The sequence below is a fragment of the Stenella coeruleoalba genome, assembly GCF_951394435.1.
Source record: "Stenella coeruleoalba genome assembly, chromosome: 3".
In the NCBI taxonomy this organism is placed as follows: Eukaryota; Metazoa; Chordata; class Mammalia; order Artiodactyla; family Delphinidae; genus Stenella; species Stenella coeruleoalba.
The window spans coordinates 122,133,644-122,244,442 of NC_137148.1; the positions used below are offsets into that span (position 1 = coordinate 122,133,644).

The window sequence follows — 110,799 nt, forward strand, 5'->3', positions numbered from 1 at the left end:
GCTCCTTCCCAGTCATTGTGCTAAGTGTCTTGACTTGTTAAAATACTCACAACCCTATGAGGACAGTACTGTCATTTTACAGAGGAGGAAACTGAGGTACTAACAGATTAGCAAATTTTCCTGTAGTTACACAATTAGTAAATGAAGGAGGCAGTCCAGCTTCAGACCCCAAGCTCCTCAGCATTGCTCTGCGCTGCCATGTTAACAAGAGCAAAAGTATTCTATTCCCATGGTAGATGGCTGGTGAATTAGTTTCCTAGGACTGCTGTGGTAACAAAGTACCACAAACTGGGTGGCTTAAAACAACAGAAACTTATTCTCTCACAGTTCTGTAGGCCAGAAGTCCAAAGTCAAGATGCTGGCAGGGTAGTGCTCCCTCCAAAACCTCTAGGAGAGGATCTTCCCTTGCCTCTTGCAGCTTCAGGTAGCCCCGGCATTCCTTGGTTTGTGGCAGCATCACCCCAATCTCTGCCTCCATCTTCACATGGCTGTCTTCCCTCTGTGTGTCTACCTCTGTGTCTCTTCTCCTCTTCTTGTAAGGACAGCAGTCATGTTGGATTAGGGCCCACCCTAATGACTTCATCTTAATTACATCTGCAAGACTATTTCCAAATAAGGTCACATTCATATATATGAGGAATTAGGATTTCAGTAGCTCTTTTGTGGGAAGGGGTTGGGGGGGCATAGTTCAACCTGTAACAGTGGCCCACCTATGGCTTTGAATTTGGGGCTGAAAATTTACAAATGCTGGAGAGCTGTTCATGATCAGCAACAAGCTAAGACTTTCCCCTTTATGCCAGTCAGGACTGAAGGAGTCAGGACAAGGGAAGGACAATGCTCCTGCATTAGAGTGATATTTAGGGCCCAGTCCAGGTGCTAACTGATTCACTTTGCTGTACACCTGAAACTAACCCAACATTGTAAATCAACTATAATCCAATAAAAGTTTTTAAAAATAATAAAAAAATAAAATAAACCGTCTTCTGCCCCATCATTGGTACTTTGGGAAAAGAGGCTTAGCTTAGCCATATAATAGTTCTTCCAGCTTCCCAGACATCTCTTGTGAAAGGGGAAGATGGGGGAAAATGCAGCCTTCCAAAACTCCAGGCAGGGTGACGGAGGGTAAAAAACTCACCTCTCGAATCTGCCTAATATGGCTGGGCTGGGATAGCAAATTCAGACAAATAACAGAGTCTTCATCGGGGGTACGTGTAAAGAAAGGACAACAGTAAAGACAGTAGTGGGAAATCATTTATTTTCATACTATTTCAGTGAAACCTTAAGAACAATCTCTCTACTAAGAGGGATTTGAGAGAAGGGTGCGGGGAAGTGAGGAGGAGATTTCTTGCTCTGTCAGATAAGATTTTCATTAGTCGAAGGGGCCGCATAGATTTCGTAGAGTTGGGAGGTCCTCATCTTGAGTTCCCGGGCCACCTGGCAGATGGAAAAAGGCCAGCAGCAGTGCACTGCCAGCCAGTCCTCGCACAGCGTGCCCTAGGGGAGACCGGGTCTCTGTTCTGGCTCAATCGCACAGGCTCAGTTCCCTTTCCCAGGAACCTCCGCAGTATTACCTCATGGCCCATCCCACCCACTGCCCCCAAGATCCGCCACCACCCTGAAGTCATCGCCCAGGGACACAACTCCACCGCGTTACCCAAGTGCCAAGCAGCTCGACTGCTAATCGATCCTTGCAATTCAGAGACCTGCCCTCAAGACTTCAAACCTGAAACCACTGTCTCACTGACAGAAAATTCTCTGTCAACATCTTTTTATTTCCTCTTAGAACTTAATGTTTATAATTATTTTATTTACTTTTTTGGAGTAATAAATGCACATGGTCCAAAATTCCCACAGTAAGAAGGAATAGGAAGTAAAAAGTAAACCCCCCTTCTACAGCTCTCACCAGCCACCCAGTTACCTGTCAGGGGGCTACCATTGTTGGTAGTTCTTATATACACTTCCAGATAAATTCTATGTCTAGGCAAATATATAGATACATACAGATACATACACATTACATTTTACCTACATATATATTCTTTTTAAGTAAATCGTTACATACTTACATACCTTACTCTTTTGTTCACTTAAAAATATATCCTAGGGATCATTTCACATGAATATATAAAAAGATGCCTTTAACTAATGAGAACCTACTGTACAGCAGAGGGAACTCTACTCAGTGCTCTGTGGTGACCTAAATGGGAAGGAAATCCAAAAAAGAGGGGATACACGTATTTGTGTGGCTGATTGACTTTGCTGTACAGCAGAAACTGACACAGCAGTGTAAAGCAACTATACTCCAATAAAAAAACAAATAAAATAAAAAGATGCCTTTTTATCTGTCCACATCTTAGTAGGTATGACATGTCTGTCCTCAATCTCTCATTGTACCTCAGTCTCAGCTGCACTGGAAATTGGCTCTTTGAAGAGTCCCCAGGGAACCCCCAAAGTGAATTCTGTATATGCTGATGGGCTACATTTTAAGTGAGATTATCCCAAGTGTATCCTCCAAATTTGGTGCACTTCTACCTATCATCTTCTCTGGATGTAATAAGAGACAGAGAAACAGAAGTGGTCAACGATCTACATTATAATAGGTCCCCCTTGGAAATACCCTTCACAATGTGGCATTTTCGTTAATATATATCCTAGTAACAAATGAAATCAGAAATTTCTTCCCTTTCCTTTCTCAAAGTATTCCACTAAGTGTGGTGTTTTTAAGCATCCTCACCCACACCTCATTTTTTTAAAAAAATCACAGGTTTGAAAGGCATCCAGGTTCTCATACAGATCCAGCTTCACATATATATCCAAACACACTTACCCGTATTCTATGTCTCTCTCTGGTGCCAATTCTTAGTGCAAAGGTGGACCCAGGTAACAATGGCCAACAAAAACACTCTCCATACTGCCTGGCGATGTCACACTCAAGACACATGGGACAAATGAGACCACAGAAACCTGTCAATAACCACATAAAAGCAAGCTCAGGTTCTCAGTTGTGCTTAGAGCAACTTCACATCACAAAGAGCATTTATAGCCCTATGCCATCAATTTAATACTGCATTGTCCCCCTGCAATCAGGGACTGAGAATGAATGACCAATTTGCAAAACTCACTATATGAGAATTGCCATAACTGAGCCACACCAAAATTGTCTTCTTTTGTTAAACACTGGCAAAGCTGAACCTGCCACTATTCTGATAACGTTCACTACAGTAACTGTTTTTTCTGTCAAGAGAAAAGCATTAGATAATTTTTTATAATTGAAACATAACTGTTGCTTCTCTTATGTTCATCTATCTAATTTCAATATTTAAAATAGACACAGTATAAGATACTTTTGAACAGCAGGCGTCTTCTTCTATAAATGTGATTGAAAGCTCTTATATGGTACACTGATTCTGCCTGCTATTCTTATAAGGACTTTATTCTATTTCTCAGGCCAGAAGGTTTCTCTAATGTTTGCAGTTGCATGGAGCCACTGACATCTGCCAGTTTTAATCTGTAAACTAGTAGAGGCTTGGTTCCTTGAACATCAGCTGGAAACAGTTGGTCATTTATTCATTCATTCATCTTTAACTACTGATATTGTTTCCTACACATCCTGCATGAACCATTAACACAGAGGTTCTCTTTTAAATACGTTTTGGGTCACGGAAACTTTTGAGAATATGGTGATAGCTATGAACTTGCTCCTGAAGGGGAGAGAAAAATACATGAACACAGACATGCAAAATTGTGCATTCAGTTTCACGGGGTTCAAGGATCCATTGAAAACTATCACTGGACCACAGGTTAAGAACCCCCGGTAAACGATTAAGATGCTATATCATTGCAAAAGATGACAACCTTGACGAATACAAATAATTTGAACTATGAAAGAGCAAAAAAACTAACCATAACCTTTAAAAATGTATTCAATAAATGTTATTGAGGCATAATTTATAAACAAGAAAATGCACAAATCATAAATGTTCAGTTGGATGAGTTCTGACAATCATATTCACCCACGTAACCAAACGTGTAGAACACTGCCATCACCCCAGGGAGTTCCCATGTGCCCCTTCCCAGACAATCCCGGTCCTCCCACCCCCACTCCAGACATATCACTATTCTGATTTCTATTCCCATAGATGAGTTTTACCTCGATTTGGACTTCGTATAAGTGGAATCATGTTTACTTTTGTATCTGACTTCTTTTGTTCAACATCACATTTCTTGAGATTCATCTATGTTGTTATGTATATCTGCAGTTTGTTCCTTTTATTGTTGAGTAGTATTACCAATGTATAAATGTTCTACAAATTATCCACTCTCCCACTGTTTATTCCATTTTTTGCTATTATGAATAAGCACTATGAATATTCATATACAAGTCTTTACGTGGACAAATATTTTCATTTCACTTGGGTGGATTCCTGGAAATGGAATTGCTAGGTCATGGGGTAGATTTATGTTTAATTTTACCAGAAATTTACAAAGAGTTCTCCAAAGTATTTGTACCATTTTACCCTCCCACCAGCAATGTATGAGAGTTTGTTGTTCCACATCCTCACCAACATTTGCAATTGTCAGCCTTTTTTATTTTATCCATTCTAATGAGTGTGAAATGGTAGTGTTCATAGCCTTCTAGTGCACCAGACACAAAGGCTCACATGCCATGTCACTAGCATACTAGAAGAATTCCTTGTCAAACACCTGTCTCTGTTGCCTCATCCCTCCCTCCCTCTTCAACAGTGAGGAGTGCAGAGTCCCACTCCCAAATTCAGTGACAAAGAAGCAGAAATCTAGGAATGCTGTTTTATCTTAGAACCTCCAAGGGATGTGCCTGGACTCTGGACTTCTCCAGTTTCATATAAGAGGTGAGGTAGAACATGTGCATGGAGGGCATGAGGACTGGAGTGGGGAGGGGGACAAGGAGCAGCCTATCTGAGAAACAGAACATCTATTTCGTCAGGAATCTTAAGAAAATCACGAAATCAAGTATTATAGGCATCACTTGGCCCAAAGCAAACACTAAATTCATCCTTGATTAAGTCTGGGATGTTTTGTCCCACATTTTAAAAAAATCATTACTCCTAGCGAGATCAGCAGGTCCCACTCAGCACTGACAACTGGTATCAACAGGTCAGAGGACAGCAAATGGCCCATGAACGTGCAGTGAGTTCAGAGTGGTAATACTGTATGCAACCCTGAATTAGGGGACTCTGAAATCATGGCACATAAAAATCAATCAAAACTTATGCATGAATTACAAAATACTGTAGTGTATATCCCTGCAGATAAAAAATTAATCAAAAGTTGCATAATTATAAAGCTAGCAAGCTAAGTGAGTAATAAATTGTCTTTACCCAATTGCCTGAGCTGCACCACTTTAACTGGCAGAGAGAAATGCCCACCATCCTCAATAAGCATATTGTAAAGAAGTTGTTTTGTGCACTGAAACTCCTGTACCTTATTTTTATGACTCATGTAACACATGCTGTTAATTTTATTTTTAAGCCTTTCCATTTGTATATCCAGGTTATCTAAGTGTTCATTATGAGGGAGTACTAGATACTGAGGAAACACACCCAAAATTCAATTACATTGGGACAGAAGTCAGACATGATAAAAAAAAAAAACACTATAAAAGCCAAAGTTTTATTATATAATAGATAATATTTATACAGATTTCACCATGTGCCAAGCCCTGCTAAAAGTACTTTGCATTTAGTAACTCATTTAATTCTCACAACAATCCTATAAAATGTACTATTATTAGGCCCATTTTACAGATGAGCAAACTAATGCCCAGAGGACTTAAACAATTTGCCCAAGTTCATACATTTGTTAAGAAGGGGCAGAGGTCACATTTGAACTCAAGTAGCCTGGCTCCAAAGTCTTAACTACTACACATACCACATATGCCCAAATGTTCTCATGTTTTATGTATTTAATTAGTAAACAATTGTGGACTTGTGTGTTCTAAGACAGTGCCCTCACTACCACTGTTTGGTATTTATTCCTGTGGAGAGTCTGAAATCATGCAACTTCTTTAGGAAAGATCCTTGGGTCAGGATGGAGTGCTGTGGGATAAACACTGTGCTCAACAAGAGATGCACAAGGGTAGGATGATGGAATCCTTTGTCTTCAGGGGGCTCTAGGAGGAAATTTCGCTAAATAAATCACAGACCAAGGATAAGTATCCAGAACATACAAAGAATTCCTGAAAATCAATATATCAAGGATTAAACAGAAGAAGAAAATGAACACAAGACATGAACAGTTAAAGAACAAATACAAATGACCAAGAAAAAACATGAAAAGCTGCTCAATGTCGTTAGTAATCAGGGAATTGCATACTAAGACGATCAGAAACCATTTATTACCTATAAGAATGCCAAATTTTTCTAAGGTGTTTTTTATTTTTGAATTTTGTTTTATTTATTTTTTAATACAGCAGGTTCTTATTAGTCATCAATTTTATATACATCAGTGTATACATGTCAATCCCAATCGCCCAATTCATCCCACCACCACCACCACCCCCCTGCCGCTAACCCGCCTCGGTGTCCGTAAGTTTGTTCTCTACATCTGTGTCTCAATTTCTGCCCTGCAAACCCGTTCATCTGTACAATTTTTCTAGGTTCCACATATATGTGTTAATATACGATATTTGCTTTTCTCTTTCTGACTTACTTCACTCTGTATGACAGTCTCTAGATCCATCCACGTCTCAACAAATGACCCAATTTCGTTCCTTTTTACAGTTGAGTAATATTCCATTGTATATATGTACCGCATCTTCTTTATCCATTTGTCTGTCAATGGGCATTTAGGTTGCTTCCATGACCTGGCTATGGTAAATAGTGCTGCAATGAACATTGGGGTGCATGTATCTCTTTGAATTATGGTTTTCTTTGGGTATATGCCCAGTAGTGGGATTGCTAGATCATATGGTAATTCTATTTTTAGTTTTTTAAGGAACCTCCATACTGTTCTCCATAGTGGTTGTATCAATTTACATTCCCACCAACAGTGCAAGAGGGTTCCCTTTTCTCCACACCCTATCCAGCATTTGTTGTTTGTAGATTTTCTGATGATGCCCATTCTAACCAGTGTGAGGTGATACCTCCTTGTAGTTTTGATTTGCATTTCTCTAATCATTGGTGATGTTGAGCAGCTTTTCATGTGCTTCTTGGCCATCTGTATGTCTTCTTTGGAGAAATGTCTATTTAGGTCTTCTGCCCATTTTTGGATTGGGTTTTCTTTTGTTTTTTCCTGCGGTATGCGGGCCTCTCACTGTTGTGGCCTCTCCCGTTGCGGAGCACAGGCTCCGGACGCACAGACTCAGCGGCCATTGCTCACGGGCCCAGCCGCTCCGCGGCATGCGGGATCTTCCCAGACTGGGGCACGAACCCGTGTCCCCTGCATCAGCAGGCAGACTCGCAACCACTGCGCCACCAGGGAAGCCTGGGTTGTTTGTTTTTTTAATATTGAGCTGTGTGAGCTGCTTATAAATTTTGGAGATTAATCCTTTGTCCATTGATTCATTTGCAAATATTTTCTCCCATTCTGAGGGTTGTCTTTTTGTCTTGTTTATGGTTTCCTTTGCTTTGCAAAAGCTTTGAAGTTTCATTAGGTCCCATTTGTTTATTTTTGTTTTTATTTCCATTACTCTAGGAGATGGATCAAAAAAGATCTTGCTGTGATTTATGTCAAAGAGCGTTCTTCCTATGTTTTCCTCTAAGAGTTTTATAGTGTCCAGCCTTACATTTAGGTCTCTAATCCACTTTGAGTTTATTTTTGTGTATGGTGTTAGAGACAGTTCTAATTTCATTCTTTTACATGTAGCTGTCCAGTTTTCCCAGCACCACTTATTGAAGAGATTGTCTTTTCTCCATTGTATATCCTGGCCTCCTTTGTCATAGATTAGTTGACCATAGGTGCGTGGGTTTATCTCTGGGCTTTCTATCTTGTTCCATTGATCTGTGTTTCTGTTTTTGTACCAGTACCATATTGTCTTGATTACTGTAGCTTTGTAATATGGTCTGAAGTCAGGGAGTCTGATTCCTCCAGCTCCGTTTATTTCCCTCAAGACTGCTTTGGCTATTTGGGGTCTTTTGTGTCTCCATACAAATTTTAAGATTTTTTGTTTTAGTTCCATAAAAAATGTCATTGGTAATTTGATAGGGATTGCATTGAATCTGTAGATTGCTTTGGGTAGTATAGTCCTTTTCACAATGTTCATTCTTCCAATCCAAGAACATGGATTACCTCTCCATTTGTTGGTATCATCTTTAATTTCTTTCATCAGTGTCTTATAATTTTCTGCATACAGGTCTATTGTCTCCCTAGGTAGGTTTATTCCTAGGTATTTTATTCTTTTTATTGCAATGGTAAATGGGAGAGTTTCCTTAATTTCTCTCTCAGATTTTTCATCATTAGTGTATAGGAATGCAAGAGATTTCTGTGCATTAATTTTGTATCCTGCAACTTTACCAAATTCATTGATTAGCTCTAGTAGTTTTCTGGTGGCATCTTTAGGATTATCTATGTATAGTATCAAGTCACCTGCAAACAGTGAAAATTTTACTTTTTCTTTTCCAATTTGTATTCCTTTTATTTCTTTTTCTTCTCTGATTGCTGTGGCTAGGAATGCCAAAACTATGTTGAATAATAGTGGTGAGAGTGGACATCCTTGTCTTGTTCCTGATCTTAGAGGAAATGCTTTCAGTTTTTCACCATTGAGAATGATGTTTGCTGTGGGTTTGTCATATATAGCTTTTATTATGTTGAGGTAGGTTCCTGCTATGCCCACGTTCTGGAGAGTTTTTATCATAACTGGGTGTTAAACTTTGTCAAAAGCTTTTTCTGCATCTATTGAAATGAGCATATGGTTTTTCTTCTTCAGTTTGTTAATATGGTGTATCACATTGATTGATTTGCGCATATTGAAGAATCCTTGCATCCCTGGGATAAATCCCACTTGATCATGGTGTATGATCCTTTTAATGTGTTGCTGGATTCTGTTTGCTAGTATTTGGTGAGGATTTTTGCATCTATATTCATCAGTGATATTGGTCTGTAATTTTCTTTTTTTGTAGTATCTTTGTCTGGTTTTGATATCAGGGTGATGGTGGCCTCATAGAATGAGTTTGGGAGTGTTCCTTCCTCTGCAATTTTTTGGAAGAGTTTGAGAAGGATGGATATCAGCTCTTCTCTAAATGTTTGATAGAATTCACCTGTGAAGCCATCTGGTCCTGGACTTTTGTTTGTTGGAAGATTTTTAATCACAGTTTCAATTTCAGTGCTTGTGATTGGTCTGTTCATATTTTCTATTTCTTCCTGGTTCAGTCTTTGAGGTTATACTTTCCGAAAAATTTGTCCATTTCTTCCAGGTTGTCCATTTGATTGGCATAGAGTTGCTTGTAGTAATCTCTTAGGATGCTTTGTATTTCTGCAGTGTCTGTTGTAACTTCTTTTTCATTTCTAATTTTATTGATTTGAGTCCTCTCTCTCTTTTTCTTGATGAGTCTGGCTAATGGTTTATCAATTTTTTTTATCTTCCAAAGAACCAGCTTTTAGTTTTATTGATCGTTGCTATTGTTTTCTTTGTTTCTATTTCATTTATTTCTGCTCTGATTTTTATGATTTCTTTCCTTCTGCTAACTTTGGGTTTTGTTTGATCTACTTTAGCTCCTTTAGGTGTAAGGTTAGATTGCTTATTTAAGATTTTTCTTGTTTCTTGAGGTAGGCTTGTATAGCTATAAACTTTCCTCTTAGAACTGCTTTTGCTGCATCCCATAGGTTTTGGATCATTGTGTTTTCATTGTCTTTTGTCTCTATGTATTTTTTGATTTCCTCTTTGGTTTCTTCAGGGATCTCTTGGTTATTTAGTAACATATTGTTTAGCCTACACGTGTTTGTGTTTTTTACATTTTTTTCCCTGTAATTCATTTCTAATCTAATAGTGTTGTGGTCAGAAAAGATGCTTGATATGATTTCAAATTTCTTAAATTTACTGCGGCTTGATTTGTGACCCAAGATGTGATCTATCCTGGGGAAAGTTCTGTGCACACTTGAGAAGAACGTGTAATCTGCTGTTTTTGGATGGAATGTCCTATAAATATCAATTAAATCTATCTGGTCTGTTGTGTCATTTAAAGCTTCTGTTTCCTTATTTATTTTCCTTTTGGATGATCTGTCCATTGGTGTAAGTGAGGTGTTATGGTCCCCCACTATTATTGTGTTACTGTCAATTTCCTCTTTTAGAGCTGTTAGCAGTTGCCTTATGTATTGAGGTGCTCCTATGTTGGGTGCATATATATTTAAAATTGTTATATCTTCTTCTTGGATTGATCCCTTGATCTTACGTAGTGTCCTTCCTTGTCTCTTGTAACATTCTTTATTTTAAAGTCCATTTTATCTGATATGAGTATTGTTACTCCAGCTTTCTTTTGATTTCCATTTGCATGGAATATCTTTTTCCGTCCCCTAACTTTCAGTCTGTATGTGTCCCTAGGCCTGAAGTGGGTCACTTGTAGACAGCATATATATGGGTGTTGTTTTTGTATCCATTCAGCAAGCCTGTGTCTTTTGATTGGAGCATTTAATCCATTCACGTTTAAGGTAATTATCGATATGTAAGTTCCTATGACCATTTTCTTAATTGTTTTGGGTTTGCTTTTGTAGGCCCTTTTCTTCTCTTGTGTTTCCCACTTAGAGAAGTTCCTTTAGCATTTGTTGTAGAGCTGGTTTGGTGGTGCTGAATTCTCTTACCTTTTGCTTGTCTGTAAAGCTTTTGATTTCTCTGTCGAATCTGATGAGATCCTTGCCAGGTAGAGTAATGTTGGTTGTAGGTTCTTCCCTTTCATCACTTTAAATATATTGTGCCACTCCACTCTGGCTTGTAGACTTTCTGCTGAGAATCAGCTGTTAACCTTATGGGAGTTCCCTTTTACGTTATTTGTCTTTTTTCCCTTGTTGCTTTTAATAATTTTTTTTTGTCTTTAATTTTTGTCAATTAGATTACTATGTATCTCGGCATGTTTCTCATTGGGTTTATCCTGCCTGGGACTCTCTGCGTTTCCTGGACTTGGGTGGCTATTTCCTTTCCCATGTTAGGGAAGTTTTTGACTATAATCTCTTCAAATATTTTCTCAGGTCCTTTCTCTCTCTCTTCTCCTTCTGGGACCATTATAATGCGAATGTTGTTGCATTTAATGTTATCCCAGAGGTCTTTAAGGCTGTCTTCATTTCTTTTCATCCTTTTTTCTTTATTCTGTTCCACAGCAGTGAATTCCACCATTCTGTCTTCCAGGTCATTTATCCGGTCTTCTGCCTCAGTTATTATGCTATTGATTCCTTCTAGTGTAGTTTTCATTTCAGTTATTGTATTGTTCATCTCTGTTTGTTTGTTCTTTAATCTTCTAGGTCTTTGTTAAACATTTCTTGCATCTTCTCGATCTTTGCCTCCATTCTTTTTCCGAGGTCCTGGATCATCTTCACTATCATTATTCTGAATTCTCCTTCTGGGAGGTTGCCTATGTCCACTTCATTTAGTTGTTTTTCTGGGGTTTTATCTTGTTCTTTCATCTGGTACATAGCCCTCTGCCTTTTCATCTTGTCTATCTTTCTGTGAATGTGGTTTTTGTTCCGCAGGCTGTAGGACTATAGTTCTTCTTGCTTCTGCTGTCTGCCCTCTGGTGGATGAGGCTACCTAAGAGGCGTGTGCAAGTTTCCTGATGGGAGGGACTGGTGGTGGGTAGAGCTGACTGTTGCTCTGGTGGGCAGAGCTCAGTAAAACTTTAATCGGCTTGACTGCTGATGGGTGGGGCTGGGTTCCCTCCCTGTTGGTTGTTTGGCCTGAGGTAACCCAACACTGGAGCTTACCTGGGCTCTTTGGTGGGGCTAATGGCAGACTCTGGGAGGGCTCACACCAAGGAGTACTTCCCAGAACTTCTGCTGCCAGTGTCCTTGTCTCCACAGTGAGCCACAGCCACCCCCGCCTCTGCAGGAGACCCTCCAACACTAGCAGCTAGGTTGGGTTCAGTCTCCCTTGGGATCACTGCTCCTTCCCCTGGGTCCCGATGTGCACACTACTTTGTGTGTGCCCTCCAAGAGTGGAGTCTCTGTTTCCCCCAGTCCTGTAGAAGTCCTGCAGTCAAATCCCACTAGCCTTCAAAGCCTGATTCTCTAGAAATTCCTCCTCCCGTTGTTGGACCCGCAGTTCAGAATCCTGACGTGGGGCTCAGAACCTTCACCTCAGTGGGTGGACTTCTGTGGTATAAGTGTTCTCCAGTCTGTGAGTCACCCAGCCACCAGTTATGGGATTTGATTTTACTGTGATTGCGCCCCTCCTACCATCTCATTGTGGCTTCTCCTTTGTATTTGGATGTGGGGTATCTTTTTTGGTGAGTTCCAGTGTCTTCCTGTCGATGATTGTCCAGCAGCTAGTTGTGATTCTGGTGTTCTCACAAGAGGGAGTGAGAGCACGTCCTTCTACTCTGCCATCTTGGTTCAGGGCTGGCCACACTCTAAGGTTTTTAGAACATGTCAAATGCTGTGGGGCACCACAGAGAAATAGGTGCTCCATACACTGATGGAGATGGAAACTGGCACAGTCACTTTGGAAAGCAACTTGGCTGAATCTCATAAAATTTTAAATACTCTGGGATTCAGTAACTCCACTTGTTAGCATCTACCCTAGAGTAATGCTTACACATGCACACAAAGAGGCCGGTACAAGGATATCCACTGCAGCATTATTTGTGGCTTCAAATTTAAAACAAGAGTACATTAATAGACAAACGTGTAAATAAACCATGATGGTGCAGATCATACTAGGGAATAATTAAGAACACAATGAAAGATCAATTAAGTACCAACAGAGATAAATCTCTAAGACATATTTTGAGTTAAAAAAATCAAATTGCATAATGATATTACAGCATAATACCATTTATGCTTTGTTTAAAAAGTTACAAAGCAATAGTATATGTTACTAATAGATGCATATGTAAATACAGAGAAAAAGATCTGGAAGAAAACACTCCAAATTGATTTAATAAAAAAGAGTGACATGGTTCCCTTTTCTGTAATGTTTCATTTCTTTAATAAAGTGAACATATTCATGTGTTATTTGTGAAGTAAAAAATATATATATATATGCAAGTATGTGTGTGCACATGTGTGTGTGTATGTGTGTGTACTTTTTTTAAAAAAGAAGCTCAGGCTCAAGAGAGATCCATGCCATAAATTCAGCCTCTTCCCCTTCCCTCCAAAGGCCTAGTGGTCATGTCAGCTCCCACAGCCTAAACATTCCTGGCCTATTCTCTAACATGAACTCCACCCTCAAGCATGGAATGTGGTTCATCATTCATCCCTCTAACTCACAGGGGGAGTCGAGATAAAAAGAAGGCGGCTACACAAAACCACAGTGTGGAGCCCCAAAGAACATAAGTAGGAAAGGTGTGTGGAAATTGCAGCAAGGCACATTTCAGGTCAATTATCACAAAGAGGCAGAATCTAACAATAAGAGATGCTTAAAAAAAGGAATGGTGGGGGGCTTCCCTGGTGGCGCAGTGGTTGAGAGCCCGCCTGCCGATGCAGGGGACACGGGTTCGTGCCCCGGTCCGGGAAGATCCCACATGCCGTGGAGCAGCTAGGCCCGTGAGCCATGGCCGCTGAGCCTGAGCATCCGGAGCCTGTGCTCCGCAACGGGAGAGGCCACAAGAGTGAGAGCCCCGTGTACCGCAAAAAAAAAAAAAAAAAAAAGGAATGTGGGGCTTCCGTGGTGGCACAGTGGTTATGAATCCGCCTGCCAATGCAGTGGACACGGATTCGAGCCCTGGTCGGGGAAGATCCCACATGCTGTGGAGCAACTAAGCCCGCGCACCACAACTACTGAGCCTGCACTCTAAAGCCCACGAGCCACAACTACTGAAGTCCGCGCGCCTAGAGCCCGTGCTCCGCAACAAGAGAAGCCACCGCAATGAGAAGCCCATGCACTGCAAGGAAGAGTAGCCCCCACTCACTGCAACTAGAGAAAGCCCACATGCAGCAATGAAGACCCAACTCAGCCAAGAATAAATAGATAAATAAATAAATAAGGAATGGGGCATGCTCATACATTGTGGGTGGGAGTGTAAATTAGTACAACTTCTAAATGGAGAGCCATTTGGAAACATCTATCAAGATTTAAAAAGGTACGTACTATCTGACCAGTAGGTTTACCCTCAGCAATTGTCCAACAGATAACTCACGCACATACAAAATGGCACCAATACAAGAATACTCACAAAGCATCGGTTTGAATAGCAAAAAGTCTGGAAACCACATAAAGATCCACAAATAAGAATTTTTGGATAAATAAATTATGGTACATTCATACAATGGAATCTATGCAGAAATTTAAAATATTAGCTTCAGAAGTGCTGATATGGTCTGCACAATATGGTCACCTATATTGTTAAATTAAAACAAAATAAAGATGCAGAACTGTGTGTGTTTACAATTCTATTATTTGTGTCAATTATATATACCACATATACAGAAAAAATCTGGAAGGATAGATACCAAAATATTAACGATGTATATCTACGACACTGGGATTACAGGATACTGCTTTCTTCTTTTATAGCCTTTTGCATTTTTCTTTTTTACCATGATTATATGATACTTTTATAATAAAAAGCTTAATCTATTTTCATTAAAATTTTTTATATATTTATAAGCATATAGACTATATTGGGGCTCAGGTAAGAGTGGTGTCCTCTGAGGAGAACTGGGCAGGGCAGGAGGGCAAGGATGGAGTTGCTGCTTTTCATATACCTAAGGGGTAGGTACTTTTGAATTTTGCATCACGTACCTGGTAACCTATTAAAAATCTTTTTTTTTTTTTTAAGCACTGAGATGGCTCCAAGGGAGAGGAGCCCTCCTCTCCAGAAATGTTCAGAAAGCCAAGGCTGTCAGGTCCTTACCAGGCTTGCTACAGAGGGGACTTAGACAAGCTGGTGAGGGGCCAGACCAGCTGACCCCAATATCCCTTCTCAATCTAAGTCTTTGTGACTGTTTCAATGAAGTGCAGGAAAGAAGGAAGCAAGTGAGAATACAGGTTAAAATTCATTCATAGATGTGTCGTTCAGGAAATATTCATTAGCGCCTTCTATTGGTCAGGTGCTCCGCTGGGCAAGACCAGTGAGCAGGACCAGTGGTCCCTGCTTTCAGACTGCAGTGTACAGTGTACAGTTTACCCAAGATACAGTTCAAGGACACGAATCCCAGTCTGAGGCCTTTTCTTGCCTCCTTCCTCTTCCAGAAAACCAAAGAAATTCTTGGACTGCTTCACCCCACCCATGTTGGGCCTCTGATGGCTTCTTGTCCACACAAAGCCCTTTACTGCCTGGTGCTTGTGGTGCCTCCACAGGAAAGGTGATTTTAGTGGCTGGTTCTCTCCCATCTCTCAGGTATCAGCTTAAGTCAGTTCCTCAGAGAGGCCATCCTTTGCCCCCTGTAATTTCCTTTCAAAACACCTTGTTTACTTCCTCCACAGCACTCAGCACCACTGCAATTATTTTGTCTATTTGCTTATTGCCTATGTACTCTCAGAGACCGTCTCTGTCTTCGTCACTATTATGTCTGTAGCGCCTATCACATGACCATACATAGGTAGGAACTCAGTAAAGGCTGGCTGAATTACGAACCAGTGTTGATTACACCTTCCACATAAACCTCCTCTGGGGCAACATCACAAACACCCCCAGCTGGAACAGCCAGCCTTTCACCCACAAGGCCATTTCACAGCCACTTATTTCACCTCTGCTTCAGCTTCACATCTGAGCTTTCAGAAACCACATCCTCAAAGGACACAAAAGCACCCATTTTCTCATCCCAGGGCAGTGTGAATTCAGAAGAAAGCACAGAGGTGGGAAGAGGGAGGCAGTTTAAAAACCAGAAGTGCAATTAAATGAAGAAGCAAAATGTCAAAAATAAATGGAAATTATCACTCTTCATAATGTACCCTTTGCTTAATGGATGACAAATTGTAGCAGTAATTCTCAACATTTAATGGTAAACTATCCCAAGACGGGAATCTGACGTGAAACAGTCATGGAAAGAAGATGTCCCTTTTGTTTCCAAGTTTGTCACAAGTATTGTCACAGTGATGTGATTAAAATAAAACTTTGTGGATGAAGTAGCCCTTTTAAACAAGGAAGGAAAAAAACCTAAGACTCATAGCACTCATACTCCAGCTGCATCCTGGGAATCATGGTGCAGATCACCAGTGTATAAATTGATACTGCCTATAAATTTTTTCTTGTGAGACCATTAGCTTAGAGATAGTATGAGCAGTTACAAAATGGAGGCCCATCCAGGGAACAACAATTAGGACACAGTACATTTGAGATCAGCCGGTACTGTATATTCATGGCCTCTCCTCCACAGATCACGTCCAGCTGTAAAGAATATTGTATTCTCCACATGTCATTCCTTCTTGCCCCTAGAATGGGCTCTCCAATGGACAAGCAGGGACCCAGAAGACCCGTGTGGTTGGTCTCCTGAACACTGATGGGGGTGGAGCACAGAACTAAGCAGTGAAACAATGTTTAAGGCTGAGGGGGTGGCATGTGGTCCTTCCTTTGGTCAACTTTTTAGGTACTCTTGGGATTGGGCAGCAACCAATCTAAGTCTCCTGATTCTACTCTTTGCTCTCAACACTCTGGAAAATAAAAATTTATAACAACAATGACATTAATACCTATGATTTACTAAGTGCATTATTGTATATTTGTTGGAATTTTCATAGTAACACACCCCAATTGTAAATTTAGGAATTTATCCCTTCCCTATTGTGGGAAATAAGAGAACTGTCATTCAAAATGCCCTGGCCTAGTCAAGCAGCAGTCATGACCTAGGCTAGGCAGATTGGGCTCCATTGCTGAAACAGCAATTCTCAGACAGGAAAGCAAAAGGATTAAAATGTTTGGAGTTGACCAGATTTTCAGCTATCTCCTGATAATGCATCTTGTCCCTCCTAAGCTTAGCTTTTAGTTGATTTCCTGATTTTGTGAGCTACCCCATAACCTTCTAATGAAATCCTATGTTTGCTTGTGTATTAATTTCCTAGGGCTGACATAACAAAATACCACAAACTGGACATCTTAAAACAATAGAAAGTATTCTCTCATTGGAGAATTCTGGAGGCTAGAAGTCTGAAATTGGCGTGTTGGCAGGCTTCGTCCTTCTGGAAGCTCTGGGGGAAAGTCTGTTCCATGCCTCTCTCCAAATTTTTGGTGGTTGCTGGCAATCCTTGGCATTCCATGGCTTATAGATGCATTATTCTAATTTGTGCCTGTCTTCACATGGCCATCTTTTCTGTGTGTGCGTCCAAATTTCCCTCTTCTTACAAGAACACCAGCCACTGGCTTAGGGCCCACCCTAATCCACTATAACCTCTTTGTAACTTGACAACAATGCAAAGAACCTATTTCCAAATAAGGTCACATTCAGAGACTCCAGGTGGACATGAATTTTGAGGGGACACTATTTAACCCAATATATAGCATACAACCAAAAAAAACTCTGATCCAGTTATGTTCCAAGCCAGTGTTCTAGAGCAGGTTCTGTGCATTATCTGCTTTAATCTTGACAATCTTTAAGGTGGGCACCTTTATTTACCCCCATTTCAGAGCTGGAAAAATGAAGGCCCTGAGAATTTGTTCAAGGTCAAATGGCCAGTAAGAGGCAGAGTTAAGATTCAAGGCAAGGTCTATATCCAATACAAATGTGCTCTCCTAACCACTACATTATGTTCCAGGCTTTGCTCTACTTGGAAATGCACTGATACCCTCACCCCTCCAACCACGAACTATAAGCTATGAAGGGAAAATGGTCCACTCCCCAAACTGGGGCTAGGTCTCCACATCTCCACGTGGCTATTCTGCCTTCTCTGTACCACAGTACTGGGTGACAACCAAAGTCAGAGAATGTGGACAAGAACCAGGAAGAATCCTGAGTGATTCAGAGAACAGCTGCCATAATTGTCTGGTCAGAAGTACACATGGGTAGCTGTGGCAGGAAGAAATCTGCTGAGCTCTGGGTCAGATGGTCAAAGGGACAGCGATGGAGGATAGTGTTTGGTGCTGGGCGGTCTCTTCTCTGTGAGGCCCAGGCAAACAGTGAAGGCTCAGGCTTGGATGATCAGAGCACCAAAAATTTTGTTCGAGTTTCTGCCTCAGCCAAGACTCAGCTGCATAAGGACGTGGATCAGGTAGCAGCTCAGAGCTCTCTGGTTGATCCATCTTGTGAGGCTTTAGGATAAATCCAGGTCTTGCCAGACCCTCTAAAGGGTGGGGGAGCCATATTCTTCAAAAATAGCAGATCCAGAGTCTGTTGAACTTAAGAGATTGGCCCTCATCCATCAAAAAGGACAGCCCCCCACGCCACCCCCCCCCCCGGCAAAAAAAAAAAAAAAGATTCTGTGACCGAGTTACTCCCTAGGGCAAAAACATCAGGTCCTGGAAAAGGATACTGACATGTGGTACCAGAGATGGGTCAGAATGTCCTAAGGTAAAAATAGAATCAATGTGCTTTGAACTTCAAACCCAGTGGAAAATCATGCAGCTAGAGGGCAGTGTTGTTGGTACTTCTTTACATCTAAACCAGTGTCTGAAAAGATTTCAATCAACAAAGGGAGCTATTCAACCTAAATGCCCATCAACAGAAGAATGGATAAAGAAGATGTGGTACATATATACATTGGAATATTACTCAGCCATAATAAAAAGGAACGAAAATTGTGCAATTTGCAGAGACGTGCATAGACCTAGCGACTCATACAGAGTGAAGTCAGAAAAACAAATATCATATAACATCACTTATATGTGGAATCTAGAAAAATGATACAGATGAATTTAGTTGCAAAGCAGAAAGAGAGACACAGACATAGAGAATGGACATATGGATACAAGGCGGGGAGGGAGGAAGGGATGAATTGGGAGACGGGGATTGACATATACACACTATTGATACTATGTATAAAATAGATATCTAATGAGAACTTACTGTATAGCATAGGGAACTCTACTCAATGCCCTGCAGTGACCTAAACGGAAAGGAAATCCAGAAAAGAGGGGATACATGTACACGTATAGCTGATTCACTTTGCTGTACAGCAGAAACTAACACAACATTGTAAAACAACTATACTCCAATAAAACTTAATTTAAAAAAAAACAAAGGGAGCATCTTTTTATGATTGGTCTTATTCAATGACTGGTCTTCCTCACTATTCTGTGAGGAAAGTACTACACTTTCCTTACAGAAATACTAGAGATAAGCAAAAAGAAAAACTATTCATTAGCGTACCATCTGGAGACACTTGCTGTAAACATTTGTATTTATATCCTTCCAGATATTTTTCTAAATATTCCCCCTAATTAATGTCTAATGTACATGGTTTTACAATCTGATTCTTTAACTTAAAATTGTATCTCAACATTTTTCCATCTCAGGAAGTATTATTCTACAATATGACTTTTCATGGCTGTATAATTCATTGTATTGAAGCCCCCACTGAACATTTAGGTTGTTCCAGATTGTTGCTACAATTACCAATGCTGCAACAATTTAATGATGCTGCTAAATCTTTGCACATGATTTATTTCCTTCGACTAAATGCCTAAAACTGTAATTACTGGGTCGAAGGCTACATAACACTTGAGGCCCTTTTTATAGGTGTTACTAACCATTCACTGGGAAGCTTGTACCAATTTATACTCCATCAGCTGCAGATAAGGGAGCCCATTTTGTGTGTCTTTACATGCAATGGATTTTGTCATTTAAAAAAACCTTTGAAGTCATCACTTATTTTATAAAAACATCCACATCCCTGAAAAGCAAGATCCTTCCTGCCAAGGAGTGTATTTGAGTCACTAGAATATTAGTCTAGTTAGTCTGAAACCATTTAATTTCTGTCCTTGTGCCTGATGCAGTTTTTCTACCCACTGGTGTTTTAGGAAAGAAAATAGTAAAGGAGAACTTAAAGGAAGAGAAAAAACATACAAATTCTCCTATCTCTGCAGACACTGAAGAGGCCGGTGCTCCAGTCCCCACCAGTCTGGACAATCTTTGTGACTGTGGTCCTGCCACTGGCTCCCCGGACAGGCTGCTTCACCACAGCCTGGGCTGGTGCATGGCTCCTGGAGAGTCAAGGATGGTGATTAACTTGGAAACAAAGAAGATGGTTCAGAAGGATAATCATCAAGCCAAGACACAGTGATAAAGAGACAGGGACCCAGTGATGCCCAGTGGCTCTTATTTCAGAGCCCAAGCTGACTTCACCATCTCCCTCCCTCCTCCTCCATCACACCTCCTCTGATTTTTTGCCCCATTTCTATTAGTGGCATTATTATTCCAAGTTCTGTCACTCAGACTCAATGTCCAGTCTACTTCCTCAGTGTTTCTCAGTGTTTAAAAATAAATTCACAAATAAAGCCTCAGCATGCCACTTCCTGGAAGCCTGACCTTGGTTAAGTGGCTTAACCTCTGTTTTGTTTGTTCAAATTTAAGATGAAAAAACTACCTCACAGGGTTATTATGTGGACTGAAGGACAGGTAACTTGTTTATTGTGCACACAGCCTGTGTAACAATGTGACCCTGAGTGAGGCTGTATGCAAGGATTTTGAAACTTTGTTGAAAAGACAAATAAGGAATTGGACTGAATGGTACATCTAAATCTGGACGAGGCTACTAAAGTGGGACAGGTAGTATCATTTAAATGAATAACCCAGACTTCAGAATATATCTTGATATCAAACCACTATATGGTTGTCCTCGTGCAGCCACATAGTACAACTCTGGTTCGATTTTCCCTGAAGGGCATAGATATTCCACTCAGTCATTCTGAAATAGAAATACAGGCCCAGGGGGTGGGCTTCAAAAGTGAGATGAGAAAAAAACTTCCTTCTCTTTCTGGGGCTGAAAGTTAGTTTTGCCTGAATGCCTACCCTGGGGATACCTGGAGTGAGTCCTATAGTGAAGGGTACGCTGTTATCTAGCCTCATGGAAGGGGCATGTCAAGAGTGGGATAGAGGGGCCCGAGAATGAGTCTCAGCCTGTACATAGTAGCAGTTATTCTGTTTGGGGCTACCCTTTTAGCAAGCTTCATTAAGAGTTTTGTACCTGGTCTCTGATGTGTTATGAGGAAATAAAGAGCTTGCCTCATACTTGAGAGAAAATAAAAAGACAGCAGAATTTCTTCCTGTAACAGCCGTTGTTACAGTAATAGTCACCAAAGTTCTGCACCTGGGACACCTGGGACACAAAACCTAGAGGCCAGAGTAGAATACTCCTGAGCATCCTTAAGGCAACACCCTGTGGGCATCTTGCAAACAGCTGTGGAGCCCTTTGAGAACCTCTGATTTGGGACATTAAATCCAATGGGATTTCAAGTTATCATAATATGGGGAGCACTGTTCTTGTTATTATGATCACATCTCTCTTTCATTCCACCAATACTACCCACACCCTTCCAAACCTGACAGCACATTGGCTTGTTAAAAAAACAAATTCCCAAGCCTCACCCCAGACCACTGTACAGGACTCCAGGGATGAGGTATAGAAATCAGTGTCCATAATAAAGTTCCCAGGCAATGCCCACGTAGTCATCCTGATAACAGCCTGAAACCTGATACAGGTGGACTTGGAGACCACTGATGATCACTGCAATGGCTTCTGCACCTCCTACCAGGTAGGTGGCGATGTCAATGTAACAGAGATGGCAAGGAAAATAGAATAGGAGGTAAGGCAGAAGGGAAGAGGATGCTGGGAGCACAGCCAATCTACAGTGCCAGTGAGACATGAGGGGCATCCCAGCCAACAGCTGGGAATGCTGCACAAGAGCTTGGAAGAGCGAGTGGAGTTGGGAGTGACCTATCTACAAGTGTGAAAGTAGAGCTATGAAACATCCCCACCCTTTTATCCATTCGGCATTATAGACAATATGTAGGGTCTAACAAGCTTTTCAAGAACCTATCAAAGCGTTTGAGACCTGGAAAAAAGTATTGGCTACAAAATATAAAAACTGCAAAGTTGGGGCTTCCCTGGTGGCGCAGTGGTTGAGAGTCCGCCTGCTGATGCAGGGGACACGGGTTCGTGCCCCGGTCCGGGACAATCTCACATGCCACGGAGCCGCTGGGCCCGTGAGCCATGGCCGCTGAGCCTGTGCGTCCAGAGCCTGTGCTCCACAACAGGAGAGGCCACAACAGTGAGAGGCCCGCGTACCGCAAAACAAAACAAAACAAAACAAAAAAACTGCAAAGTTGAAATTAGTTAATGCTCAATTAAACACAAAAACCTAGCATGATACCTGTCACATGAATGCCCAATTTGGAATTCACACATATTTTATTACATTTGAAAACAAATTACAATTCTCTCATTTTGCAAAAAAAAAAAAAAAAAAAAAAAATCCAAGAATGAATGACTGCTGAGAAGCAACAGCTAATCATAAATTACTCAAAGCCAAATAATTTCAAAAGCAAAATTATTAAAATCCTTTCACTTAGTATACAGAAAAGAAAAAGGATATAACATAGGTATGGGTACATGTTAATATATTTGCTATGATGTGGGCTAAAGCTTACTGCTATGGATTGAATTGTGTCTCCCCAAATTCATATGTTGAAGATCTAGCTCCCAATGTGACTGTATTTGGAGGTAGGGCTTCAAGGAGATAATTAAGGTTAAATAAAGAATAGGGGTAGGATCCTGGTCCAATAGGACTGCTGGCCTTATAAGAAGGGAAAGGCCATGTAAACACTCAGAGAGAAGGCTGCAAACCAAGAAGAGTCCTCACCAGAACTGGACCATGATGGCACCCTGATTTTGGACTTCCAGCCTCCAGAACTGTGAGAAAATAAGTAGCTCTTCCGTAAGCTACACAGTCTGTGGTATTTTTTTATGAAATTCTGGGCAGACTAAGACACCTATGAAGACTTCAGATTGGTCCTGAAGAAACTACCTCTATACATATCTTCTCTCCTCTACTTCCATGTGAACTCCTTGAGGTCAGGGGGCACCTGCTGCTTCTCCCTGTATCCCCAGAATCCAGTGCACTCCTTGAAAACTAGTGGGTGCACAACAACTGTTGAATTGGATTAAACTCAATTCACACATCTCTTCCATTATATCTGAGTCCTCCTCAAATCTAGCTACAGATTACGTGACCTTAACCATGTTTCATTCTCTAGTAAAGGCACAACTCTCAGGTGTGAATTGATTACATAAAAACATCAAGAGTTTTTATTGAGAGTAGCCTAAAATCTTCTTGCATGCCTCCACATAACCCAGGGCATTTACCTCTCAACGTGATCCCTGCAAGCTGGGACTTCCATTATTACACTAAGAGTTTCCAGCAATTTTAGTAAAGGAGTTTCTTAGCGCTGGGCCCCTAGATTAGATTTTCCCCTGAAACGCACTTATAGCTTGGAGCCCTAGAAGAGAATTTTCTGCTTCTATCTCAGCATTATATGTGTAACACCTATTATGGCAAGGAAGCCTGTCCTCTAGCTATTGCGAATCAAATAACTAAGAGGGTAGCTTTTCCTTGGTGGGGGAAAAAAAGGGGTTTTTGTGTGTGTGTTTGCCTAATTTTGAACTCAAGAACTGTATTATTTTCTTTCCTTAATACTCTGAATCTTTGGTGATTTTTATATTAAAATGTTTGAATTGACATTCATTAGCTAAAACATTTCAGTTCAAGATTATAGCTCATGTGTCAAAATTAAAATAACAAGCACAGCTACCCTTCACCGAGTACCTGCTATGTGCCAGGCACTTAGTAGTTCCTTTAAGAACTGAATAATTATTCAGGGGCTGCTACAGGTGTCAGACTAAAGTAGCTATTGCAGCTTCCTACATAGCTTTTAGCTCTGTATATTACTCTAGATAGATAGAATCTTACACTACCAGTAATAAGAATGAGTTTGGAAGCAGTGGGTGAAGCTGATGGTCACACAGTTTCTAAACCAGAGTAGCTATCCATTTGCCATCAAATTCAGCAACTTCTTCATTTAGTGTAAAGAGGACAGAGCTTCGATTCAGGCACACTAAAGTACAAATGTGGCTCAGTTGCATTCTAGTTGTTTGACCCTGTAAAATACAACTTGTCCCAGTCCTCAGCTCTCGTCTCCTCTTCCATAAAGTTGGACTTAAACTATCGTGCCTCCATAGTCGCCCTGAGGATTAAACAAGATTATGTACTTGGCATATAGTAGGCATGCAGTTGATGGCAGCTACCGTTATTATTTAAATTAAGGATCTTGCACATACCCTAGGGCATCCTGAACACTTTTCTCAGAAACGAAGAACAGAGGGAGGAGATTGGGGGCAGTTTCTCAGTTGTCATATGTGCTACCCAAATACCTTAAAATTCAATCAGGGTGACTAATCATCCCAGTTTGCCCTGGCCTAAGGGATTTTCCAGGATGGAAAACTTTCAGTGTTAAAATTAGAACAGTCCCAGACAAACCAAGAGGGTTGGTCACCATAAAGGAGAGAAGCAGAGAGAGGCTTCAACTGGTGGGAGGCAGAGGACTCACTGCAGTCATTCTAGTTATCAGCTCCTACCAAACAACGGATGGGACACACAGCCTTCCCCATTTTCAGCCTTACCCTAACCTTCACCTCTTCTAGCAGCTAAACACATTCCCCACTGCATGTTCCCACACACCTGGTGCTTCAGCCTGGGGGGGGTTTCATGTCACCCTCTACTTTAATGAAACTTGCAGTACTAAGAGTTTGTTCTGCCTTCCACTGAGGCCTCCTTGATGAACCATTTCAAACTCTTAACTGAAGTCAAAACTCTTGAGTTTTGGTTTCAAAAGGGTGGAAATTAATGGCAGCCACCAGAAATAAAGTTTCACTTGGTCAGGGTGCAAAATTTTCAGTTAAGAGTAGAGACACCTTTCCATCCAAGCCAGCTCTTCTCTTTCACCAGCCAAGCAAGGCCAGAAGGAAATAATCAGTTGCCTCCTTTTCAAGCACACATGGGAAATGATAGCAGCTTTCTTCCTGAGCCCAGTTTTCTTTTTCCTGGCTCCTTATAGGAGGATATTGATTTGATATTCCAACCAAAGAGCAAAAGCTGGGGGTAAAATCACCCTACTCCCTACCTCAAGCTGGAAATAAAATGTTGTTCATCTTCAGATGATATGAGTGAAAGCAATAGAGGTGAGTGTGTGTTGAGGAAGGAAATATCCTCAGGAAACTCAGAGAAGTAATTTCCAAACCAATTCATAGTTAATAGGTATTTTCTTGTCACTTGGGATATCCTTTTCCCTTCAACAATAAGCTGATTCTAAACTTAGGTTCAATCCAAAATGAAACATCTAAAGAATGTTGCCTTGATATTCTGGAACCTGAGGTCATAGCAGTGTAACTGGCAGACATCTTATTTCTTTAAAGACAGGTACACAGTTAACTGTGGGCATGTCCGTCTTACTAACCTGAAGGGAGATACTGCTGAAGATATAGTGTAAGTTAAATAAAAAGAAAACTACTCTTTGGTGGAAAAATCCCTTTGCTTTAAGAGATAACTCTAGCAAACATTTATCTAGCTAAGTGTCACTTGACCTTTCCTTAGGGGACTCAAAAGGCTACAGATTTCCGCCATGCCTTGTAACTGAGAAGTAGTGGGGGCCTCTCATCATCCCCAGGGCTGCTGGTCCAATTAAGCAAGAGGGTATGAGTCCCACAAATAACCTGAAAACAGAGACAGAAAGAAAGGTCTTGCAGCACAGATATCGTGCTTGAGACCACGTAATAAAAGATGGTTTCCTAAAGTTTAAGCTACGCTAAGTTGTCCCAAGTCTCTAAGGATTTTTACAACTTTTAGAAATCTCCTACTCTTCCATGGACTTCATTGAGCATGCCGGGAAAGTGTTGCTACTTCTTCCCTACACAGCCCAAATGGAATCTGGTGAACAAAGCAGGGTTTGGCTGGTGATCGCCTCCCTACTGCTCTGAATCTTCAGGGTCTTAGGAGCCTCTGAATTATGTCTCTAGAGCATGTCTTATAGAGGCACGGACACCAGAAACACTAGGAAAATGTTCCTAGAGGAATAAAATTAGAGAAAATTGCACATTGAGGGGAGGGGTCTGTAATAAAAATTCAATGTTATTTATACTAGAAAGACAACAGGCGGAAATTGCCAACTCTACTATATATTCTCATCAGACCGATAGAGAATGATTGTTTATGGTTCTGAACTTCAAAGCATTTACTTGAACAGGGTTGTTAGCAAAAGCCTATATAATACCACCCAAATCAAGATCCTTCAGATACAGCTTCATAATTGCCTTCACTCACTAGGTTCTGGACAACTCTCATTGTCTTCTTAACTGTAAGGATGCATCCCACATGAAGGACAGCCATGTTTCTTCTGCTTACCACTCTATTCCAAGTGCTTAACACAGTGTTTGAAACACTATTAATAAGCACTCAATAAGTTGTTGAATAAATGTGCTATATATGAAAATTCAAGTTTATAAGAATAACAGAAATTAAGTGATTACTAGCTTTGCAAAAAGATTTACAATAAGATTCCTTTGAAGAATGAGCAACCATTGCACATGTAAGCTGATCCCATATTTTAAAATTTCATTTGTGCCAACTTTTCTAATCAAACATCTATTGTATGAAGTGACCAATCCACATGCCACACAGCTCTTTCACCTAAAAATAAATGAAAAAGAGAAAGAAGAAAAAGAAATGTTCTTCTTTATAGAAGAATGACAACTATTTATGGAAAAGAAATGGTAACTGAAACCCAGTCCCCTGAAACAGAGTCCCCTGATGAGTTTATGATTAACCACTCTATCCAAAACTTTCTCTTTCTTGTCCAGCCCCTCCTCCCCTCAGGACTGAGTAGTATCAAAGAAAAGGGGAGACTGAAGTCGAGCAGGACCTTGCAGGGCCCTCTCAGGTACAAAAGTCCCTCCATGTTCCCTGTTTCTTATTTGTAGAAAATGGCTTTAGTCTCCTAGACCTTCCCCCTAAGTTCTAAAGGGCTAAGACTAAGGCAATTACTAATTAGGGAAGTGATGGAATGCAAAAATAAAGGAAAAGCAAATAGTTCAGCAATAAAACAGAGGCCGAGCTCCTCCTAAAGGGATATACACACAATCTGATGCATATCTTCGAGTTGTTCTGCAGAAACTAAGACCCCCAACCTGGAAGAAGATGGTGACGATCTGCTGACCATAAGCACAGAAACCTCAGACTAGCTGGAACCAGAAAGTCGATGATTAAGATTCCCAAAACATTAGCCTGTTACCTCACCACCAACCAATCAAAAGAAAGTCCAGGAGCTACAACCCTCACCTGTTGCCTTTAAAAACTCGTACTTGAAAGCCATCAGGGAGTTACGGTCTTTTGAGCACAAGCTGCCTGTCCATTATCCTTGCTTGGCACCCCGCAAATAAATGCTGCACTTTCCTTCACCACAACCCAGGGTCAGTAGCTTGGCTTTGCTGTGCAGCAGGTAAGCAAACCCAAGTCTGGTTTGGTAATAATTTTCGCATTAGAAAATCACCATTTTGCACAGTTTCCAACATAATTTATTCAGGAAAGGATCGGGGGTAATAAAACCATTAGGTAAAAAATTGGGAACAGGACATTTGCAAGGTGCTAAAACATCCTCTACAGATTTCTAACCGTAAAAGAAATAACGGATCTTAACTCTGGAGAAATACTCAAAATGTATCTTTACAATGGAAAGTCCTGAGAGTGTTTTTTTAAAATGTATCTTTACAACAAAAACTCTGAAAGTGATTAAAAATATGTATCTTTATAATGGAAAGTTCTGCAAGTGATCAAAACGTATCTTTCAAAGGAAGAGTTTGAGAAATTATCAAATTTAGCATCACTAAGAGTGGGACAAACTGATATTACGTATCGCTTGATATGGTACAACAGGAAGTAATGTTTAACCTAAATCTCTTTGTCTGTAGACCATGCTGTCCAACAGAAATAAAATGTGAGTCACATATGCAATTTAAAATTTTCCAGAAGCTACTTTTTAAAAAGTAAAAAGAAACCGATGAAATTAACTTTAACATATTTTATTTAATCCAATTTATTCAAAATATTATTTCAGCATGTAATCAACATAAAATTGAGGTGTTTTACATTCTCTTTGTCATAATAAGTCTTTATTCTACGCTTTTACAGCACACGTCAATGCAGACTACTCACATTTCAAGTCCTCTACAGACACATGTGGTTAAGTGGCTAAATTATTGGGACAGCACAGCTCTAGACCTAACTCCAGTATAAGAAAAACAAGGGGTACAACAAATCACCACTTAGTCCTCCAAAGTGAAAATGCAGTTAACTACTCCTTTGTCACATTCCTTAAGCCCTTAGGAGTAAGGACAGTGTCCTTACTGTTTGATATGAGTGTTTTTTTTTGTTTTTCATGTGTGTGGGGAGGGGAGGAGGGTGTTTGTTTTTCATGTGTGTGGGGAGGGGAGGAGGGTGTTCCCTACCTTATAATCAATTAAGCTTTAAGGATGGCAGTGAGCAGTTAGAAAACTTAATTGATGCTGTAAGTCTTGGGTGGCATCTAAGTATTTTCTAATACAGATATGAAGTTATGTCCAAAGATATTAAGGAGAGAAAATAGCATAACAAAGTATCAGCTAACACTGAGAAATTACCTGAGCCAGGCACATAAGTATCTAGTAAACAGTCATCAGAATGACTAAGTGAATGAATTTTTCAAGTGAAAAACAGAAAGACAAAACTACTACAAACTATAAAAGACATGAAGGAACATATCTTCTCATTCCCACCTAAAAATCTGCAGTGACTCTCTAGGTAATTAAATCAACTTCGAATTTCTGCCTGGAATCCAAGAATTGTTATAATAAGGCCCAATTTACTTACCTGTTTCCAATTTCTCTCTCATTCCTCCAAGATAAACATTCCATTCCCAGCATTATCTCCCAAACAAGCCATGCATTTGCTTTCACCTCCTAGCCCTTATCCACACCTGGTTCTAAAAGCTTGGAATGCGGCCCTGCTCTCCTAGCTGCTGCTCCAATCCTAATCATCCTTCACAGCGCACCTCATCTGTGAAGTCTTATCTGACTCAAGTCCATAGAAACTTCTCCCTCTTCTGACCTAACAGCCCTGACATCGCTGGCCTTGGTCAAATACATTCTTGTTTCCCATGCATGCATTCCTTGTTTAATAAGTATGCTGCAATGGACTGGAGCTATGGAAGCCAGGGCTCTAACACATCTCTGCCACTGATGTATAGGATTTGGACAGGTCACTTGTCCTCTCTAGACCTGTTTCTTCACGTGGCCTCTTTGCTACCCCTTCAGCACACCAGCTACACGCCCCTGCCTCAGAGCTTTTACACCTGCTGTACCTTCTGCCTAATATGCTTTTTTACCCAGATTATCTGCTAACAAAACTATACATGCATTTACCCTTGGACCTACAAGCCAACTTCCATAAATTTAAGATACACTTCCACAAATACAAAACCACATATCCACAAAGTTACTCACTATATAATTCTATACAGGTTCTATAAAATATCAGAAACTTAGAAACACCTAAATGCCCATCCATAGGAAACTAATTGAATGAGTTATGGTACACCTTTACAAAAGTATAACACAGAGGAGAGAAGAGGAGGGACAGAAGGGGGCAAGGGAGGAAAAGGAGAAGGACAAAGAAAGAGATCTCCATGACCTAAAGTAAAAAAATAAATACATACATATATTTATCAAAAAATAAATTTAACTTAAAAAAGCAAGGTATAAAATAATTATCTATAACATCTACTTTTTACATCAGAAAGGAGGAAGTAAAGTACATATAAATAAATATTTGCTTATTTTTACAAAGAGACACAGGAAAGATAATCTAGAAACTAGCGAAATGGTTAGCTATAGAACATGGGAATGTGGTGCCAGAGAGTAAAAATTCTCTGAATGCATGTAGTTTTGACTTTCAAACAGTGTAAGTACTTTACTTTTTCAAAAAATAAATAAAAAGGGGAAAAACCCATAAAATTGAGTAAGAGAAACAAATGACTTTATATTAAAACCACAAATGAAAAGGAATTCATTCAAGTAACATTTAAACACAGTGCTTTGACTATTTCCCTTAGTGAGAAACACCTTAAAGACACAAAGAACTGCAAATTTGTTTTTCAAAAAATATATATTGAACTCTACTTAGTAAATTTGTTGTTCATAGTAGCACTGCATTGGCAAGTCTGAAGTTATTAACAGAGCAAATCAGTAAATATACTGAGGTTCTTGGGAACCAGAATTTTCACTGTGTGAGAAGAAAGATACAGATATTTTCAGGGAAAATGCAAGAAAGAATTGTGGTATTAGATAAAATTATGATTTTTATATATACATATTTCTTAGCTCTGCCTGTTAGAAAAGCCTAAAAAAAACCCCACAACTTAGTAGCAATGAGCACACAAAACACCCAGATCTTGCTTTCTTAATACCATTCTCCATTAAAATGAAGCAGAGGTCCTTGGAGAAAAAACTGATTCCTGTTCTGGGGACAGGAAAATACAAGGTGAACAGGAAACTGCTTGTGCCATTAAGCAAAGAAATGTTCCAAGACTGATGGGGAGATAGCAAAAGCACACAGGAACTAGCTTGAACGGGGCTCCCACTGGATAACTCCAGAAAATCTGAGCAGTCAAAGTATAACAATGGTAACAGATCATAGCATATATGAAAAAAAGAACCCATCAGTCCATAGTGGTTTGTAAAGAATGGTGAAAGGCAAAAAATGGAAGCAAAGGGGAAACCTCTTCTTTACAGAAGAATGATACCTAATACATGTAGAAGAAATGATAAAATTAAGAACTCACCCTATTACAACTACCCATGTAGTTACTGGCAGAAAGATGATCGATGAATGCTACCATTTCCTGAAAGTTTGCTGGTAAACAGGATATTCACATAAATTTTAAAATATCACCTTACAGGCTACTTACTAATTACAAAAGGGAAAGATTGCTTTTTCAATGGAGAAATCTGAAGATACTACTTTAACCAATTGATCAAACTTAGTATCATCAGTAATGGGAACACACCAACAATATATGAATCTGACAATCATCAATACATGATGCAGTGGGAAATATCACCCTGTAGTAGTCTTGCCAAGATTTTAAAATCTGAATCCAACCATGAGAAAACAGACAAATCCAGATTGTGAGGCAAACTTACTAGCAACTGGCATGGAGTCATCAAAAATGTTACTGTGATGAAAGACCGAAAAAGAAAAGCTGAGAAACTGTTCTAGTGTGAAGGAGATCAAGAGACATGACCACGAAATGTAATGCTTAATCTCTGAATAGACCCTGAAAAAAAAACCCTAATATTATTGCTAAACTACACTGGGCATATAAAATATATGCCCAATGTTACATTTCTTGGGCAAGAGATATATATATATATATATATATTTTTATTATACAAGATAATGTCCTAGTTCTTAGGGGTTACATGCTAAAGTATTGAAAGGTAAATTGTCATGGTGTCTGCAACTTACTGTTAAATGGTTCAAAATTTTTAAAAACTATATTCTAAATGCAAGGCGGTATCGTGGATAGGATCCTGTAATAGCAAAAAGACATTAGCGGAAAAACTGGTAGGACTTCCCTGGTGGCGCAGTGGTTAAGAATCTGCCTGCCAATGCAGGGGACACGGATTCTATCGCTGGTCTGGGAAGATCTCACATGCCACGGAGCAACTAAGCCCATGCACCACAACTACTGAAGCCTGCGCCCTAGAGCCCGCGTGTCACAAGTACTGAAGCCTGCGCGCCTAGAGCCCGCGCTCTGCAGCAAGAGAAGCCACTGCAATGAGAAGCCCGCGCACTGCAACAAAGAGTAGCCCCCGCCAGCTGCAACTAGAGAAAGCCTGCGTGCAGCAACGAAGATCCAACACAGCCAAAGATAAACAAAAATTTATAAAAATACAGGCATATTAAAAAAAAAGAAAAACTGGTGAAATCCTAATGAAGCCTTTAGTTAGTGGCAGCGTACCAGTATTAATTAGTTTTGACAACTGAACCAAGGTTACATAAAATAACATTAGGGGAAACTGAGTGAAGGGTGTACCAGAACTCTCCATACATTAGATGCAACTTTTCTATAAAGCTAAAACTATTCCAAAATAAAAAGTTCATTTTTTAAAATGTACGTTTCAAGAGAAAGCAAATGGAGCAAAATGTTAATAACTGGTAAATCTCAGTTGACAGGTATATGGATGTTTACTAGCCAATTATTTTAACTTTTCTGTAGGTTTAAAATTTGTCAAAATGTGAAAAGAAAATAAAGTGACAGAAGGTTAAAAGCAAAAGAATGGAAAAAGATATTCTACCTGAACACTAACCAAAAGAAGACTGATGTTATTATACTAATGTTAGACAAAGTAGCCTTTAGGAAAAAATAAAGGAAAACTTCCTAATTAGAAAAGTTCAATTTACCAGAAAGACAGCAGAATCTAAATTTATATGCACCTAATCACACAGCATCAAAATTTATAAAACAAAAACTGTCTGAACTAGAAGGAGAAATATGTATATCCAGGGTCATGAGAGATTTCAGTACGCCTCCAAAACAAAGAGTGCACCAAGAAAACAAAACGGTAGGATACAGATTTGAACAATTCAATCTGCAAGTATGACCTAATGCACGTATGTAGAATTCCACAACTGCAGAATAAACATTCTTTAAAAGCTCACATGGAACATGTATAAAGAATGTTCATACACTGGGCGATAAGCTTGTCTTTACGGGAGGAGGCGTAAGGCAGGCTTCCAAGGTGCTGGCATTGTGATATTCCTTGACACGGTGGTGATTACATAGGTTTTTGCTTTGTTGATAAATTCTGTTTCGTAGTTCATTTTTTGTGTGTATTTTATATATTTGTGTGTATATTATATATTTCTTATTGTTGGTCAGTTTATGTGCATTACATTTTACAACTTAAAAAGAGTTAGAATCCTTTAGGAAGGTAACCATCTCCCATAAAACAATAAGCCCAATGCAGCTTATTTTTCCTTCAGCATTTCAACTAGTTGCTGTTTTTTGCTTCACACCTGATGAAGTAATAGGCTTATGCTTAGAGGCTTCCTTCTACAAAACTTATATATCTTTAAACATAAAAAATATATTCAGCCCAGCAAGACATTTATTCTTAAGAGAGACACATAGGAATTGAGACTGAGGGAACAGAGAATCCATGAATCCCAACTCACACTTAATCCAAGGAAGTATAGGTTCATAGGCTCATTTAATAAAATAGGCACAATCACTTACAATAGTCAAATTATTTTCCTTTCACCTTTCTTTTTTTTGGGCAAGCTCATTTCATTTAATTTGCCTAAGTTAAACATTAAGTAGGCTTTAGGCCTCAGGAAGGATTACTTTGATGTTGGGAATAACTAAGGCTATGCAGATTGAGGGAGCAGAAAAGAATCTAATGGAGGGCAAACAGAACAGCTGCCCCAGAAGAACCAAACAAATATGACATGATTATGGCCCATAGTAATCTTAATATAATCTTTATATCTTAATCCTGATATAGTAGTAGTAGTAATAGAAGGAGTATTCAGTAACATTTACTGAAGGCTCATCATCATCATCATCATCATCATCAGTAACATTTCTAAAGGTCTACCACCTGCCAGGCATTATGCTATATATAAGATTTTCCTAGATTGGTTCATCTAAACATCTCCCAGTAAGCCCAGAAAGTAGGTAAATTACTAGTTCCATTTTACAGATGAAGAAATAGGCTGAGTAACTGGCCAAAACCACCCAAGTAGCAAGTGGAAGAAATGGAAATCTAACATAGCTAGCCTGACTTCAGAGAATGTAACCTTATCCACTCTGCTATACAGCCTGTTCCTAGCAGATAAACAATGATTTGCACTTAATGATCTCTAAGGAATATTTCAGTTCTAACGTTCTATGATTTGCTTTAATGATTCTATAATAGAGCATTCAACTAGGCCCAGTAATCTCAAACTGTATAAAGCAAAATAAGGAAGCTCAATAAAATCTCTTTACATGACCTGAAAATTTAGAATTCAGGTTCCTTAGGATTATCAGAGTTGGACTTTCCCCATATTAAACCCTTCAAGAAATGGAAATGTTTTTCCTGTCTGTCAATCAATACCTAATATTTTTTCCTCATATGAAAACAAATGGCACAGACAATATCAAATGACATTCCAGAAAGAATAAGAATTTGCAATGCTGTTGGCTTGATCCTTTTTGTTTTGGTTTTTGTTTTATTTATTTATTTTTGGCTGCATTAGGTCTTCGTTGCTGGGTGCGGGCTTTCTCTCTAGTTGCGGCAAGCAGGGGCTACTCTTTGTTGCAGTGCTGCTCAGGCTTCTCGCTGCAGTGGCTTCTCTTTATTGTGGAGCACAGGCTCTAGGCACATGGGCTTCAGCAGTTGTGGGACATGGGCTCAGCAGCTGTGGCGCACGGGTTTAGTTGCTCCGCAGCATGTGGGATCTTCCCAGACCAGAGTTCGAACACGTGTCCCCTGCATTGGCAGGCGGATTCTTAATCACTGTGCCACCAGGGAAGTCCCCGTTGGCTTGATCTTTAAACACAACTGGACTCAAGACAAATCTGATAGATGCAGATTTCTGGGGGAAATCCTAAATCCTAAAATTTCACCTAAATTTAGTGAAAATCAAATAAACTGTTTATAAACTATTGATATTAGCCTTGAAAAAATATTATTGGTGGTTAATTGGATATATTAAAGCTAAAAAAATTCTTATAAACATAAGACCTATTTGTTCTTTATACAAAATACTGAGTGATCATAATCAAATCAAAATATTCTCATTTGTTCTTTTAAAATCATCATGAGAGTTCTTTTTAAAAAGCAAAACTAGCTGCCTAATTTACTCTTTTAGAAGAAAAACAGCTAACTCCACAATGGATAAAATATAACAAGTTGTTAGATACTCCTTAGCCTCATAAATAATATGAAGTATACCTCATACAAGAAGCATACTGACACTTTTGTAATAATCTGAAATACTAGAAGCTTCTGGGAAATGGAAATAATTTGTTAAAAAACAAAAACAAAGTATGGTACAACTACTTCTCTTTGAGGCCTCAATAAGGAAAAAAAATTTATTAGGTCCAGGAATCCAAGAAAACTTAGTGTATTTACAAGTACATGCAGAATTTGATGGTTAGAAATGAAATCTATTTAGGTCCAGCCTAAGATTCTCATAGTCCATCTATAGGCACAATCATAGTAGTAATATCCCCAGAAACCAGGATAAATCTCCAATGTGTCTGAATTTAATGAACCAGATAGATCATTGTATCACCAATATCTGCCCATAGCCCATTTTCAGTAAGATGAATTTTCTTGCTCGTGAGGTCCACGTGGAAAACAGCATGCTCAGAAATGGGGGTCTTCTCAGCGTGCTCTTTTCCCAGGACGGGAACTCGCCGAGGCCCCAACAGTGGATCATCAAATCTCATCAGTTTCACTTTGGAAAGGTCTACAGCAAAAGAAAGTATCAATATGAACATTTAATTACAGTCACTGACTCAAACCCATGCCTGAGCCTGATAATTCACACTGGTTGTTATATCTAAAACAATATTTTCATCAGATTACTAAATAGGACCCGATGTCAGAAAGCAAAGCTGAATCTAACAAATCTTCATCTTCTGTCAACTTTTACCCAGATCAAAGACCAGCAGAGATTCTGGATAACACATCTCCTGAATTACAAACCAAGGGGAGGGATTGATTATATTTTTGAGTATTATCCTATATGGTCTCTCAAATCACTTTTAATACACTTCAGTTAACCATTTTTCAGAATATTAAAAAGCCTAAAACTTATTTATCTTGCTTGTCTTGCTTCCTGGAATACTTAAAAGTTCAAGAATTGTGGCTTTTGGGGAAAGATAATTTTGGAAAAAGAATTACTACTCTAAGAAATAGCATTACCAGTTTCTTGTTTTGCTCAAAGGATGAAAGTGTATTAACAAGCTGATGAGAGACAAGGAAAGAAGGGGAATGGCTGGGGGAAAGGGCGCAGGTTTTAGAATTTTGAGCTTTTGGATGAGTTCCAACCCTCCCTCGCTTGAGATTTTCCTGATCTGCTCTTATGCAAGCTGATAAGATGGCTCCTGGTAAAGACAGCACTTGTCCCTTGAACAAATTTATGATCCAACAATCCTGCCAACAACTGAGCCCAAAAGAAATTTATTTATTTCAGCAATTCTGAGACTTTTCAACATCAAATGGTTTTATTTTATATGGTAGAAAAACACCATAAATGACTACAAATGCTGATTCTGGATTTACAGCTCATTCTAAGTGTAGCATGGCTAGTTTATACTTAACCTGATCCACAGAAACTGAAGATATTTTCTGAATTACTTCCCACCCCTTTCTAAAGTAGATTGCTGGGTGGTCCATAAGCTACACTCCCTCATGTTGCCTTGAGAGTATGAAACTTAGCATGAGAGGGATAAGGTTTAAAAAAAGATAAAAGGAGACATTAATGCAGCTGGCGGCTATGCCAGGAGTACAGGTTATCCAGGCATTCTATTCTCCTTGGGAAACAAAGACTAAAGGACTACAAGTTTAGGGTAGGGATCCTGGGGCTTATAGAGCAATTATCTGCAACTACCATGAAGGCAAACCCTGCCTAAGAGTCTTTGTAGAGTCTCTGCAGAGGCCATACAATCTATCCCCATATACAGCACAAGCCCTGAAAATTAAAATGGGAAAGGAGCACTTACAGTCTTCATGACAGCTATGGTCTTATTTGGGGGGAAGAACAAAATTCATTTTAACAGCTACTGCAATTCAACATGCACATCAGTGATAGCAAATTATTTTCTTATGGAAGTAGTGACAAGTCCTACCGGCAGATTTTATGCACAAAGCCTTTTACTGAAGATCTGCCTCTGTCTCTCTCTCTCACTCTCTCTGAAACAGACCTCCCTCATCATTCCAAGCAATGCTGAATCAAACTATTTCAAAGAAGCCTTAATACCCAACCAGGCTTCTAAGTGGCAAAACACATCTGCTTTGATGTTTCACGATGTAGTTCACTACTGCCAATAAAATTACTGGTGCTTTCTTAGTGGTTTTACTATCTTTTCTTATCCCAGACCTCTCTTATCATTGAAAATGTTGAAATTTAAGTCTGCAACTACACAAGATTTAAGGCACTTAAAGATGAGAGTGATTGAGAGTCCCTAGGGATTGATAATGTGAAATGGAGCTTTTCACCTCCAAATTATTAGTTCATATGTGGCATGGGTGGTAAGTGATTTAAAGTCATTATCGTCAAATAGTTGCTCCATGGCCTTTGTGGACTGAATGACGATTTTAGCTAGTGCCTCCTGGACCTAGATCATAATCACCCTCAATACAATTGGCACTAATTGGATGACTTGCTGGCTATCACAGCAGACAGACTGAGAAATATGTTATTGAATTTCACTCCTTTCCCATCTCATATACTCAATATACTCAGTCCCCTTAGATATCAAAGTATTCTGAGGGCTTCTGGAAAAGTCTTAAGTTTAGAGCTTTTCTGTAGATACTTGGAGGAATACCAATTGCAAACTCCCCCTAATATTTCTATCTATTTTCCAAATTCACAGTAGCCACTAATACCAAACTTAAAGCACTTCATGATAATATTATTCACAGCTAGAATGACAAAGGATGTAAGAATTATGCCAGAGGCTCAGTGAGAAAAGACGAGCTAAAGAAAACACATCAGTACAGTTCTAAAGAACCTAGTCAGTGCTGCATCTGAGTGTATTTAAAAGGGAGTCAGGTTTAACATTATATTATATAATCCAATTTCCAATACAGGAATAAAACTTCTTATGCACTATAACCTCATAATAATCCTATCCAGCATGTCCACACAAATATCTATTTTCTTTAGAAGCCACCATATTGTTCTTCAAAGTTAAGAGTTCTTCCTATTACAAAAATTTCTCATGACTGAATATATGCAATATAAAACAGCCAAAAGGAAGGCCACAAAAAAAAAAAAAAAAAGGAAGGCCACAAAACGGCTTCCTATATGTTCACACTTCAAAATTTTCAAGTTCTGCTTTTTGTGGCCTATAAGTTCTAAGGATGGCATTATCATTCTACAGTACCTGGTTTATTGAAGGAACACGCTAAATGTCTACAACAAAATGGATGAACCTGGAAAACATTTTGCTAAGTGAAATAAGACATACAAAAGAACAATATTGTATGATTCCACTATACAGGTACCTAGAACAGTCAAATACATAGAGTAGAAGAGTAGTTACCAGCGACTACAGGGAGGAAGAACGGGGAGTTACCATTCAATGGGTACAGAGTTTCAGTTTGGGATGATGAAAAAGTTCTAGAAATGGATAGTGTGATGGCTGCACATCAGTCTGAATGTACTTAATGCTACCAAACTGTACACTTAAACAATGACTAAAATGGTCAATTTTACATTATGTATATTTTACCACAATTTTTTAAATGTCTGCAAACAAAAATATTCCTAGTCCTAACATATTGCTGGTACACAGTGAAAAAAGTATCAGTGTTTCCCTCATGCTAGTACACACTTTCCCTTCACCCTCACAGGTATAATTCTCAAGGCCCTATCAAACAATGTTTTCTCCATAAAATCATCGCTGATCACCACAGCTGGAAATAATGTCACCTTTTTCTGTGTGTAAATTTTACTATATCTCTCTTACTGTACTCAGCAGTTTCTCCTTAGATTATGATTATGTACTTCAATAGCTTAGTCCCCTACTCCTTCACTAGATGCAGCCTCCTAATGAACAGTACTTTGTGGACTCCCCAAAGCCCCTAGTACCTACAAAGGAGTCTCTGCATACACACTTATCTCTACACACACTACACATGATATTCTCTCAAGAAATGACAACAGAAGGTACACGAATGACTTCAAGAGAACAAAAAATACATGGTAGAATGAATTCCAAAGGGCTATTTTAAGTCTTCTATGTAAATGGATGTTGTTACCCTGAATATAATTCCATAAATTGGTCACTGTATGGGATTTGTAAATCTTTTCAGAAAATTTTATACTGATGGTATTTGGCCCAATCAACTCTTGATTACCATAAGAAGAGAAGAGAGAGATTATGCAAAATAGGGAATCTCAACATTAATTTGTCTTCATAATTTGGAAGAAAAATAATACAGAAACAAACTAATTCCCTTCACGTTCTTCTCAGCGTAAGACCAGCTGAGTAATTAAAAAAAGAAGCTATACAATCCCACTACTGGGCATATACCCTGAGAAAACCATAACTCAAAAAGAGTCATGTGCCACAATGTTCACTACAGCACTATTTTCAACAGCCGGGACATGGAAGCAACCTAAGTGTCCATTGACAGATGAGTGAATAAAGAGGATGTGGCACATATATACAATGGAATATTACTCAGCCATAAAAAGAAACGAAATTGAGTTATTTGTAGTGAGGTGGATGGACCTAGAGTCTGTCACACAGAGTAAGTCAGAAAGGGAAAAACAAATACCATATGCTAACACATATATATGGAATCTGAAAAAAAAAAAAAAACCAGGTCTGATGAGCCTAAGGGCAGGAGAGGAGTAAAGATGCAGACTAGAGAATGGACTTAGGACATGGGGAGGGGGAAGGGGAAGCTGGGACGAAGTGAGAGAGTAACACTGACATATATACACTACCAAATGTAAAATGGATAGCTAGTGGGAAGCAGCTGCATAGCACAGGGAGATCAGCTCGGTGCTTTGTGGCCACCTAGAGGGGTGGGATAAGGAGGGTGGGAGGGAGATGCAAGAGGGAGGAGATATGGGGATATATGCATATGTATAGCTGACTCACTTTGTCATACCACAGAAACTAACACAACATTGTAAAGCAATTATACTCCAATAAAGATGTTAAAAAAAAAAGCTATAAGTTGTTATATCAAATCTAATCATAGGAGATCTAGACTTAATCTTGCTAAGAAATTAAGATTATTTACATATTTTACCCGGAGGCACACTGTCTAAAAGAAAGAATATGAGCTTTGGAGTCAAATATATCTAAGTTTGAATTCCAGCTCCAGGATTTACTAGCTGTATGAACTTTGCAAGTTATTTAGCCTTTCTAACCTCCATTTCATCATCTGCAAAAGGGTAATAATACCCTAAATGTTACAGGGTTGTAAAAGGATTAAATGGCCAATACATGGCAGACACTCAATAACTTTTACTTCTCTTCCTTCCCCAGGAACAGATTCTGTCAAGCAGGTTAGTTTGGAATTAAGGGAATATGCTCCTTCATTCTGAATACTTCTGAGCATTGGAAATTGCTTATTACAATTTTAAAGCTAGATGGAATCCTGGAAAAATATCTAATCCAGTGTCCTCATTTCACTAAAAGAGAAATCAGTTTAGAGCTTAAGTGACATGGCCAAGCCACCAAGCTACCTAGTCACAATGCCCCAAAAGAAAATATAGGTGTCCTGATTCTGGGTCCAACACTCTTTCCACAACATTACATGACTGTCCCTAAGCAGGACAGTTACTTTTCTTTCTCCCCTCTGCTTAGAACTCATCAAATCCACAAGCTACTGCCAAATGTGCACTTCAAGGAAACCATTTACCTTTGATTCCTCGGTCCACCTTCATTAAACGCCGGATTATAGAATCACGGTTATCTCCTTGCCTGATTTCAATTTTGGTTGAGAAGTGGCCATTGAATGGCTGAGAATTCACTAGGGAAACTGATACACCAGGCTAAGAAAATAAATAGAAAATGACTGTTATAAGAAATCAAACTTGAATACTGCTGAGGGAGAAGGAATCTCTGCTAGATTTTTAATGCCCAATGAAAGACAGATTTAATTCTGGTATTCTAAAATCAAGACCAAGGGATACTCAAATATGAAAGAAAAAATGTACAAAAAAAAAGTTCATGCTTATAACCAAATGCCTAGGTAAAAATGACTATGAGTACACATATCAATACGGATGATGGATAAAAACAATAATTCTATTTTCTCTTCTAAAACTACCACCATTTATTGAATTCCTACTATGTACCAGACACTGTACGAAGCACTTTATAGACATTATTCCTGTATCCTGAAAGGCAGTTCCTTAAGACCCTTTTTCACAGATGAAAAGCTGAGAACCAGAAAGATTAACAAAGTAACCCAAGGTCACATAGCTAGTAAGAGGCAGAGTCTCATCTTTACTGAGAATAAACTCATTTCTATGACATACTAACTCCCACATAATATAAACGATATAGTTAAAGAACTTGCTCATTATTTTAAATGGAAAAAGTCAACTGAGCCTTATGAAACTTAAATACATAGTAGCTTAATGGAATGCTTGAAAGAAGCTTGAAATAAACATATTTGTATGGGGAAAACTATTTCATGTACCTATATTCATGGCCCAAATGACTGTACTTTTAAAAGCCACCATATCTTAATGTAATGAGACTATTTATAATCTGATGATAAATTTAGGAGGTCTGCATGATCATGATTACTTCATTCTTTCAAAATAGACTTCTTCTGCTTGCTGCATTTTCAATTAAATGTGGTAAAAGTGGCAGGATATATGTAAGTCCTCTGCTTATCAAGAAAAGTAGGGCATTTTATGGACTCTCACAATGGCACTCCAGTGAACTTTACCAAATGCTGCCATTCTGAATGGATTCTTTAAGAGTTAATAAATAAAATCTCCCCAAACTTCAAAACCTATTTATCTTCACCAGTAATGGTCAAAAACTAAGAAATTAAAAAAGCATTTCCAGTATAATGGGAAATGATGCATCAATCTGGTTTATGCCAGAAACCAAAAGTCTTGAATACCATTACTAAACCAAAACTCATCTGAAATATGAAAGCTCCTTTTCACTGTTTAAAGAAGTTTCACATTTCAATGTCCACTATCTTTTTTTTTAAGTCAGGTTTTGAAAACCATATTCTTATTTTTAAAATCACAATCAACATCTGATGCTACCTGTGATAGTAGAGTAAGGAAAAGTGAGGGCTGCATTAACCAGGGAATTAGAGGACCTCAAATCCAGACCCACTACTAACCAACTAAGTGGCCTAAGCCAAGCTAATCATTTAACTTCTCTGGACCTCACTTCTTTCCATCGTTAAAATGATGGTTTTAGGTGTAAAGCTCTCTAAGGTCTCTTCCAGCTCTAAAATGCAATGATTCAGTGAGATTCTTTCAACTTACTTCTGTTCTAAAAACATTAAGTGGTTTCCCAGGACAGCAATCTTCCCTGACTTTATCTTCTGCTTCAGAGGCAAACTTGACTTCTATGTGTTCTAGCTAAGTAGAGGGGAAAGATGGAAGTCATTAGTATCACTTAATATGATTGGAATTAGTCATCACCTCATTTCACCAAAGAGCAAAACCAAGTTCTCCACTTATCATAAAATGGCCTGTGCAGTTTTATTATTTTCCATATAAACATTATATGAAACCTATCATCAAGTATTTAACACTCATGTTAGATGCCTCATAGTATGTTATTTATATAGTCATGTTTACCATCTTCTATCAGGAAATCTGGCATCTACCTGCTGCCTAAAACAAAAATCAGTATAAAAGGCTTTCACTCAAATAAATGGAAAAACTCAGAAATGTAGCAAATTGCATATACCTGAATACAAGATGACCCTAAATAAAGTGTTCCCATTGTCCCAGTGTAAATATCCAAGAAGTTTTTTGACCTCCATGAGTATATATGAACATTTAGAAATATACATAAAATAGATGTCTACTAATACTTACTTTATTAACACATTTATAATTACATGACATAAAATGCTTATTTCTTCCATTCCTGTATTTCATAAGACAATTTTATTCAAACTCGAAACCTGTACTTTTTTATATTAGTGTTTTCATTATTACTAGAACCACTTTTTGAATCCTCTAACACAATTTCCTATAGAAAATTATCTTTCCTTCTGCCTAAGGTGAATGAGAGACAGCATTTTTAGAATCTATATATTAAATTGTCAGTGGGGCAGGAAGATGGAATGGGGAGAAACTCAGATATGTGAAAGCTACTGGTGATGTTCTAGTTCCTGAGTTGGGCAGTAGATTCATGGATGGTGATTATATTACTAATTAAGAAAAAAAAACAGGGCCAAACATGGACCACTGATCATATATAATGAATCAAGGATTCTAATTAATCCAAATCTGTGATTCTGAGGTCTTAAAGGGAGGGGGGAAAAAAAGCAATCCAGAATACCCCATAATATGAGAGATTTTGAAAGCATTTGAATATAAGGCGTCTCCTAATTTTTTTTTACGGATAATTTTGAGAGGAAATCCAGGCATATACAGTTAGTATTTTAGGAATAGAATAACTGATAAGTGAAATAAGAGAACAGATCATTTCCTCTTCCTGTAACTTCTATACCACCCATTCTCTTTCCCCCCAAAATATATTTGGCAAAGGTACTAAACATAGAAGATGAAGTTTATAAAAAGGTTTATTATAAAACTAAAGAACTGGACTGTTTACGATAGTTAACTAGTTGTTATAATCCCAGGCCCCTCTTACCTCAAGGGAATTGGTCAGATAGACTATATTCTCCATGAGCACTGCCTGTTCATCAAATTCTAATTGCAAATCCAGAACACGAGGTCCCATCTTCTCCAGATTTTCCTAGCAGCCAAAATGGTTTTGAAAAACAAAATCACATTACGAATATGATGAAAAGAACATATTTCTCCCAAAGCAATCAGTGTCTCAAGTGATAATATCTTCAAATTTGAACAGTTAAAGGAAAGGCCTTGGACTCATGGTTTCCCTTATCTATGTTTGTTCGCTAATGAAATTACTCGCTGAGAGTAATTATCATTTAAAGTATGATAAGATTAAGACAGCACTGAAGAGACTAGAAGGACAAGGTTTTCAGATTTATAAAAGAAATATGATTTCATCATTGTTAATTTACCCTGACTTTATATGCAAATCCAAAGAACTCACTTTGACAAGGAATCAAACAAATGTCTTAAAATACCCCTTCAGGTAACAAATAAAATAAAATAAATTAAATTATATGTTCCCAAGATACCACATCTGTAAAGCTATTTCAAGAAACAGTGAATTAATAATAACCAAACAAAACATTCCTATAAATTTAAAAATTTTTTTAAAAGTCAGATTATATGGGTACTCAGATAATCCTGCGACATATAAAAAACCATTTCTTATTCTTAATTTTAACATTAAATATCAATATTTGCTGCTCAAGATGTAACCTTCAAGACCTAAGTTCATAAGCACAAATACAGTTAACTGCCTAGAACATGTTTCACTTACATGAAAGTGACCTGACATGATTCTTAATATTCACTACCTTCATTTACCATCCAAGTTGTTTCTTTTCCCATGAGGTGCTAGAAAACCCTTTTCTTATTCCCAGATTTATTAAACACTTTTCAAAGTTTCAACCACTAATTTGCCTCATAATACCAAGTAATACCAATATTACTGAAAAAATATTTTACTACTCAAAAAATCTAACACTGGTTTTTCAAAAAGCCAACCTTTGAATCTAACATCATTTAAAATCAGTTTCACTGGATTCTATAAAGCATGTCACCAAAATTAATTGCCTCTGCAACCAACAATGGGATATTTTGTTGATTTCCCCATATTGACAATGGATCTGACATTATGACCAATGGCACTAGCTGGGAACCAATGAATTATGAGCATACCAGCAAATATAACTTATTATTGTAGGTCAAGCCATGATTTTAAATTATTTCTGAAACTTCAAATACCATAAGGCTCAGACAGTTGACTCTGGTTCTAGGAGAATTAAAACGCTTTCCTAAGAACACAATCTACTCCAATACAAGACAAGCTAAGAGTTTTGGTCTCTTATCAGGCAGGTATCTGTAGCCCACAAGATTCAATAATTAATCTAAAGTATAAGAATAACCATTACATGTTTAGCAGGCTGGAAGACACTGATATACATTTTCTTAAAAATGTACTGAGCCTACTTTTTGACAGGTAGTATTAAAATGTATTATGTGTATTAATTCATTTACTCCTCACAGCACTCCTAAAAGGTAGGTTCTATTAATTTCCTATTTTATAGATGAAAAACATTGTGGCCCACAGAATTTAAGTGATTTGTCTAAGTCCTCCAAATTAAAAAGTGACAGAAAACAGGATTTGGGCCAAGATTTGTCTGCCCCCAGAGTCTGAGATCTTAAGCAATATACAGTCTTCTTTCTGTTTCTCTTTGTCAGGAAATCCTCCAGATCAGTTATATATATGAAAAAGACTAAGAGTTTAACCCAAAGATTCTCAATGGGGGAGCTATGGTGGGGGACTGATTTTGCTACCAGGAGATATTTGGCAATGTATGGAGGCATTTTTGGTTGTCATAACTTGAGTAGGGGAGGGAGAAATTCTACTGGCATCCAGTGGGTAGAAGCCAAGGACACTGCTAAACACCCTATAGTGCACAGTACAGCCTCCCACAACCAAGAACTATCCAGCCTAAAATACACATAGAGCCATTGTTGAGAAACCCTGATCTAACCACTATGAACAACGTTTATCCCGTTAAGCTAAACCTGTACAAATGTAGAATCTTGTTCCAGGAATAGGATCTAGTAAAAATACCCCAATGTAAGCTAAAAGACTGTTTCCTCCTTAAAGTGAAAAGAAGAGAAGGTAGAATATGAAGAGAATCATTTAGTGCAGTAATTCTCAACCAATTTTTCTTCCACAATACATATATTTCACACACTCGGCAATTCCACAGGTAAATCCCAAATCTGATCACTCATTTCCACAACCACTGATTGAAAAGTGCTATTTTAGCAGATTTCTTGGGGGAGACTGTGCCCAAAGTGTTCCTCTTACTTCTACTATCCTATCTAACCATTACCCATGTGGTCACAGCTGCACAAGGTCCACAGCTTACCTTAATCATGGCGACAAATGGCATCACTTTCTTCATGTATTTCTTCAATTCTGGCAAATTGACTAGTTCACTAGCAATGACCTTGTTATCAGGCAATTTTCCACTGTTGGTCTAAAAAAAGAGTGGGAGACGAATGTGAAGAAAAATATTTTAAAGATAATATAGGATAGTAGATGTAGCCAGACATGAAATGGTGGCCTCTACCAATCTGCTAGAGAGCAGCACAAGAAGGTGCAGCCTCTAGCATCACAGGGAAGTGAAAGGTAAATGAATAATACAGAAAGGAGTCTCCTCTTTCCTCTAAATTCAAAGGACACATGTTTTTTCGGGTAAAGGAGAAAAGCATGTGCATGATGCTGAAATATTTAATTTTCCCTTACACTAATGATACTCTAGGATTGTAACATTAGATCTTATCTAGTGATAAAATGGTCTTATAAAAATCCTATTTGTCTTCAAACTTCAAACTTCTCAAAGCATTTCATTAGTCACATCAAAATGAAAACTATACAACTATCATATAAGATGTATTATAATGTCTGCTTTTGAACACTCTGCCTTATAAATTGTTACCACAAATGTGAAAAAAGAATCTCTAACTATCAACCTGTTAAAAATAATATAATTTCTATCTACCAAAAATAAATATCTATATCATAAGCATTAATATGCACACAGTCCCAAATAAGCTGCCTGAATTTAAATTCACTCGTGCGAACATCAATAGAGGAGAAATAAAGTAAGCGGCCTTTCCAGACTTTTGGGTGACCTATTTTCTCCTTATTGTAAAAGAATCACACCAAAGCCAAGGGTTGGGAATAAATCTAAAAGAAAAGTAACATACAGTAAGATTTCCAATAATCTATTTACTTTCAATTCTAACCTTTACTAGAGTACATAGGAAAAAATATTTTCTCCACTTGCCAATACGTTGCTTTGAAATACATAAGAAAAAGGAGAGGGTGGAACACACGCTTTTTTCCTTATGTCACGAAAAAGGTGCCATATTGAACGTAAGAACATTCTTGTTGATTATAAACTGACATTCTTTTAGTTCTTTTGGATGAAAACAAATGAAAATTTTAAAGGAAGCTGGTCATTCCAAATAATGCCAATAGATGATGTTGATTTCAAACTATGTAATCTAGTCAATAAATATAAGTAAAAATATAACTTCTAAAAGAACAGTGGTGATTAATTTTTTAATATCTGGGACATTACATACCATATTCGGTTCTTCTGCTTCCTTGAAAATGCTGGTATGAATATATACGCCACTGAGGCAAAATTTCATTTTTCTAACTACCAAAGTAGCTTTTACTCTTTTACTTACCATAAGTCAAAAATCTGCAAGCAGATTCTAAAAGCTACACTCCATTTCTATCAAACGCAATTGAAGGAAGAGGTAGTTCTCCATAAAAACAGGTTCACATATTGTAGAATACAAAAATACTTGCTCTTCTCTTTCCATTAAATCTTACAAATATAAAAGTTCTTCTGAGTATTTCTTGGTTAACCATGAAAAGTACTGAGGCAAAATTCCAATAAAGGTCTAGAAAATCAAAGCTAAGGATTTTTCCTTTATATTACCACTTTATGCTTTGGCCATAATCCCTATTTGGTCTCTCTCTTTCTTTCTCTTTTTAAAGTGTGCCTTAATGGTTTCTGTCCACCAATAACTGTTGCTTATAACCTGAGCAAAAATTCTACAACATATACTTTGTTTCCACATTTTGAATGTAAAAGGAAAAAGGAAGGTGAATTTTTTTCTCTAGGAAAACCTAGAACTAAGTTTAAATATTGAGTTCCCTTTAAATACAACTATCATATTTAATAGCTATTTACCTGACAATCAAAAACACAACATCAAACTCTCCATTTCTATGGGTAATTACCAAATTGGACATTTTCTTTTAAATTACTCAAGAGCCAAGCTTCAAATTTTTTCAAACATAATAACGTTAAGCCGTCATGAATGCCAGTGTTCAAGGCACAACAAATCCAAAATGCAAACTCAGCCCTTTTGCTTCATAATTTTAACCACACATATGAAAAAGTCCCACACCTTCTGATTACATACAACTAGATCTAGTATTTTTTTATGAAAGTTTCAGAAATGATGAAAAACAGCTTTTCCCTCGGCATCCTCGGCATCCATTTAAGAGCCACCAAGGATAACAAATGGCATTCCATGTGTAAAGGTAATTAAACAAAGCTGCCTGTCTTTCTTCCCCTAGACATTGCCAACATCCTAAAAACAAAAGCAGCATAGGCAGAACACGACACTGCTGGGGTGAGGTGGGGTGGGAGTCTATTGAGAACGTCACCTCAAAGTGATGACGCAGAACTGACAGGGTGATATGTTGCCAAGACGGATAGTTCTTCGCCACATAGATGGTGCAATGTGAAGGCTTCTGAGGGAGCTGCTTGTCAGTCTTCTACAGGGCAGAAGAAAGAAAAAAAACATTTAATCACTTTCATATACACCAAAAATGAAAGAACCCTCTCCCAGTATATAGCACTACTGCCTTTAACTTAAAAAATATGCATACAATAGAACTGCATTAGAAATGAAAATAGCCCTACATTAGCAATGAAAATGGCCCTAAGGAAAGTTGTCTTTATTTTCATTACTATTAAATGTTATTTGACCAATAACTTTTAAGGAATGACATTAAAAAAAAAAAAAAGACTTCACCTTCCCTTTAGCTGGTATCATATAGTTCTTGAGTCGCAATCTAAGGTCATGTGCTACTTCCATGAGATACTGAGAGGAGCGTATCAAGCTTTCATCCACAGGACCTGCCAGAGGCCATGAAGCATTCATAACTGAGTCAGGCTTTAAAAAAAAAAGGTTCAGTGAGATTAGACAACACAACTATTTTATGATTCTTGGTTACAGTTTCATACCAAGACATGGTGTGTAACTGTGTGCTCAAAGTTCAAACCTGACTACACATAACACGCGTCCACAGACCCTGATCTAATGTTCCCTAGAATTCAAGCTGTGAAGTCTGACTCTACATTCTTAATTAGCATCCATTTGTACAAGCATATTGATACCCACACACATATGCTCACTTTCAAAGAAAATTATGTAATGCTAATTTGCCTAAATTTAATCTTTGTTATATAAATTATGCATACTCTCAGTTTTTATCCTACTAATACATCCAGTACTGAAAGTATGGCTATTTGGAATATATATCATGAGCACATTTTTGCATTGTTCACACATTGAAAAATACAAAAGAGCTTGGCTAATAATGCTGGAAAGGAGTTATTAAACCAGCCAATCTGTTTATCTGTAAGCCTGGGAGAAATAAATTTATCTTCACAGTAAGAATGCTAATATAAAATCCCTGAATATGCAGCCCTATATATGCCAGGAATTTTATATAAAACAAGAATATCTATGCAAGTATACACTTCTATCTTTGTTTATAAGCAGCTCATAACAGTTATTTACGTCTTTCTCAGTATTTTCACCTTTCTAAACAAACAGTTGAGAAAACAGTATTAGTTATACGTGTATTCAAATACATTATAACATTTCCTAATAAGAATTAGGTGATAAACAACACGCACAAAGTCACATTATTAAAATATATACAATAAAAATAAATAAATTTTTTAAAAATTAAAAAAAAGGGGGGGGGCCTCCCCGGTGGCACAGTGGTTAAGAATCCACCTGCCAATGCAGAGGACACAGGTTTGAGCCCTGGTCTGGGAAGACCCCACATGCCACGGAGCAACTAAGCCTGTGTGCCACAACTACTGAGCCTGTGCTCTAGAGCCTGCGAGCCACAACTACTAAGGCCACGTGCCACTACTGAAGCCCGCGTGCCCAGAGCCCGTGCTCTGCAACGAGACAAGCCACCACAATGAGAAGCCCACACACCATAATGAAGGGTAGCCCCCACTCGCCGCAACTAGAGAAAGCCCATGCACAGCAACGAAGACCCAACACAGCCAAAAATAAATAAATAAAATAAATATATTTTTTAAAAATTTTTAATAAAATAAGATTAAATATATACACCGTGTGTGTATAAATTAAGGCATATATACCCGATGTAGCTTCAATTTAAGTGCTGTAATAATTATGAGATAATGAACCCAATATTATTCTTGAAATACTCATTTTCAGTCTTTCTCTCTTAAGTCACATTATTATCCCAACATTTATTTAATGAGGCCCAAATCAAAACCACCCAGAACATCTTAAATGCATAAAGTTACCTTTCCCAGGAGTGTCCAGATGTGCTCACACAAATGAGGACAGAATGGAGCCAAAAGAAGTGTCTGAACTTCAATAAACCGGAACACGAGGTCTCGGTGCATCCCTTCTATGGCCAATTCACGGTACTTATCTTTCGCAGCCTACAAAATTTGGAGTTATTTACCATTTCTGTCCCCCACTTCTTTAAAATAAAATTATAGGGAAAAAAACTCAGTATCTCTGTTTTAATGCATTTTTAAGTATTTAGTCTTTTAAAATTCCATAATAAACTTTAGTAAAGGTTTTACTTTATTTTTAACAACCTGAAAATAAATGTGTATCAATCCTTAGGTTAAAAACAATAAATTGTTTATATTTATACATCTTTGATAATCTTTGCTATTAAGCATTTCTTTTTAAGCATTTCTTAGCCATTTAGGGTTCTTTGGGGGGCGTTGTTTGTTCATGTCCTTTGGTAATTGTTCTTTGGGCCATTAGTATTTTTTTGATGGGCTTGTCAAAATCCTGAAATACAGACTGTAAATAATTTTCCAGTTAACTGTGTATTTTTAAGATGATTTCAGTTATGATTTTCTTATCTATGTTGGCAAATTCATCAGAACTTTTTTGATTATTCCTTTCTTTTGTTTTTATGATTAGGAAATCTTTTTTCAATTCTAAAATCAAATAAATGTTCACTTAGCCCTGTTTTTCAGAAAAAAAAAAAGTAAATCAATCCTAACAAAAGGATAATGCAGTTTTATACTGATTCTCAAGAAAATCTGAAAAAGACATTTTGCAATGGACATAAAAGATGAACAATTTAAACTGTGTACTAAGGGTGAATGCTCAGTAGCATGTATTAATAGCATCAAAAAGGCTGTAAATATGACACACTGCTATGCTCAGCACTTATCCTTATTTAATCACATCTCTGAAAACCAAGTTACATAAATCCCAATGTGATATTTTACAAAACTGACTGAGGAAAGCTACATTTTTACTTTCAGCACTTGAACTGCCAAACTTGAGGATATGCTGACACCTTGTGGAAAACCTCAGAAAATGTTTGCTTTCAAACTAATAGCAATTAGTTACAATTATGCCTTTGTTTTTTATCAACTTTAAAATGTTTTCCTGGAAAATGTGTCTAATTTTTAGATTTAACCTCTTTATTAACCCACAGCTCAACTAGGAATAGAATTACTTATATTAAAGAGACATAATACAAAAAGTACCCAAGAAAACTATTTAAAATCACAATGTATTGAATATTTTACAAATTTTCAGTCTCCACTTAAGATGAGTTATAATGCTACAGCAGGAGGGGAAAAAACAAGAAATACATCATATTGACACTGACGTATTTTATAGCTACGAAAAGAATAGCCTACCTGAAACTCAAAAAACCCTGTTTTCAAAGCTTCTTTAAACATCATCTTTTCATAGTTTTGATCTGTTTTTATAATGCCTGCATTCATTTCACTATTGAATAGGAAAAAAAAGGTAATTGAGTTTAAAGGCAAGTACATATATATAGGTATAAAAAACTTTCACACATACTAATAAACATTAAAATGAGAACAATGCATGAAACATTTAAGACTGCTCAACCACAAAACCATCTTTGTATTCCTCAAAACTGACCACTGCAGCCTCGCACTGTCTATCCACTCTTGAGTGTTGTCGTAACACTACTTAGGGCTCCTGTTTATGAAAACACAGTTAACCACATGCTTGTTTAAAAATTCCTTGATGGTCACCCTGATACCAAAACCAGACAAAGATACTACAAAAAAAGAAAATTACAGATTAATATCACTGATGAATATAGATGCAAAATTCCTCAACAAAATACCAGCAAACAGAATCCAAAAACACATTAAAAGGATCATACACTATGATCAAGTGGGATTTATCCCAGGGATGCAAGGATTCTTCAATATACGCAAATCAATCAATGTGATACACCATATTAACAAATTGAAGAAGAAAAACCATATGATCATCCTAATAGAGGCAGAAAAAGCTTTTGACAAAATTCAACACCCGTTTATGACAAAAAAACTCCAGAAAGTGGCCATAGAGGGAACCTACCTCAACATAATAAAGGCCATATACGACAAACCCACAGCCAACATCATTCTCAATGGTGAAAAACTCAAAGCATTTCCTCTAAGATCAGGAACAAGAAGATAAGGATGTCCACTCTCACCACTGTTATTCAACATAGTTTTGGAAGTCCTAGCCACGGCAATCAGAGAAGAAAAAGAAATAAAAGGAATACAAATCGGAAAAGAAGAAGTAAAACTGTCATTGTTTGCAGATGACATGATACTACACATAGAGAATCCTAAAGATGCCACCAGAAAACTACTAGAGCTAATCAATGAATTTGGTAAAGTTGCAGGATACAAAATTAATACACAGAAATCTCTTGCATTCCTATACACTAATGATGAAAAATCTGAAAGAGAAATTAAGGAAACGCTCCCATTTACCATTGCAACAAAAAGAATACAAGACCTAGGAATAAACCTACCTAGGGAGACAAAAGACCTGTATGCAGAAAACTATAAGACACTGATGAAAGAAATTAAAGAGGATACCAACTGATGGAGAGATATACCATGTTCTTGAACTGGAAGAATCAATATTGTGAAAATGACTATACTAGCCAAAGCAATCTACAGATTCAATGCAATCCCTATCACATTACCAATGGCATTTTTTACAGAACTAAAACAAAAAATATTAAAATTTGTATGGAGACACAAAAGACCCCAAATAGTCAAAGCAGTCTTGAGAGAAATAAACGGAGCTGGAGGAATCAGACTCCCTGACTTCAGACTATACTACAAAGCTACAGTAATCAAGACAATACGGTACTGGCACAAAAACAGAAACACAGATCAATGGAACAAGATAAAAGCTCAGAGATAAACCCACACACCTATGGTCAACTAATCTATGACAAAGGAGGCAAGGATATACAATGGAGAAAAGACAGTCTCTTCAATAAGTGGTGTTGGGAAAACTGGACAGCTGCATGTAAAAGAATGAAATTAGAACACTCCCTAACAACACACACAAAAATAAACTCAAAATGCGTTAGAGACCTAAATGTAAGACTGGACACTACGAAACTCTTAGAGGAAAACATAGGCAGAACACTCTTTGACATAAATCACAGCAAGATCTTTTCTGATCCACCTCCTAGAGTAATGGAAATAAAAACAAAAATAAACAAATGGGAGCTAATGAAACGTCAAAGCTTTTGCACAGCAAAGCAAACCATAAACAAGACGAAAAAACAACCCTCAGGATGGGAGAAAATATTTGCAAACAAATCAACGGACAAAGGATTAATCTCCAAAATATATAAAGAGCTCATACAGCTCAATATTAAAAAAACAAACAACCCAATCCAAAAATGAGCAGAAGACCTAAATAGACATATCTCCAAAGAAGACATACAGATGGCCAAGAAGCACACGAAAAGCTGCTCAACATCACTAATGATTAGAGAAAGGCAAATCAAAAGTACAATGAGGTATCACCTCACACCAGTTAGAATGGGCATCATCAGAATATCTACAAACAACAAATGCTGGAGAGGGTGTGGAGAAAAGGGAACCCTCTTGCACTGGGCATCATCAGAATATCTACAAACAACAAATGCTGGAGAGGGTGTGGAGAAAAGGGAACCCTCTTGCACTGTTGGTGGGAATGTAAATTGATACAGCCACTACAGAGAACAGTATGGAGGTTCCTTAAAAAACTAAAAATAGAATTAGCATATGATCCAGCAATCCCACTACTGGGCATATACCCAAAGAAAACCATAATTCAAAAACACACATGCACCCCAATATGTATTGCAGCACTATTTACTATAGCCAGGTCATGGAAGCAACCTAAATGCCCATCGACAGACGAATGGATAAAGAAGTTGTGGTACATATATACAATGCAATATTACTCAGCCATAAAAAGGAACGAAATTGGGTCATTTGTTGAGACGTGAATGGATCTAGAGACTGTCATACAGAGTGAAGTTAAGTCAGAAAGAGAAAAATAAATATCGTATATTAACACATATATGTGGAGCCTAGAAAAATGGTACAGATGAGCCAGTTTGCAGGGCAGAAGTTGAGACACAGATGTAGAGAACAAATGTATGGACACCAAGGAGGAAAGTGGCGGGGATAGGGTGGTGGTGTGCTGACCTCGGAGATTGGGATTGACATGTATACACTGATGTGTATAAAATTGATGACTATTAAGAACCTGCTGTATAAAAAAATAAATAAAATAAAATTCAAAAATTAAAAAAACAAACAAAAAAATTCCTTGATGGAAACTTTATTAAGAAGCCCAAAATGCAACATGAAAATAGCTTTACTAAGGCTGTAGTCAGGTTTAATTGTTGCATTTTAAACAACTGACATTGGATTAAAAATATATTCCTTACACTACCCTCAGGCCCTTCATAATTTGGCCTAATATGGCCCCAACTTGTTTGATCTCCTACTTCTGCCCTCCACATACTGTACACTTCAAATAAATACCATACTCTTTCCATGGCTTTCTCCTCTCCTTCAAAAATTAGGTTTACTTTTCAAGAAACCCAGAACTCACATGCCATCTCCTCTAATTTCCCTCTATCCCTACTATTGCACTTATAATTGGTTGGGTAAGTGTTTTTCTCTCCTGCTAGACTACAATGAAGGATCAAGTCTTATTCATCTTTGTAATACCAGTGCTTCGGATGTTTCTGATACAAAAAGATTGATAAATGTTTTTTGAAGGAAAAAAGAAAAGACAATTCTTTCCCTTTAACCTACTTTTCCTTTAACCATTCCACCCTCCTCTAATGCAAGACAGCATGGTAAAATGGTCATGAGAATGGGCTTTGGAGACAGAAACAAATTCATATCCCAAGTCTGAAATTACCAGCTTTGAGACATTTAATGAAATACTTCATTTTTCTAAGCTTCAATTTTTTTAACTATAAAATAGAGCTAATAATATCTTTATCATATAAAATTGCTAGAAGGCTAAAATCAGATAATGGATGCAAAGTAATTAGCATAGTACCTGGCACAAGTAAGCTTTCAGCGAATAGTAGTTATTATTAACATCTAATTTATTTAATAAGGAAAGAAAAGAAAACTTAAAAATACAGCAGGACTAAGCAACTCTAAAGTACAAAGTGGTTGGGGTCCATAGATTACCTGGCGAAAACTCTATCATTGAAGGTGTTGGCAGGACCACTTCTTAGGCTATCCCAGTTGGCAACCATTTCTTTCACCCATTCCACCCAGGTGTACAGACGGAGAATACCTGCATCTGCCATGGTTTCCACAAAGTTAGCATCTTCAACAGTGTCACCAGCATCAGCCAGAGCCAAGCGCATTCCTGGAAGAAGAAAAAAAAAATCAATCGATGATTTAAAAATGAGGTTACTGCATATCAACTACGTATCCAGTTGAGTACACTGCCAAGCCTACATATAAATTAAGAAATAACAAACGCTTTAAAGGACTGCATATATCAACAGCAAAAATAAAGATCACCAAAAGTAGAATCCATAATGATGTTGCTAAAATATCTGAATTTTCTGTATTGATTTGCATACACTTAGCATCAATATGTGTTTCTTCTCAGGCATGTTGAGTTAATGAGATAAAGTGATCTTTAATGAGGCAGAGGGAAAAAATGCTAAACTGGGGAAAGATATCCCTATCAACATCTCAGCCTCATTTATAGGTAGCAAAATATTATTGTATTTTAATGCAATAAGAACACACAGAAGTGGGCTCCCCTGGTGGCGCAGTGGTTGAGAGTCCACCTGCCGATGCAGGGGACACAGGTTCGTGCCCCGGACCAGGAAGATCCCACATGCCGCGGAGCGGCTGGGCCCGTGAGCCATGGCTTGCTGAGCCTGCGCATCCGGAGCCTGTGCTCCGCAACGGGAGAGGCCACAACAGTGAGAGGTCTGCATACCACAAAAAAAAAAGAACACACAGAAGTGCCTTATGTGCACAAATACAGATTTTCTTAGTCCTAAAAGCAGATTCTTCCAACTTTCCTACTAACGAAATACAACTTTTCAACCAAAATCTTCCATTCTAAAATATTGAAAAAATCATCAATAAGAGTCTAAGTAAATTACAGGACATCCTTGCAATGGAAGACTATATTGCTGTAAAAGAGTGAGGTAACTCTTGTGTATCAACATGAAGTGATCTCAAATACGAACTAAGTGAAGAAGGCAAATTTCAAAACAGTATGTAGGGTATATGCTACCATCTGCGCCTTAAAGGAGGAGATGAGAATATGTAACATCAAGTTATGTATGCATTAAACATCTTTTACAATACACAAGAAGCTGAACACATTTTTTTAACTTTTTATATTGAAGTAATTTTACAGTTACAGAAAAGATGCCAAAGATGAGAATAAACATATACCATCTACCGGACTCTCTTAATGTTAACAGCTTACATAACCACAGTTTCAAAAGCAGGAAGTTAACATTAGTATGATACTATTAACTGAACTACAGAGTTTATTCAAATTTCACCAGTGCTTCCTCTAATATCCTTCTCTGTTCTAGGATCCAATCCAGAATCCCACCTTGCATTTGACTGTTGTATCTCCTTGGTCTCTTCAAATCTGTGACAGTTTCTCAGTCTGTCCTGGACCTTGACTTCTGATGAACAGTAGTCAGGTATTTAATAGAATTTCTCCCAACTTGGGTTTGTCTGATGTTTTCTCATGATTAAACTGATGTTATGAACCTCTGGCAAGAATATCACAAAAGTGATGCTGTGTGCCTTTCTCAGTGCATCATTATCAGGGAGGTAGGTAATGAGGAAAAAAAAGAAAACTTAAAAATACACCAGGACTAAGCAACTCTAAAGTACAAACCTAAGCAACTCTAAAGTGCAAACCTTCCTCACTTGGTCAGGTAGACTGTCTGCCAAGTTTCTCCACTGTAAAGTTACTGTTTTTCCCTTTGTGATTAAGAAATATCTTGGGAGAGATACTCTGAGAATATGCAAATAATCTTTTTTTTTTTTAAACTTTCACCCATTTATTTTGGCAACCACTGATGGATCTTGTCTGTGACAATATTACTATGATGTTTGTCTAATGGTGATTTTATATTTCACTCAGTCCTTCTACTTTATTACTTGGAATTCTTCTGAAAGGAAGAACAGTCCCTACTCCACTTATTTATTTATTCAATTATTACTATACATTCATATGGATTCATAAATATTTAATTTATTCACTGGGTTATAATTCAATACTATCATTATTTACTTTGTTTCCTAAACTGCTCTAGCGTGGACAATTGGGAGCCCCGTCAGGTTGACTCCTGTGCCCTTTCAAACTGTCCCCATCCTTTTTTAAACATTTCCTTACTTTCTGGCATCATAAAATGTTCCATGCTCATCTTGTATGTTCCCTACTCCAGCCCTCAAATCAACCCTTCTCCTAGGAACCCTAGTTCCTTTTATTGGAGAATGGTATTTGGAAACCAAGATCTCAATGCCAGGTGTTTCATTACCCATGGGCTCTCTCAGCAGAAAGAACTAGGAAAATAAATGCATGTATACTAACCCACACATTAATCTATGTTTATTTTTATATCTGTATGTAAAATAAAACCTGTGAGTTCATATTGATGTTGCCAATTCCAATCCAACACCACAGGGTTCATTCTAGCATTTCCTCTTGACCTATTTATAGCTTCTGACAATGAGCTCTCATCTATAATATATTTATTTGTTAAATCCCAGTAAACCCATAAAAGTTTCAGAATTGCTAATCTACACCTCTTTAAAAGAAAATAACTACAGTATTTGTGCACAGTTCTTTTTGCCTTACTGTGTTCAGTCAAAATACTGTTTTTCTAAGTAACTTAGGTTAGTTCTTCCCCAACCCCTTCAGTGCACTCTCAAACTATAGTAGCCATGATCAGCAAATGATCAGCCATGATGACCAAAGACTGGATTACATAAGAAATGACTGGTTCTTTCAGGTTAGACAGTGCATTTCTTCTCTTGACAAAGTAACAGTTAAATGGAATAGTAATGAGGCCAGAGAAAACATATTTTTTGAAGAAATAATGCTCCTAGGTTCAAGTCACTTATATGTATACCAAATATGGAGGAAATACTTTGAAAAAGGTTCCTACATACTTAACATCTCTACAAACCAACTATTTTTTTTCTTTAAGATTTTTTTTTTTTTGATGTGGACCATTTTTAAACTCTTTATTGAATTTGTTACAACGTTGCTTCTCTTCTATGTTTTGGTTTTTTGGCCGCAAGGCATGTGGGATCTTAGCTCCCCGACCAGGGATCGAACCTGCACCCCCTGCATTGGAAGGCGAAGTCCTAACCACTGGACCTCCAGGGAAGTCCCCCTACAAACCAACTCTTTAATCTTAGAAGTAGCATGAAATTAGGAACAAACCAGGTAGCACTTACAGTGAGTTTCCTTTGAAAGAAGACTAATAATCTTAGCTTAAATCTGTTCCTAAACAGATCAGATCAGCAATTCTTATGTTTTAAAAATTACGTTCCTGTACACAAAGAAAACATGAATATTTTAAAGTACCGGTAAAAGCGAAAGAGAAAAGCAATGAAACTGAAACAACAATGCTAACTTGCCTTCTGTAATATGAGGAGAACTGGACACTATGCAACAGCAATAACAAAAAAGCATACTCACCATCGGCTGAATATTTGTCAAGAGCTTGGGTCAAAGTGAGGAAGTTGCCTGTGGATTTTGACATCTGAAAGAGAAAGTCAATGATCAGGCATTAGTAAGAGTATATATAAATAAAATAAACCAAATCAGCCACATCAAATTAAATAGGTTGGCCACAATCAGATAAAAACCAAAAGGATCAGAAGCATGGAAAGGAAAAGATACCTTATACTAACTTTATAGAGGAGAAAACTGAAGTGACTTGTCTGAGTCACTAATCTAGTCAGTGACAAAGCTAGGACAGCATCTCCAGTCTGATACTCAGTCCACGGCTCTTTCCATTAACCAATACTGTCCCTTGGGAATTGGTTTACACACATGGATGATTCCACTATAACTCTGGAATACTTCAGCTGGTCATAAAGAAGAGCTTTAGGGCTTCCCTGGTGGTGCAGTGGTTAAGAATCCACCTGCCAATGCAGGGGACATAGGTTCGAGCCCTGGTCCAGGAAGATCCCACATGCCGCGGAGCAACTAAGCCCGTGCGCCACAACTATGGAGCCCGCGCGCCTAGAGCCCGTGCTCTGCAATAAGAGAAGCCACCGCAATGAGAAGCTTGCGCCTCAACCAAGAGTTGCTGCAACTAGAGAAAGCCCCACTTGCTACAACTAGAGAAAGCCCGCGCACAGCAACGAAGACCAAACGCAGCCAAAATAAATAAATGAAAGAAAAATTAAAAAAAAACACAGAAGAGCTTTATAGCAATTAGAGTCATTCAGAAATGAATGGACAAGCTCATGAGGTCAAAATTAGGGTTTTAGGGAACCTCCTGTCATTAGGGTCACAACTGGCTACTCAAGTTGTGCTCTGCCTGAAGGCAGCACAACTAAGGAGGAACTGTGCCCAGCCTAGCAATCTTTACTATTTAAAAAATGTTTATGTTTTTGTAACTTTGCTGATACCAAAGAGAGGTGGTCATTCTATCAATTTTCTATTATATGGCAGTAAAATATTTTGTTCTAATAAAATGAGTATAATGTACATATAGCACAACAATGTGGAGACCAAAGGAAATGTCATGTTATAACAGGATTCCTATTTATATACTCACATATACATACACCCATATATACACATACATATATATAAATACATATATGGTTCACTTTGTCCTACAAAGAACAAATGAGTTTGATAATCAAAAGTCCTTGTTGGGGCTTCCCTGGTGGCGCAGTGGTTGGGAGTCTGCCTGCTGATGCAGGGGACACAGGTTCGTGCCCCGGCCCGGAAAGATCCCACATGCCGCGGATCGGCTGGGTCTGTGAGCCATGGCCGCTGAGCCTGCACGTCCGGAGCCTGTGCTCCGCAACGGGAGAGGCCACAACAGTGAGAGGCCCGAAGTCCTTGTTGATTTAACAAAATCTATAAAATAGCTATTTTTCAGCCTAATGTACAGGTTACCTTACATGAACTTTTTTATTCCCTTTCAATATTAGGACACTGGTAAAAAATAACATCTCATTTTGCAATTCATATCATCTGCTACGTTTAAATCTATAACTATTTTCATTATGACATACCTATAGCAATGAATATTCTTTTACCATTAATATTCCATCAGATGTAGCAAGATTCACTGGTTGGAACAAATCCAACTTATTACAATTGTTATTAATGAGAAATAAATAATATTGTAACTTAATTTTTTTTGTTTAGTTGAGGAAGGGTGCCCCTTTCTAATGTACACAAAAGCATCATGGGGCAAACAAGGGCTTGTCAAGAGGTTGGCATAATTCCTGGTGAGGATATTGAATAATTAGGTGAAGTCTTATGTAGCATAAAAAAAATCATATATTGAATATATTAGTAGTGGTAATGAAAAAGGGAAGTTGCAGTAGTATGAGGAGAGAGATACCATTTGGAAAGAAGCATTAAATGACATTTTAAAATCCTATAAACTCCAAAATTCTATTATTCTAATTTAGTGGCCAGTCACAGTATAAAGCAAAAACCACCAAATTATTTTCTCAACTTAATGAGAAAGATATTGTTGGGTCACAATGCTAGATCTTTACATTTCCTGTCCCTTTCTCTCTCTCGTCCCGTAAAAATTTGTGTCACCCTTTGCCACTCTAATACAAATGTTATAATAGGGAAGTTTTCCCCATCCCACCTCTCAACTAATACTATCTACTCCACTCACTCAATTTTAAAATAAACTTCTCATTTACGCTGGTAGTCCTAAACATTTTAAATGGAAGATATTTAACTCTCTGATTTTCACATTCTTTATTTCTTTAAAAAGTACAACATCCTAAATCTGAAAAACTTTTCTGTAGCATTTTAACCTTTCAAGAGGCAATGAGCCTTACCTTCTCAGAGTTGAGGAGGAGATGTCCATTTGCTCTCACAGCTACAGGCCATTTATCACTTGACAGGAAAATGTTTAAAGATAGAAAATAAAACTTAAAGATTATGGTTTAGGCTTAAAAATTTGAGGTAAATGCTAAAAGATTCATAAAAGATTGCTAAGGCAAATGTGCAGGGATATTAATTGAGTCCTGTTCATAACAGGAAACCAATGAAAACAAGGAAAGTATCCATTAGTAAAGGACTGGTTATATTGATATAAACTATGGTACAGGAATACAATGAAATACTACGTTAACTATTTTTAAAATACAGGCACAGCTATATATATATAAATAAAAAGATCTTAGAAATATACTATTACAAGGAAAAAACAAGAGACAGAATACTGTCTATAATGTGGCATCTTTGTATAAATTAAAAATAAACAAGTATAGATATCTGCTGCTGGTATATGCATACACACATTTTCCAGAAGAAGTCACAAGAAAGCAGTAGCAGTGATGAGCTTTGGGAAATAGACTAATACAGGGAAAAGGGTGAAAGTTCACTTTTAACTTTGTACCTTTATGAGCTGTTTGAATTTTCGAACTATGTACATCTCATTCATTCATTCTAACAATGAGATCATGTAGAGGGTAATGTTAAGAGCAAGAGTTCTGGAGCCAGACTGCTGGGTTCTGCATCCTGGTTCTGCCATTGCTGGGTAACTCTGGGTAAGTCATTTTGAGCTCTCTATGCCTCACGAAGGTTCCTTGTCCGTAAAAACGAGGATATTACAGACCTTCCTCGAAAAGTTGTAGTGAAAATTACACGAGTTACTAAAAGTGATTAGAAGAGTGTCTGACAAAAGCACTTGAAGCTACTACTTATCTTTAATTTTTAAAACCCTAATACATGTCCAAAACTTGATGCAAGGGGATAAATATTCAATTATATTACTAACAAGTACTTCTGAGACACCTGGTATCTCCAAAAATACATTTTAACCAACAGAGAAAAATAACTGGATGACAAGAACCACATCATATTTATTTTATTCCTCTTCTTCAAAATCTCCCTTTTATTCTTGAGAAAGAAAATGTAATCTCATTCTAAATGCAATCTCATCCTAAATACAAAAAGTCCCATGAGATTGCTTTGGTTTTACAAAATAAAATTTGAACAGTGGAAGGGGTTTGTTTCTTCAGCTACTTGAGGACCGGAGGAAAAGGCACAGAGACATGTCTGGATCAAGAGGGAAGATGATAGAAGGATTACTCTTGAGCACATGGTATTAACAAATGCATCTTTGACCCAGATTCTAGTCAGAACATCACTACTTAATGCTGGAACCTTGGGGCTCTCAGCTCTAAAGGGATGTTTCCTTCCCATTCTAATGTCCTAGGTTGTCTGAAATCGCCTTTATCCCAGCATCTAACAGGTCAAATGAGTCATGTAACAGGTCAAGGGAATTACTGACAGAGTACCTGAAATGTGACATGCTTTGGTGGCCCAAGGTAGGTACGAAGATTTCTGGATATAACAGATAGGAGGAGGTGTGCTTTCTCCTTCAGTACATTTAATATAAGAAAAAGAATGTAACTGTTAAATCTAACTATACCCCCCCACAATAACATCTATATATTTGAAGCCACAAGGCACCCTTGTCAATAATCAATAAATTTAGTCTGCATCTTTTTTGGCACTCACCTTTCTTCTGGCCACATAGCCACATGATTATAAAGGAAATATGAAAGATGATTTGGAATAAGATCCTTGCCAGAGGCTCGAAGATCCACAGGGTACCAGAACTCAAATTCCTGCTTTAACTGATCTAATTTTTCCTTTGGGATCTGAGTTTTAGGAAATGGAGCCTCCTTGAAGAAAACATAATCCCAAACTTCCTTGGTCATCTGCTGTGGTCTGTATTAAAATAAAAGAAACAAACAAACAACAACTATATATATATATATAATTTCTTTCAAAAAATCAGCATTCTAATCCAACCATGAAGTAGGAAACACTTTCTTAATGTTTTACAGTAACAAATGAGGTCAACAGACTCCCGTAAGAATGAAGAATGGATAATAGAGCAGGGACTATTTACTACTTTCTTTCTCAGTTCAATGAAAAAAAAGCAAAAACATCATGACAAAATTCCACTAAATGAATTCTTATAAAAACTAATTATTAGAAAGAATTTTCTGGCTTCCCTGGTGGCGCAGTGGTTAAGAGCCTGCCTGCCAAAGCAGGGGACACGGGTTTGAGCCCTGGTCCAGGAAGATCCCACGTGCCACAGAACAACTAAGCCCGTGAGCCACAACTACTGAACCTGTGCTCTAGAGCCCGTGAGCCACAACTACTGAAGCCCATGCGCCTAGAGCCCATGCTCCGCAACAAGAGAAGCCACCGCAATGAGAAGCCTGCGCAATGCAATGAAGAGCAGCTCCCGCTCACCACAACTAGAGAAAGCCCAAGTGCAGCAACAAAGACCCAACACAGCCAAAAATAAATAAAAATAAAATACATTTTAAAACAAAAAAGAAAGAATTTTCAATACATAAATCAAAAGATCACCTCATGCTAACAAATTACATTCCTTCCCCTTATCCATTTACCAACCTGATGCCCAGTGGAGACTCTGTCTGTCCACGCAAGTTACCTCCCTGCAACAGATGTGCAACTGTGTAAAATGCCATGTAAATAGTGGAGTCAGAGAGTGATTCAATCAGCCACTGCTCATCCCACGGCAGACGAGTACCTGTGAGATAAAAAGAAGATAATTAATGCATGAGGAACCTAAGAGACACTTCATCTACAAAATTCACATTTTTAAGAGCAGGTCTATAGCACTGACAAAGCTACTTATTTAGGTTCTTAAGTTTACTTGAATAATTAATATAAATAAAACAGTAAATAAAAAAAACAAAATGGTTGAAGCACTAGAAACTTTCTATTAAAAAGAAACTGCATCATAAAACCTATATGGGGGCTTCCTTGGTGGCGCAGTGGTTGAGAGTCCGCCTGCCGATACAGGGGACGCGGGTTCGTGCCCCGATCCAGGAAGATCCCACATGCCGCGGAGCGGCTGGGCCCGTGAGCCATGGCCGCTGAGCCTGCGCGTCCAGAGCCTGTGCTCCGCAACGGGAGAGGCCACAACAGTGAGAGGCCCACGTATCGCAAAAAAAAAAAAAAAAAAAAAAAAAAGCTATATGGGCATTAGATACTTCTACCACCAGGTAGATGGTAAGGGACCACATCCTAGTTTCCTTCACCCTCTAACCAAAACCTCTCACTTCCAATTCAGAAACACACTGGAAGAGAAGAAAAAAAGGTGAAGTTTTAATTTGCTGTGTAACTGGCAAAGTCATTCAAACAGAAAATTTTGAAGTTTGCTTACCTAAGCCATAAGTTCTTGAGCAAGCATGCTCTTGCAGCCAATCTAAGGTAGCTTCAAAATTCCTCCTGGTCTCCTCACAGAACCTGGAGAGAGTAGAAGATAAAGTATCTCTCTCCAGCTTCATTGTCTTCCCTGTTTCTCATCTCCTTCCCTATCACTTTCTCCCATCTTACGTTTCCAGGTTCTTCAAGCACTGGGATGTCTGTTTTTTCCAGTTCTCTTCTCCATAATCCAAGTACCTGGGGGTGGACGAATTGATTAAAAAAAAAAAGTCAAGGATAAGCAAAGTGACAGAAGGAAATTTCTTCTTGCTATAAGAAAAACTAACCACTGGTCACACAGGGCCACGACGCATTCATCTGAAGACCTGGACATAACTTGTTTCTCTGGTTCCATGTAAATATATGCATCTCCCTAAACGGAAGTAAATAAAAATATATCAGATATTATGTCAAGGCAATCTCTATTCCTCAAGGAAAAGAAAAGTAACATTTTAGAAAAAAAAATGCTCTACCACCCATAACCAAAACCCCAGGTTTTCATTATGTCTTCCCTCTTCCCAGGGTAGAAGTTATGTGCTTTTCTTTCTGTATAACACTTGCTTCTGAAAAGGCGTGCACCTTCATCAAATGGATCACCACCTTCTCTAGGTACAGCTTATTCCTTTTCAGAGTGAAAGATGTTTAACAGTTTCTAATGCTATGGTTTGAAGGTTAGGCTGCCTAGGGCAGCCTTTTATTCTTGTTATAATAAAAATATAAAGAGGAGGATATGGGGAGGGGGAAGGGTGAGCTGTGACAAAGCGAGAGAGAGGCATGGACATATATACACTACCAAACGTAAGGTAGATAGCTAGTGGGAAGCAGCCGCATAGCACAGGGAGGTCAGCTCCGTACTTTGTGACCGCCTGGAGGGGAGGGATAGGGAGGGTGGGAGGGATGGAGATGCAAGAGATATGGGAACATATGTATATGTATAACTGATTCACTTTGTTATAAAGCAGAAACTAACACACCATTATAAAGCAATTATACCCCAATAAAGATGTTTATACATATATATATATATATAAAGAAAATAGATGCACAGAACCACTGCCTTTAAAAAAAAAGAGATGCACAAAAATTAAACACAGAAAATACTTTTACTAAAGATTTATAGCATCATGAAAAATTCCCACTAGAAAACTGACCATAAATTTTACTTTTAGAAAAAAATACAAATATCTTTTAATGTATTATAATCCCAAACTTATTAGGCTAGGATAATTTTTAAAAATAAAATTCAGCATTATTATTCAAAAAATGATTCATTGCTCTGTGTTCTTAATGCAAGTTCTTCACACTGAACTTAAATAGGTAGGACTTTGGTTTAAAGATGGTAAATTAAAAACAGACACTTAATTAACTCTGCTCCCTCTCAAAATTCTAACAAAATAACAACAAAGAGGCTTTTTTTGTCTTAATGGTATGAAGCTACAAAGACAACAAGAATGGGAGAAGAAATAACATCAACCAAATTTTGGAAACTAAAAAGTAAAATGAGTGACAATTGTATTAGCAGATCAAAGGAAGCTAGCTGAATCCTAAGCCCACAGAAGAGAAGGCTGAAAAGCAATTCAGTTTGCATTACAGAACCTCCAAAAAGACTCAGGATTTGTGGCACAAGATAGTTCTGGAAGAGGAGGTAACGTGAGACTGGAAACAGGGGGACTAACTGAAGTCTTTTCAAGAAGTTAGAACCCCAGACACCCTAATCCCACACCATGCAGACAGGCAACTGCCCCTTCCTATGCCAGCAGAACAGTGAAGGTTTACTCTCTGGAGAGGACAAAAGAGAGTCAACCAGAGGATGAAGTTGAGGGTATGGGTATCATAGTGAAAAAGAGGGATTAAGTGAAAGTCAGCACATTGGGTGTTGGAACCCAACCTAGTAATCTTCCACCATTTAGCTCCCAGAATGCTCAGTTAGTTTAGACCGTTTAAACCGGAAACTGAAGAATCTTCTGAGGGGAATCTAACAAACCAAGAAGCCCTAATTAACATCAAGGCTAACATCAGGTCTCCCTAAGGTCCAAATGGACCTTCCAGATCTCTCCCAGCGAAGCCCAGAGACAAGCCCTACCCATATCCAAAAAGGTTCCAATCATCTTTTTGTACCCACTCTTAAATACCAATAGTCTTCCTCAGATTAATAAGAGATTAAAGTTTCATACCCCTGAAACAAGAATAGCGGCATCCTATAAAAAAAGGATCAGATAACAATAAGCTCTTAAACTGGCTCTGAGTTGGTAAATGCTGAAGCTGGGTAAGAGGTACATAAGAATTCATTATACTACTCCATTTTTTCATAAATTTGAAATTTTCCACACAAAGAAAAAAATTTTAATGAATTCTTAGAAACATTTATTTATACACACACACACAAGCACACAAGTAGCAGATATAAAAAACACAGAAGGGCTTCCCTGGTGGCGCAGTGGTTGAGACTCCGCCTGTCGATGCAGGGGACACGGGTTTGTGCCCCAGTCCAGGAAGATCCCACATGCCGCGGAGCGGCTGGGCCTGTGAGCCATGGCCACTGAGCCTGCGCGTCCGGAGCCTGTGCTCCACAATGGGAGAGGCTACAACAGTGAGAGGCCCGCGTACCACAAAAAAAAAAAAAAAAACAGTAAACAAACGAACAAAAACTCACAGGAAGAAAAAGGTGAGGGACTCCCCCAGATAGAAGAGCAAAAGAACTTTCAGAGTCTAAGAGATCCAATATCTGAATAATAAGAATTCAGAGAGCAAAAATAAAGAATGGAAAGGGATAAAATAATTAAACAAAAAAGTCAAGAAATTTTCCCAAAATTGGAGAACATAAGTTTCCAGATTGAAGGAGCCCAGCATACAGCCAGAAGAATGAATGAAAACTGACCTACACCAAAATAAATCTTCATGAAATTTCAAAATACTGGAAGAAAAGAGAAGATTCTATAAGCTTTGGCATGGTGGGGGGCAGTGCAGGGAACAGTGGAGACACAGGTCACTTATAAAAGATCCATTATTACCAGAATGGTTTCGGACTTCTCAACAGCATCACTGAACCAGAACACCATGGGTAATGGCCTTCAAATTTTTAAGGGAAAATTATTTCCAACCCAGAATCCTACACCCAGGCATTCAAGTATGAGGACAGAATAAAGATACTTCAGACATGGAAGGTCACAAAAATTTACCTTCCAGGCACTGTTTTTCAGGAACACTACTAGAGGCAGAGCATCACCAAAACAAGAAAGTAAATAAGAAAGAAGAAGCCATGGGAGCAAGGAAACAGCAGATCCAACTCAAGAGAAGCAAAGGAAATCCTAAGTAATGGTGGAGGAACATCCCAGATGACATCTGTGCACACCTACAGTAAGCAAACGCTGTGGATAATTACAACAGGCCAGAAGGCTCTAGGAGAACGTTCTCTAAGATGTAAACAACAGCATACTCATGTGTTTGAAGGTACTGAGAGGAGAAATAAACAGTTGGGACAGAGTTTGGGGATGAAGTATTGATAACTGTATTTAAAAGTAAGAAAAGTGGGGGGAAAAAAAGGGCAGTTATTAACTCTAGGGAAAACCAAAAGCTAGGGAAGAGAAGTTCTCATTGTATACTACATTATGGATCAGCCATGTCTCAAAAACGTACACTGACTACTGCTCTAACATAAATTATAACATACCTATACTAGGAAGATGGGGGGTGGAGAAGTGTATACAAAAGCGAGGTTAGAGAGGAAGCCACAGGTTGGAGAAGAGTTAAATCTTGATCTTCCACAGTAGGAAGTCTATGGCTGATGGCTAAAATTGAAAAATTTTTAAATTACACTACAAGTATTTAGATTAGAGATCTATAAGAGAGGCAGAGGTCAATACTAAAAGAAATAACTAAAAGAGATGCAAGTAAGCCTGTCCAAGGAAGAGAAATTAAAGAGAATGTGGAAGGATGGAGAGGAAATTGCTGCTTTTTTTATTTTAATAAGACTTACAGATCATTGTCTCTCTGTATTATGGGTATACACAACTGTCAAAAATAAAAATTCAATTTCAAAAGTTAAGTAACTCAACAGAAAAAAGTTACAACAAAAATGAAGAGGGGGAAAAAGGATTAAAGTATAAAGTACTACATAAAGAACTGTCAACTACCAGTACCTCGAATGGTTACTGCCAGGAAGCATCACTAAAATTCTCTGGGCGTGATTTGTACATGCCAACTTTAGAACACTATCTTCATCAACATTACAGGTGGGATGTTCAAGTTAAATGAACTGTTAAATAGGTCTCCAGTTTTATATATAAATAAAATTATACCTTTAATATAGCTCCAGGTTCTACTACAGAACTCACTGCTAAGTAACACTGTAAAGTCTATTAACTGAAAGCTCTTCTCCTAAAACAGCGTTCAGAGGATAGCCTATTACATACAGTGTCAATCATCTTGTTTTTAATAGTCTTCTTTACATCTTGGACCTTCTGTCCCTTAAATCCATCCACCAACATTACCTAAAAGGATGAGAAGTAGGGAAAAAGCACATACAATTAAAATTTGCTTTGGGTGCCCCCCCTAGAACTTTCCCTAACTAAATTTACTTGCACACACAACCAAAATATTTTTAGTGTGAAATTTATCACATTTAGAACCATAAATTTTTATTTTGGCACAGCTTGGACAGCTAATATTTACAACACACTTGTTTTTCTTTCAGTATAACTAGGATAAGTATTATGAACACGATTAGAAAGAAATGCTCACTTCCTTCCCACTTCTCAGGTTTCCATGTGAAGAGAATTCCTCTACCCTAACTCACATCATTCCTGAAGGCTTTAGGAGAAGGAACTGAGCAAATGCAGCTCGGCCCCACTTAGGCTTCTCTTTACAACTCCGCCTGTTGCCAGCAAGCATTCTCCTTTGCTTGCCCATGTGATAAACTTGGCTCTTAGAGGAAGGCCTACTGTTTTTCAACTCTGTCTTTTACGTAGCGGGGAGACTTAATTCTAGGGCAAAGTAATGACTTGCCCATTGGTGTCACAGAGCAAAGCCACAATCCCCTTCCAGCTGATACTCTGACCTCCATCTATCTGACTCCTGTTGACTCTCTCAAATAGTTTCTTTCTTTTTTTTTTTTTTGCCACACTGCACGGCATATGGGATTGGGATTTTAGTTCCCTGACCAGGGATTGAAATTGGGCCCTCAGCAATGAGTGCAGAGTCCTAACCACTGGACCGCCAGGGCATTCTTAATAGTTTCTATCTTAAGTGGAAAAGACACATGTTCTTTTTTCTGCCCCAGTTCTCTAACGTACCAAGATGCTTCATATCTACTTAATCCATCATTATGAAATTATAGTTATAGATCATTATGGCACAGGGGCTAAAAGCACAAATCTTAGAGCCAAGATGCCTAGTTTGAGTCCCAGTTCTGCCTCTGCCTGGCTGTCTGGCTGATCTTAGGTAAATTACTTAATCTCTTAGTGCCTCAATTTCCTCACCTATAAATTGGGAATAAGTGGCACTTCACAAGGTTATTTTGAGATATAAGTAAGTTAATATATAAATGCTCTATAAGTGTTGGCTTTTACTGTCATCCAAAACGTGTAAGTTACTTTTAAAAAGGACGTACAACCAATTCTTGGTTATCCAGAGAAATGAAAGTAAAGGTAAAAATAAAGAACATTCTCACTTACAGCCTTAAAAATCTTCATTTCAACCTCAAGTCACTAGCAACTTGATTGAGTTTTTACTTTCTCTAGCCTCATCATCTTTCCATGGAAATGTAAGCCATGTTAACATATGCACAATTGAGGAGAAAAGAGAGGTTCACAACTTGTCTGTTTTGCTAACATGGCATGGAATAGGCATTAACAAGTAAATTAATGAACTGAATGAAACTGCTTATTTAAAATATGAACTCCACAATTAAGAGAGCAAAAGAAGGGACCAGGTATGGTCCATGCAATAAACTTTTGGAATTTATTGTAAAATAATATGAACTAACTTTATCTTCTCAAGAAATTCACTCAGAGATTAGAGGGCACAAAAATGGAATTTCCGTAAATACTATTGGACCAAAACAGATTAAAAAAATAAATTTGGAAATAGAAGAACACAATCTTATAGTAATCCCTTCTCAAAACAGGATAGAGCTGAAACAATATTGAATTTTTCTATAGTTTTTTTCTAAACCACTAAGAAGAAAATCACAGAGCATGGAGTAAGTAAATCAAATAAAAATGATAACAAAATTATTACTTACACCATCATAAAAGCCTCTTAGGTATAATTTCTCCTTTGCTTCTGCAAGTTTTTCTCGGTCATTCTGGCTCTGAACTTTCAACTCATCACACATGGTTACAGCAGAAAGCTGTCCAAAACCTGGAATTTCAATGACTGGCACCTGCAAAAAAGAGCAATGTCAGAACTTATTCACATTGAATAAACACAAAAACAGCCCTAAAGGCAGAGTCCTTTTGCCTCTACTGTCCAATGAAGTCACTTCAGATCTTATATATCACTAGGGCAGTGTCACACATTAGGGACTAACATCCAGATGTGAATGTGTCTTCCTACTCTCTATAGGAACCCCCCGCATTCTCTGCACCATCCCCCGCACTGTCCCTCCCTCACTACATACACAACTTCCCCAGCTCTCAACCCCACACTGGCACATAATTAATTAAATAACGTTGAAACTAGCAAAACGCTGTAAACAACTAAATCTATGGATGGTCTTATTTCTGGTTTATATTAAGTCTTCTGGATTCTTCATGAAAATTATTCACTAGTAATTTAATTTTTTTTTCTTCTGCAGATACTAATATGAAAACATAAACATTCATGAGTAATATGGCAAAATTTTGTATTTAGAAGCCTGGAAATTGGCCACACTAGAAAATAAGCTACTATAAAATTGGTAATGCTAAAAGGCTATTTGTTTGTTTCAGAATTACAGGTGCCAGGTGCTAAGAAAATGTCTATTGCTGGTTTTTCTTTTGCTCTTATCCACCACAGCAGATATCATGTTAAAGCAAACAAACTCTTAAACTCCCTCTTATTTCATACTCTACCAATTATGTAATTCTGTGACAAGTAAAGTGCTAGCTGCTCTTTGTTCTCTAATAAAGAAATGGATATTAATATTCTGAATCATCTATGTACTCACAGGCTCAAATGGCAAGACCATGTCATCTCTAATTCCATATTTTGCTCGTAAAGCCTACAAAAAAATTGGAAGTTAATATTAATGATCAATAGTTCACTGGTGCAATAAGTCCCCTACATACGAACGCGTTCCGTTCCCAGAACACATTCATAAGTCCAATTGGTTCATAAGTCCAATTTGTTCGTAAGTCCAACAAAATTACCCTAGGTACCCAACTAACACAATCAGCTATATAGTACTGTACTGTAACAGGTTTATAATACTTTTCACACAAATAATACATACAAGACGAACAAACACAAAAAATAAAGAAAATATTTTTAATCTTACAGTACAGTACCTTGAAAAGTATATTACAATAGTACTGTACAACAGCTGGCATACAGGGGCTGGCATCAAGTGAACAGGCAAGAAGAGTTACTGACTGGAGGAGAGACAGGAGGTGGGAGATGATAGAGCTGAAGGATCATCAGCAACAGGACACGGAGGGCAAGCTGCAAGTTCACTCATGCCTAACATGGATGGCACAGGTTCTGGTTCCTTGCTGGAACCAGATGCACATTCGCAGCTTTCAAAGTTCACAACCTGAAGGTTTGTATGTAGGGGACTTACTGTACAATCATTAAGAGAAGCACCCTCCAAACTTTTTTAAACTATTTTTGTTCTTCCCTCCACAGAGAGCAATTTTTTAATTTTACAAAATATCTCAAGAAAGGACGTATGATTTTAAAAAACTAAACAGTTTAAGTTAGAGTGAATGACTTAAATGATGAAACTGTACAGCCAAAAGCAAAAATGCACACACACACACACACACCCCACTTAAAATGAGGTTCATATTCCAGGTTGCAATGAAAATGTGAGTATCAGAAAATTTTTCTCAAACCTTTTTTCAAAAGTTTTACGAAATCCATCACATCAACAGGTTAAAAAAGAATAATCACACAATCGTATCAACAGATGAAAAAAAGTATTTGGCCAAATCCAATACCTATTCAAGATAAAAACTCTCAGTAAACTAGAATAGAAGCAGATTTTCTCAACTTGGTAAAGACTATGTATAAAAAACCTACAGCTAGGGAATTTCCTGGCGGTCCAGTGGTTAGGACTCCGTGCTTTCAATGCCAGGGGGCAGGGTTCAATCCCTGGTCGGGGAACTAAGATCCCACAAGCCACGCAGCGTGGCCAAAGAAAAAAACAAACAAACAAACAAAAAACCAACCTACAGCTAAAATCATACTTGATGATTTTCAAAAAATTCAAAGCTTTCCCACTAAGATCAGACACAATATATATCCCCTCTCACTACTCCTTTTCAACATCATACTGAATGCTCTTGGTAATTAAATAAGGCAAGAAAAGAAAAGGTATACAGACTGCGAAGGAAGACAAAACTGTCATTGTTTGCAGATAGCATGATCACCTATGTAGAAAATCCAAAAGAATCAACAAAAAAAACGTCCTAGAACTAACAGGCAATTATAGAAAGGTTGCAGGATACACGGCTAAAACACAAAATTCAATGGTGTTCCTATATACCAACAATTAACAAGTGGAACTTGAAATTAAAAACACAATACCATTTACATTAGTAACCCCCAAAATTAAATACAGTTGCCCCTTCAACAACATGGGGGTTAGTGGTGCCAACTACCCCAAGCAGTCAAAAATCTGCATATATCTTTACAGTCAGACCACTGTATCCGTGGTTCCACATCTGCAAATTCAATCAACCACAGATCACCTGGTACTGTAGTACATATTTATTGAAAAAAGACTTATAAATGGACCCGCACAGTTCAAACCTGTGTTGTTCAATTGCACTTAGGTACAAAACTAACAATGTAAATGCAAGATATGAGGAAAACTACAAAACTCTGATGAACAGCATCAAAGAAGAACTGAATAAATGGAGAGATATTCCATGTTCAAGGATTAGAAGACATAATGTTGTCAAGATGTCAGTTCTTTTCAACTTAACCAACAGATTCAATACACTCTCAATCAAAATTCTAACCAGTTACTTTATGGATATCAACAAACTGATTCCAAAGTTTACGTGGAGAGGAATAAGCCCCAGGATAGCCAACTCAATATAAAAGAAGAATAAAGTTAGAAGACTGACACTGTCTGACTTCAAGACTTACTTATAATAAAGTTATAATAACCAAGATAGTGTGGTGCTGGCAAAAGAACAGACAGATAGATCAATGGAACATAACAGAGAGCCCAGAAAGAGTCCCTCATAAATACAGTCAACTGATCTTTGACAAAGGAGCAAAGGCAATACAATGGAGCAAAGACAGTCTCTTCAACAAATGTTACTGGAACAACTGGACATCCACAAGCAAAAAAATGAATTTAGACACAGACCTGACACTCAACACAAAAATTAACTCAAAACAGATCATGAACCTAGATGTAAAACACAAAACTATAAAACTCCTAGAAGATAACACAGGAAAAAACCTAAATGTCCACACATATGGTGATGCCTTTTTAGATACAACACCAAAGACATAATCTATGAAAGAAATCATTGATAAGCTGGACTTCATTAAAATTAAAAAGTTCTTCTCTGCAAAAGACAACATCAAGAGAATTGAAAGACAAACCACACACTGAGAAAAAATATTTTCAAAAAACACATCTGATAAAGGACTCTTAAATATACAAAGAACTCTTAAAACTCAACAATAAGAAAACAAACAACCTGATTTAAAAAATAAGGCTTCCGGGAGCAGGCTCTGGGGAAGGGGTGGCAGGCACCATGTTGGGCCCTGAAGGTGGCGAGGAGAAGCCCCTGAAGCACGCCAAGAAGCAAGCCAAGGAGATAGACAAGGAAGGTAAGGCATTCAAGCAGAAACAGAAGGAGGAGCAGAAGAAACTCAAGGAGCTAAAAGCGAAGGCCGCAGGGAAAGGCCCCCCTAGCCACAGGTGTTATTAAAAAATCTGGCAAAAAGTAAGCTGTTCCTTGTGTTTGAGGCAATGATGATCCTAATTCCATTCCTGTTTAAACATCTGGACTCCCTGCCATAGTATCTGTTGCCACTTATAGCTAGAATGAAGTGTTGTCTTGGAACCTATTGTACATTTAAGAATAAACTTTCGTTAAAAAAAAAAATCATACAGTGGCTCATCTTGTCTTTAGTTCTTCTCAGCCATTTCTACCTTAGCTATGAGACCTGCATAAACCCAGCCCAGAGAAGCCTGCCAAAATGTGTTCTTAAATCTTGGTTCTATCCTGAATTCTGTACCACCTGTAATTAAAACAACTCATTTAAAATAAATAAATAAATAAGCCAAAGACCTTAACAGACAAATCTCACCAAAGAAGATACACAGATGGCAAACAAGCATATGAAAAAACACTCCACAACATCCGCCATCAAGAAAATGCAAAATAAAACAATGAGATATAACTACACACCAATTACAATGGCCAAAATCTGGAAAACTGACAATACCAAATGCTGACAAGGATGTGGAGCAACAGGAACTCTCATACATTGCTGGTAAGAATGCAAAATGGTACAGCCACTTTGGAAGACAGTTTGGTGGTTTCTTACAAAATTACACATACTTTCACCATATGATACAGCAATCGCACTCCTTGGTATTTACGCAAAAGAGTTGTCTATACAATATCTTGCACACGGATGTTTACAGCAGCTTTACTCATAACTGCCAACACTTGTTAGCAACCAAGATGTTCTTCATCAGGTGAATGAATAAATGTACATCCAGACAACAGAATATTATTAGTGCTAAAAAGAAATATGCTATCAAGCTATGAAAAGACATGAGAAACCTTAAATACATATTGCTAATTGAAAGAAAATCTAAGAAGGCTACATACTGTATGATTCCAACTATATGACTTTCTGGAAAGGTAAAATTACAGTGACAATTAAAAAGATCAGTGGGGGGCTTCCCTGGTGGCACAGTGGTTGAGAGTCCGCCTGCCAACACAGGGGACACGGTTTCGTGCCCCAGTCCGGAAGGATCCCACGTGCCACAGAGCGGCTGGGCCTGTGAGCCATGGCCGCTGAGCCTGTGCGTCCGGAGCCTGTGCTCTGCAACGGGAGAGGCCACAATGGTGAGAGGCCCGTGTATCGCAAAAAAAAAAAAAGATCAGTGGGGACTTCCCTGGTGGTCCAGTGGTTAAGACTCCACACTCCCAATGCAGGGGGCCAGGGTTTGATCCCTGGTCAGGGAACTAGATCCCACATGCTGCAATGAAGATCACACGTGTCCTAACTAAGACCCGGAGGGAGGGAGGGAGGGAAGGAGGGAGGAAGGGAGGAAGGGAGGAAGGGAGGAAGGGAAGAAGGAAGGGAGGAAGGAAGGAAGGAAGGAAGGAAGGAAGAAAGGAAGGGAGGGATCAGTGGTTGCCAGGGGTGGGAGGGAGGAGAGACGAACAAAAAGAGCACAGAGGATTTTTTTTTTTTTTTTTTTTTCCAGTACGCGGTCCTCTCACTGTTGTGGCCTCTCCCACTGCAGCGCACAGGCTCCGGACGCACAGGCTCAGCGGCCCAGCCGCTCCACGGCATGTGGGATCTTCCCGAACCGGGGCACGATCCCATGACCCCTGCATCGGCAGGCGGACTCTCAACCACTGCGCCACCAGGGAAGCCCGAGCACAGAGGATTTTTAAGGCAGTGAAAATCCTGTGTATTATAATGATGGACACATGTTATTATACATTCGTCCAAATCCACAGAATGTACAACACCAAGAGTGAACCCTAAGGTAAACTACGGACTTTGGGTGATTATGATGTGTCAATGTAGGTTCATCTTCAGTAAAAAAAAAAAAAAAAGTACCACTCTGGTGAGTGATACTAATAATGGGGGAGGCTATGCAGGTGTTGAAGCAGGGGGTATATGGGAAATCTCTGTACCTTCCTCTCGATTTTTATTATGAACCTAAAACTGCTCTAAAAAAATAAGTCTTAAAGATTCTATGGGGGGCTTCCCTGGTGGCGCAGTGGTTGAGAGTCTGCCTGCCGATGCAGGGGACACGGGTTCGTGCCCCGGTCTGGGAAGATCCCACATGCCACGGAGCGGCTAGGCCCGTGAGCCATGGCTGCTGAGCCTGCGCGTCCGGAGCCTGTGCTCCGCAATGGGAGAGGCCACAACAGTGAGAGGCCCATGTACCGCAAAAAAAAAAAAAAGAAAAAAGATTCTATGGGGACTTCCCTGGCGGTCCAGTGGTTAAGACTCCACGCTTACACTGCAGTGGGGCGTGGGTTCTATCCTTGGTCAGGGAACTAAGATCCCACATGCCACACAGCACAGCCAAAAAAAAAAAAAAAAAGATTCTATAAATTTTACATCGATATTTAAAATTCAAATCATAGAAAAACATATAAATATCAAGAAACAGGTTAAAGGTAGCATTTCAAAGATACATGCAAAGCTTTTTAGCCTAATCCAATAATTAGTTCAGTGGTACCTAACCAATGAGATGATGAAGAGGAAATAGGAACATGAAACACAGATACTCACTTGCTTTTTCTTCAAGTCTCTGAAGGCAGCAAAATCATCGGGGGAGTCAGAAGGAACACTTGTGACCACACCAGTACCTTATAAAAGAAACTGTAGAATTAACTAATATAACCAGAATGTGTTTCGCAAAGAATTTCTAGAAAGAAATAAACTCTTTACCTTTATCCTCCTTGATGGTGAGCATTGGGAGAACATAGATCACCTTATAGGATGTTAAAGGCGCAGAAAGTGATGCACCAAGAATATCCTATGTAAGAAAAAGATCAGCATAAAACAGAAGTAACTTATTCTAATCATTAAAATTTAAAACAATGTTAACATTTTAAGCCCTGAGAAGCTAATAATCAACAGCACTCATTCTTTTATACCTACTAGACTAAAAATAATTGAAAATAATTATAATACCCAAATCTTGCAAGGTTGTGAGGAAATTAGTACACTTATACATTGCTTGAGGAAAACAATATAGGAATCCAACTTGGACCCAGCAATCCAATCCTAGGAATCTACCTCACAGGAAAAAGAATTGTTTTTTCTTTGAGAATCTCCCCAATGCTGTGTTAACTACATTAGCAAAACCTGGAAACAACTAAAACTTTAAATGATAATAAAATCACTTAATAAAATATGAAACATCAACAAGATAGAATACTGTATCTCTATTTTAAATGATAATTAGGAAGACAAACTGAATTAAAAAGATGTATCTTAAAAGAAAAAATCAGAAGGTCGGATAATACTGGACCCATATTCTCATATATCAACAAACAGCTTGCGGGGCTTCCCCAGCAGTCCAGTGGTTAAGACTCCACACTTCCAATGCAGGGAGCTGAGGTTCAATCCCTGGTCAGGGAACTAAGATCCCACATGCCGCTCGGCACAGCCAAAAAAACAAAAAACAAAACAAAACACACAAACAGGTTGCAGCTGCTTGTTTACCTAAGGAATGCACTTTTCAATTCCATATAGTTCCCACCCTTCCACTTTATTAATATACATAAGCTGCTTATGGAATTTATAGTCATATAGGATAAAGGCTAAATATAATAATAGCCTTAAAGGTTGAAAGCTATTTTTAAATTTATACCACCCATTTTCCTCATTCCAGAATCTGTTCAAATTAACATGGAAAAAAGTTGCATTTAAGAACAGGAAAAAAACACACCAAAAATATACACATTTATGACTTAACACATTTGACTGTAACGTATACCTCAATTAAAAGGTTTTTTTACATGTTTTCTCAAGCTTCATTTTTGACATTTTCCTCTAAATTCATGCACTAAAATAAAGTCTGTTACCCAACTTACCTCTCCCATTAACTCTTTAACAACAGGCACCACTCCGTTGTCCTTGGTAAAGCCCTGGTATGACATATTCCTTGCGGCTCTTTGGGTGCAGATGAATATATCTCCATTCACTGTCTCAAATCCAATGTACTTCATATGAGGGCAAACCCAACAGTTTGTCTGTCCAAACATGGTCTCAGGTCTGAGAGTAGCAGCTACCAAGAAGATATTTTTCCCTTTCAAGCCACTAGGAAGAAAAAATATACATTTATGCAAAAAACATTATGGATTCCATCACAACTATCTGATATTTCAAAAAGATGAAGCAGGGCTTCCCTGGTGGCGCAGTGGTTGAGAGTCCGCCTGCCGATGCAGGGGACACGGGTTCGTGCCCCGGTCCAGGAAGATCCCACATGCCGCGGAGAAGCTGGGCCCGTGAGCCATGGCCACTGAGCCTGCGCATCCGGAGCCTGTGCTCCACAACGGGAGAGGCCACAGCAGTTAAGAGGCCCGCGTACGGCAAAAAAAAAAAAAAAAAAAAAAAAAAGATGAAGCAACAATTCTTCTACCTATTAAGGTACGTAGCAAACCTACCTTAATTTGGATGGGTATGGCTCAAGCACTTTCAACTTGATTAAAGTATATTCCTGAGGTCCAACACCCTAAACAAAATAAAACAAAAATTCAAGGGAGAAAGAAAGGCTTGGATTACACCTACTAATCTATGTGACAGATCTGATTCAAATTTCTAAGATGGGTTCCTGCATTGTTAGAATAATTCTTTCTTCCAATGAAGAGACTGCCAGTGGTGTGCTGACCACATGGAAGCCTAATGTGTAAAAATGACTTGAAGACCACCATCCCACCCCACACCAGACCAAAACCGATCAAGGAGGCCCAGACTGTACTAAGTAAGATTTGCTAAGAGCTCCCTTGAGAGGGAAGAACAGCGGGAAAAAAAAATGAAGTGACTTGGATTAATCAGCCAAAATAGTGTTTGCCAAAATGGGAGTTAGAAGATACAACCAACATCAATCCTACAGAGCAGTCATCACAGACATACACTGGACCAGGGGTCAGATGATGTGCATTCAAAACCTAGCTTGGGCCCTCAGTTGTGGCTTGACCCAAGGAGTCACAATCACTCTGAGCCTTCTTTTCCTCATCTGTAAAATAACTGTGCTGTGACTCATACAGGACTGTCCTGAGGAAAACCTAAGATAATGATAGGAAAATGCTGTGAAAAACTATGATGTACTATTGAAATTTAGGATACTGCTACCACTGACTATATTAAAACTTAGCATAGTAAACTGGGCCTCTGAAGGCCCTCAAATCTTTCAAAATTTTGATTAACACTCATTTCTGTCAAATAAGTTACATCATAATTGAAGGCTGATTTTGAAAGGTAGTTGCTAGACTACAAACGTGTTCAAAGGTGGTAACAAAGAATGACACACTCATAGGGACTGCAAAGTTCAGATCCTGGCATTGCTGTTGATTTACTGTGCCAAGGCTTTAGGCAAATGACTTACCCTTACTTCATTCAAGTATTACAAGGAATAATGTCACGAATGTGTCCTACAGGAATGTAGAATGAACTGATGTCATGCATGGCTGGAAGTACTTTGGAAATAAGTAAGTAGGCATGTGACCAAAGCAAGTATAAATGGAATCTGCGTACATCAGTTAACCACATATCTCATTACCTTTCCTCATGCTCTCCTTTTAGAGCAGTGCACTCTCCAAGCAGTTCTTCTCAAACATTAGCAGGCATATGAATCACGCTGAGAACACGTTAAGACAGGTTCCTAGGCCCCACCCCCAGAGCTTCTGATTCAGCAATTTGGGAGTGAGGTTCAAGAATCTGCTTTTCTAGGATTTCTCAGGCAGTCCAGTGGTTAGGACTCTGCGCTTTCTCTACCAAGTTGCCTGGCTTCGATCCCTGGTCGGGGAATCCCACAAGCCAGGCACAGCAGCCAAAGAAACAAAACAAAAACAAAAAACAGACGAACAAACAAAAATGTGCTTTTCTAACACAAGCTGATGCAGCTGAACCTAGTGCTACTCTTGGAGTAGCAAGGTCCTTGACAAGATACAGGTACCTATGATGACATTCTGCCTCTGGCTTAACAGCCACCAGAGTATCATGACTATACACCTCAGCACTGAAATAAAGTGATTTTTAGATTTCTAATCTATTTCTTAAACTCTATGCCCACATTAAGAATTATTACAATAGGGACTTCCCTGGTGGCACACTGGTTAAGAATCCGCCAGCCAATGAAGGGGACACGGGTTCAAGCCCTGCTCTGGGAAGATCCCACATGCCGCAGAGCAACTAAGCCCATGTGCCACAACTATTGAACCCGCGTGTCAAACTACTGAAGCCTGAGCGCCTAGAGCTCACACACCTAGAGCCCATGCTCCACAACAAAGAGAAGCCATCGCAATGAGAAGCCTAAACACCACAACAAAGAGTAGCATCCACTTGCCACAATTAGAGAAAAGCCCACATGCAGCAACAAATACCCAACACAGCCAAAAATAATCAAACAAGTAAATTTATTAAAAAAAAGAATTATTACAATACCTACTCTATGGCACAAATAATTACCTCTCCAGTTTGTCTGTCATGATCCATACAAGGCTGTCCATCTTTTGGAGAATAAATGGTATACCTAAAAAATAAGTAAGTGACAAATATTACTATAACATACAAGTTTTATCCTAACATATTTGCCAGTGTTGCACCTAACCATCACAATATTTCTTCTAACTAAAACTTCTAACTGAGCAAATGTCTACATCATTTTTATGCTTTTATGGTGAGTTCTACTGCCAACACAGTTATTTAATGAAAGCTTTCTGCCTTCATCAAAGGTAATACCACTGAAAAATATTCACTGATCTTGGCTTTATGGTATGAAACAGAAGACTGTAAAATATAAATTTGCCTTTAAAATGAAAATAGCATAAGGTAGACAGCAGAAGAAGAACTACAATCCTGCAGCCTGTGGAACAAAAACCACATTCACAGAAAGACAGACAAGATGAAAAGGCAGAGGGCTATGTACCAGATGAAGGAACAAGATAAAACCCCAGAAAAACAACTAAATGAAGTGGACATAGGCAACCTTCCAGAAAGAGAATTCAGAAAAATGACAGTGAAGATGATCCAGGACCTCGGAAAAAGAATGGAGGCAAAGATCGAGACGATGCAAGAAATGTTTAACAAAGACCTAGAAGAATTAAAGAACAAACAAACAGAGATGAACAATACAATAAATGAAATGAAAACTACACTAGAAGGAATCAATAGCAGAATAACTGAGGCAGAACGGATAAGTGACCTGGAAGACAGAATGGTGGAATTCACTATTGCGGAACAGAATAAAGAAAAAAGAATGAAAAGAAATGAAGACAGTCTAAGAGACCCTGAGATAACATTAAACGCAACAACATTCGCATTATAGGGGTCCCAGAAGGAGAAGAGAGAGAGAAAGGACCTGAGAAAATACTGGAAGAGATTACAGTCAAAAACTTCCCTAACATGAGTAAGGAAAGAGCCACCCAAGGCCAGGAAGCGCAGAAAGTCCCATACAGGATAAACCCAAGGAGAAACACGCCGAGACACACAGTAATCAAACTGGCAAAAATTAAAGACAAAGAAAAATGATTGAAAGCAGCAAGAGAAAAACAACAAATAACATACAAGGGAACTCCCATAAGGTTTACAACTGATTTCTCAGCAGAAACTCTACAAGCCAGAAGGGAGTGGCATGATATACTTAAAGTGATGAAAGGGAAGAACCTACAACCAAGATTACTCTCCCCTGCAAGGATCTCATTCAGATTCGATGGAGAAATCAAAAGCTTTACAGACAAGCAGAAGCTAAGAGAATTCAGCACCACCAAACGAGCTCTACAACAACGCTAAAGGAACTTCACTAAGTGGGAAACACAAGAGAAGAAAAGGACCAACAAAAACAAACCCAAAACAATTAAGAAAATGGTCATAGGAACATACATATCGATAATTACCTTAAACGTGAATGGATTAAATGCTCCAACCAAAAGACACAGGCATAAAGGGAACCTACCTCAACATAATAAAGGCCATATACGACAAACCCACAGCCAACATCATTCTCAATGGTAAAAAACTCAAAGCATTTCCTCTAAGATCAGGAACGAGACAAGGATGTCCACTCTCACCACTATTATTCAACATAGTTTTGGACGTCCTAGCCACGGCAATCAGAGAAGAAAAAGAAATAAAAGGAATACAAATTGGAAAAGAAGAAGTAAAACTGTCATTGTTTGCAGATGACATGATACTACACATAGAGAATCCTAAAGATGCCACCAGAAAACTACTAGAGCTAATCAATGAATTTGGTAAAGTTGCAGGATACAATATTAATACACAGAAATCTCTTGCATTCCTATACACTAATGATGAAAAATCTGAAAGAGAAATTAAGGAAACGCTCCCATTTACCATTGCAACAAAAAGAATACAATACCTAGGAATAAACCTACCTACGGAGACAAAAGACCTGTATGCAGAAATCTATAAGATACTGATGAAAGAAATTAAAGAGGATACCAACTGATGGAGAGATAGACCATGTTCTTGGATTGGATGAATCAATACTGTGAAAATGACTATACTACCCAAAGCAATCTACAGATTCAATGCAATTCCTATTAAATTACCAATGGCATTTTTTACAGAACTAGAACAAAAAACCTTAAAATTTGTATGGAGACACAAAAGACCCCGAGTAGCCAAAGCAGTCTTGAGAGAAATAAAGGGAGCTGGAGGAATCAGACCCCCTGACTTCAGACTATACTACAAAGCTACAGTAATCAAGACAATATGGTACTGGTACAAAAACAGAAACACAGATCAATGGAACAAGATAGAAAGCCCAGAGATAAACCCACGTACCTATGGTCAACTAATCTCTGACAAAGAAGGCAAGGATGTACAATGGAGAAAAGACAGTCTCTTCAATAAGTGATGCTGGGAAAACTGGACAGCTGCATGTAAAAGAATGAAATTAGAACACTCCTTAACACCATACACAAAAATAAACTCAAAATGGATTCGAGACCTAAATGTAAGACTGGACACTATAAAACTCTTAGAGGAAAACGTAGGCAGAACACTCTTTGACATAAATCACAGCAAGATCTTTTTTGATCCACCTACTAGAGTAATGGAAATAAAAACAAAAATAAACATATAGGACCTAATGAAACTTCAAAGCTTTTGCACAGCAAAGCAAACCATAAACAAGACGAAAAGACAACCCTCAGAATGGGAGAAAATATTTGCAAACGTATCAATGGACAAAGGATTAATCTCCAAAATATATAAATAGCTCATGCAGCTCAATATTAAAGAAACAAACAACCCAATCCAAAAGTGGGTAGAAGACCTAAATAGACATTTCTCCAAAGAAGACATACAGATGGCCAAGAAGCACATGAAAAGCTGCTCAACATCACTAATTATTAGAAAAATGCAAATCAAAACTACAATGAGGTATCACCTCACACCAGTCAGAATGGGCATCATCAGAAAATCTACAAACAACAAATGCTGGAGAGGGTGTGGAGAAAAGAGAACCCTCTTGCACTGCTGGTGGGAATGTAAATTGATACAGCCACTATGGAGAACAGTAATGGAGCTTCCTTAAAAAACTAAAAATAGAATTAGCATATGATCCAGCAATTCCACTACTGGGCATATACCCAAAGAAAACCATAATTCAAAGAGACACATGCACCCCAATGTTCATTGCAGCACTATTTACAATAACCAGGTCCTGGAAGCAACCTAAATGCCCATCAACAGGCGAATGGATAAAGAAGATGTGTTACATATATACAATGGAATATTACTCAGCCATAAAAAGGAATGAAATTGGTTCATTTGTTGAGACATGGATGGATCTAGAGACTGTCATACAGAGTGAAGTTAAGTCAGAAAGAAAAACAAATATCGTATATTAACGCATGTATGTGGAACCTAGAAAAATGGTACAGATGAACCAGTTTGCAGGGCAGAAGTTGAGACAGAGATATAGAGAACAAATGTATGGACACCAAGGGGGGAAAGCCGCTATGGGGGTGGGGATGGTGGTGTGCTGAATTGGGCGATTGGGATTGACATGTATATACTGATGTGTATAAAATGGATGACTACTAAGAACCTGCTGTATAAAAAAATTAATAAAATAAAATTCAAAAACTAAAAAAAAATTGCAAATTGCTTTTAATTAATCCATATAATCAAGGAAGAACTTTATAGAAGATTTTATAGAGCAAAAAGATAAACTAAAACACAAATAAATTTATTTTTCTACTTGGCTAGAATACTTAAGAGAATCTTTAGTGAGAACATAAGAGGGAATCTTTAGTGAGACCCCTATTCTCCCTGGTTCTATTTGTCACAAACACTAAGCAGCTCAGAGAAACTGAGACACCAGCCAAACAAGAAGGAATTCAAAGGAAACAAGAGAACAAAAAGAGAAATTATAAAAAGAGAAAAGATAATGGAAAAAAGTAAGCTCTGGGGCACACTGAATTATAATGCAGGAATTACATGATTTTTACTTTATTATACCGAAGGACAACAAACTCACCGCTTCCCAAATTTAATTTTGCTTCTTTCTCTTAATGTTAAAAACTGCCACCTGACAAACGAGTCATAGTAAGGATTAACATCAGTGGTGATGAAGGAACGACGCCAGTCTACCTACAGAAGGAGAAAGGAAAAGGTAATTTTTGAGAAATTTATATGGTCTCTATGAACAGGAATTCCCATGAATCAATTATTTACTCTTCTACTCCTTATTTTCCAACTTAGAATTATATCAAAAATATCAAAGGAAACCAAAAAATTTCAAGTTCCACCTATTAAATATATAATACGTCATAATTATGTTAATTTGTGCTTAATATGTAAGTTTTTAAACACACACATTTACCTATTAAACATACAGGAATTATAAGAAATTAAGAAGGAGCATTTACATAACACCTTTATGTATCCCTAAATATTCAAGCTACACTTGGGCTTCTTCTTATCTTTTTTTTTTTTTTTTTTAATTTTATTGAAGTATAGTTGATTTACAATGTTGTGGGCTTCTTCATATTCTTTGAATAGAATGCCTTTCTACTAATTGTTAATATATGTATATACATTCCAAAACAACAAATATTGAAGTACTTCATTGCTTACATTGAGGCCCATGTGGTTCTAATCTGACAATAACAGTACTGAGTCATTACTGGAATATACTATTCTAAATTAAGAGGTAGTCCAAATCTCATTCAATCACACAAATATAATGTATTTTTCATATATCCTTAAACTCTGGGGGTGATGGGCATACCTTCAAACCCATTCTCTTCAGATCCTGAACAGCCAGTGGTGGGAAATAGTCAAGCCAATATTCTGCTTCAGAAAATTTGACTATCTCTTCATCAGACAGACCAAGGGATTTCATAATGTCCCACTGGTATTTAGAAGATCCAGCTTTAGCAGCAGCTTTACTCTGAAAATAACAGCAAAACCAAACTCCATCAAAGAATAACTAACAACTGGCTAACAAATTCCAGGACCACAGTAATTTTAAGCGAATAATCCTATTTGGTAGTTTTTTAAAATCTAAAACAATACTGTTGACATGTCAGAATAGTGCAGGATCTGGATGTACTGTTCTGTTTGCCAAACCATATAGTCTGATACCTGGATTCTGACACCAAAGATAACTATCAATACAGAGGTGGAACCATAAAAAGTTATCATCACAAAGATAAGATCTTAGCACCAAACCTTCTCTATTTCCTTTTTTCAAATACCATATGCATCTTTTTTAGTTATGAATAAGCTGCTAACAAGAGTTTCCTCCTTTTCCAATATTTACCAATATCAAAAAGGTAACCACATGCCAGGGACTGGAGGTAGGCAAAAAGGCTGAATTATAAAAAGGTAGGACAAGGAATCTGGGGGCTGAGGAAACTGTTCTGTATAGTACTGTGGTGGTAGAAACATGACTCCATGCACTTGTCAAACCAACACAACAATACACTGTGAAGAGTGAGAGAGAGATGGAGGAAAGGAGGGAGGGAGGGAAGGAGGGAGGGAGGGAGGGAGGAAGAGAGGAAAGGAAAGGAAAGGAAAGGAAAGGAAGGAAAGGAAGGAAAGAAGGAAGGAAGAGTTTACATTAATTAAAAAAAAAACTCATTTAAAAAATATAAAGAAATTTTTTTAAATGTATAAAGAAATAAATACAGACACGTACATATAAGTGGGTTAGTAGACATACATATATTTCCTTGCTCTTTCTACTGAGAGGACCTAGAAACAATGAGCATAACTAGTACTCGGAACTTAGTTTCTAAATACTATATTTCAATAAAAGGAAAGAGGACTCCTTGGAAAAGTGGTTGACTCTGGGGCTAAAACAGGGAAAATACAAAATGAGCCTGGAGCATCTTGTGGCACCTGAATGTATAGAAGTGCTCAAAAAAAAAAGAAAAGAGAAAGAAAGAAATAGAAAAAAAGAAAAAAAGATGGGGGCATGTCAAATGGACACAGGAGCCCACCTAAAAGATTCCCCCAATGGCCATTGCTAGAACAATTTGAGCAATAACAATAACTCAAAAAAACCCAATAGGATTAGATTATAACCCAAAGAATAAATAAATATGCATGATTCCACACTGATATAAAAAAGAAATTAACAGATAAGTAAATGAGGGAGAAAGAACAACTTTTCCTTTGAGAAGAATTCCAGATAATAAATGTAGAAGGAATGAGGGAAACTGAAAATCACCATTAGAACAAAATATGCAGCAATAACCGCTGCAGGGAAGATCCAATGATGAATGCTAAAATTAGTGAGCAAATATATAAAAAGAAACAAGATATTGGGACTTCCCTGGTGATCCAGTGGGTAAGACTCTGCACTCCCAGCACAGGGGGCCCAGGTTCGATCCCTGGTCAGGGAACTAGATCCTGCATGCATGCCACAGCTAAGAGTTTGCGTGTCACAACTAAGAGTCCACATGCCACAACTAAGAAGCCCGCATGCCACAACTAAGAAGCCCGCATGCCACAACTAAGAAGTCCACATACCACACACAACTAAAAGATCCTGCATGCCACAATGAAGATCCCAAGTGCCACAACTAACACCCAATGCAGCCAAAATAAATAAAAGTCTTTAAAATATAAAGTATACAATGCAATGGTTTAAAAACAAAAAAAGAAACAAGGTATTATTTCCATAGCCTCAAAGTATCTCTCTCAAAACAAACATGAATTACAAAGGGAAAAATAAAATCTTCACAGGAGAAAGACCTAACAGACACCACCCAAACCAAATAATCAAGGTTAACAGCACCAGTAATAAGATATATCAATATCTTATACTCCCTGATATGATGCACTGAAGACACATCACCTCTCAATCTACTCATGAGAAAGCATTCGACAAACCCAAAATGAGGGACATTCTATAAGTTATCTGACCAGTACTCTTCAAAAGTGCCAAGATCATGGAAGACAGAAGAAAAGACATGAGAAGGAAATGCAAAATGGGATTCTGGACTGGATCTTGGAACAGAATAAGGATATTAAGGAAAAACTGTTAAATCCAAATGAAGTATGTAGTTTCTTAAACAGTATTGTTCAATGTTGGTTTCTTAGTTTTGAGAACTGTACCATGGTTATATAAGATGTAACTGGGTTAAGATTCTAAGGGAACCCTGTACAATCCTGTAATTCTTCTGTAAGTCTAAAATTATGTCAAAATAAAGTAAAAAGGGGAAAAAAAGGTAATCAAAAACTGAGAAAGATAATTCTGCTTTATTACTTTTTAAAAATTACTGAGTATTTTTTATGTGTCAGGTACTATGCTAGTACTGGGAATGTACATATAAATCAGACAAATATAAATATAAAACTTCAACCAAAATAAGTATGATCAAACCACCAAACCTTTTTTCCTTTAGCTTTATCCTTAATTATTATATCTTCTGTTTTAATACTGATTTCTTCTTCTTCCTCTTCCTCATCTGGAAAATCAGGGGGGCAACCATAAAGCTCTATTTCTCTTTTCAATTTATCAGCACATGCCTACAAAAAAACACAACATTAGAGATGGTAAAGTTAAAAATTCAAGGTGGAAACAATTTGAGTTCTGTTGTTGTTTCTATGGCCAACTAAAACTGACTCTGGGGCTTCCCTGGTGGTGCAGTGGTTAAGAATCCACCTACCAGTGCAAGGGACACGGGTTTGAGCCCTGGTCCGGAAAGATCCCACATGCCGCGGAGCAACTAAGCCCGTGCGCCACAACTACAGAGCCTGCACTCTAGAGCCCTCATGTCACAACTACTAAAGCCCGCGTGCCCACAACTACTGAAGCCCACGTGCCTAGAGCCCATGCTCCATAACAAGAAAAGTCACTGCAATGAGAAGCCTGTGCACCGCAACGAAGAGCAGCCCCCGCTAGCCACAACTAGAGAAAGCTCGCACACAGCAATGAAGACCCAACACAGCCAAAAATAAATAAAAAAATAAATTTATTTATTTAAAAGAAAAACCTGACTCTGAAATTTAGGTAGATAGGACAGACATTAAGTTAGAATACAAACACTGAAAGATGAAGGGATTTATCCAAGGTTATAAAGCTAGTAAGCTGCAGAATTACAACATGAACCTGCATTTTCAACCCCAGCTCTTTTCAGCTGTACCATAAGTCCACTGTCACAAACAAAGATGACACCAAGTAGACAGTGTTAAAGTTATGAGAAAAATACAAATATAGAATTGTGAATTTCAAAAACGGGAGGGGAGGGCTTCCCTGGTGGTTCAGTGGTTGGGAGTCCGCCTGCCGATGCAGGGGACGCGGGTTTGTGCCCTGGTCCGGGAAGATCCCACATGCCGCGGAGCGGCTAGGCCCGTGAGCCATGGCCGCTGAGCCTGCGCGTCCGGAGCCTGTGCCCCGCAACGGGAGAGACCACAACAGTGCGAGGCCCGTGTACCAAAAAAAAAAAAAAAAAAAAAAAGGGAGGGGACACTTCTATGAAGAATTTCAGCTAACAAGAATGAGACAACTAGAAAGTCATCATTTTACAACCACAAATTCAATAACTGAAAGACAAAGATAATGAAAGGATGCTAAAACCACTGAGTTACTGGGTAACCAAATATTCAGAGGCTCTTAAGGTATCATCCCACAGATTAGTTTTTAATTAGAAAAGAGAAAAGTTACCTTTAGAATGAGGAAATCTGGCAGTTATTAACTTAATATCACTAAAATGACACAAGTTGCCATTATATGACTTTTGATGTGATACAGTGGGAAGTTCCAACCTCATCAATGTAGTACTGGTGATAACCAAATGCAAAGTGTGATCCACAAAATAAAAAGGAAAAAACCACCAGAAAGGATACATCAATGCTCAATTTCGTGGAGTGGATAATGGGACTATGACAATGTAGAAGAATGCCCTTGTTCTCAACAGATACAAGCTGAAGTGTTTAGGGGTGACACGTCATGATGTCTGCCAACTTACTTTCAATGAATTCATACAAAAAGGGAGAAGAAAGTGTGCATGTATTGTATGTTGAGAGACAGAACTAGAGCAACTGTGGCAAATGTTAATACTTGGTAACTGTAAGTGAAGGGTACATGGGTGCTCACTGCATTATCATTTTACCTTTCCTATAGGTTGGACATTTTTCAAAATAAAGGACTGGAGAATAAAAAGAAATGAGATATATTTCCCAAGTCCCAAGGATTTAGGGAATCCTTTCAACTGTAGTTTTCTTGCCCATCGTTTATTGAAAATTATTTTTATTATGAATTTATGACAAATTTAAGACACTTGCAAAAATGACCAAAATATGATAGAATTGTTTATTATTTTATGCCAACAGCCTATATATGCCATGAATGCACAAAACACTGCCCATTTTACTTGTTAGTAGTTATCATCTAATTCTAAAACAGAAATATGAATACATAAGGAACCAAAAGATATCAGCATTACTTAGAAATCACTTAGACCTTAATGTGTGCCCTTAAAGCACTTCTCCAAATGTTTTCTAAAAATTAATTTTCATGATAATAAATTCAGTTCACTTCAAAAAACACTCTAACGTAATACAGAAGTACATATTGGAAAATCCTATTTCAAGCTCTTGAATTGGAGGTTTAACTTAAGCTTAATTTGCTCTAAGCTAAAAAGAGTACAAAGCAATCCCAAAAGCAATCTTACCTTAACAGGCATTCCAGTACAGTGTAAACCAAAGGGAAATAGACAAGTTTTTCCTTTCAATCTCTGGTACCCTACTGCAAACTATAGAAAAAAAATTCAATTTAAACTACAAATTTAAATGCTAGACGAATACAAAATTCTGACTTTTCACAAAGATCATGAGTTTTCCTCTTCACATCTTCCTTTAGAATACCAGTTAGATTTTATAGTCATTGCAAAGTTATCCTTTTTTTTCTGTCTTTTCACCAACCTAGAAATTACTTATGAACATGTATACATACCTAGACCCCTGCACACACACACATACAGCATGTGAAAATAGAAAAATTAAATTACTTTAACATAAAAACCATGCTTAAAATTAAGGAATTCTAAGTTCCCTTACAGGAAATAAATTCTATAGATGCTATTTTCTTAAAAATAGTATTTATTAAAGACCCTCCCATCCCATTATATTAAACATAGAGGAAGCTTTACCTCACATTTGGATAAAGAAAATGTATGTCCCAAGTGAAGGCGCCCATTCATATATGGATATGGGAAGGTTACAAAGTACTTGTCCTTGCTGCAAAACAATCATGTAAAAAAGAAAGTACAAAAAAGAAAATGTTAAATTCCTTTTACAATTAAGGGTGGGGTCATGGGGACACTTACTATAAATAACTTGTTTAAATTTTAGTTATTTAACAGACATTGAAAATTAAATTTATAAATCCAGAAATTAAAAGCTCTCTAAAATTGAAACTTGTTTTTGATTTAGAAAAACTAAGATATTTATAGGTGGCTATTAAAGAACTAAATATCCTTGTAGCAAATATTGGAGGTTTAACTTAAGCTAAAATACTGAGTTAAAAATGATATACTAAAAAAAAAAATTAATAGGGAGACTGAATTAATTTACTGTTTTACTGATTAAATGAGATATGCTTTCATTAGATATATATAAAGCAATTCAAAGCCTCTCAGGTAAAATAAAACATCCTCAAAATTACACGATATGTGGTAAATTCCCTTAAAAAGCACCTTTTTAAAGCTGCTTAATGTATTATGTTATACTCCTTTTTTCTATGAATCAAGTGTATCTAACAGACATATGTAAGTTATAAAGCACACCTGCACTTCATAAGTGACCACCTGTAAACACACCATCCAACTTATGAACTCACTGAAGCTACCCGTGTGCTACTCCCCACCCTCCCACCAGACAGAACCATTATCTTGAAATTTACTTTTGTCATTCCTTTGTTTTTGAATAGTTTGCACATAAGTCTATGCCTTTAAACAATACATCATTTAGTTTCACTCGTGAGCTTTTTTCATTCAGTGTTATAAATTACCTTAGATTTGACCAAAGTTCTAGAATCAAACAGAAACTTCAAATTATAGTTTAAAGTATAACACCAGAGACTTTGTAGTAGAGCAAATTCTTTTCCTCTCTTAAAAAAAAAAAAAATTCCATTAGAGTGTAGCTTAGTAGCAAGGATAGACTTTGGAATCAGAAGTCCTGATAAGAAGTCCAAGCCCTGTCAATTCCTAGCCATGCAATCTTAAGCTGGTTACTTAACCTCTCTGTGTCTCAGTATACTCATCAATAAAACAAAAATTAAAATATTGGTAACCTTAAAGCGTTACTAAGAACATTAAATGAGAATATGCATGTTAAAAAATGGCCTATTTCCTATTGCCTTGGCATACTGAACAATACCTGTTCAATATTAGCTATTATTGCTATTGTTGTCAGTGCATTTCCTCAACTCTAAGAAGCACATTTTTCTACAGCCCAACGTATCTGAAATTGTGACGCATCTTATAATTGATGCATATATTTACTGTGGTACTGTGTTGCAGCAGTTACTTTGTTTTTCCCCAATATCATATCATTATCTATGGTCTGTCTTCTAATAAACAATTCTTAACATCAAGGCAATACAGATTTATAAAATAAGATCTTTAAATACAGAAATCCTTCAAAATTTATAATCTGTGCCTTTGGAGATAATTATCACTATAATATGAATCTCTGTAACAGAATGACTTGCTATTATCAGTCAGCAAAGATAAAACTTCAAAACATTTTCCTTTGTCTAACTATGAAAAGTATTAGTTTTTAAAAAAACTTTACGTAGGAAAAAATCCTTTAAGATTCCATAGGAAAGAGGATGCTAATTTGAAATAGAGAAAGTGGAAGTTACCTCCTTCAGCCTGTTTCAGACATTGTAAATACAATCTGCCTTATTCCTTCCACAGAGCAGTCTCTGCAGCCAATGGTTCTGGAAACACAAGGTGTAGAGTTTCACAAACTATTACTCACCTAGTCTGTTTCTCTAAATTAGATGCATTGACCTCAAACACTTTCTTGGCATCCCATTTTTGTTGGACTTCTTTCTCAATCTTCTTCAAGAAGTCCACTTTGGTTGTTCTTTTTCTTTCCTATTGGACACAAAAGAGATAGACTAATACACTCTATATTTCAGCAGACTTGCTTTAAAAAAAAGAAAAAAAAATTTGGGTTCACACAGAACTGAGCTGTTTATTGACAGATTAATTTTTCCATGGTTATCTTTAAATTTAAATGAGTAAGACTAAAAATTAGGGCTATCATGACCTGATAGGGTTATCCACTTCAGACGTCAAAGGGATGACTAAAGAATTACTTAAATACATAAAAAAGCTGTGAAATACTTGTTTTTAATTAGATACTACAATATAACACCGTTGTCAAATGTTCCTATTTAGTTAAAATAGATGAATACTTAGAAAAGCATAGGATGGTGCAGTGCCTGCTTGCCCAGCTGCAATTATGCCCACCAAAGGAGGATGGTGAGGCCTAATGGGTAGAGGCTGAGAGAGGATTAGTCATCTGCGTGTTCTTTTTTTTCAAGGAAGCTGATGAAGAACTTCTCTCCAAAATGGTTAACAGGCTATTAATATGAAATTAAAATGAAACAGAACGGCAAACATGCCTCCAGCATATTGGATCTACCTGGCAACATTCCCATCATCCCTTATGCCACCCTTGGATGAAAATAAAAGGAAAAAACATACGTGATCACTCTAACTCTGAAAATGAAGAAGGATTAGAACTTCCCTCTCAGTATGTGACTCTGTGAAAAAGAATCAGCTACTAAAAGCACATGTGCTACAGCCGAGGTGGAACATGGGACTTATGTAACTGGCAACTGGGAAAGCTGGATACCAATGGACCATACACAATCTAATTCTGTTTTGAAAACTTAATATTAGTTTCTAGAATTTTATTTTCTTGTACAAAATTATCTGAACCGAAATTAGATTTTCTTCCCCTTCTTACATGCTAACATTTCCAGATTCTGCAGCATTTTCAAATGAGAAAATACCCTGGTTCTACGTATACTGAATACCTTTACAACCTACAGGGCAAGTGACCTTGCCAAGTCATGTCATGTCTCCCTCTGTCCTTCCACCCAACTATTTAAAACACGCTTTCTACTCATATCACAGATATACTGGATTTTTAGACAGCTATTTTTAAAAATGGTTACACAAATTTGAAGTACTATGCAAACAGGACTTCTGTGCAATTAAAAAAAACCCTAAACTTACCACTATTTCTTCAATAACTATCTTAAATATACCTTGTGTATTATGTAATAAAAATAAGAGTACTAAAATTGGGTAAGATTCAGTACAAATCTACCATAGAGTTGTCAACTCTGTTTTACTATTTTCAGTTTTATATTTTTTTTCTTTCTTTCTTTTTTTTTTTTTTTTTTTTTTTTTTGGCCATGCTATAGGGCTTGTGGGATCTTAGTTCCCTGACCAGGGATTGAACTCCAGCCTTCCCCACTGAAATCACAGAGTCCTAACCACTGGACCGCCAGGGAATTCCTTTAGTTTTCTTTATTTTAAATCAAAGGATTTGATTAGTAAATCAAGTTTACTATTCCTTTTTATTTTTTTAAGCAAGTTTAAGATAGAAGAGGACAAGCAACAGAAAGATGAAATGTCAGCTTACAAGGGGAGGTGCAATGATGGATAAAGAACACTGCCACAAAGGCAGAGAGGAAATAAGAAAGAATTCCACATTTGAAAAGTCATGGACATAAGTTTCTCTAGTACCAAAGGAAAATAAAAATGACAAGTAAATTTTTTATTTCTATAAATCCTGACCAGATCGTAATTGCTGTGAGTAGAACTTACATCAAAACACAAATCTGACCAAGTCAATTACTCTTCAGAGGTTCTCTACTGCTCTCTGGATAAAGTCCATACTTTAAACCTGGCACTCAAGGCCCTTCTTATCTCATCTTTGCCAGGCCCCTCCCTCTTCCCTCTCACCACCACTCCAGGCCTATTAAGCCACCTGCACTTTCCCAAGCGTGCCAAGCTCCCTCTCTCCCCTCTGGGCCTTTGTTCAAGCTATTCTCCCCGCCCTCATACCCCACCAATCTCTTTGCCTGGCTACCTCATCCTTCAGGTCCCAGCTGATCACCTGCCTTGATTCCCCAAGAGTGTATCAGGTACCATTCTTAATATATTCCTACCTACCAGTATTATCTCTATGATAGCACTAATCACGCAGTATCAGTATCAGTCTATCTTCCCCATAGGACTATAAGTTTGTTCACAGTGGGGACTGTGCCTCATTTCTCATTATATCCTCAATGTCTAAGCTTGTAGCAGCTCTCAAATATGTGTTGAACATTTAAAGATTTAAAAAGAGAAATGAGTAACACTGCCAGCTTTTGCATACCATGGCCATAACAAAATAACCTAAGACTAAGAACTGGGTTGCATATTTGAGTCAAGTTGCTAAGCAATTTGGACTCCTTCCCAAGAATTTCCATAAAACTAAATGTGGCTGCATAAGGAATTTCCTTCTCCAAGAAAGAATAAGGCCCTCCATCTATTCACTCTTTTCCATTCCTGCTACCAACCAACTTCACTTAGACCCTCAGCTCCTTGGCCCCCTCTTACTGCAAAATCCTCTTTTTAACAAGTAACCTGTAAGTTATAAGTAAGTCTCTCTATTCCTATACATGCTGACCCCTGTTTTCAATTTTAACATGCAAGAACTACCATTTGAAAAAAAGCTATGGCAGAGACGACAGTTTGCCTATGCGATATCCATTCCCTCCCTTTCTTACTCAGCAACAGACGCCCAACCTTACTTAGGGTAGTGCAGCAAAGGCAGTTAAGCATACTCTTCCATGGTTCCAGGAGAATTCACAGATTGGAGCTATGTGACTAGGTTCTGACAAAGGAGTTTTGAGCAGAAGAAAGTAAGTCACTTCCACCTGGCCCTTAAAACAGCCTGTACAACTCCTAATAGCCAACTTAATCTGTAGGTGGAACAGGCACACTGCCTAGGGCCCACAATACTTCTAGGGGCTCAACAAAATATTTTAATATCTTTTAGAATCAGAAGAAAAAATTAAACTTTTGGATAGAAGAAAAATCTTTAATAGATAATATTAATATATCTGTCTTTATACAACACAGTTGTCAAAGATAATTTCTAATATATTTTTTTTTTTTACAGAGGAAGCAGCCCACAAAGGCAACATTATCTAAGGCCTCATGAAGCCTTGTTGTACCTCCTATCCTAGGGTCATGCGTCATATGAAATCCCACTGTATCATTAGTAAATTCCTCTTTCCTTTAACCAACTTGAGTTGGCTTCCACTGCATGCAACCAAATAATCTCTCATATTTACCCAACTGGGTTGTAAACTCCTGGCAGACAGCAACTTTTAGAACATTTATAGTCACCTCAGCACCACATCCAATGCTAATAGACACAGAAGTTATATGACAAATATTTTTTGCTTAAAAATGACATCAACCACCCATGAAAGCAACAGTCTTCACAAGTTACTTAGAACTATGTGTTTCTTTTCACTGTACTGAGCGTGCTAAATGCACAAAAGCTCTTCTTTGAGGTCTCTGCTTCTCAGAAAAACTTGTTCCTCAAAACTCAAAGGTCAATTGTAATGAAATCTGATATTGACCCCAGCATCAACTTGTTGTATAACTTTGAGCAAGTCACTTGATCAATCTGAGTCTCAATTTCTTCATTGGTTGCTCAACTAATCAATTGGTTTGCTGTTTTGTCTCATTTTGTTTCATTTTGTTTTGTTTTGGGCCGCACTGCTTGGTTTGCGCAATATTAGTTCCCTGACCAGGGATCGAACCCATGCCCTCAGCAGTGAAAGCACAGAGTCCTAACCACTGGACAGCCAGGAAATTCCCAACAATTGATCATTTTAACTAGTTAAAAGGTTATTTAACAAGAGCAAAGTTCCTAAACTTTGGCCCTACTGACATTTTGGGCCAAATAATTCTTTGTTTTCAGGGGCTGTCATGGGCACTGCAAGATGTTTAGGAACATCCCTGGCTTCTACCCACTAGCTGCCAGTAGCACACCCCCAGTTGTGATAATCCAGAGTCTCCAGACCACATGTTCTCTGGGGGACAAAATCACCCCCAGTAACGAACCACTGAACTAGATAATAAACTCTTCCATATATTCATAGTATTCTGCAGTTCTTAAAACTTTTATGCACATTAACTTATTTGATCTTAACAACAACCCTAAGAGGTGGGCAACAATCGCCCTAAGAAGTGGGCAGACCAGCGATTACCATTTCAAAGATGATGAATCTAGGGCTTCCCTGGTGGCGCAGTGGTTGAGAGTCCGCCTGCCGATGCAGGGGACACGAGTTCATGCCCCGGTCCGGGAAGATCCCACATGCCGCGGAGCGGCTGGGCCCGTGAGCCATGGCCGCTGAGCCTGCACGTCCGGAGCCTGTGCTCCGCAACGGGAGAGGCCACAACAGTGAGAGGCCCGCGTACCGCAAAACAAAACAAAACAAAACAAAGATGATGAATCTGAAGCTCAGAGATCATTATGCCAGCAAATGGTCAGGCTGGACAAAAACCCTCATCTTCTGACTTTTATTTCTGCTTTCTCTTAGTACTCTGGCCATATCCTAGCACCACTGGCTGTAGAACTTAGACAAGATCCTTAACCTCTTTAAGCCTCCATTTCTCTATCTATAAAATGAGAATAATAATTATATCTACCTTGTACTATTATTATGAGGATTAAGAGATAATACGCATGAAGGATTTAGCATAGTGCCGGCCCCATGGTAAATGCTCAATAATGCTAACCATTATCACAGAGAGACAACTAGACATCACGTGCTTTTTATCAGATGTCAAAATGGCATTGTGGTTATGTTTTAAGAGAATATCTCATTATATTTTAAAAACTTACTGAAATATGTATGGATGAAATGATACAGCGCCTTCAGTTTGTTTAAAATGAATCCTGACAGGTGGAGGAGGAGGTTCTGGGGAAGGTACGACTGAAACGAGATTGGCCCTGAACTGCCAATTATTGAAGTTGGGTGATGGGCACATGGAAGTACATAACACTATTATTTCTACTTTGTTCACTATTTAAATTTTCCAAATGAAAAATTTTAAAACAAAAAATTTAAAGTTGACTATTATCTTTATTACAACAAATCCCCAGGTCTAAGTCTGACATGTAACTAAAAGGTATTAAAACTGTCAAAACCGGGCTTCCCTGGTGGCGCAGTGGTTGAGAGTCCACTTGCCGATGCAGAGGACACGGGTTCGTGCCCCGGTCCGGGAAGATCCCACATGCCGTGGAGCGGCTGGGCCCGTGAGCCATAGCCACTGAGCCTGCGCGTCCGGAGCCTGTGCTCCGTAACGGGAAGAGGCCACAGCAGTGAGAGGTCCGCGTACCACAAAAAAAAAAAAAAAAAAAGTTTAAAAAAAACCTCTATAAAATAAATATTCCGATGATATGAAGGAAATTACATTGCTTGCTCTTTACAAATACAATTATAATATAAAAACTAATTTTATATCCATGTTACTCCATGTTTATTATCTTATACTCTTTACTATTGGTAAGGTTTCTTCCAGAGTTAGAAAACTTTCATTACAGGAAGGTGCTTGCAAAAGAAATTTCCCCATAGTTTACAATTGCAAATAGTACAATAATTAAGAGAATGAACTCCAGAATGGGACCAAATGAATTAAAATTCTACTTCTTAGTAGATCTGATCTCACCCCCTCTATTCTATACAGGAACATCACTTTTCTCTATCAGTTTTCCCTTTCTACAGGACAATTTCCATAAGCATACAACCACTATATAATTTCTCCTGTCCTTAAAAAAAAAAACCAAAAACAAACAAACAAAAAAAACCTCTTTTAACCTTCATCTATTACCCCATTCCTCTGCTCTCCTTTATAGAATTCTTCAGAAGAGCTGTTCATACTCATTATCTCCAGTCTCTCTCTTCCCATTCATTCTTGATCACACTCTTCAATCAGGACCTACGAGGCTTTATATGACCTACATCCACCCACCAATCAACCACCAGCCACTACCCCCCAACACACACACACACACACACACACACACACGTCATCATCATCATCACCTCCCCCTGGATGACAGTCCTTTGCACATACAACCCTCCTTGTTTTTCACTCCACTCACACTGTTGGCTCTGCCCGGAAATCTTTTCCTCCGTATAGCTGCATGGCTTGCTCCCTTACCTTCTGCCACAATGCCACCTCAGCAAAGCCTTTCTTGATCTACTCCTTCCTGATCTGTTTTTTTTTGTTTATAGCACCTACCGGCACCTGACATATTTTACCACATACTTTAGAATGTAGCGCACACACACGTAAACACCATGAATGCAGAAATGTTTGTCTACTTTATAAAGAGGCGCTCAAAAAATTTTTGTTGAAAGGAGAAATCAATGTCACATACTCCTCTTTCTCCAAATCAGTTTTTAGAAACTTTGGTGAAATAACACACGTGACACGAAATAGTCTACAAAGTTAAAGATATCAGGGCCTCGCTCATCAGCTAGCAAGAAAAGGCACATCCTCACAACAGCCAAGCCTTAAACGTGGGAGGCAAGGCCTCCCCATTCTTTAGAAAAGGATTTCTTCCCTTCAGGACAGTGGCTACCACATGGGGCCCCTAGACTCTGGCGAAAGCAGGTAACCAGCCGGGTTCCAAGGCCTGGCCTAACGGACCCTCTTCCCGCCAAAACTCACCGCCATGGCGCCGCCCGTCCGACTGTGCAAACCCACGACGGTGACTTCGGTGATCCCCCTCAAAGGAGTGGTTACAACCTTTCCCCTCCCTCTCTGCGAAGCCAGGCCTACCACGACACTAAAGCACACACTTCGCACCTTATGAGGCAATCACGGGCTCACTAATTAAGTACCTCCGGGGGCATCTCATAGCCTGCTGGGAATCGTAGTTCCCAGACCCCTAAACCCCACGTCCTACAGGCATCTATTGACTACATTTCCCAGAGGAAAACAGGCTACGGAAGTGTACCCGATAAGCCACTCAGAGGGGACCCGGTAGTGACGTCATGAGCATGTTGAACTACAAAGCCCATGATGCAGTTCGGTGTCGCAGACTGCCGCGAGTGCTCCCTGACTGACGTGGGGATAGCCGGCGTTCAACCTTTTCACCGTATGGAGCTGGTTTGGGTGTCTTGTCAGGATGGCAGGATGCAAGGTGTATTCGTCCTCAGTGACTGAGGTGCTAATTATGCGTTGCCGTTGTGCACAGATATTTATCACTGTCGGTGGCATTCAGAAGTCCAGAATTTAGACATTTTGTAGCCATTTATTAACAATCTCCATTTTATTAAAGGAGAGGCTGGAAGCCTTCCACCTGGTCCCAGTGCCAAGCTCAGACTGTTTCATCCGTGTCACCAACCAAGACTGAACTGTCTGAAGTACTAGTCACCAGCCACATTGTGGCTATTTAAATTAATTAAAATTAAGTAAAGTTTAAATTTTATTTCTTCAATTGCACTAGCCACTTTTCATGTGCTGGAAAGTCCATGTGCCTAGTTGTTACTATATCTCTGGACAGTGCGGATATAGAACATTTCCATCATCAAACAAAGATGTATTGAAAAGTGCTGATCCAAGACTTTCACTTTCTGGTGGTCAGATTAGTTACTCTCACATGCATTCCTTTATTAATTCAATAAATAATCATTAAGGATCTACAAAGCACTTGGAGGGGTGGAGGTGTGCCCAGCCCAGAAGTGTGTCTTCCTAATGGAATAGTGGGAAAAAAATTTTTAATAAAAATTTTAACAAAAATAAATTTTGAATTATATATGTGTAATATATATTGTATTTACATTTTTCAACAATTAGTTTTGAAATATAAATTTAATGATGGCCTAACACAATGCCTGGCACGTGGTATGGGCTCAATAAAAATTTGTTGAATGAAAGGAAGTTAAGAATGAACCTTAGGTTATAGAGAACCTACCAGTGGCTCTCCTGCCTCCAGGCTCTTACACGTACAAATACTCCACATCATTTTCCACACTCTCTACCTACAGCTACTAACCATTTAGACATCACTTCCTGACAGCCCAAGTCTGGGTTGAATGTCTGTTCCTAAATATTCTCTGAAGCACCCCCTTCCTGCCCTCCCTTGGGAAATTTATCTCACTGAATTTTAATTGCCTGTTGATTTATCACTAGAGTTAAGCTCTATGATAGCAGAGGCTGCCTAGCACAGTGTCTGGCACATAGTAGGTGCCTTATAAGTATTTATTGAATGAATGAGAGAATCCTCATCATCCACAGCTCTTATAACTAGGGTTAGGCTTTCCTGTTCCAATTCTGCCCTAACCAGTACTATTTGTCATCTTTGACTCCTCAGCTTGCAATCCACGTTGGTTATTGAAATTATTCATACAACCAATATCTATTAAATACCTCCTATGAACATGACATAGAGGTAAGGTATAGTAGGGAACAAGACAGACACTGCCCCTGCCCTCATGGAACTTACAGTCTAAAGTGCATGAGCCATTAAAGAAGAAAATAAACAAGAGATTGTGTGATGACAAATTATGAAAATTATGAAAAACCTATCTCCATGCCTCCAACTGCATTCTTTTTAATTTTCCTATTTAAGTGACAAATATATTTTTCAAGGGTCACTTGGTTTTCATTCATTTGACAAAAATTTAATTCACTTATACTATATACAAGGCACTATCCTAGATGCTGGAAATACAACTCTTGAACAAGACAAGTGCAGTCACCTCCTTCTAGTGGAAGAGGCAAACACTGAAGCTATGGGAGCGATGGGAGGCCATGGAAGGGTTTTAAGTAAGGAAGGGACATGGTCCCATTTGTGTTTCATAGAGATCTTTCTGAAGAAGGGTTGAAAGGGAGCAAAACTGGAAGCAGAAGGCTGTTGCAGTTGTCCAGGTGAGAGGTGACAGTAGTTTAGACTTTAGTGGTGACAGTAAAGGTAGAGAAAGGTAAACAGAGTCAAGAGGTATTTAGAAAATGAAAGTTATTACAGCTTAGTAATATGGCTTTTTAATTGGGAATCATTGATTCTTTGCTATGCCATGTGGATTACCCCCTCTAGATAAATGAAATTAGAAAGGTAGCATAGTGGATATTAGCTCAGGCTCTGAATCAGACCAAGTTCATCATTTACTACCTGAGTGACCTCAGGCAGTTCAATTAACCACTGTAAAATAAAGGTAATAATAGTAAGTACCTCATAGAGGATTAAAGGAATAATATGTATTTAGGTATAAACCCTGTATATATATGCCCAGCATATAGTAAGCACTTTAAAATGTCAGATATTTTTATTACTATTTTAGGAAAATTGATCTATAAACACTAATCTGAATCTGATTAAAATAGAAAAAGCTTACCTGCACCGCATAATAATCTCTTTCCTAGCCTAACTGAGCTAGTTATCACCATATAATTGTGGGGTATGCCTTCACCAACTATCAGACCATATTGTGCTCATTCTTTAAAATGCCACAACAGAACTCACTTCTGCCTTATTTTATTTTGTTTTTCTTCCAAACCCACCCCACCGGTCACTCTACTCAATTCAATTGAATCAGCATTTCTAAATTCAGATGCATAAAGCTATAACTAGCTTTGGCTTGTCTCTGAGTCTCTTTATACTTGTTTTTCATGCATATTTACCTAGCTTCCCAACCTTTACATGACACAGTTCAAGGAAGGAATTGGGGGCATTTATTTTCATACTTGTTCGACAAACATGGCGCTCAATAAATATAGTTGTCACTTCCCTATCCTATTAGACACCATTTGTTTTTAAATGGGTTTTTTTTTCCAACATTAGTGTTCTACCTTAACTTTTATGTTTCCTGAATGGTGAACAGTTTTGTTTTTTTTTTAATGACCTAGGCAATGAATATAAAGAGAAGGAGATCCTTCTAGGCTTTATGGACTTTAGCTGATCCCGGGGTTGCTCTATGTGCAGCCTCTGACAGTTACTGGGCAGCAGAGGAAGCATGTGGGCAATGGCTGTGCTCACCGGCCTTGGAGTCAGTTGCCGGGGTCTGACTTGAAGCTCTGTCCTGTGCTAACTCTGCTCCTTCAACCTGGGGACTCTGGGTCCTCACATGTAAAATGTGTGTGATGATAGTACCTACTTCCTAGGCCTGCTGTGAAAATACAATGAGCTATACCAAGGAAGGTGATTAGCCCAATGTGTGGTTCATGGGCTAAATGCTCAAGAAAGATTAATCTAAAGAGAAAGAAAGAGAAGTGGTGAATACGGGAAGCCAGTTTGATCAGTGCTGTGGTCTGGTCTGAATGTTTGTGTCCTCACAAAATTCATATGTTGAAATCCTAATGCCCAAGGTTTTGGCGTTAAGATTTGCGAGGAGCTTAGGTCAGGAGGATGAAGCCCTTTTGAAAGGGTTTAATGTTCTTATATAGGAGAACCCATAAGCTCGCCAACCCCTTGCACTTTGTGAGGATACAAAGAGGAGTGTTCGACCTGGAATGGGCCCCTCACCCGGCCATGCTTGGCACCCTGATCCTCAGACTTTCAGCCTCCAGAACTATGAGAAATAAATTTCTGCTGTTTATAAGCCACCCAATCTGTGGTATTTTGTTACAGCAGCCCGAACAGACTAAGACAGTCATTTAATTAATGGGAATTCAAAATCTGATTGACATGAACTAGGAACAAGTAGCCATATTAATTAGAGAGACTTTTATATTTAGACAAATGTAACCAAATTAGAGAAGTTGCACTTCTCAAGTACCAAATTTTTGAGAAACCCCTGTTGCCTAGATTTCTCCTAAAGTGGTGATACTTGTAATTCTTGGGAATTAGAAATCACTCACTCATACCATGCCACTCCAGACTCAGGATCCACATGCTTCAGCCTGCTCTTGTCAACGTTGCACAGAGCATTGCCAGCCGTGTCATAGGGTCATATGGGAAATGTGACACTTGAGTTCCTAGATAACCTACCTATCTAAATTGTTACCAGCATTTCCATCACCATTGTGAAGTAGTCCAGGGGCTTCTTAAGAAACACAAGGAGGGAAGGAGAGGATGGACAGATGGATGGAAAAGAAGAAAAGGAGGAGAAAAAAAGAAATAGGTAAAGACAACCAATCACATATCATTGAGTTTCCAATTTCAGTAGCTATATTTTTGAAATTTCTTTTGTGCATTTACAACACTTAGGATTCCTATTTTTACAATAACAATGAAATCAGACCGGTCTAAACTATGTCTTTTCCCATTGTCTTTTCCTACTAAGAGATTTTACCTTCCACATCATCAAATTTCATTTCTCTGCTAGATCATACCAATCTACATTCATACCTATCTTCTAACCTAATGCAAGCAAGCAGACAAACAAGCAAAAAAAAACAGAATGAAATGCAAACACATCCTCCCTATCCCACCACACCTTTTGGTACCTTCATTGTTCTACTCCCCTTTACAGTAAAATTCTTCAAGAGGAGTGTCATACTATCTCTGATTCCTCTCTTCTCTTTCTCTCCTGAACTCTGACCAATCATGTGTTCACCTCCTCCATTTCATGGAATTGTCCAGGTCATCAATGACCTTCATGCTGCCAAATCCAATGGTCAATTCCATGTCCTCATCTTACTTGATGCAAGAACTACATTTGACACAGTTGAAACTCCATCCTTCCTGAGGCACATTTCTTCTTTCTCTGTTCTCCTCCTGCCTCATTGGCCAAGTCTTCTCAGTTTACTCTACTGGATATTACTCCCCTTCCTTCTAAATAGGAGAATGCCCTAATGACCTTTCTATCTAGTTATACTCACTTCATAGGTGATCTTATTTAGGCCCATGGTTTCAACACACTTTACATGCTGATGAATCCCCAGTTTTTAACACAAGGCCCAATCTCTCTCATGAGCTCCAGACTCTCAGATCCACCTGTCTACTTGGCATTCTACTTGGAGTTTTATATTAATTATCTATCATGCCTAAGAAATTACCCAGAACTTAGTGGCTTAAAACAATAATAGCCATTAATTATCACTCACAATTTCTGTGGGTCAGGAGTTTGGAAGCAGCTTGTCTGGGTAGTCCCGGCTTAGGGCTTTCATGAAATTGCAGTGAAATGCTGGCCCGGGCTGCAGTCATCTGAAGGTTTTACTCCGGCTGGAAGATCTGCTTCAAACATGGCTCACTCACAAGGCTAGAAAGTTAGTCCTGACTGTTGGTAAGATGCCTCACTTCCTCTCAATGTGGGACTCTGCGAAGGGTTGACTGAGTACCTTTGGACATGATGACTGGCTTTCCCCAGAACAAGAGGTCCAAAATAGGAGCTACAATGCTTTTTATCCGAGTCTTGGAAGTCAATGACTGTCATTTCTAGTGTATTCTGTTGATCATACAGACAAGCCCTGATCCAATGTGGGAGCAAAGTATACCTGGGTGTGAAAACTACAAGGTAAGGATCATTGGGGGGCATCTTGGAGGCCGGCTACCACTGTGTCCAATGTCTAAGACAATGTCTAATGTCTAATTCATGTCCCAAACTGAATTCGTGATCTACCAGCCATTCTCTAAATCTGCTCCTCCCTCATTTTCCCCATCTCAGGCCAAACACCTTGGTGTCATTCTTGATTCCTTTTTGTGTTTCATACCAACAATTAATCTGTCAGCAAAACTCATTGACTCTACTTTGAAAATATATCCAGAATCCAACTTCTTCTTACTCTCTTTCAGTGCTGGTCTAGTCCAAACTACCATCATTTCTCGCTTGGATTATTCCTTCCTAACTTGTTTCCCTACCTCCACTTTTGTCCCCTCCAGTCTGATAACCATGAGGCAGCCATAGTTATCATGTTTAAAAATAAAAAACTAAATCAGACAATTTTATTCTTCTGCTTAAAACCTTCAGTGTCTTCCAGTTTCACTCAGAATAAAAATTCAAAGTCCTTATCATGGCCAAGAAAGTACCCCATGATCTGGCTTCTTACTACTTCTCTAACCTTTTCTACCATCACTTTCCTCCTGGCTCACTCTGCTCCAGCCCTATTGCTTTCCTCCTTTCCTCAAACTTGCCAAATTAGTTCCTGCCTCAGCGTCTTTGCACATCCCTGAAAAGCTCTTCTTCCTGATATCCACATGACTAACACCCTCCAGACCACTGCTCAGCCCATCACTCTCTCTCCCATCACGTTGCCTTATTTTTCTTTATAGAATGTATCCCCCCCAACATATGATATAGTTCTTTATTTGTCATCACTCTCCTCCTGCTAAAATAGATCTCCAAGAGAATGCCTATTTTATTCGCTGCTGTATCCCCAGGGCCTATAAGAGCGCTTTGCCTATGATAGGGTTGCAATCAATATTTCTTGAAAGAAAGAAAGGCTGAATGCAGGAATTGAAAGAGGTTAATCCGTGCAGAATTCATTGGCCAGAGTGCCTGGCACACAAGGAGTATGAGTTATTATTATTTGATATGTCCCAATCCCAAGGGGCTTATTCAATCCAAGGAAGAGAGGGCAGTTGTCTTCTAATATCAGAGGAATAACCAGAGGGAACTGGTGTCTTGTCGGTCTACTGTTGCTATTTCCTGCTTGAAAAAAAAAAGTCCCTACTGCAGTGGAGCTTTGCACATTCCTCCTGTTTGCTTTTCTAATCTGTAAGGATGGCAGACTGAGGTCCCTATGAAGATCTTTGAGAATGGGGCATGGACTATTTCTGGTACACACACATCCAGAGATGCCACTTTCAACCTTTTCTCCCTGTTGACACTGCTCTCTATGTGTGAAGCAACTTTCTTTTAAATTGAGATAATTGTAGAATCATAAGCAGTTGTAAGAAATAATGCAGACAGAACTTTTGCACACTTTTCTTAATTTCCCCCAATGGCGACATTTGCAAAATTCTAGTTTTATGATTTTGCAAATCATAATCAGAATATTGACATTGACATGTCAGACATGACAATCAGAATATTGACATGTCCATATAAATAGAACCATACAATATGTAACCTTTGGGGATTGGCTTTTTTCCTCACTCAGCAAATTCATCCACATTGTTGCATGTATCAATATTTCCTTCCTTGTTGGAGGGAAGCATGGAATCGCATTCCATGGTATGCTGTGTCACACAGTTTAACCATTCACCTGTTTAAGGTCATCTGAGCTGATTCTTGTTTGGGACTATTATAAATAAAGCTGCTCTAAACATTTGTGTACAGGTTTTTGTGTGTGAACATATGCTTCCATTTCTCTGGGATAAATGCCCAGGAGTGTAATTGTTGGGTCATATGGTAGTTGCATGTTTAGTTTTTAGAGAAAATACCGAAGTGTTTTTCAGAGTAGCTACCATTTTACATTACACCAGTGAAGTGTGAGTGATCCAGTTTCTCTGCCTCCTTATCAGCATTCAGCACTGTCAGGTTTTTTTGTTTTTTTTCTTATGTTAGCCATTCTTTTTTTTTTTTTTTTTTGGCTGTGTTGGGTCTTTGTTGCTGCGCGCGGGCTTTCTCTAGTTGTGGCGAGCAGGGGCTACTCTTCGTTGCAGTGAGCGGGCTTCTCATTGCAGTGGCTTCTCTTGTTGCGGAACACGGGCTCTAGGCGCGTGGGTTTCAGTAGTTGTGGCATGCGGGCTCAGTAGTTGCGGTGCACAGGTTCCAGGGCATGCAGGCTCAGTGTGGCTCGTGGGCTCTAGAGCACAGGCTCAGTAGTTGTGGCACATGGGCTTAGTTGCTCCGTGGCACGTGGGATCTTCCTGGTCCAGGTCTCGAACCTGTGTCCCCTGCCTTAGCAGGCGGATTCTTAACCACTGCACCACCAGGGAAGTCCTAGCTATTCTTAGAGGTATTTAGTGTGAAGCAACTTTTTAAAAAATCCCTTTTAATGTAGTTCTCCTAGGAAAACAAACTGTCATTTCCATAACGAAGAAAGACTATTCCAATTGACTGACAGACTATTTGGCTGTCAACTCACCTTGACTTTGCATAACTAAGATTCAAGTGACTTTTACTGAAGTGACTTTTCTCTGAGCCAGGTGGGCTGCTCCAGGTGACCCAGACTCAGAAGAGACTGATATTTTGATGCATGTGTTGTTCAATTAGCTGATTATTTACAAATGTACAGACATGAGAGGGTCTGTTTGTAAGCATGAGCTTCCCAGTTTGAAATTCCACCAAAGCTTAATTTAACTGCATGTAAAGGAAGCAAATTGTGATTGTAAGTTTCACAGAGAAAATTCAGAGATGACCCTCAACTTCTCTTATTGTACATCTGGGACATTCTTAGCCACACGTTGGAGAATAAGGACCAAAAAACTCCCCATAATCCCTCCAAAAAAGTGGGCACAATACACTCTGATTTTGGAAAGCCTGTCTAATCCTGTCAACACTTGTGTGAAATCACACCATTGACAGTTCTTCCTGGTAGAGGCACAGTTACCCTCAAGCCAAGAAAGTGAACTTGGTTTGAATAAGGATGGTTTAGATGTGTTTTCTTCTTGTAGTGTTACTCTCTCTTTTCAATGCCCCGTATTAATAATCTCTTTAGTCTTTGATAAACTGGCATCTCTTTTTTTCTCCTCATGTGAAAATAAATAAACTGAGAGAAAAGTCAGTATTTGTCAAGTATCCATTTTAATGTCCACCTTAATTAACTAAGGAAAGAACATTCATTTAAAATCAGTTTTACTCTGTATTATCCAAGAGCAGTGCCTAATAGATGATAATGGGCTCAATACATATTTGTTGAATGAAATTTGAATGAACCACATAGTTCATATGTCAATGTTTGCAAGTGAGGTGATTAAGTGAAGGTTACAGGTATGGGCTTTGGAATCACTCATGGTCACGGCTGGGTTTTCTCACTCATTAGCTTCATGACTTTCTGGGATGCAATGTTCTTGTCTATGAATATTGTTTACTATACAGAGGTACTGTGAGCGTGAGAGGCAGAAATACACTGAAATATTTAGCATAGGGCCAGTACAGGGTATGTACTCAACTTTGGGTTTGATTATCATTTCCAGTGCATGACTATTTTAGACCACCAGAACCTGAGCTCCCGAAAGGCAGTGAATGGATATAACTTTTTAAACTTTTGTCTCTGCCCCAGCCCAGAACACAGAATCTGGTACCTGGTAACCAGCACTAAGTATAGGTGTGTTGAACTAGTACATATGTGTACGCATTGCCTTCAGGGTAGCCCAATAACTGAATGACTGAAACCAGTGCCTCATTCATTCATGGACTTCAGATGAGTCAGTTCTGTGCATACAACAAATAAAGTATATGGAAAATTCTGGGCCATGGCTACTGACCAAATCTGAACCAACTGTTTAGCAAATGGAGTGAGTCGGGCATGGGAGTGGGATTGCCTGTATTGTATTCCACTTCCACTTCTGGAAAAGCAACTCTTCTATAGATGCCACTTTCTCAAGACACAGTTTGGAGTTCAACATCTACATTCAAAATACTAGTTTATATCCATCTATCTATTTTATTCTATTCAGTTTATAAAAGTAGTAACATCACATTTGAAAAATAGGGGGAAAGGAATAAATTATCCAGGGTCTCCAAACCCAGATATTGCTACTGTAATCATGTCTGTTCTACTCTCTGTGTTTGGTTAAATAATGCCCTTGGTCTCTAGGAAGTTGGTATCTCAACACCCTCACCTCTGAAGTAAGGCTTGAAAAATTTGTTCTATAAATACATTTGAAAAGTACTTTGAAATTCTTGCAGAGGAGTGATTTACTGTGATAAAGGCGATTCCTATTCCATATCAATCATGCTATCAGGTTCTTGCCTAGCCCTAGGCCTAATCAAATCACTTTTACATTTCTCTTTTTAAAATTTCTGTCACTTGGGGGTAACACTTCATCTCTGTAGTGGAAAGAAGTAAAGGGAAAATGTGGATAAGCATAAAGCAAGAAGGGGAGGTGAGAGGGAAGAAGAGGCAACAGTTGAATGTGGGAACGCTCTGGGCTTGCTGTTGGAGGATGTGGATGTTACTTCTGCTCCATTGACAGATGTGCAATTCTGCGTAAATCCTCAGTCTCTCTGGGCTTTTTTTCTCATACGCAAAGTTGGGGAGGAGGTGTCAGTGAAGGAGTTTCACTAGATGATTTTTAAGTGCACTTCGCTTTTATCACTCTACGGTAAGGGGTCCACAAACTGCGGCCTGCAAGCCAAACCATATTGGCATCTGTTTCTGGACACCTGCGAGGTAACAATAACTTTTACACATTTAAATAGTTGAAAAAAAAATCAAGGGAACGATATATTGCGAAAATTCTCTAAAATTGAAATTTTCATACGAGTTTTATTGGAACACTGCCATAATCGTTTGTTTACATATTACCT

At 38.3% G+C, this 110,799-nt stretch overlaps 2 protein-coding genes and 1 pseudogene across 3 annotated transcripts; 1 reads left to right on the top strand and 2 right to left on the bottom strand.

Annotated features, from left to right (window-relative positions):
- Positions 1–918: 918 nt before the first annotated feature.
- Positions 919–25,476, bottom strand: PLAC8L1 (PLAC8 like 1). Its single transcript, XM_079917149.1, has 4 exons — positions 25,168–25,476; positions 20,056–20,192; positions 2,828–2,964; positions 919–1,494 (listed from the first exon to the last, which is right to left on the bottom strand). Exons 1-4 carry the CDS (start codon positions 25,290–25,292, stop codon positions 1,354–1,356), a joined length of 540 nt encoding a protein of 179 aa, XP_079773275.1. The 5' UTR covers positions 25,293–25,476; the 3' UTR covers positions 919–1,353.
- A 2,684-nt stretch (positions 25,477–28,160) lies between these two features.
- On the bottom strand, positions 28,161–100,308 carry LARS1 (leucyl-tRNA synthetase 1). The gene is made up of 32 exons (XM_079915706.1): positions 100,169–100,308; positions 93,384–93,502; positions 91,550–91,637; positions 91,073–91,153; positions 88,788–88,925; positions 86,176–86,337; positions 85,423–85,535; positions 81,381–81,444; positions 79,358–79,425; positions 78,785–79,010; positions 77,634–77,721; positions 77,475–77,551; positions 71,965–72,018; positions 71,059–71,199; positions 69,230–69,307; positions 65,105–65,190; positions 64,950–65,015; positions 64,777–64,859; positions 63,999–64,137; positions 63,087–63,299; positions 61,397–61,454; positions 59,046–59,109; positions 55,532–55,715; positions 51,689–51,779; positions 50,315–50,455; positions 48,771–48,911; positions 48,400–48,510; positions 46,073–46,183; positions 43,681–43,785; positions 42,336–42,431; positions 40,736–40,868; positions 28,161–35,594 (listed from the first exon to the last, which is right to left on the bottom strand). The coding sequence occupies exons 1-32, from the start codon at positions 100,172–100,174 to the stop codon at positions 35,389–35,391; spliced, it is 3,531 nt and encodes a 1,176-aa protein (XP_079771832.1). The 5' UTR covers positions 100,175–100,308; the 3' UTR covers positions 28,161–35,388.
- On the top strand, positions 72,067–75,704 carry LOC307184366 (translation machinery-associated protein 7-like; annotated as a pseudogene). Its single transcript has one exon. The product of its transcript is annotated as a translation machinery-associated protein 7-like (transcript).
- Positions 100,309–110,799: the final 10,491 nt, after the last annotated feature.

Bases quoted from the DNA above. Each gene is read 5' to 3' on its own strand.
- LARS1 (XM_079915706.1), bottom strand. The intron at 91,154-91,549 runs GTAAAGCTTCCT...TTTTTTCTATAG, and splicing joins TTTCTTTATCCAAATGTGAG to TTTGCAGTAGGGTACCAGAG. The intron at 61,455-63,086 runs GTGAGTGCCAAA...TTTCCTGTCAAG, and splicing joins GCTATGTGGCCAGAAGAAAG to TGATAAATGGCCTGTAGCTG.
- PLAC8L1 (XM_079917149.1), bottom strand. From the start codon at position 25,292: ATGAATTGGTTTGGAAATTACTTCTCTGAGTTTCCTGAGGATATTTCC. The intron at 2,965-20,055 runs GTATGTTTTTTC...GGTTATTGACAG, and splicing joins CTGCAGAGATAGGAGAATTT to GTTTCTGTGGTCTCATTTGT. The intron at 1,495-2,827 runs GTAAGTGTGTTT...GGTCTCCCCTAG, and splicing joins GAGAGAGACATAGAATACGG to GGCACGCTGTGCGAGGACTG.